Source organism: Phoca vitulina, unplaced genomic scaffold (genome assembly GCF_004348235.1).
Source record: "Phoca vitulina isolate PV1807 unplaced genomic scaffold, GSC_HSeal_1.0 scaffold12, whole genome shotgun sequence".
NCBI lineage: Eukaryota > Metazoa > Chordata > Mammalia > Carnivora > Phocidae > Phoca > Phoca vitulina.
Window position 1 is genome coordinate 5193211 of NW_022589715.1, and position 144179 is coordinate 5337389.

A 144179-nucleotide genomic window follows, 5' to 3' on the forward strand; every position below is an offset into this window, starting at 1 on the left:
TTTTGTTTCTCCTTTGATTAAAAGATTAAATGTGCAAGACCTTTTATATATATTATCTATTAACCAGAATTATCATTCCATGTTATACATGAAGAACCATGTAAACATAAAGGTTAAGTGGTTGGCCCAATGTCACCCAGCTAATAAGGTAGAGTAGAAACTTGAACCTCAGTCTACCTGATTCCAAATCCCTTGACTCTGTATCTTCTAAAAGTGTCTAGCTCCATAACAGGTACTTCATGGTTTGTACTAACTGATTGTTGAAGTATCACCAGGAAAACTTGGTCCAGAATTGAATAAAATCCTGGAGGCAAAGCTATTGCAAGTTGAACTTGTAAAGCTGGTACAAATTGGCTTCTTAAAGACTGTGAGTAGGCCCTAAGCAGGTCTATCTGAGAAAGACAAGTCAGACCTACTAAAGTAACCAAAACACTTAGGGTAGGAGGTAAAGAATACAAGAAGGGATTCTATGCACTGATGTCCACGTTTGGATACAGAGAAAGAATGAATGTGGCACACTGGTTTGGATGTAGGCCCAGGGCAAACTGATCCAGCTGTGCAACCATCCCAGCAATTCTAGCCCAAACCCTGGATTTCAATAAGGGTAGCCTTGGTGGTTATCTCCTGAGGGAGTCTGACAAAATGGAATAGACAGACCTTGTACATCTGAGGCCAGAATACAGAGTCTTTGTTCACTGAGAATCTTTACACATGTTACCTTCTTGTAACATTTTCCCTAACTCCTCCCTGGTAATTCATGTTTATGTAATATTTACCACATGGTATTATAATGATGTGTCTACATCTGTCTTCCCCACTAGACCACCAGCTACTCAAGAGCCATAATAAAATCTTTTGGAAATATCATACATATGTCACTTCTTTCCAAACTGATCTAAAAATTGGATGCAATTCTAATAAAAGCCAAATAGAATTGTTGAAGAATTTGACCAATAATTCTCAAATTTATATGGAGGAGCAAAGACCTAAGAATAAACAAGGCACTACTGAAGGGAATGATCAAGACTCATTACAAAGCTGTAGTAATAAAGGCAGTGTTGTAGTGGTACAGTTAATGACAAATTGCCCAATGGAACAGATTAAAGAGCAGAGAGAAGAGAGAGGGGGTGGGTCCTTGAGATACAAGGGAGAAGACACTGCAAGTCACTAAGGAAAAAGGAATTCATTGATAAATGGTGCAAGGCCACTGAGAGGAGAGAGGAGTGGAGAGGAGGAGAGATTAAACAGACGGAAAGAGGAGAGAGGGGTGAGTCCTTGAGATACAAGGGGGAAGGCACTGCAAATCACTAAGGAAACAAGGAATTCATCAATAAATGGTGCAAGGCCAGTTGGTTTTCTATATGGAAAAGAAACCCTGTAATCAGGGCACCTTGGGTGGCTCAGATGGTTAAGCGTCTGCCTTCGGCTCAGGTCATGATCCCAGGGTCCTGGGATCGAGTACCGAATTGGGCTCCCTGCTCCTTGGGAGCCTGCTTCTCCCTCTGCCTCTCTCTCTCTCTCTCTCATGAATAAATAAATAAAATCTTTAAAAAAAAAAAAGAAAGAAACCCTGTAATCAAATCCTGCTTCACACCATGCAGAAATGTCAAATCCTAGTGGATTTAAGACTTAGATATAAAAGGCAAAACTCTTAAAATTTTTGAAGACAATGTAGGAGAACATTTCTAGAATCTGAGAGTGGTGAAGATCACTTTAAAAAGGACAAACTACAGGGGCACTGGGTGGCGCAGTTGGTTAAGTGTCCAACTCTTGGTTTTGGCTCAGATCATGATCTCATGGGCATGAGATCGAGTCTGCTTGAGATTCTCTCTCCCTTTCCCTCTGCCCCTCCCATTCATGCTCACTTTCTCTCTCTCTCTCTTTCTCTAAAATAAACAATCTTTTTTTAAAAAGTACAAACCACAAAAGAAAAAAAATAATAAATTCTGCTACATTCAAATTAAGAACATCTGTTTAACAACAGATCCCATGATGAAAGTGATTGGAAACCCCACAAACCAGGAGAAGATAATTTGCAACATGTATAACCAATAAAATGTACATAAAGACGATTTATTCTTTTTATCTTCAAAGTCCAATAAGTAAATGAATAAAGCCCACTGGAAAAATGAGCAGAAGACAGAAACAGGTTCAGAGCAGGAAACATGACAGGCCCACAAACACATGAAAGAACAGCCTCATTAGTAATCAAAGAGACACTAAGACGCCATTACTTTTCACCCAATGGATGGGCAAAAATTAAGAAGTCTAACACTGTCAAAGTCTTGGTGAGAGTGTGAATTAACTGGAATTTTTATACATGGTTGGCAGAAGTCAACTGGTACAACCACTTGGGAAAAAATAAGTAGAACATTCACATACTTTGTAGCCTAGCAGTTCTACCCTAAAGAAATTCTTGCACACATGCCCAAGATTCATGTGATTCTACTTCTAAGTATAAATCCTAGAGAAGCTCTTGCACAGCATTTACTTATAGGAACATTCTTAGCAGCACTGTAATAACAACTGGAAACAACCCTTGTCCAAAGTGGCTAGAGAATGAATAAACAATGATTTATTCATACACAATAAAATGCGGAAAAAGCAAGTGAAAAAAAAAGACTGGGTATAGTATAATACCATTTTAATTAACCAAGCAAAATTAAATAAGATACTATTTGATATTGTATACATATGTGCTACCTTATTTTTTTTAACCAAGCATTCATAGAAATCAAATTCGGAATGTTGGTTACTTCTACAGGTATGCAGGTCATGATATGAGAAAGGAGCCCTCCAGCAGAAGCAACGGTATTAGCCGTGTTCTCCTCAAAGTAAAGCTCACAGGTACTCCTATTGTTATTATGTTCATCACTTACCTGTGTGATATTCACATTCTTTTGCACATATCAGCTACTACATAATAATAATAGGAAAATCTGGTGGCCAGGCTTTTCTAAGAACACAGAAACAAGATCCTTCCAGTAACTCATGATTCTGCCTGTGCTCACAGACTCGCCAGGATCCAATGTTAGAGGTTGACAGGGCAGCGAGGTCATTCAGGCCCGTTGCGACTTTTACAGATGAGGAAACGGAGGCTCAGAGAACACAAGCCACTGCTCCATGATCACCTGACAAAGGCAGGAGCCAAATCCAGGTCTTCTGACACTTCCTGCCTTGGACCAAGTCCCTGGGCCATACCCTTCCATCTGTTGGATAATAAAAAGAAAAGAAAACTCACGTCTTCTTTATCTTTGCTTCTCTGAGACTGGCACAAGGTCTGACAATTTATGGGCCCTCAATATATTTGTTAACTATATATCACAGAATTCTTGATGAATTGTCCACAAGGTGTCTCCAAAAGCGATACCAAGTACTTTTCTCTCCTAGGTCAGTGCCTTCAAACCAAGATTCCTGGAAGCGAAACAGAGGAAATGATCAGTGATATGTTCTCTGCAGTAGCATGGATGCACTTCCCAGCAGCCCAGCTTCGCGTGACTGACTTCTTTAGCTTAAGGTGTAGAATTCAGGAGAAAGGAGCCAAACCCTATGAATGTGTCTTTGTTGCCTCTGAGACAAGGAGTTGCCAGGATCTGTGGTTTGGCTATGGAATGAGCAGTGAAGCACTTTTTCTTCCATTGTATCTGCATAATAGACTGGCTGATCCCATGCCAGGTTACTAAGTTCCTAGCAAGGCAAGGGGTTTCCATGTTAACTTGACTGATGGCATCTCTGAACCTCAGCGTTCCCTAGTCTCTGATTCTGTGTGGTGAAAATTCCAGGTATCATTATTTTTCCTCCCTTGTTCTTTCTAGACCTTCCCTATCACCAGAAGGCTGAGCCAGAGTCCTTGTGTGTGGGAAATTTGCAGTCAGCCTCCTTCTCCAGCTCCTGTCTAGAAGAATGCTCAGCAAATGCTCTTAAAGCAAAGCTGTAGGAGTGGCCTCCCCTGAGTGATGTTAGGGTCCAAGGTGTCTCAGGGTGCCTGGGTTTCCTGGCTGTAGTTAACAGTAGCCAGGATAGCTGACTTCACCTCAACACCTTCTGGAGTGTACTGGGTTGACAGACCTAGAATTTTGAGTCTTCCCATCCAGAAACATATCTCCTCCTTTATTCAAATCCCCCCTCAATAAAGCTTCTTGTTTTCTTCACCAAATCCTATTCATTTCTCAATAACTATATTCCTAGGTATGCTCTGTTTGGGGTGCCTCGGGGCAACAATCTAATGAGGAAAGGTAACAGGCTGCTTCTGCACCAAGACACCTGCTGGCTGCTAGGAGTTCCAATGATGACATTAGCCAGGATGGCCACCCTTCATTTACTGAAAACAAACCACTTCTCTCTCGGGAAGAAGCACCATCTTCCTGCAGATTGGGTTAAGACCGGGTGCTTACTTGTAAATTTCTGGTTTGTACAGATCTTCCCAAGGGTCCTTAGAGAGGGCACTGCTCACTGTAATGGAAGCCAGAGCATGGTTCTTCATACTACAGTAATACCAAGAGCAGATGTGACCACCTCAGCTGGTCACCATCTTTGACCCAGGCTGCCTTAGTTACCATGCATAGAAGGGGCTGTGGGCAGATGGCAGGAAGTGCTTGATTCTCAGCTGAGCTTCCTGGGCTCTTACTCTAAAGAGCAGGAGCTTCAGGCACAGTTCTTGGGTTGGCTAATGCCCTCCCTCTGCAGACCAGCGAGCCTTTCTAATTTGCATTGCCCCTCCTGGATGCATGGGCTCTCTGGCTTTGAAGCCAGTTCTACTTGGGGCTATAAGACGTAATTTACAGATAATGCGTGTATTTGTGCTTTTTGTTAAATTGAGTTTTTAATTCCAACACATTTGGGCTTAAACTTCTGTTTTTTCATATTACTGATCCTGATGATCCACCTTTAAGATCTTTAAGATCTGATTTCACAGGAAATGCCATCCAGGCATGTACAGAACACCTGTTATGTGCAAGAGGAAGTCGCCATTTGGTAGATCTAGGAATGCAAGTGGCAGGCAGGAAGAGGCAGGGTTTCTAAGGCTGGGGGAGGCTCCCCAAGCAGCCCGCCAGCACCTTGCCCTGCCCTACCCATGCTTGGCTCCTTAGCCTTTTGAAGAATGCAAAACAGCCAACTCCTCCTAAACTGCTTTAATCTGTTTCATTCATAATTCCACAGAAAAATTCCCTTATAATTCACAAAAATAACACAGTTCTTGCAGTATTTTATTCTTCAAAAGTACCAGACATCAGGGTGGAAAGTGGAAAGAGTATTACATATGGATTCCAAAGAGCTATGCTCCAGTCAGACCTTACTAAGACCCCCTACATGACCTTAAGCAAGTCATTTGATCTCCCTATGCTTCATCCCATCTGAAAATGGGAACAGTAATACCCACCTTATAAGACTGTGGTGAGGCACAGATGACTTTGCCAAGAGTTGTATAAATGCTAGGTATGATACTTTTACCCTAAGAATAATAATAAATGTACCACAAATATCTTATTTCAAGATGACAATTATTTAGTTAGTGCTTATATGCAAGACAGAATATGAGAGGTTCTGGTAACACTAGAAAAATGACAACAACAAAAACAATAATAATACTGGTTCATATTTACTGAACACATACTACCTGCCAGGCACTTTGCTAAAGCCTTCATATAAAATAGCTCTAATCTTCAGGCAGGTAATATTATTCACCCATTTTTACTGAAGGAAAAAACCATGCGTAGCAAGTTTTAGTAGCTTTGCCAAGGTCACAAGCCTTCTAAGTGGCAGAGCTGGGGTTCAAACACAAAATGTCAAGTCTTGAGCCTTGCTTGTTTCAAGAAGCTTCCAAACTATCACGAAAAGTGAAACATATTTCCAAATAAGACAGAGTCACCAAAAATAAATAAATAAATAAAATTTACAAATAAAGGAAGAGAAGGTATACCATAGGTAATATCATTGATTACCCTAATATGTGCTTTGTTTCCTGGCTCTGGGTCTTTGTGCTCACACCTCCCTTTGTCTGGGGTGCGTTCTTCCTCCTCTACTTGTGAAAATACTCATACTTCTAGGCACAGGTAACATGCTACTTTCTCCATGAAGTCTTCCCAGACTCTCAGTTCTCTTTTTCTTCCTCTGGCTCTGTTTATAAGTGAAGGAGGAAAAAGTATCCTAGACAGAGGGAGACATGGGCAAAGAGGCCCAGAGAAAGGAGACAAAGCACATATCTGGATAATATATTTTGTGCAGCTGGAATGCAGGCAAAGTAAAGGAAGACGTGGTTAAAAATAGGGACTGAGGGGCACCTGGGTGGCTCAGTCAGTTAAGCATCTGCCTTCAGCTCAGGTCATGATCTCATGCGCCTGGGATCAAGCCCCGTGTTGGGCTCCCTGCTCAGTGGGAAGTCTGCTTCTCCCTCTCCTTCTGCCCCTCAGCCCCACTCATGCTCTCTCTCTCTCAAATAAATAAATAAAATCTTTAAAAAAATTAAATTAAATTAAAGTGGGACTGATAATTGTCTCCTAGTATCCATTTGCTCCTCTTCCTTTTGTTAAGAAAACCCCAATTTTATCCTGGAACGTGGCTACCCCAGCTAGAGACTACAATTCCCAGCCTCTCTTGCAGCTAGGTATGGTCATATGACTAGGTCTGAGCCAATGGTGCATGAACTGACATAACTTATTACTAAAGCACAGTGCTAACATCCTAAAGACCAAGCCCCCTACCCGAAACTTCCCTGTTCCTCTTACTCCTGGATGCAAATGGCAACACGTACAGCCTTGAACTCAGATATGGAATCCATTAGTGAAGGATGGCAAGCTGCCCACCTGGACACTCAGCTCTAGACACATGACAAAGGAAGAAACTTCTAATTTATGTCAGGGTACTTTGGCTTCTTGTGTAACCTCCAGAACCACAAATTTCTACTGTCCACACCCTAATTAATACAGAACCCACCTTTGCAGGGTCCTGATTCTAAGCTAAATATTTGGAAAATAGTTCACAGGCAATAGGAAGCCTTTTTTTTTTTTTAATTTCAGATATCTGTATCCACAGAGTGACCTGGTGGCATGGTTTATCTTTCTTAAAGAACATTAATGTATTAATGGTGAGCCTTTCCATCCACTGTGTTTCAAATTATATTAGAGCTTGAGGTCAGAACATGTTTGCCTGGATCACATAGCAGAGGGCTGTACTGGCTTTATTGAGAGTTTTGCTTTCAAGACTATAGAAAGGGAAAAGGAAATACATGGAGAGGTGAGGAACGTGTGTGTCTGAGACAATTCCACCAAGGAACTATGTGCCCTTAGGCTTCAGCGAAGTGCTATTCCCAGTTATTCTGGAATAGGGTTACTCTAAGGAGGGCAAGATCTACACCACTTTTACCCACCTAACATCCACCATTTTACATCTTCCATGCAGAACACGGTAAGCAATTAGATTGAGACCTAGAGTAAGATCTCATCTATGTGTTTTTTAAAGAAATGGGTATTTCAGACAAATAAATTTTTCTGATATCTGAAGCTTAAGTTCTCAACTGTTTTATCATTGGCCAACAATTAAATTTGTGCTATTGTTCCCGAGAGGATCATAAACAAAACCAAAAGCACATGTACTAAATTGGTGGCAGTAATTATCAGAAGGTGGGTACCTAAATAATCCAGAATATGCTTGCTTATCCTTTTTTAGATTGTCATCATAACAGAAACACAAAACATAAGCATTGTCTGGAGAATCTGGGGTCAATCTATAGTTCTCATGTTTGAGAAATCCAGGTATCCGCAGCCAACATTATGAGGCATGTGGCCTATTAACCAATCATTGGTCTTTCATAAATCTTGCCTTATAAATATATGTTCAGGATATTATTCAGCATGTGTTATATATTAAATATTTCTACTACACAGACTTATTCCTCATGGATCTGTGGTGAGGGAGGAAAACTTTAAATGAAAAGCAAAAATGTGTAGTTCTCAAATTACACCCACATCAAATCACCAAAAAGTCAGGATACTATTACTTGCAGATAAAACAGTCCACTGACTTACAGCGCACTTGCATTCCTGGAAAACTCAATGTATTTTATTACCATGTAAAAAAAAGATTTGTTTCTATGTAAAATGGAGTTCACATCTAGGTTCAAGCAATTGCAAGTGGGTTTTTCACACGAATGTACAGTGAGATTAGAGAGTCGTGTGGGAGGTGTAGCAGTGTTTGTGACGTGCAGGAACGTGCTGTGCATGGCAGGGTGACCAGCATCCCTGACCCCACCCACTAAAAGCCAATAGCACCCCCAATCATCTTGTAAGTAAAAATACTCCTAAAATTCTCAAAATGCTCCCCTAGGGGGCGGTAGCACTCCCACGGAGAACCCCGGTCAGAGCGCCAAGCTTCCTTACCTCCCTTCTGGGGCGATCCCACTGCACGGCCAGGGTCTCCGCGGGGGCGTGGGCATGAGAAAGCTGGCGCAGGGCGTGTGTTTAGACAAATTGCTCAGATCCACCCGGCGCCGAGCCTGAGCGTCCCACCCTCCCAGGCAAAGGTTTCTCTGCCTCACTGAACTGACACGGAAAGAGGCTGCACAGTGGAGCATCCTCACTTTGGGTAAACCTCCGCACAGAGCCCCACAGCGCTGGCTGGAGGAGGCAACTACCCAAGTGGATTTTAGCAGCATTGATCGTGAGCATAAGTAATGCAGGCCCTGGCCCCAAAAGCTCTTTTTTCACAGCCTAAGGGAGAGCTGGGCAGGCGATAGGGAATGTGGAGGCAGTGGGGGCTGGACGGTGAGAGGTCGAATTCTGGTAAGAGAGGAGGGGGCAGAGGGCAGAGGACATGAGATGCCAAGTCTAGAAGAGTTAACTTGTATCCTTTAAGGTGAGGGCAGGAGTTGTTTGCTCTGCCCTCCTGCTCTAGGGACAGATACGGGTGGCCTAGGTACAGGGAGTATTTGCAGACGGGAAGTCAAAGGAAAGCAGAAGAATCTTGCAACCCAAGATCCCCCAAAAAGAATTAACTCTCCAGTAAACTGTAACTCTACAAATAGCCTCGTTTAACTGAAACCATGTATATCAAAGATTCAAATGTCTTCTGAGCTAAGCATACGTCTCTGCATGTCCTCAGGAAGGAGGGGACACAGGCCCGGAATCTCAAGTAAGGGAATAGCTGTGAGGTACCTCTTCGTCTTCCACGTTTTGCTCTGTAGCCACATTCTCAATTTGACTGCTCCCCTTGGCATTCATTCTGCCCTGCTCAGGCTAGTCCCAGGGGTCAGAGCTGCTCTCCTGACTCCGTGCTGATCGTCACTCAATCCCACTTCACCTTGGGAATCAGCCAAGGCATTGCACTTGGCTGAGGGGAGAGCAACTGCCTCAACTAGTGAATGAAATAGAACCCCCCAAAAGAAACTCAACATGCTTTAAAAACAACAAAAACCCCGAGTAGGAAGTGACTTATCGAAAGGAATATAAAGCCTTAGATTGTTTAGTTTCCAAAAGTCCTTGTATCACCTGTAACCTTTCAAAAGAATACTTTACACTGTAATTTTTTAAGGCCATTCATTTTTGTGATAGAACTATAATAATATGGAAAGATCTCTAAGGCATATTAAGTGAAAAAAACAGATTGCAGAACAATACTTTTAGTATGATCTCATTATGTATATCATTTAGATCAACTTTACTAATTAGGTTGTTTAGATCTTCCATATCCTTGTTGATTATTGTCCACTTGCTCTATTTTTTAAGATCCATCAGTCAAGTCATAGACAAAACTCATTTTACAGAAGGTAAAGAGGAGGAGTCTATTCCAGGTTACACAGGCTGGTACTGCCTCTTAATCTTTAAAGCTCTTTACTTTCTTTTCACTTTGCTCAGATTTTTCATTTATAGCCTCTACTCTATATTCAGCAGTGTCTGTTTTCCTTCGTGTTCCTTCCAGTATAACTTAATTTCAATCCTAAGGGTTTTTTTGTTTTATGTTTTTTGTTTTTGTTTTTGTTTTTTGCTTTTTAAAAAAATTCTGGACTTTGTGCTTCTTGAAGAAGATAGATGTTTGGCAGCTTTCTCCATTTCTTTTAATATAATTGGGTCTATGTAGATATTCTATCTTCCCTTAAATCTTACCTCATAATTTATATTATACCTATTTACATTTCAGCAACTTTTGTTATTGCAATCTATCTCCCTGATCTTTTGTAGTTCTGCTTTGGGCTCTTGATTTGATTACTTTTGAAGTTAATTCCAAAGTATTTTGTCATCATTTTTAAACAAACTTTATTTTTTAAGGAAGTTTTTAAGTCCATAGCAAAATCAAGTGGAGAGTACAGACAGTTCCCACATACTTCCTGCCCCCAGCATGCATGGCCTCCCTCACTATCAACATCCCACACCAGAAGTGGTACATTTGTTACAACTGATGAACCTACACTGACACATCATTATCACCCAAACTCTATAGTTTAGAGTTCACTCTTGGCAGTGTACATTCTATAGGTTTTGACAAAGGAATGACGACATATAACCACCATTATGGTATGTAGAGTAGTTTCATTGTCCTAAAAATCCTCTGTGCTCCACCTATTCATCCTTCCCACACCACTAGCCCCTGGCAACCACTGATCTTTTTACTGTCCATCGTTTTGCCTTTTCCAGAATGTAATATAGTTGGAATCATACAGTATGTAGCCTTTTCAGATTAATGAATATAAATAATATGCATTTCAGGCTCCTCCAAGCCTTTTCATGGCTTACAGTCCATTTCTTTTTAGCACTGAGTACTATTCCATTGTCAGGATACACCAGTTTATCTATCCATTCACCTACTGACGGCCATCTTGGTTCCTTCCAAGTTCTGGCAATTATGAATAAAGCTGCTATAAACATCTGTGTCCAGGTGTTTGTGTAGACATAAGTTTTCAACTCATTTGGGTGAATACCAAGGAGTGGGATTGATGGATCATATGGTAAGAGTATGATTAGCTTTCTAAGAAACCACCAAACGATCTCCCAAAGTGGCTGTACCATTTTGCATTCCCACCAGCAATAAATGAGAGTTCTTGTTGCTCCACATCCTCTCCAATATTTGGTGTTGTCAGTGTTTTGAATGTTGGCCATTCTAGTAAGTGTAGTGTTGTTTTATTGTCATCATTTTTATCAGCGAGACTGCAACATTTGTTCTGGAGTGTGTACTTTGATACTTGTTTTTACTTTTCCTTTCCTTTTTTTTCTTGTAACATCTTTGTATATTACATCCTTTTCTATTACTTTTTATAGAAATAGGTGGTATTTTCCTGTATCAGCTTTCTCTTTTCTTACTCATGTTACTTCCCTGCCTAAGTCAAGCACTTAGGCTGAAAATGACAACATAGAGGGAGAGGGAAAAATGAGCCCCCTGGTGTTCCTCTTCTTCTCAGGCCCTCCTTACTCATCAGAAAGCCAAAGATAGAGACATAGGTAGAGTGTGTACATATCAAGAAGTAAAGTGCAAACAGCTGAGTTAGTTGTGTGCAGCACTTCTACTGTTCTGGTTAAAACAAAATAATATATGTGCACGTGCAAGCTACAAACTGTGAATTGTGTAATTTCAGTGATTGTGCCTATAATTTAGATGCTCTCATAGTTAATAATTTATAACGGACATTGCACAATATAAAGATGAATGGTAAAATTCACACTAATAATCTTAAATTTTAATTTTTCTCTACTTAGAGTAACATTAAATAGTAAATGAAAAACATCATGACTGGTCGAAAGAACACAGGAAAAAGGAAACACTATATTTTAGGACCTTGAAGAGTACTTTTCCCCGGATTTTTTTTTTTTTTTTCAATTCATTTGACAGAGAGAGACACAGTGAGAGAGGGAACACAAGTAGGGGGGAGTGGGAGAGGGAGAAGCAGGCTTCCCGCCCAGCAGGGAGCCCAATGCGGAACTCGATCCCAGCACCCTGGGATCATGACCTGAGCTGAAGGCAGACGCTTAATGACTGAGCCACCCAGGCGCCCTCCCCTGATTTTTTTTTTTTTTTTTTTATTCATGAGAGACAGAGAGAGAGAGAGACAGAGGCAGAGGGAGAAGCAGGCTCCCCGCGGAGCAGGGAGCCCGATGTGGGACTCGATCCCAGGACCCTGGGATCATGACCTGAGCCGAAGGCAGACGCTTAACTGACTGAGCCACCCAGGCGTCCCCGCCCTCCCCTGATTTTTGAACAAGGGCCTTATATTTTCATTTTGCAATGGGCCCAAAAACTTACGTAGCCAGCCCTACCCAGGAGATTAGTGCTAAAAAAAAAAAAAGTCTTAGAGATGATCTAGCTCAATCTCATCAGACAAGGAAGATGAAGCCGAAGTAATTTCCTTGCTTTGGAAATTGAAAGGGAAGGGTAGAATGAGAGCAACTTCGTCCCTCCTCAGACCTTGAGGAGTGAACTGGGGCTTCGCTGAAACATGCTAAATCCCCAGGGACCCACCGCTCTCTGCTCTGTCCCTGTTTAGGTTCTCTGGCACCCAACCCCTCCCATGATGATCCTGGCATTCCCAGAGCCAGCCTTGTCTCCAGGGTTGGAGGACCGTGGAGCCAAACCCTCACATTCCGTGTGGCTGCTGCGTATTCTGGCCGCATTCCCACCAGCCTGGATTCCCCCCTAGGCATCACTCTCATACATTCAACAGCCAGACAAAACCTTATGCCCCCGACTGCATCCCGCCAGCTCGGGGCCCCTGGGCACTTTCAGTGGACCTGTTCTCTATTCTCAGGAACATCTGGCTTCTAATAAGTCCACAAAACCTTTAAAGCTTGGGAAATAAACTATTAGAGGTGGAGTTTAGGGGAGCAGGGGCAGTCGTGATACAGTGTCCTGAACCTTCCTGCCTTAGACCAATTTCTCCCTTCCTGTGAAGACAACATGGAGGGGAGAAAAAGAGAGCACTAGGAGAACCGAAGTGGGAAAGATGTGATGTATTTTCCTACTGCCCTGGTGACATTCTCACTGTGAGGCTTGGAAATGTTGACTTTGAAAGACAACAATTTCTTCCCAAGGCAACTGACTAATTGATGTAACAAGAGTCTTTTTTCAGATGTCCCGTCTTCCGATAGTCCAGCCAGCGCCCCCGCCACATACACTCACACACACTTTATTTTCACTTCTTCAAGGAATAAGAAAATAGGCACTTTTTCTCAAATTACACTGAGATAATTTTACCCTCCCTTACAGCCCTAGAGCCAAGGCATTCCCAAAACACAGTAGAGCAATGTGTGAAAGAACACCACGTACCAGTTCATTGCTTTGGGTGTAAACATGATTTCTGAACTCCACCCCGCCTTCCCTCCACCTACATTAAAACCCTAGAAGGATATTTTCTTCGAATGTTATGTTTCCTGGGACTTCTTCGTGTTGCCTGAGAAGTATTTCTTTCTAACCAAAACACTTCGGCACAGGCCATGGCTAGCTGTGGACTGCGAAGCAGACTGGGACTCTGGCTACACAGCAGGGGAGAAGGGCCTCCCACCAGAGGCCCAGCATTCCCTCTGCCAGACTTCCGGCCCATCATGCTTTCTCAGGGAACGTTCTTTCCCCGGCCACCAGCCACAGGTTTTACAAGGAAAGACCACAGCCTCTGCTTCGGGGCTGTGGGGCAGCTTTGGGCTCCACTCCCTGACCCTCTGGCCCACCGCAGGTCGCACCCCTTCACCCACCCGCCCTCCCAACAGACCCTTCGCTTTGGTCAAACTCTGTCTTTCCATCCACTCCTGTGCTGAACTTCAGATTCCCATTGCTTCCTGAGCCTCCTGGGAACTCAATCCTCCCGCCGGGTTCTCTGACTGCTCGGCAAGAACCAGTTCCACACGGCTGGCCTCCCACACCTTCCCCTTTGCTCTGAGAAATGCTCTAGAGCATCTGAGCAAGGCCTGTATTCTAGCACATCATCTTCCTCTCGTGATTGCTTCGCCCACTGACTGGAACTCGGGAAAAATGACTTATTTGTCTCTGCCTCCACGTCCGCCCAGACGCCTTGTGCGCGACCTGCATGTAGGCCCCTGAGGGGCTGGGGGGGGGGGGGGCTGGCCGTCGGGGAGAGCTCCCCACCGCCAGCCCGGCGCTGTCAACCCACCTGCACAAAGGCCCAGGAAACACATGTGCTGGCAACTTGGACTTCAGCTCGGTGCCTGTCTTCCAGTGTGTTCCCAGCGCCCTTCCTCCATCCCTGGAAAGGCCACAGCGAGGTTGTCACAGCCGTGTGAGATCTAAAAAGCCACGTGGGCCGCTCTGCCCAGCTGCAGAGCACCAGGGGCTGTTGGGAGCTTTGAACAAATCCCGGGATTATTTATCATTCAAAGTCGGACTGCGAGCGCCTGCCGAGCCCCGAAGGAGTTTATTATTCTCCGCCCCCGCGTGCATCTGGGGGGTCCTCGGGCCTCGACCCCCCCCCCCCCCCCCGCCGTGCTCACAGCCGCCGCCCGCTGGCCTCGGAGCACCTGTGCGGGCAGCGGCCGCCTGCCGCGGGGACCGGGGCTCAGGGATCCGAGACCCCCCTGCACCGCCCGGACCCTCCTGATCCGGGGGCGCATCGCAGAGCAGAAGGGCCAACTGCACTGGCTTCCTCCTGGCTTATCTCAGCCAGGGCCTGCAGGGTCCGGGCAGGGCTGGAGGCCACTGGGAGAGCCCTGGGCGGGTGGGAGGTTCCTGTTTCCCTGTCCTCCGCACTTGGCCGGAGTCCCCAGGCCTCTAACGCCACCCACCACGACTACCTGAGCTGCAGAGCCCTTTCTTCCAAAGACCCTTACCAGAAAGCCTGCAAGAACAGCCCACACGTGTACCCTCGGGTTTCCCTTCCACCAGGCCAAGGTGTTTGCATTTTATCTCCTCCCTCTGCTCCCTTCCACTCCTGACCAGCAGAGGCACCTGGCGCCTCGGAGCCCAGCGTCAGGGAGCAGGCCAGCCGGCAGCCTGCACTTGCCCAGGCAGGAATGGGGTTTATGGAAAGCCACAGAACACAGGCACATGGACGGGGTGCGTTAGTCAGAGTATTCCTCCCTGCGAGTGGTAGAAGCCCAGTTCAAACAAGCTTAGTTAAAAGAGCCTTTATTGGAAGGCTCCTGGGGCATCCGCACACACACCTGGGATCTCAGTGCGAGAACTGGGCCTCACTGCCATGAGGACCCCTCCCTCTCTCTCCTCTCTCCTTACCTCCACATGGCTTTTATTCTCTCCAGCGGACGTGGGTTTCCTCAGTGTGACTGAAAACACAGCCTCTGGAACCCTAGACTTCGCAACCTCCTGAGTTACGATGCTGTCACCTTTACCTCTTCTCGCAACAATCCAAAGAAAGGCCTCTGATTGGCCCAAATTCTGTCATGTGCCCATCCCTGAACCAATCACTGTAGCCCGAGGGATGGACGCATGCCTACTCCGTAGTCAAGAGCGAGGAATGCTGGGATTGACAGCGGCTCGGAACCACAGGAAGGGGGACCCAGGAGGAGAAGTTTACCCCAGAAAGAGGGGCACCTGTTAGGTTAAGGATGGTGAACAGCATAGGTTCTTAACATTTGGACAAAGGCTTTCTTGGAAATAGTGCCTTAACCAAAAGAAAAGATCCGAAAGAGTTCAACCTCAAGCATTAGCAGTGGGCCCAAAAAATTAGAGATGGGGGCAAGGAGAGCCTTGCAGAGGCTCTCGGACCACCCACAGAGGGAGCCATCTACACTCGGTGCCTACACAACCAGCTAAACCCAGGCATTAGCTGGCAGCATGTGTGTTGCCTTTCCTTTTAAACTTAATTCAACTTGAAAGGGCTCTTCATCTTATCTTGTGCAAGTGAGCAAGAGAGAGTGTGTTGGTTCAGCGGTGCAATAAATAACCTCTCATTATGAGAAATGTGATGCCTCAGTCCACTAAGCCATTTGGTAACCATAATCTGACATTACAGAAGCTTTTCTTGTGAGACCAGAGATATCTGAGCCACTTCCCTTTTCAAACAACTTCAGCTAATGGCTTTCCATGCTATTAGTGGAATGAGTCCAAGCTATCTTTGATTTGTGGCCACTTGACTGGGTCCTGAAAGCAGAGGCTCAGCTCTGTGAGGAGGAATAATTGCCTGGGAACGCTGCAGAAAGATACAATTCCTGTGGAGTCAGAGGGACCACAAATTTAGAGAAACTTAACTCCCCCGGAAAGATGAAAACATCGGTAAAGGTTTCTCACTCCCATGCTGGCTCCTTCCTCACTCTGACAGCTCACTTCAGCCCTCTCTGCCTTTCCAATTTTCCTGACTCTGGGAATGTTTTCTTAGAAAGGAGGGGGTCTTCTTGAATCCTACTACACCAAGCCAGAAACCATTTAGAAAATGAGCCAGCTGCCCAGCCTGGCTAACAGGTCAAACCTCCATATCCTTAGGCAAAATGTCAGCCCTCAGTGTGCACCTAAGCCTCTTGTCTATGAATTTCAAACTGACTCCAGCTCCTGCAGTAGGAGTAGACCTTCTCTTACTAATAGGAAGAGAGACGCCATTTTGTGCAGCAAAGTTGCATGACCACCCGTATTCTTCTGGGCCCACCCGCAGACCCATTTTAGGAGTCTCGGGACCTTGTGTTCTAAAGAAAATGACAATAAAGCTCAACACTATGCTAAGCATGCTTCACAGGTTGAAAGAAGGAATACCAATGGGACAGCATTTGTTCTGACATTGGAAATCCAGCTTCATTTGCAGAACCATAACAACCAAAGGTTATCTTGAGCTTGGAAGGGACTTTTTCTTTTGAATAAACTTTTGATTTTGGAATAATCTTAGATTTACAGAAAAGTTACAAATACAGTACAGAGAGTTGCCACATACCTTTCACCCACTTTCCAATAATGTTAACATCTTTCATTATGCTGCATTTATCAAAATTAAGAAATTAACATACCATCAACTAAACTCCAGACATTATTCAGATTTTCACCAATTTTTCCACTAATATTCCAGGATCTCACATTGCATTTAGTCATCATGTGTCCCTAGCCTGCCCTGATCTGTGACAGTTTTTCAGTCTTCTTTTCCTTGTTTATCATGACCTTGACAATTTTGAGGAATACTGGTCAGGTATTTCATAGGATTCCCTCCATTTGGGTTGTCTGATGTTGTCTCATGAGTAGACTAAGGTTATGGGTTTTGTTTTGTTTTTTTAAGATTTTATTTATTTATTTGAGAGAGAGAGAGAGAGCACATGAGAGGGGGAGGGCCAGAGGGAGAAGCAGACTCCCTGCTGAGCAGGGAGCCCGATGCAGGACTCAATCCTGGGACTCCAGGATCATGACCTGAGCCGAAGGCAGTTGCTCAACCAACTGAGCCACCCAGGCGCCCAGGTTATGGGTTTTGAGGAAGAATACTCAGACGTGAAATGTCCAGGAAACAGGTAACTCGGAAATTACAAACTGACCTGCTGTCAAATCAAATCATAGTTTGTTTGTTCTATCTGTACTTTTAAGAGATTGTGTGCCAATTTGGTGCTGAATATTTTCAATTCAGATTTCTAGCTTCTCTTAAAAACTAGAAAGAGCTGATAACTGTGGGCTCCCACGGCACTCAGTGGGCACTGAGAAGCCATGACCCCCTCATGGCATGTGTCCTCTTTGGGCCCCACCAGTCCTATGGTCTCCTCAGCTCTAAGGCCCAGTATCAGCTGCCATTAGTTATCATATCCACAGTGTTGATCTTCTTACAATAAAGAGGTGCTTTCTATATTTCTGTCACAACAGAAGTGGACCCAGATGGCTCCATGCTTCAAGAAAAAGAAAGCAAAAGCAAGAAATGTGGAAAGGGGAATCTTCAAGGAAACTGCATTTTCCTGATAATGGAAAAGGGCATGGATGCATACTCTGAAAACTACATGTGATTTTTGGCGACTATTGTCCACATGACATACACTTCACCATTTATTTGGCAGCAGAAAGGAGGGGTGTGAGTCAAGAGGGAAGCCAATTATGAGAAAAGTAGATGAGTTAGGGGAAAGGATGTTGAAACCTCCCCGCTGCCCTAACTTAGTCCCAAGACCCTTCCACAGACTAAATTCATACCATTACGCAGGGATGGCCCTAGCACCTACCTAGACACAGCCATCCAGTAGGGTCTGCCCATCCAGGCCTATCCTGGACAGGAGCTTCCAGTACTGCCAATCCCACCCCAGGACCTGTGAGCAGAGAGAGGGTCTTCCATGTCTTCTGTATCCTTGCTAACATATGACTTGCTAGAGGCAGAGTCAAAATCTGCCTGATTTCTCCTCTATTGCCCAACCCTTGCCATAAGAGCTAGAATTCTGAGTCCCCACCTCCCCACCCCAAGCAAAGTGACAGCAGGTTCTTCAACTCCTCCTCCTGATCCTCACCCCACCACCCCAGCCTTGAAGGCTGTAAGATCTGTAGAATGTGACCACACCAGGCATTGAGGTAGTGACCAAGCCAATCTCCAAGTCTCAAGCACCCCACTAATGTGATGAGTTCTACCCAGTTCATGGCCAGAGCAAACCTGGAGGGGGAGAACTCAGGTGAAAGGAGTGAGCACTGGACCGGGAGTCAGAGGATCTGGATTGGGTCTGGATTGCAGTGCTGTGTTGTGTCAGGTAAATCACCTGACCCCTCTGAGCCCTAGTTATCTCAGCTATCGAATGACATTTTTACCTGCCTTGCCAACCTCCTGATTTCTGTGATGTGGAAAGGTGATCAAGCCACAGAATTAGCTTCCTGACTTGCTCCCTTTACTCCCAAGTGCCAATTTTATCCTTCTCTACTGTTCACAGCAGCCCCACTTTCTCTATCAGTGCACTCTCATCACCTTCCCTGTTTGTTTGTTCACCCTGCACCCCCACTCCTATTAGAACTGTCTTGAGGACAACATACTCGTGTTGGAACATGGGACCTAGCACTGTGGTCCCTACTCCTGTTCTGGGTACAGGTCATTTCAATAAATGTTCAGTGACTAAATTAAGCAAGCAAGCAAGCAAATTAACATAGTGTATGTAAAAGCACTTTGTAAACTATTGGGCCTTATCTCAATGTGAAGGCTTAGCGGATGGTACAGGGCTAGTTCCTGAGTAGCTGACCCGATCTACCAAGCCCCCTTCTCAGAGAACCTCTTCTGGCCCACAGCCAATGGTTATTACCTGACCCTGCCTTCTGTTCAAAGCTGATTGGACTAATCTATTGGCCGACCAATCTGTCAATCTACTGGCTGACAAGCTGCCAATCAGACTCTTCCAGTCTTTGAACTGTCATAGAGATTTTAAAGATCATGAAATGAAAGTGGGTGATTGAACAGAAGTGTTGTGTAGAGCCATGACTGGGGCAGCCATATTGGTCCAAGAAGCCATCAGAGGAGATGGAGAAAGAGAAGTGAGAGAGATCATCTGAGCCTTGCAACTACAGAGGGCGATCTCTGTTCCCAACATTCCAGTTGCATTTCCAGTCTGGCTGCACTTTGTGTCTTGTGCTCGGATGTCTAAGAGATTTTCCCTTGACATTGTATAATAAGTCCCTCTTCGCTTAAGCTCGGGGGGTGGGGTGAAAGTTGGAATATCTGTTCCTTATACCCAAATAATCTTTCACTTAGACACTAAGCAAACAAGATACAGTCTCTTATTAACAGGTACAAAATTACCTACAGGGAGAAAGAAAAGGACACCCCTGAGGGCTAAGATACAAGCACTTACCCGAGGCACTTACCTCACATAGTTCCTGTGGCCCAGCACAGACCCTGAATCCCAAAGTCGATAATGGGAGTGGTACCTCCCTGAGAAGCCTCAGAGATACTTCTCTCTGATGAGCAGAGAAGGCCTGAGCCATAAGCCAGCCAAAAAAAAATATTCCAAAGAATTAAGCATCAGCCTGGCATGTTATTGCTGGAGCTAAAAGCCCACGGTTAGCAGCCAGACCAGTAAGTCTCCCAGGACCCTCTGTGGAGATTGGCTGGCTCTGAAGGGCAGGGAATCCACCAAATCAGGGGATAGCTAAGCTCACAATAAGCAAAAGTGCAAACAAATCAGATGAGCAAAGCGACAAAACCAGGAGGAGAAATAGCCAACTCTGGGCCTGGCCAGTGGATCCTGGTAAGAAAAGATTCCTCATCCAGGAACTGTAAGTAACTCAGATGGTGTTTGTCATAAGATTATGAAACACTGTGGAACTTTTGTTTCCTGTAATTTGTCTCCCTCAGAAGAGCTAATGTTTATTGATTTTCTTCTGTAAGAGGCAGAACCATCAATTTGGTTTGCCTGTATTGAAAATTCTCAGGTTTCCAGACAAAGTTAGAACCAAAAGAATTGAAATAAGGGTCTCTATATTGGTTTTATTCTTATGCACAGAGAGTATTATAATGACAGTCTTCATAAACATCCAAAATATTATGCTTTTTCAAATATTCAGAAGTTGAAAATGAGAGAAGGAAATGAGCATTTACTGAATACTGAACATGTGTCAGGCACTGAGTTAGGCCCTTTTACAAGTCAAGTGGCACATTTAATCCTCCCTGCAGGACCTCCGAAAGTTATTATACCCATTTCAGTGAAGAGAAAACTGAAATTTAAAGAAACTAAATAGCTTGCCCAAAGTTCCACTTATAATATGGAGCCAAACTGAGATTCTGACCCGTCTATCTGTCTCAGCTTCCTGATCTTTCCATGGCACACAGACTGCCTCTCTGGGACTGGCCTCCCCAGGGCCTTAATAATCTAAGCACTGTGAAGAGAGATACTTTGGCTGGTTATTGAGTCCTCGCTTCTGATCTAGTTTTTATGACAATCTGGGGTCAAGAATGTAGGAAAGTACTGAAACCCCAAACTTTTATTAATATTATCTCTTTTTCTAATGTCATTTTAAGGTTTGTATTGTGAATCCGTCTGGAACCTATTTTTGAGTAAGGTGTGAGTTAGAGGTACAGCTTTATTTTCTCTTAACGGACCCCCATGTATACCTGGTACAGTTGATTTTTTTTAAGCTTCTTTTTCCCACTGAATTGAAACTGTCATCTTTAGCATTCATTATGTTTCCATATTCACAGGTTCTACTCCTGACTGTCTTTGTTCCACTGATCTATTCCAGCACCATTTCCCAGCTGTCTCAATTCCGTAGCTTTGTTTTAAGTTGTACTACCGGGTAAAGCAAGCCATCCTTCTTCAATTCCTCTCAGGTATTTATTCTTCCATAGGAACATTAATATCTTTTTGTCTACATCCCTCCACCTACTCAAAATAATGATTTTTATTCCTTTAATTTTGAATTACACTTCTATATTAATATGCATTATTAATAAAGATTGACATTGCAAATTAAATCGTACACTGGTATGTATCTCCATTTTTCAATCTTGCCTTATGTCCTTTGACATGATTTTATAGGTTTTTTTTAATGTATGTCTTCACCCGTCTCATCAGATTCATTCGTAAGTATTTTGTAGTTTTTATTTCTGTCAAGAATGGTATTTTTATTTTTATTTGTAACTGGATATGCTCATTTAGAGAAAAGCTATTGACCTTTTTACATCTTTATCATATCCAGCCACCTTACCAAATTCTCCTCTTCATTCTGGTAGGTTATTAACGTCACTAAATTCTGAATATACATTTATATTTCTGCAAAAAAGGGATCATTTGATTTTTCTCCAACATTTTACATATTTTATTGCTCTATTGCATTAGTTAAAAGTTTCAAAATAATACTAAGTAATGACAAAAGCTCTCAGTGCTGTTTGTTCCTGATTTTAAAATGGCTTTACTATTTCAAGTTTTAATATTAATATTATTTGGGAATTTTTCTGCCTTTTTTCATGGCCTAGGATAGTTTAAAAATAACCCACCACAGTCTCACAGATGCTCACACAAAACTCCTGGATCAGAGACAAAAGACAGTTTATAGCAGCAGTGAGAGATCAGAGTGTTTGTGCCAATCTCTTAAGCCCTGATTCTCACGGGGCAATGTGAAGAGGACCAGATGACACCTGCATATGAAGTGGCTGGATTACAAAGGCAGAACCCTGAGTTTAAGGAAACTGATTATTTTATAATGGGCATGAAGCATACCTGCTCTTTTTTCCAGAGCGAGGCACACTCTCTGTCTTCCAGGGTTATAAGAAACCTGCCCTTTACTCTGAGGGGAATCATTCTATCTTTCATAGCTGTTTACAATACAAACATCTTTGAGAAGATAGTCCAGAACAAGGAGCAGTGAGTAGTTCATTCACAGATGTTCAAAAAGGTGAGAGACCCATGGAAAGTTATTTCCCAATGATGGATAGCTGGGGCAAAACGGACAACACATTGGTGCTTGTTAATTCTTAGGCAGTGGGCATATGAATATCATTACATTATTTCTTGCCTTTTTCTATATTTCTATAAACACCTGCTCCACCCTCCAAAAAAAGGAGCAAGAAGTGTCTAGTAATGGAATAGCTACATCAAAATATGGTGAATGTTCCAAAAAATATGAGTGACTTCCCTTTAGGGACACTGTGGAATCCTAAATTGGAGGGGTAGGGCAGGGTCGGGCCCTTCTGATTCAAAGAATCTAGAATATTAGATGGCCAAGTCTGAAGGCATTTCAGAGTTTACTTAGGTACTCCTACTTATTACTTCTGCATTTCCCATCATATTCATAGGTGGGCCAGAGACAGATGATTGGAAATCACACACACACACACACACACACACAAATTTCAGAAGAACTCGTGGCTGGGATTATCCACGTTTCTTAATCTCTTTAGTCTTTCTTTAATGAGGTCAGTGGGAGGACTGTTATTTATGGTCCTAAAGCATTGGCATATGAAAAATGTCATGGGCACAGGAAAGTCAATGGTGAGCAAGATAAACATGCCCCTGTCCCACAGAACTTACTATCTAGTGGTGAAGATAAATAATTCCACAGAATATGAGATGTGACTGGCTCTCAAATTCACTAGAAATTGATTTACTTCCCTCCCCTTCCACATCTACTCATAAACCACTAGCTCTCTAGGGAGCCATACCCAGAGAGAGTTGGTGCCATTTTCTTCTGTTTGTCCCATAGAGAGTAACTGGAGGGCCAGGGAAACCATAGGTTAATGAAAGATCCAATAAGGTACTGGTTGAAAAAAAAGCTGTTTGCTCAGGTGAGTCTGCTCTGACTCAGATCTTCCTTTTCAAAGGAAATTCTAATATCTATCTTCATACCTCAAATGAATACTGATTGCTTTAAAGCACCTAGCAAATATAATATAGCATTAAAAAGTCCAAAATTAGAATATTTCCTGAGATCTTTGCCCAAAATTTAACACTCCACGTCCCTAATCGTTTCTTTGTTTCTGCCCCTGATACCATTCGTGTGGCCATAACAGTATGTAAAACATGCACACACACTCCTACACACACACTCATGCACACACACTCATACACACACACAACACATTTGCTTTCTCTACAATTCTAAAATTTCCTCTTATTCATTCTCAAAATCTGAGGATGTAGACTTAATGTTGCTGAAATAAGAACAAGATTAGCTGATGGGAATCACGGTTTCTTTACCCACTCTCAGTAACAATACAAATGCAACTACGATTCAATTTAAGCAAACACCTAAATGAAAATTCGTAGAAAAAATTAAATTAATATTAAATCCATTGAATAGTCTTTATTTTTTTAAAGCATTCAGAGTAGAATTCCTTCACTTAGCAAGCTTCTCTCTCAGCTCTTCCAGAAAAATATTTGCTCTGAAAGGTAAAATGTTTGGCTTTTTCCCAAGTTTGTTACCGGCGGTACCCCAAGTCAGATAAGCAATGAGCAAAATGCAAAACCAGATTCCAGTTTCCAAAGCAGAACTAAGTAACAATTCTCCTCTGCTCCCCCTGAAACGCTAGGCCGCCACAAAGGATTCTGAAAGACGGATTTCTTCTGCCCCCTGCTGTACTCTAGGTAAATGACAGGACTTCCTAATAGAGCCGCAGGAGACGGGGCCAAATTAGGCAGGTCCTGGCACTCCTTGTAGACTATGAAGGCTTGGCAAAAGGGCCTGCGCCTGGGTTTCACCACTGTGCTCCCAGCACGGAGCAGGGCTGAGAGCAAGCGCTCAATAGATATGTGCTGAATGAGTAAACATACGGGTGAGGAAGATGGGCTTACATGCTCTGCATAGGCATCATACCAAGAGCATATTGGCCTGAGGAAAAATATAGTGTAAAGGTTTTGCAATTCTTTCTTCATAAGTGTTTGAAATAAATTGGTAACAATCGGCATGCTTGGTGTTCTCTAAAAATTCCACTGGACTAAACAAAATAATAAAATTGGAATATTCAGACTTTAAGGATAAAGGTAGATTTTCTAAGTGTTACTGCCAAGAAATAAATCTTTGAGAGCTTAGGAGCTAAAAGCCATGAGGTTAAGGGGCGCCTGGGTGGCTCAGTCGTTAAGCATCTGCCTTCAACTCAGGTCATGATCCCAGAGTCCTGGGGATCGAGTCCTGCATCGGGCTCCCTGCTCAACAGGAAGCCTGCTTCTCCCTCTCCCACTCCCCCTGCTGTGTTCCCTCTCTTGCTATGTCTCTCTCTCTCAAATAAATAAATCTTTAAAAAATAAAAGCCATGAGGTTAAAATATATATGTGTGTGTGATTTTCTCCAAGATGGCAGAACAAGTTGAGAGATCATTAAGTTCTATTATCTTTCATCCTTTTCTCCAGAGACCCCTGTTTCTACCAGCCCTCCAATGATATACCCGTATATCTCTCCAGGAGTAGTAAAGGCAAGGATGCGACAGATAGGCATCATCTTTAGTTGGAGGAAGATTTATTAAATATGAAAGAAGTCATGTTAGGGGTAAGATTTTGACATTTGATATACTTATGTACCTACCCTGGAGAAGCTTAGGTTTCACAGAGAAGTCAACAAGTAAGTATATGCAGAACAGTTCTACAGGGAATATAAGTAAGTGCCAATGGAGGTAATATAGAAAATGTCCAAGAAAGAAATGTTTCCACCAAGGAATTATTTCTACCAGTTGAGCCTGGCACTTAACCAATTCGAGTTCCTTATACCACACCACTAAACAAGCAAATAAAACAGGGGCTCGGTGGACGGTGGGGTGAGTGTTTACCATTTTAGCTGAGGTCATTGATCCTGGCTACTAAGGGAAAATAGGATTGGTGCTACATGAGACAGGAATGAATGTTTGGAAACTAGGAGATCCTCCTTGTCCTGCCTTGTTTAGGGGTGAAAGTTAACAGAGGCCTAGAGCAACTCTAGAGGAGCAGAAGGCCACCAAGGGTGCAGATCCCTCAGGAATAAAGGTTTGCGCTGCTCTACCAGGAAAAGCCAGACTAAATAGTGGCTGAGGGCAAAAGAAACATAGATTGGACAAATATCAACTATGGCCATTTTTCTCCATCCTTGATGAGCTGTGTGCATAAGCGCGTATACTAATTCTTTCTTCTCTCTCTCCCCAACCCTTCTATATAGTCTCTGTTGATTCATTTTCTATTTTATCCACAGGTGATAGGGTATTAAGATGGGATTGTGTTTAAATTAGAAGAATGAACATCAAACCAAAATCCTGAATTTAGAGTTGGATGCAATAAATTAAAAGTTCAGGGCTTCCCCTTTTGAGGAACGAGTAGCATATTCTGTAAAAGAGATAGTTGCCTCGTGTGAAGTAGACTGGAGATTCATGTTTCCCACAGCAGTTACCACATTCTAACAAACCTGATAACTCACTTTACCACACTTGTTATTGTCTGACTTCCCTACAAAGGCTGACGTGTTGGTCTCTTTTGTTCATTGATGTTCCCTCATGCCTTTACCTGGGCCTGACATTTGGTACCCAATGAAAATTTGTGGAGTGAATAAATTGAATTACAAAATGAGTAAATGGGTTATCAAGTGAATGAATGAATATTGCTTCTACAACTGCTCTACTAATACTATTACCTCTTTCTTGCCCTTCCAAGTTCACTGTCTGTATTCACCTTGCAAAATTCTGCCTGGGCAAGAAGTGAGATTCAGAGCAGGAAAGTCACTAAACCAACAGCATAATGTTTCCTTATCAAGAATACAAAGCTGTTAATTCTCAAATGTAATTTTGTTAGGGGAGGGGGGGAATGGGAGAAAGGGAGGGTGTAACGAGGGTTCTTTTACTTGTTCATATTAAAAACACCCTGATCAATGAAACCCAGAGACTCAGCAGAGATGCACAATTCTTAAAGGATTAAGAGGTAAGGTAAATGGATCCTTCATTTTTGAGGAATCTCTGAGGTATACAGAGCCTGTAACACACGGCGAGGGCAATGCCCATGAAAAGTTCATTCACCCTGTAGCGGATGGTCGGGGGCTCTGGCTCTATAAAGATAGTTATAAGATAACCGGGAAAATTTGAATGCTGACTGGATATTCGATATTGAGTAGTATGTTATTCTTTTAGAAAAAATAAGAGTACTGTGGTTGCTAAAAATGAAAGTCCTAATGTTTTAGAGATACTGAGGTATTTATGATTCAAGTAATATAATATCTGAGATGTCCCTCAAAATAACTGAGTCTGGGGATGGGGGAGTGGGAGTGCGCAGATGGTATCAGACTGGCTACGTGCTGGTAACTCACCTGGGTGATGGGTACGTGGCAGTTCAGTATACTGTTCTACTTCCTTTATGTTTGAAAATCTTCATAATAATATCTTTAAACATCTCTTTATGGACTTTTACATTAACTCATTTGATCTCCTCTCCCTGGCACCACACCTCCTCAGTCAGGAAAAACGTTAAGTCCATAGGTACACACATTGACACCACAAACAGCCCAGAAATAACATCCTGCCATTTACTCAACAACAGCTGTTTGCCAACACCCAAGGAGTCAACTTCTCTGGGAAATATTACTGAAGGCAAACCAGTGTGAAGCTTACCTGAATTACCTCCTTAATTTCTGTCTCCTCCCTGGAGCTGCTTCTCCACTATTCTACCTACACTGTTCTTGAAAGATTTAGGAGAGTTTTGCTTAATGTATGTATAGTATCTTTTTAAGCATCGAAGGTGTCTGCCAAATACTTTGTTAAGTATAGTTGATATAAGACTGTTCTCTTTTTTTTGACAGAGAGAGACACAGTGAGAGAGGGAACACAAGCAGGGGGAGTGGGAGAGGGCGAAGCAGGCTTCCCGCTGAGCAGGGAGCCCGATAAACAGCTCGATCCCAGGACCCTGAGCCACCCAGGTGCCCCAAGACTGTTCTTTTCAATACTGTTTATCCATTTACTTCTCAAGACCCCTCCAAGTTTGTGATATGAGGGTGTTGACATGACCATTTGCTGTGGCAGAGAGACCTGCAATTGTTTCATCCAAGAGGTCTGTTAAACAGCCTCATTATATATTTAAAAGGAGTGTTTACCAGTTCTGACAATCTAAGTAGTTAATAATATTGTGTTCTGACTCTACCAGGCACACTTCTAAAGTTGACAGTTGACAGCTGAACAAAGAGAACCCCTATCCTTTAGAAGCTAACATACTAATATAGGAAGACATATAATTGGCAAACAAATACATTATCAGGTACTGAGAAGAAAATGCAAAAATAGAGTAAAGCAATAGAGCTACCGGAATAACAGTGGTTAGGAGACATCTCTGAGGAGGTTAACTAACGTTTGGGTTGAGATCTGAATGATGAGAAGGGAGATCGGACGGAAGAATGTTCCTAGCGGAATAAACAAGCATCGAAGCCCTGAGACAGTCTTCGTGTGTTTAAGGGCAGAGAGAAAGGAAAGATGCGCTCAGAGAGATATGCAAGGGCCAGCTTCTCAGCCAAGGTAAGGAGCCGGAGTTTTATTTTGGCAGCAAGGGGAAATCACTGGAGAATGAAACAGCAAAGTATGATCTGATTCGCTCTTTAGAGGAAGAGTGGTTCTGGCCACATTGGGGAGATCAGGATCTAAGAGGGTGAGCAGACCAGTCTGGGCTGATGAGAGATGACCATGTATGACCGGAGTTGTAGCAGGGGAACTGGAGAGAAGGAATCAGATTCGGGATATGTTCTGAAACAGAACCAAGGAACCCAGGGTGGGTTGAATGTGGATATGAGAGAAAGAACAGAATAGAAGAGAGCTCTTAAGACTATTCACTGAGGGCGCCTGGGTGGCTCAGTTGGTTAAGCGACTGCCTTCGGCTCAGGTCATGATCCTGGAGTCCTGGGATCGAGTCCCGCATCGGGCTCCCTGCTCTGCAGGGAGTCTGCTCCTCCCTCTGACCCTCCTCCCTCTCATGCTCTCTGTCTCTCATTCTCTCTCTCTCAAATAAATAAATAAAATCTTTAAAAAATAAAATAAAATAAAAAAGAATTTAAAAAAGACTATTCACTGAGGCCAAATGCTTTGGAACAGACTCGGTTGGGGCTGGGAGAGAATCAGTATTTCTGGTCTGGGCATAAATTGAAACGGACATACAAATGGAGATTTGGTGTAGTTCAATACAGAGTCTGGGTGGGAGATACAGATTTAACAGTAACATCACCAGTGTAAAGATGGTGATTATGGGATCCAACAAAGGACAGTGAGAAGAGACCAGTGAGGTGAGAGAACTAATCACAAACTCATTTGAATGAAGGTACAGTCAACCATATCAAATGCTGCCGAGAGACCGTGCTTTAAGACTGATTGTTCACTTTGAAGATGTCTTGTAACCTTAATCCGAACTGTTTCCGTAAACTGGTGGACGCAAGCCAGCTTGGAGTCAGTTAAGAAAACAGAGGCAGTGTATGTATATAAATCTCTCAGAAAAATTTGCTGCGAAAAGTGAAAAAATAGAACTGTAGCTAGGACAGGACAGGCTAAGGGAAGGGGTTTTTTGTGTGTGCTTTTTGAAGTTGAGTAAAATTAAGGAACGTCTGAAAGCCAAAAGAAATGATGCAGTAGCAGAGAATTTGATGATGCAGAGAAATGCAAAGAAAAAGGCTATTTGCAGGATCAAAGTCCTTGTGAAAATGGATTCGAGAGCACATATTGAACTGTAGACGTTCAATAGGAACAGGGACACCAGCCATCGTGTAACAGAGAAACAGAATGATGTGGGCAAATTTAGAGTCACACTCACAGATCAATTGTGGCAAGATAAAAATAACTGTCCTCTTGCATGCATTTTTATGAGATATAAGGTGAAGTCATCAGTGCAGAATTAGAGCAGGGAAAGGATTTTAATAATATGAAGAGCAAGAAGGTAAAAAATAGCTCCTCAATTTACCAGAGAAGTGTGGTCAGGTTATTTGGCAGGGCTGAGTACCCATTTCAGATCTGCAGGCACGCAATTTAAGGAACTTTAGCCAGCGGGCTTCCCTCATATTCTGCAACATTCAGCTGCTCGAGAAGAGGTACAAGTGCCACAATGGGGCCAAGGATGTGTATGTATAAAGTAGTAAGTGTAGTGCTGGACCGCTGCATCTAAGGAGAGTAAGAAGGGAAGTAAGACGGGGTGACATGCACAAAGAAGCAGTGGGGCCAAAGGAGGAGATAGATTTGAAAGGATTAGAGAATGTCTTGAAAGGGAATATGGGAGTAAGGGAGCTGAAAGGATGAGGAGTGATTGCTGTCAAAAATCTAGCCTTTGGGGGCAATGAGTTCTACAGCAGGAAGCTGACTTATGAACGGATGGAGATGGAGTGGAAGGAGAGATCTTCAGAGCTGAAAAAAATCATGGTGTGGGATGAGGCACTTACTGGAGGGAAGGTTGCCAAGAATGACCATAAAAGGAGCAAAAAGACTGTAAGCATCGTGCTATAGTTATAAATGCAGGAGGGGGCAGTGGTGGGGAAGTCAGTAGATTGCCCACAGTACATTGGGGTGACGAGTGGAAAATTCTGACTACTCTGAAAAAGCTGTTTGCTAAAAGAAAAAAAAAAATGAAATCAGCAATGGAGCACAAGGACATCTAACCCTCCTTTAGTACCTGAAGAATATAGGGTGTGGGGAAAACCAGCCTTGAGTGGGCTGCACAGGAGACATTCAGCTGGGAAAGTGGAAAAGTGGAAAAGGAAACCAGGTTTCAGTTCAGGAGAGAAATGAAAACACACAGATTTTTGGGCAAATTTGCTAATAACAGATAGTGGATTATTACAAAGTACAAAGAAAGGGGGGAGAAGGCAGGGAAAGGTTAACGTTGGGGTAAGAGTAGGTAGTGGTTCTCAGTCCTACCTGCACAACAGAACCATCTGGGGAATGTTTAGGATACTAAGGCGGGGGCCCAGAACACCTGGATCACGATCTCCAGGGGTGCTCTGATCCTGACACATAGAGTTGAGAACCACTGGCTCAAGTGATATGTGAAGCACTGTGGAGATAAATGACTTCATTTTCTGACGTTGAATGGGGGAGACGAGTAGTGAGGCATGATGGGGTTGGTCCCAGAAGCAATGGTGGCGGGACGGTATTCTCAAGTACTGCTAGAGAAGACAGAATTTGGTACAAGACTCCTAGAGGGCAGTGATTTTACCTCCAGGAGTTTGTTCCAATCTCCTGGTTATTAACAGAGAGGCGCACGGTCATCCACTGCTGTATTATTAACACAGCAAAAATGAAAACATCAAAGATGCAACGTTATGAAATGTCAAAGTGTCAACGTAAAGATTAACAAAATAAAATGCAGCCATTTACCAAACTTAGAATATGATTTACTGTCATGAAAAAAGATTCAGGATATATTAAATAGAAAATGCAGTTTCAAAAAAACCATTATGTATAGCAGGGTATCAAATCGAGAGACCCTGACTTTTACACACCAACACAGGTAACAGACTGGAAGACCTTTAAGAAAGGTATCAGCGTTCATCTCTGACAAGTGCCAAGTACTAAGGGTGACTGTTTTTTTACATTTTGAAAATTTCTTGCACACAGTTTACATTGATAGAAAACTTTTGTTTGGGGCGGGGGTGGTGGTGGTGGTGGATTATTTAAAGAAATGGGTTTACAATCAGTCCGAATTCCTACTATTCCCAAGAAGAATTTGGTCTGTCTGGCCCAATCTGTTTCTGGGGACAGGAACATAACACGGGCTTTGAAGTATTAAGAAAAATCATCTCAAACTTGGAAATGAAACAGAAGACAGTACACCCTGTCCTTTCAAATTCATACAGGGGCACTGTTTAACATGCCTGCCAACGGGATTTCTTACTCGAGGACAGTGGTTCTCAAAACGTAATCCGAGGACCTCTAGGAGTCCCCAGTAGACTTTTGGGATTCTGGGAAGATCCTCCTTTTCCAATTACATAACTGTGTGAGGCCAGATTTTCTTCATATACTTCAACCAAAACAACATATTGCAACATACGAATGTGGAAGCTGATAATGAGAATCCAGCTGTCTGCTAAGCCAGTTAAGTGTTTTATTTGCAAACATGTAAAATAATGCCTTTTTTCCCTGAGAGAGAGGTATAGAGGTATTCTCTCCATTTTACAGATGAAGCAGCAGAGGCTAAGCTGTCACATAGTGTTTACCCAAGTTCACAAAGCATGAAGGGGTGGCGCTGGGACCAAAGCTCAGTTTTAACTCCAAGGTCCATCTCCTTTTCCTGAAATTAAAAATTAAGTATGCTTCCAAGTTTTTAGGTAGTCTTTACATTTTGTGACTGGGAAGTCTAAACTAATGCTCAAATGATCCCCACCCCATCCCCCAAACAAGTTAGCGATGGACAAGCTTCAGGAAGCCATTTATCAGAGTACTGGCCAAATAAAGGCAGAGCATGGAGCATTAAAACAAGAAAGAGTGCAAATTTTCTATTCCTGCTTCCCAAACACCCTTCACATTTTATTATCTGACTCTCTCACCAATCCTGTGGTAGGGAAAAACTCAAAAAAGAAGAAAACTATTAAGCAGCAATCCAAGGTCTAATTGTTCTTTCCTCAAAACCCCATTTACCCTCAGAAGAATCAAAGCCGTCACATGAGCATAAAGAATTACTTAGTGGCCTAGGAAAATGTCTGTTACATGGCGGGGGCGGGGGGGGATCACATACAGGATAATTGTTTTGGGGTAAAATAAAAATGAGGAGTGTTTTATGCATACACAGACGTGTCAATAAGCACAGGAGCAATTTCAACAGCACACCAAATAATGGTTACCTGTGAGGTGCACAATCAAAAGAGGAGAATTTCACTTCTTGTTTAGTATGAGTAATATTATGGGTGATTTTCACCTTGTTTCAGTATTAATAAAATCGTGTTTCCTCCGCCTTTTGGTGCTTTACAGAATGCCAAGACAGAGCTTTCATCATGAGTAGAACATTACTTGTCTGTGTCTGAAACTTCATACCGATCGAAACCCCCGGAGGTGTGCAGTAGCATCGTTTGCAAGCCTGAGGCACCCTGGATGCTCTCTTTGATAACGTGCTTTTCCTACCAACCTCACAGGACTGTTGTTATGAAAAGTTCCGATATATGTGGAAGTGCCTTCCTGGGCTACACAAGGCTGTGACCCCCTCTTCTCAACCTTTTTGTACATACTTGAGGCACTTCTGACCTGGTCAACTGCTAGGTTTGGCTCTGAAGAGCCCAGAAAGTCACAAATCTAAAAGAACATACAGGAGTTTTATTGCACTGAAGGATGTCAAGGGTAGATCAATTCTTCAACCTAAACTCCAGCAAACCCCCAATCTGAAGGAGAAATCCCTAGGATCTACGACTTGGGTAGAGAAAGTTAACAATTCTGTTCTCCTTGGAAAAGCCCTAATTCAGCTGTTTGCCCAGGAGGCCTCCTGGAAGATTCCCTAAAGTTAAGTTCCATGACAGAGGCTCCTAACCAAATCCAAGAAAAGTCATCTGGTTAGCAAACCCTGTGAGATTAGTAAACACTGGCCATGAGAAGACAGCTGCCAGAAGCACAGCCGACCGCTCTCCAGGCTGGTTTTTTATCATCATCCCACGACTAGGACAGCAAAGGGAAAATACGTGCACAGGCTGATTCTGATCAAAGTTTGGGAATTCAGCCACGAATAAATACTAACTGTGTGGAGAACAGACCCAAGCAACCTCCACCAGCACAGAGCAGCTAATCAAACAGCCAATTCCGTAGCTAGTTCAAAGGCCAAGCAAGTGCTTACCGAGACTTTGTGAAAAAGGCCACTTGAGGATTTATATACTGCCCCACTACCAGCACAGCCACACTGTTTACCGAAACTTGGTGGTGTATTTTTTAATAGGTTCTTAACCAAGTTAAGACCAAACTTTTTAAATCCCAAATAATGAAACAATGTAACTAACACCAACAGCACTCACACCTTCAGCAAGGATGAAGCCCCTAGTCTGTCTAAGTCTGAAAATAACTAAAGCCAAGTCCAGGTCAGAGTTCTCTGAAAATATAACCCTCACAAGTGAAATACTGCTCTTCAATACTACAAATAGAGTAAGTTCAAGGAGTGAGGAGGACTAGCTATCTTCATGAGAAATAATATATTACAACAGGGACGCCTGGATGGCTCAGTTAAGCATCCCACTTTTTTTTTTCCTTTTTTTCTAAAGATTTAAAAAATCTTTAAAAAAATATTAGCAAGAGAGAGAGTACGAGCAGGGAGGAGAGGGAGAAGCCGGCTCCCTGCGGGGAGCCCGATGCAGGGCTCAATCCCAGGACCCCGAGATCATGACCTGAGCCAAAGGCAGATGCTTAACTGACTGAGCCACCCATGTGCCCAAGCGTCCCACTCTTGATTTCGGCTGAGGTCATGATCTTGGGGTCGTGAGATCAAGCTCCACATTGGTCTCACTGGGCATGAAGCCTGCTTGGGATTCTCTCTCTCTCCCCTTCCACCTCTACCCCCACCCCACCCCTACACTCGCTCGCTCTCTCTCAAAAAAAATTATATATATATAATATATGACAGACTCAGCAGGGTCGTGAATGATTGTCCCTTCCACAAAAGTAAATTATTTGTGTCTTAATTAGGAAGATAAATCACTAAGTATTTCTTTTAAAAAAACCTTCCATATTATATGGGTTACTATAAAATTGTACCACAGAAAATGCACTAACACCAAAGTTTGATCAGTCAACAGTTTTGAATATTGCTTCTTATTTAACAGTTACTTTCAGAGTCTTCCAGCTGAAACCAAATTGTTTTTTTCTTGGAATTCTTTATAGAATCTTACCTTCTTTGTGGAAAACACATTCTCCAACAAGAAATACTACCAAATTCATGGTCTGGATTTCACAACTCTTTTGTTTTGTTTTGTTTTGTTTTAAAAGGTAAGCTCTGTGTCTTTAAATGCAGAAGAATTGCTATTATACAACAAACTTTTTATTTTTTCATTCATAAAAACAGTCCACAGCATTCATAAAACAGGGTGGTAGAAGAAATAAAAAGACTTTTCAAGTGGATTCTTTATGTTTTAAGAACAGATGAGTTGGTAGCAATTTAATACAGATGGAAACAATACAATCCATATAAAAACAGGATTTGAAAGGAGGAGGGGAGGAGATTATACCAACCGAAGTAAATTTAGAGCTTTCAGGCATGCAACTCAACATCTGAATTTTCTTCACTTAAAAACCAAACTAGGTGCTTTAATAATAGGTGTTTATAAAGAAGGCTACAAAAATATTGCAAAAATGTTAGCCTTACATATACCACAAAAAAAAAAAAAAAAAAAGTGAGAGAAAGAGGGAGAAAAGAAATTAACAAATCCCCAGCTACACCTAGGCTAATCACAAGTTTTCCCTAACAGAGACAGACACAAAGAAAAATAATTTTTACAAGCTTAGCTTTGGGTACAATACCTTAGAGCTCTCACTTGGGTGTTTTCCTGCTCATGCTCTTTTCAGTATAAACAAACATGGTTTATGTAATGGAATACATACTTGAGGGATTCCTTAAAAAAGAATCACAAGTTTCATTTTATATATACAACAAATTTTTAATTATGTACTGAAAATAAATTACAGGAAATAACTTTAAAATGCAACAGAGGACAAAGTCACGATAAACATTCCCATTGAATTCCCTTGGGGGGGGAGGAGAGGTGAGATTGCAGTGCTCATAAATATCACAAATATATCAAAAACTTCAAATTGTCTATGCATTCACACACTGACATGAGCCACAAACATTCCTTCACAGGGACTGTACTTAGCCTACCACAGAACCAGATTTTGCCATAAACTACAAAACTTTTAATACAAAATCGTATTTATATATTTATAATTCATATACATGCCCTATCTGTGATTTTAGAAAATAAAAGCTACACACTGTACAGACACTCTGAACTCATAGCTGTAGGCAACATTTTTGGATGGAATTTCTCCCCCAATAAAATTAATGGCATATTTTATGTACATGAAGGCTAAACTGCATAAAGACAGTTCAGTTTCCCAGATATGCATCTCCTTTTAGGGCAGGTTTATAAATTTAAAAAGGCAAGACAAATGTACACCTCAGAATCACTTTCTTAGCTACGAGAGTTGTCATGTAATTTCCGTGAAATTTCTGATACATGCACGTATGTAATACTGGTATTGAAGGCAGTAAAGCAACGTGTACTTTTCATGTAGTGGCTCGATAAAGGCTTCATTGTCTTCTGATCTGGTTCTTGGTACAGTGATTCATAACTTCACAAAAAATTAAAATTTCAATGGGACACTGGTGTTGAAGAGACTCTAAATAGACTTCTTAAAATATTTCCCTGAAATATCCTTGTACACAAGACAAATTTCACCAACATTAGATTAAAAGGAAAAAAAGAAAAGAAAAGAAACATGGCACAAATGTGCATGATAAACTAATGCTCCTCAGCCAATCTCCATGTCTTAGGAGCCAAGAACAGAACGTTTAAAACCAACAAACAATCTTCACACTCTGTGGCAGCCGTCTGTGAAGCCAGTTACACTAAACTACTTCTACAGTTGATTGTAAACTTTGGTTTATTTTTATTTGAGTTCTCATTGTACAGCAAGCATGAAAAAAAGGGAGAGTGGAGTCCATGAGGAGACGAACTGTCAGTCTGTCTTTAATCTGGCATGATGAGACACCTGGTCAGTCAGGCCTGCTTTGATAGAGTTTGTTACAGACTGCCTTATGTTTTCCTCCATCAAATTATCACCCAGAGGCTTCAATACCTGTGGTATGAGAAATGTGCAAAACAAATAAAAACATGAGGTAAAAAAAGAGTTACATATAAAAATAGATATAAAAATTCAATTCAAAGCAATGACGAACATAACCAGGAATGTGGGAAATAAAAAGATGCTTCTCCCAAAGAAAGTTATGATGCTACAAATAACGCAGTTAGACACTTGATGATGCAACAGAAACTACTTTCGTCCTATTCAAACCATTCACAATTCCTAGGAGACGGATGTGCAATTCCATACCCTATATGCAGCATCAAATCTGGTAAGTATACAGCATTTATGCAGACCGGCCCAGACGGTCCTGCTTATTGTCCTACATGTATAAGTGGGAACACTTCAGATAGAGAAAAAAGTTAAAAATACTGGCTAATTTTTCTTCTTGTTATTGTTGGATGACAGTCTCTGTCGCTGTGCTGATGAAAGAGCACGATGGACCATTCGACGTCTAGTAACTTCAAACAGTTTGGAAAACACCTAAAACATGGAGTGATTCGTTAGGACAATGACTCAGAGTGCCTTGAACTTAAAGAGTTTAAGACTACAAGAATCTGAGACTTTGTGGGTTTCTCACCTTCCTGGGACTCCTCTGAAGCAAAAGAAAAGAGAAATGCAAGAAAATTTAGGCAAGGTTTGTTGACACAGCACAGATCTTCTCTGACTAGTGATCAACTTACCTTAACTACAATGAAAATAATTTTACACACTTTAGATTCTTCCATTTAATTGTTTTGTAATAATGGTACTTCTAAAGTCCTAGAATCAATGCTATATAGGAGAATGACTGGTTTTCAAAGTAAGACACTGTACAATGATTAAAATTCATGCTGCAGAAAATTAGTAACGGTCCAAAATTTTAAAGTAGATAATTTTTTTTTAAAAAGTGAGATTGCTGATAGCTTTTTGTCCATCCTCTATTAGAAGGTATCAAAGGAATATGAAGAGAGATTTTTTTTTGAGATAAAGGGTTAAATTTAACAAATATCCAAACACAAGCTTCCAAATCAGATCCGAGTAAATCGAGCATTTCTCTGAAGAATAAATACAAAATCCAAATTAATATAGTGGGTCACTTTATAAAATAATAATGACATTATTAACAAGAAAAGTCAATACCCAATAAACCTTCCTCAAAAAATGATTTACTTCTTCAGTCTTTAAATTTAAAGCCAAAACCAACATGAACCTGCATATCCTAGATCTTCAAATAAGCCCAATACTTTCATCAGCCCAGAAAAGATATCTGAAAATGCCTATTATACTGTCCATCAATAATAACATCTGCAGCTTTCACTCTGATCCTCGACATGATGCTCAAGTATTTCACGATGATCATTTTAATGACAACATCCTTAAATGGAATTTTCTGAACACAGGCATTCCAGCACACAGTTGGCCAATATACAACATGGTTTTCCTTAGTAGATTCTTGTCAGGCCCGACTCTGAATTCTGGTTTGAGGTAAAAGATTAGGATTTGAATTCTAGTTGAGGTAAATGATTATGATTAAGCGAAGCTGGTTCTCTTTGTAGCACTTTGCTTTGTTCATTAGTGTTTCCATAGAAGTCGAACAAAATTCCTTTGGTGAAAGAAAACCCTATAGGGTTGTTCCTTGTCGTGCATCAGTAAATCACCACTATCTTCATGGAAGGCAACGAAGACCTGAATGCCATCCAATATTTTTCCTCAAATATTAAGCATGCATTGCTTTTTGTCAGTATTACTATGAAACTTCTTTTGCTTTCCTAAAGCACTGCACTTCCAAATTTCTTTTCCTTACACTGACTATAGTTTCTTTCCTCTAAGAAAAAAATCCTTAGAGACTCTGGCCCTGCCCATGGTCTGGCATCATCAGGCCTACGACTAAGAATCTATCGAAAGGATATTACAGATTTTAGCCAATCAAAGCACACTATAATTATGACTTTAAGAAAAAAATTTTCCGGTTCATAATTGATATTCAGATTATACAACCAAACAAAACAGAAAACATCCTTTGACATTCCTCATATAAAGGAAAAGTAGGTGTTTGCAAATACTGCAGGAGAAGGGTGGGGAAGTGTCACGGGGATGAAATTAGTCACTGAAAAACCAAAAGATAGATACCAACCTGTTCCCATAGTGTTTCAGCAATCTGATCAATCATTGTTCCAATTTCTCTGAACTCCCCAGAGTATTTTACATATGCCCAAGTACAAAGAGATGTCAGTGCTAACCCCATGATAAGGTTACACAAGACGGCTATAGAGTTTAGGCCAATGAAGCCAGTCAGTCCTGAGATTATATACATAGCAAACATGACTGCAAACAGTGTGGCAGGAGTACGAGCAGCATAGAAGATATTTTTGCCATCATTGTGCTTTATAAAATTTGCATAGGTTTCTTCAATTTCAGCTTCAAGCTGGTCCTGATAACGATGGCAGAATTCATCTCCACCCATTTTTTTTACTGAACGAAACTGTTTAATCGCCACTTCCTTGAGATCCAGGTGTTTTCGCTCCAGATCTGAAGGTGCAATGTAAGGCTTGTCCCCACCACATACCTGTCCAGACAGGATTACAGAAGGACACATTACAGGCTAGAAATAATTCACACTTGAAAGAAGCTCCCTGCTCACAGTTTTTAATCTCAAAAAGCCAAGCCACCTACATAGTTGAGTTTTAAACTTATTCATAATACCTCACACATAATCATAACTTATTTCTTATGTTTAACTGACTCAGGCAAAATAAATCTTCCAAGTATGACTAATACCAGTAAAGACAAAAACAATTACACTGCAATCTGTACCTGACTTCACTTGACCCACCAACACACCATGAGAATACAAAAAGACTGCTGGCAGAAAGTGGGTAAAAGAGAACACAGAAAAAAGGTACTTTAATGTTCGAGTTAGCAAGGTTAGCACATAAGCTGCTATTGGCCTTCAACTAGTATTACATCAGAAGCTACTAATAAGAGCACTCTGAATCACGTGTCAAAACTATTTCAGTATGATTTGTATAATAACCTGCCACTTGTATCCTGCACCCTGCACTCTAACCATGTGAATTATTTTCTTAGTTTATTCCCAGCAGAGATGATAAAAGGGAATCAGGGAATGATGTAACCTGACAATGCATAAGGAGCGCAAATTAGTTCAATTATTTTAAATGTAAAAATCCTCTCTCTCACTCTAGCGTCAAATTTAAATGTTGGTTACAAACCTGCTCCATACTTTTGCAATAGATCTCTCTTGCTCCTGCTACTGCAGCAAGATTATTAGCTTCAGCTGTTGCCTAAAAAAAATAAAATGTGCCAATTTTATGCAAAAGATACTCAGTGGCTCTATAAATTCTGATTAACACAATAAATTATATATAATGAACAAGCCTGAAAATGAACCAGAGAAAACATTATCAACTTCCAGTCTTCCTTTCCAATGGAAGGGAACACCAGTGTAAAAGATAAAATAATTGCTTCTAATAGGGCTGCCTGTCTAATTTTGTTTTGCTTAGGCTTATTAAAATGGGTATGTAGGGGTGTCTGGGTGGCTCAGTCGGTTAGGTGTCTGACTCTTGGTTTCAGCTCGGATCATGATCTCAGTCAGGGTCATGAGATCGAGCCCTAGGTTGGGCTCTGTGCTCAGCGCAGTGTCTGATATTCTCCCTCCCTCTCCCTGCCCCTCCCGCTTGCACTCTCTCACTCTCTCTCTAGAATAAATCTTTAAAAAAAAAAAAAATTGAGTTTGGACAAAACACCACACATGCTCAGTAAATAACAAAGAAATAGACACAACCCTAAATTTGTCAAGCCTCCAGATGTGCAGAACCAAGAATTAGAGATATGCTTGATCTCTCACATCAGTGTTACACAAGAGACTTTAAATCCACAAAACTGCTTATTGCAGGAGTTTTAGAAGAAAATACTGTTTAATCTACTATAAAACTGAGAAACTGCCCAAAATAGCAAATCTTTAAAAATATGAACTAGATATGTATCTGAAAAAAATTAAACATAAATTTGAGTGAAAAATTAACAGTATGAACGCAATAACATAAAATTTACGAAGAACAGACTGACATGAATGTAACGTTAATTATTCTTAATTTCTTAATTAAACTGTTTTATCTTTTTTTAAAAAAATGAACTAGGTTGGGGCACCTGGGTGGCTCAGTTAAATGTCTGCCTTTGGCTCAGGTCATGATCTCCCACTCTCTATCAATAAATACAATCTTAAAAAAAAAAAAATGAACTAGGTTAAAATAACACTGTCCCAAAAGAACACTTCCCCCCCCCAAGATTTCATTTATTTATTTATTTGACAGAGAGAAAGAAAGAGAGAAAGAGAGCGAACAAGCAGGGGGAGCAGTAGAGGGAGAAGCAGGCTCCCCACTAAGCAGGGAGCCCACGTGGGGCTCGATCCCAGGACCCCAGGATCACGACCTGAGCCAAAGGCAGATGCTTAACCGACTGAGCCACCCAGGAGCCCCCAAAAGACACCTTTTGAAAAAAAAGGGAAAAAAACCTATATGCACTAGAAGCAGCTCTAAATCCTTGTATCAAGAGGAAAAATAAGCCTTATTTCAAACATTCACTGTCAAAGACTCAGAGAACAGAAGAAATTTGGTTTAGACAGGCCCATTTTAAGCCATCTCCTGCAAAAGAAATTTTTCTACACTTTTCCAGCAACTAAAGAGAAGGTACTGAAAACTCTCATTTCTGATGGCCTATGTCTGTGCAAGGTCTGCAATCATATAAAAACTTCAGGGCCCAAGACGTGTATCGCCTTAAATATTTGAAATTTATTTGCATGCAAAGAAGCATGATCCCATTTCCAGCATTTATCCCTAAACCGAAGACTTTTCTCCTTCATAAATAAATATATGTATAACACACACACTACCTGAAGCATGGACTTTGGATGTGGAAGTTCCTCTCCTTGATAAATTTTAATGTAAGCCTAAAAATAAAAAGACATTATACTGGCAGGTTAAACAACTTGGCTCTACAGAAGAAAAACATTAAATATAAAAATAATCCATACTTTTAAAAGGAAAGGTCTCGGAAAAAAATTCTAAATAAAAAAATGGAAAAAAATAAATAAAAGGAAAATGAAGGCTTAAAAATCATACACTCTCATTTCCAAAAAGTTAACTCTGTTCTCAACTCTATTAAAAACACATGTTGCAAAAAAAAAAATACCTTGCTAAATTATACCTTAATGTTTCTAAATATAATTCTAACTTACAAATTATCTCATATTTAAAAGTTATATATACAATGAAAAGAAATCCCTAATTCTCCCCTCCTGCCATTGTTTTAAATGTTAGAAAACATTTTTACTCAGTATTTCACTCTGACCAAGTTAAATTATATTTCAGTTCAAGAAAAAAAATTAGCTAATTTATGCTTTAAGAGTAAGAAGGATTAATTAGTTCATATAGGAACTGTTCATCTCAACTTTTTACTGCCTCTAAATTCGTAATTAAACAAAAATAGTATGAAAATGACCATCAACTGTCCAATAAATAACCAAAATTTTTACACTCTTAAGTTAACTGTAATTTCCCTTCCATCTCTCTGTAACTACTATGAGTAAGAAGAACTCTGACAATGGTCTTGCTCTGGCAAGCAAGCAATGATGACTAGAAAAGAGCAGAAAGGAAAAAAAAAATCTATGAATAATTTACTTGAACTCAGAAACCAGTTTTGTACTTTCAGCTGCTCTTATCAAGTCCTCAAGAACTCAAGAGAGAAGGCTTTTATGACAACTCAAGATGCAGAACTGCACTCCCAATATCTATCATCATTCACAAGTGAGAGTGGTATGACAATTATATGTTGAATGGTCTTCTCTCTGTATCAGAGCTGGAGAAAAAGTAGGTAATTCCATAAACAAACAAAATCACTGTCTAAGAGATACGAGTTGTCTGCTATTATTTTATATATCCTTAAAAATTGATCTAGCCAATTCAAAACAGAAAAACTATAAATTTCACTTTTCTGCTTTATAAACATACATATGAACATACATATGAGTTTTAAGTCAGCTATATTTCTGAGACAAAGTCATTTAATGTGGGAGTTTTCCTACCTTAAAGTATTCTACAAGATCTCTACAAGTGACTTTAGATCCACTTATCTCTTTTTCTACCAAATTCTCAGGTGCAAGCAGCAATGGAACCAGGTTTCGAAGCTCTCGTTTAAAGTCTTCATCAATATCTAACGGATAATGAGATAAAAGGCAACACCTTAGTGAAAAAAAGAAAGATTAAAGGAGTCCCCACTGGTATGCGTTCATAAAATTCTGTTTCATGAAACAACAATATACAGTGTCTATTACTTAAGTAGATTCATTTAAAAAAACTCATCCAAACACATCATATCTCCCCTTACTCTGCTACTCCATTTCCCTCATCCCCCAATAATTCTTTAAGCTCAAATAATAAGTAAGTTGTGGACTACCAAAATAAATTCCATATCCTTTTCAAAAGGCAAACAATTCATGAAATTGTACTAAATTTTAATACTAGATTTTGTTTTTCGAGCTATACTGTAAAACTTTCGTTATTCCTCCAGCCTTTTGCCATCATGCTCCAATCCAATCCTAAAATATACTCAAAAAATTTTATCATCCCTAAAACAGAAACTTAAATCTGATTACATGAATACGATATATTGGTAAAACATTTTAAAGACTGCAAACAGATGAAATACTGAAATGTTCTCAGCCTTCGGAATTTATAGGACACTGGTGCTGAGCAATAGACCACATAATAAAATATGCTAATCCATACACTAGACAGTCAAGGACAAACCAATGGAAAGCTAGACAGACCACACAGAGCATTAAAATCACCTCATTAACCAATGCATCAAAATGTGTTCCAGTATAAGACAGAAAATTTAAGGAACCATGTATTTTTTTTTTAACTCTCAGCCTCTAAAAAGTAAGTTCTGATTTTAGCAAGAATGGGAATTCCCACCTTTCAATCTCCCATCAAAACTAGGATTAGTTGCAACTTTAAGACCAGGATGTGGCAAAAGGAAGCAACCAAGATTTGAGAAACAATTGTGAATGTGCTTCCTTACATTCTGTAGCTCTTCATGTTGATTTTGTTTTACCTGAGGGTAGAAGGAGACAGGGTGAAGGTGCAAACAGGAAAAAAAAAGTTTTAAAGAAAACATACACCCATACTCACAAGTGTGCACACTTAACTCAGATGCTACTCCAGATGGGTTTTTGACAACAAAAAATTTTACTAAAGACCCATTTCTGACCACTTTGGTAAGACCCCACTTTGTCTTAAAAACTAGAAAAGATGTTTTTTTCCCATGTTAGCTGCCAACGAATGAAAAATACAAATAATAATTACTCGTAATATCCCACACCAGACTAACAAGTAGTGGTTGTGGTTTACAAACCAGTAAATAAATTAAGAAATTGCCTTTCAAGTACTTATAACGGCAAAGAGAAAAACAAAGTACTAATTTGCCTACAAATAAAAAGGTCAGCCCCTGAGCAAAATAACAGCTAAACTGGAAAAGATCCAGTGCAGTCCAAAGGACTTTTGAAACTTATTGGGATTTCAGTACTTACCCCAAATAATTATTTATGATTTATGCTAGTTATCAGTGTTTTGGGGAGAGAGACTGCTATTTTCTGGAAGAAAATCTTAAACTTAGATTTTTTTAATAACTACTTATCCCAGTATAACTCACATACGCTTATCCCAGTATAACTTACATACGCTCTCAAGGACTCTTCTCAAACACCATTTTTAAAAAAACATGCACCATTTATAATCAACAAAACCTGGAAACTACCTAAATCTCCATCAAGAATAGAATGAAGAAACTGTTGTCTATTCATACAATGGAATACTGCATAGCAATGAGAATAAATGAATTAAACTACATGCAACAGTATCTCAGAAACATAATACTGAGCAAGAAGGTAGACACAAAAGGATACATGTTGTATGTGATTCCTTTAATAAAAAGTACACACAAGGCCTGTTAGAGGTCAGGAGAGTAGTGGAGGGTTTAGGGGGTAGCGGATGAAGGTTGGGTACTTCTGGGTGCTATTACATGGCTATGTTCATTTGTATAAATTCATCAAGCTGCACACTTAATGACATGAGCACTTTCCTGTATCACTTTAGTAAGATAAAAATCTTGTCTTTGAAGTACATAATTCTGAGTTTAGTTAGTATGCCTGATATGCTTTGTGTTCATTTTTTCTGAAAAAACCAGAGAAAGATGACTGCAATATTATCTCTGACAATAGGGTCTGGAAATGCCTTTCAAATATCCAAGAATGAGGAATTGGTTTTAATCTTCTTTTAGTAATAAGAAAATTATACCCCAAGTTTTTGAATGTGGTTGAAAAACTACATGCATCATCCTATAGGCAAAATTTTATTAACCAAAAGAGAGGACCCTACTACTTATGAATTAAGGGATTTTCACATAACTTTTATGTATGAGAGTAGATGGGTGTATCTGACCTGAGGGTTTCCCCAAGTACTTCCATGGGAGGGTACGTTTAGGAACAAAGGATCATGTTGGTGAGGTTATTTTCTAGGAATGCTTTAGTGTAGCATGTTGCATGGGCCAGGAATCTGGATATTTGGGTCCTAGTCCCAGCTATCAACAGTTAAGAGACCAAAGGCAAGTCACTTTTCTGGGTTCAGTTACATTATATATTTTAAAAAGAAAGCTGAGTTAGATGATGTTTAAGATCCCTCTTCTATCTCTATATGCTGTCACTCTAGGAGACAGTATTCTTTGGAGAGAGGGTCTCACATCATGTGTTCAATGTATGCACATTATATTATCCAGTCTGTCCCAAATGTTCGAAAGGTCAATTGGCCAGAAAGAGACACACATGCAAGTAGATCAAAAAAGTTAGTCTCCTTCAAACTTTTATCCTTTGAATATTGATTTATAGTTGGTTCTAAAGAGAAATACTTGTTCCTTAATTTCTATTCAAGGGCACTGGCCTCTTTGGCAAGAATACAACCAATTTACTTTTCATCAATTCTGTATGGAGCCACCTGGGCTAACTTGGGATGTGCAATTTATGGTGGCGACACTTAAGAGACTGGAAATGTAAGCAGCAGTCCAGACAGCCCGCTCCTTCATCTGGCTTGGTGCTTATGCTCTCCTCACTAGGAAATGGGGGCTTACCTGCAATCTCTTTTCAAGGAATTGTTTTCCACCTTCCAAACCATATGAATGTTCATAAGGATAACTCCAATCCCGAATTAAAAACATTAATGTCTACAGACAGAAAAAAGTAGAAATCATTTCTTACAAAGTTTTATTTAAAAAAAAATCACTATTTAACAATCATGCACTCCCTTAAACAATCCTTATCAAAAGTTATAGTAACAAATGGTTAATACTGCTCATAGTTCTAGCAAGGTCCTGCTTAAGCCTACAACACTCCCAGCCCCTACACCAAGCAATTGCTTCTGTTTGAGAACTTCATGGTATATGAAGAGTCACCACAGGCAATAATACAGGGTCTTAAAAAAATGAACAAAAGGCATATCAGGGCATATAGATCATAATTTTAAGTCAAAGTTGTATAACTAAAAGACCAACTAATCTAATTCTAGACCAACTGATTCTCTTCACTCAATTTTTAATTTATATATGCTTAGGTTTCTCAATCTCAGCCTTACTGATATTTTGAACCAGACAATTCTTAGTTGTGCGTGGCTGGATGGTGAACAGCATTTCTGGCCTCCATGCACTACACCAGCAGCATTAACCTCCCTCCAAAACTGGGACAACCAAAAATGTCTCCAGACATTGGCAAATGTCCCAAGTGACAAAATTAACCCAGTTCAGAAAAACTGATGTAGGCCAGATAGAGTATATTTCAACCATATATACAAAATAAAGCCATAACCTGCCCGATATCTCATAAAAGTGACCACTTGAGCCACGTAAGACTGAGACAATCGACGTAAACCCACCCATACTAAGAATCACCAGCAATGCTGTCACAGAAAGGACTTCACATATTGATGAGCAAACAGGGTGGGTGTCATTCTCACCTACTGTAACACATCTGACTAAATTGTCAACTTATAATGCCAACTTATAAATTACACTTACTTTAAAAAAGAAACTACCTGAAATTAGCTTTGCTTTTTTTTTTTTTAAATTTAAATCTCTGTCATAACAGGACTCCACAGAAGCAAGCAGAGCATATGCTTCTCACATAACTCCACCCAGGTTTATTTCTGACTTAATATTCTGTACCTGGCATTTAAAAGGAATAAAAAATATATGGGGATTGAGGGGGTGGGAGGAGGGGAGAGATGCAATAAATTGTGAAACTTTTCTGTATGAAACCAAGAAAGAATAACAGGACTAACCTCAACTTGTAATATACCACCAAAAAACAAAAAACAAAACCAAAAAAAAACCCACTAATATTTTGTAATAGTTTCCTACGTACAAAAGAAATTTACATGACTGTCTCAAGTTTAGGAAATAACATCTAATTAAGAGGATATCCACCTCTCAATCTAAGTGTTGGCAATCTAACTATATCATTTGTTCTCTTTCCTACTGTGAGCCTACTATTAAGGTGGTAATGACATAAGTTTCAACTCCACTGAATCTGTTGCTAAAAATGAGTTTGTTGTAATATCTTCAGACTTAAAAGATAAGGTGGCTTGATGGCCTTTTATACGTTAAGTTTTTAAAAATGATAAAATACTTATTTACCTGAAACGGTTTCTGGTAGATTTCTTCCATTGCAAGTCTGCCGTACTCTGTAAATAACTATTAAAGCAAGTTATTTAAATTAATGCCCCCAAAGAGATTCAAAGAAGACACTGTAAAGCCATTCTATGTCAGACGAGATAGACATCAGAGCCTTTAAAATCATTTGAAAGTCAAACATTTAATTTTCTAACAGACTGGGTATACCCTAAAATTTCTTCTAGTTAAGAAGTTATGTATCAGTTTAAAACCATATAATACTGAATTTTCTTACACTGTAATAGGCTTCTAGATAGAAAGCCACAATTAAGTAAGAATTATATTTTCCATTCTTTGACACACATTCTTTGAGAAATACATACTTGCAAGTGTTGAAGATCATCTTCTTGAATATTCTGAGACAGATTATATACCTGTTAAAACAAAATTATGTTTTTATTCATTTTTTTAATACCCACCTGTATATAACTTTACTTGTAGAAATGAAGATTATTTTATATGTCAGCACAAATGAATCACTTAGTCATTAGCTTAACCAGTGGCACATGAAAAGGATTTTCTCTTTCTTCCTAACAGGATAAAACATTAAGGGGGAAAAAGTGGTGGTAAATTATGTAAAAATCATGAATACATACATAAGCGGTCTAGAAAGTAGCAGACATTTTTAAAAAGTATATTACGTAAAAAGGTGTTTTTCTCCTTTTCAAAGTTTTTTTAATGTTATGACATGATCATTTATTTTTATATTTCCACAATTATTTTTCTAAGTCAATGAATGTGAGGGGCACAGTTCTGCAAAGATAATATTCCTCCCTGGTATAGAGTGTGTGTATGTTTGTATATGGACAGATAGGCATAGTTTAGTTACTTGGTGGCTGCCTTGACTCCCTGGTATAATCGGTGTGTGTGTGTGTGTGTGTGTGTGTGTGTGTGTGTGTGTGTGTGTGTAGAAAGGTATAGTTTATAGTTATTTGGTGGCTGCCTTGAGTAGTCTGTGTGTGTGTGTGTGTGTGTTTGGGTGGATGGATAGAAAGGTATAGTTTATAGTTATTTGGTGGCTGCCTTGAGTACCATCCAGTCTACATGGCTTTTTTTCTACTTTAAATAAACCATCTGTCTTAATAACTTAAAATGAAAATTTTACCAGCCTATGATAGCTGAAAAAAATAACAGTAGGTGGCACTCTTGCCCTTTCTAGAATGTTTTAGGAGGCTTTCCAGGGCACAGAGCCCAGAGCTGAGGGTCTACGTGTTGTCAAGGAAGGGAAACCAGAGAAAAGACTGGAATTGCAAAAGAGGCCCAATCCTCCGAGTCAGGTTAAAAAGTGACCTAGGCGGCCGCACGGCTAAGTAGGTGTGCGCAGATGTCACCTCTGCTGAGAAATAACTTATGTCTAAGAAAACAGGGGTATTCTATCTTTGGAATAGAACAATTTGTTCTAACGGCAAATAAGTGATAATCTAGCTGAATCACTTGGAGGTCAAGAATATAAACAGCCAAAATAGGACAGCAAACCTAAAATGACATTCTCAGCTGACTATTTCTAAACATGGTACTTAAAAAGTAATTAATGACTGAGGTGATTATACTAGAGCTAAACTTAAAATCTGAAAGCATGACCAACCTATTCTTACCCATAGGAGCCTTAGCTTTTAGAAAACAGGTCGAGCTACTTTCACTGTCAGGGCCAGGTTGCACACGGCAAAGAGATTTGTTTATCTTAGATCATTAGTACTTAGCATACTGCCTTTTACTTAATAGATGTTCAACAATTATTTGTTGAAAGAATAAATGACAAGAGGACTTGTCATTGATCTATCAACCAGATAATGTATGTAAGGAAGAGAAATCTAGCCTCAAAGATGAGGAAAAAAACAATAATGAAAATAATTTTCACCTTCATTATTTACAGTTTACAAAGTATTTTCTCATGCATTATCTCATTTAGATCTTATTTCTGCCTCCACACAACCATCACACGTAAGATGGGTAAAATCCTCATTTTACAGATTAAGAAAGTGGCACAGTGGCTTTAAGTGGTTGTCCAAAACCAGGTCTCCAATACTATCATAAAGTTGAATAAATAAACAAGAGAACAGCAAGGTACCAATTTCAGGACAGAGAATTCTCTCATTATAATTTAAGGCAAGCCACAGAGGCAGCTTATCCGAAGCGCACGATGACTGGCTTCTGCTTGCCTCAAGGGAACGGCAGCAGTGCCATCTTGCAAGATCAGAGGGAAAAGGTAGGATGAAATAGAGAAAAGATACTGGAAGGGTCCCCAAAGCATCACTCAATTGGTAGTCCAGAGCTCCCCAGCCCTACAAAAAACAAAAGCCAAGCTGAAAAGTACTCCTTTTTTATCTCATAATAATATCCCAATTCCTTTCCATTCTGACAGCTAGATACTTCAAATTGAGGAAGGAAGGAAATGGAACTTGTATCAAGACTGGACGTATGTTCCAGATATTACCAGAAAGAAATACAAAAATTCCAAGACACTGTGACAGTTATCACCTATGACCTACTATCAATAAGAAACATCATCTCAGAAGGAGCACATACTTCTACTATTCACATATATACTTCTGGGTACATCATCACCAGCTAGCACTAACCAACATACTCAATAAATTCTTCAGCCAGAGAAGCATCAACCACAGATGATCTCAGGAAAAAGAAAGTAAAGAGATACAAAATGACATGTGGTGGTTTAATTCAGTCTATCAGCCTAAATTATACAGAAAAGAGATGGACTAGCTTGAAGTGACTAGAACTTGATATAATACCAAACACAATTAGAGTACAAAGTTAAGTGAAAAACAGAAGGGATTTTACTAAACAGTTCCTTTAAGTCCTTAGTGTATTACAGAAATAGCACATACATTTCCTAAGTTAAATATGAACTCTTCCACCTCTAATAAAGTACTAGATGTCATACATATCAAGTAGAAAACTAAGTTTAATTACTTTAAAAACTAAGTTTAATTTTTCTTTATTGGTTTAACCAAAACATAAAAGATCTACTCTACACCTTAATATATCTGGGAACCATATGACTGAATTCAAGTAAAGATGACATGCAGTATCTTCTCCTTTTTTAAAAAAAAAAAAAAGCACAGGGATGCTCAGTGAGTTAAGCCTCCAACTCTTCACGTCAGCTCGGGTCATGGATCTTGGGGTTATGAGATCAAGCCCCATGTCGGGCTCTGTGCTCAGCGCAGTCTGCTTGAGATTCTGTCTCTCCCCCTGCCCCTCCCCGCTTTCATGTGCTTTCTCTCTTGCTCTCAAATAAATGAACAAATCTTAAAAAAAAAAAAAAAGTATAGGTGCTATGATGAAAAACCAAAGGGATTGGCTATTGGTTTATTACTGAAGTATGAAATTTCACATTGTGAACCAGAAAAGCATGGAAATATAAATGACCAATAAGAAGTGTAAATAACTCTAATTTTAATCCTTTTTTCTTTAATCAAAAGACTTTTGTTTTCAATGTGGATCTTTTTTTTTTTTTTTAAAGATTTATTTGACAGAGAAACACACAGCGAGAGAGGGAACAGAAGAAGGGGGAGTGGGAGAAGGAGAAACAGGCTTCCCGCTGAGCAGGGAGCCCGACGTGGGGCTGGATCCCAGGACCCTGGGATCATGACCTGAGCTGAAGGCAGACGCTTAATGACTGAGCCACCCAGGCACCTTCTTTTTCTTTTTCAAATTTTTATTTATTTAAATTCTAGTAAGTTAACATACAGTATAATATTGATTTCAAGAGAATTTAGTGATTCATCATTTATATGTAACACCCAGTGCTCAACAAGTGCCCTCCTAAATCTCCATCACCTATTTAGCCCATCCCCCACCCTCTCCCCTCCAGCAACCCTCAGTTTGTTTTCTATATTGAGTCTTTTACAGTTGTTTGCTTCCTTCCCCTCCCTTTACCCTATGTTACCTGTTTTGTTTTCAAAAAGCATTTTAAGAAAGAGCAAAGGTATTAGGGTTATCTGAACTGATCATACCACAGCATTTCATGTCTCACCTGGACAGAGCTAGTCATGGTGCTCAGAGCGAACACCGTTGCACAGTCTTTGATAGTTGACTGGCTATCAAAGGCACCCTGGGTATCCATTAGCAGCACAGCCACCTAGGAATTTAAAAGTTTAAAATACTAAGTAAAATATTCACCAATAGTGACTATTAAAACCAAATTTAAAATGATAAATGTCAAAATCAGTAATTAAGTCAAGAAAAGTACTCTAAGCTAAATATCTCACACATTTTGACATAATAACCCATATATGTTATGTTGAAGTTATCAGACATTAATAGTTCTGTGCTATTTTGCTCTTTAATACCAGGAAATAGCTCAAAAAAGAATATGGAAGAAAAAAAAACAGTAAGAAACTATAAACAGAATTTTACTTTCGTTCCATTAGGTCTGTCGATTACAAATACTTCATTCCAGACTTGTATGCCTGTTGTTTCTCTTTCACAACCACCTCGCCATGTAAAGCCAGTCAATGGTTCATTGTTTCCACCAATCCAACTTTGGGAATCCTGTCAAAGTCAAGCATAAATGTAAAATAAAACACAAAAAATTAAGAACTAAGGGGAAGTGTAAGAAATCACCCATTCTTTATTTTACAGGTGAGGCAGGTAAGTCCAGCAAGATAAAATACATGGTAACATTACACAAATAGTTACAAAAGCAATCCCAAGTGCCATCTGAGGTGCTTTGTCTTAGAGCTGTAGTCTCCTACAAACTGAACGTTCTCAAATCTCACATTTTTACTCTTCAGGCTTCTAGACAGGTGAGGTCATACCCACTTTCCCATTTTGAAGATTTCCTATGTTTAAAAATCCTAAGAAGTAGATACCAGCTATTGTGACATCTCCTCGTACAGATAAGCAAAACGAAGTTCCAGAAAGAATGGCTGTCAGAAAAGCACTGCTCTCTTAGAATAGCTTATACTAAAATGTTTTCACACTGCCTTAATTTTCTCTTTAAAAAATATCAAGTTTAAAAATAACCACAACACTTGCTTGGAACCTGATTCAAACAATCCAATTAGTTAAAAAAAAAAAAAAAAAAAAAGGCTTTTTTTCAAAACCAAAAGGGAAATCTGAACCCAGACATGGTATTTTACTAGGCAGTACTAAATCACAGTAAAAATGATTGCTTGGTGTGATAACAGTATTGTGGGTAATACTAACAATAACAGAGTTCTTAACTGTTAAATAGTCAAGTATTTACGGTGAAAAAATAAACCTGGCATATGCTTTAAAATATTCCAGCAAAAAATAAAAGGGCAGGGAGGTATACAGATGAAACAAGACCAACAAAATGTTGATACATATATTGGGGTTCATCATACTATCCTATCTTTGGGTAAGTTAAAATTTCCATAATAAAATGTTCTAACTAAAACCACAGGGCCGGTGGGAATGCAAGCTGGTGCAGCCACTCTGGAAAACAGTACGGAGGTTCCTCAAAAAGTTGAAAACAGAGCTACCCTACGACCCAGCAATTACACTACTGGGTATTTACCCCAAAGATACAAACATAGTGAACCGAAGCGGCACGTGCACCCCAATGTTTATAGCAGCAATGTCTACAATAGCCAAACTATGGAAAGAGCCTAGATGTCCATCAACAGATGAATGGATAAAGATGTGGTATATATATATATATAATAGAACATTATGCAGCCATCAAAAAAATGAAACCGTGCCATTTGCAATGACGTGGATGGAACTAGAGGGTATTATGCTAAGCGAAATAAGTCAATCAGAGAAAGACAATTATCATTGGATCTCACTGATATGAGGAATTTGAGAAACAAGACAGAAGATCACAGGGGAAGGGAGGGAAAAATGAAACAAGACGAAACTGGAGGGGGAGACAAACCGTAAGAGACTCTTCATCTCAGGAAACAAACTGAGGGTTGCTGGAGTGGAGGGGGGTGGGAGGGATGGGGTGGCTGGGTGATGGACATTGGGGAGGGTAAGTACTATGGTGAGCGCTGTGAATTGTGTAAGACTGACGAATCACAGACATGTACCCTGAAACAATACATTATGTTAATTAATTAAATAAATAAATAAATAAATAAATAAATAAATAAAACCACAGGGCCAAATAGTTATAATTAAATATTGTAAAATAATATAAAAGTTAATATACCATAAGATAATTTATCTGGAAAGTTAATTCTAGGACATAATGTGTAAGTTTGACAGATATCAAGACCCCTATACTTTAGCCTACATACCCTTTACTCAAAGTACCCCACAGGAAAAATTCCTTTGTTTCAGAAATACTTCTAATAAGCTTAGACACATAGTCCAAAACAGATAACAAAGCTCACATTATGAGTAAAGATGTTTAAGGTAGGCTCAATGAGGGAATGAAGCAATTTGTGAAAAGCAGATTTAAGGTGGAAAAAAAGTGGACACCTAATGTGAAGATCAGCCTTAAACTTCAAACCATCTATAATGATTATTATTCCACAAAACTCCCATCCCCCGTAGGTTACCAATCTTATCAATTACAAAATGCTCTTGCACTCTTCTTCACCTTTCATTATCTTCCAACTTAAGGCCCCCTCATCTCCCTATTGGTGACAAAGCTGCCTCATGGCACGACTCCATTCACACTATATACTAAGGATTGTGCTTCAGGAGGGACCCTTCACAGTGATTAGAGGAATAATGGTACCCCCTAAACAAGCACAATGGTGGTCTTGCCCCGGACTATATTTTGGATGCTCTAAAAAGGTCTTCCTGCACCTCCATGCTATACTCTCCAACCCATCCTCCCATAGTCACTTAATTTTCTCAACAAGAAATGGAATCATGCTACTGTCCTAAAAGTCATCTGTGGGGGCGCCTAGATGGCTCAGTCAGTTAAGCACCAGACTCTTGGTTTCAACTCAGGTCATGATCTCATGGGTGGTGAGATCGAGCCCTGAGTCAGGCTCCGCGCTCAGCAGATAGTCTTCTTGAAGATTCTCTCCCTCTGCCCCTCAACCCCACTCTCTCTCTCTCTCTCTCAAATAAATAAATAAAACCTTAAAAAAAGTCACCTGCAGTTCTCCATTTACCTACAGAACCATCTAGAGATCTGTTGCATACAACCCACCTTCAATTTACTTTTCCTACCTCTGCTCCTGATATACCGTATAGTCCCCCCAACACACCACACACACACACTCTTCCTGTTTCTACCATACCAAAAAGGTCACTATTCCAAGTATGTATGTTGTTTGGCGTATCTATACCTTTGTTCCTTCCACCTGTTCTCTGCCTGGACTGGGCCAGCACTCAAGAAACTCCAAGTTTTCTGAACTCCTAAAAAATACTGTTGACACTACAGGTGGTTACCTTTACACCTGCACTTGCACTGCATTTCTTGTGTAAGTCTTGACAGCACACACTATAAATTCCACCTGTTTACCAAACTGCTCCTACCAAAGTGTCTTACCCCATTTTAGGCTCTCACATGTGGCTTCTCATTCCCCTAACAATGCCAAAGCAGTACTTAACAAATTGATTACTTTTAAAAGGTCCAACCTATACAAATAACTTAAAAGAATCCACCCTGTTAGAGAAATTGATTTTTCTTCTATATTCTACTTATTTGTCTTATTTCTCTATCTCCTCTAAGAGAATATAAGTTCCATAAGGAAGGAAGTTTTGTCTGTTTTTTATTTTTTCCTCAAAACATAGAACAGTATTCCAGGACATAGAATAATGCCTGGCCTGTAGTAGGCACTCAAAATATTTGTTCAATAAATGAACACATAAAAAATTTTAATTACTAAGCTTTAATGTATCATTTCCTTTTGAGCATGCTTAAGAGATATGGAAGAAATATGTCCCTTTTATTATTCCTAAAAACAATTACACAGACAAGACAGTAAAAACAAATTTTAAAAATGTATGACCGAAATCACAGGCTAACATGTTTGTTAAATTTACCCTCTCAAAAATTTTAAAAAGAACTGATGCCTCAAAAAAAATAATAATAATTAAAAAAAAAAAAATCTATTGACTATGTATCATCTTTTCTTGGTTTACCCTGTTAACAGAATGTTTTAAAACCACTAAACTGATTAGTCAATAAAAGGATGAAAGAGGAACGCCTGGGTGGCTCAGTCAGTTGGGGGTCTGACTCTTGATTTGGCTCAGGGCATGATCTCGTGGGTCATGAGATCCAGTCCCGAGTCAGGCTCCTGCAGGGAGCCTGCATAAGATTCTCTCCCTCTGCCCCTCCCCCCACTCGTGTGCATTCTCTCTCTTTCTAAAATAAATACATCTTTTTTAAAGAAAAAAAGGATGACACGTAAAACTTGAAGTTAAGAAGTCTATCACTGGGGGTGCCTGGGTGGCTCAGTCGTTGAGCGTCTGCCTTTGGCTCGGGTCATGATCCCAGGGTCCTGGGATCGAGCCCCGCATTGGGCTCCCTGCTCGGCGGGAAGCCTGCTTCTCCCTCTCCCACTCCCCCTGCTTGTGTTTCCTCTCTAGCTGTCTCTCTCTCTGTCAAATAAATAAATAAAATCTTTAAAAAAAAAAAAAAAGAAGTCTATCACTGTATCATAAAGAATACTGGTAAGTTCCATAAAATACATTTACACATTCACTCAGCAAGTATTCACTGAACCCTTACCACGTACCAGCTACTGCTCTAGGTCCTAGGGCTACAGCAGTGCACAAGAACATACATTCCTGCCCTTCAAGGAGCATTCTAGTGAATTCTAGAAGCAGCCTCACTGAAAATAGGTACTATTTGTCATAAGTTACTAAAAACAAATCTTAAGATAACTTGAAAAACAGTAAACTAGTACCATTTACTACTGTGGAAACAAAAAAAAAAGCCTTAAAACTCAAAATTCCAAAAATAATCTTAGTCCTCCAGTAAAATAAAAAGAGAAGATCTTTTAGAATGAATCTTAATGGTAAAAGGTAATCTGAAAACACCCGAAGTTTAAATATAGTCAAATACTATAGTGAATAAACATAAGCCCTTGCCAAAAAGACTTACCAATGTAATATAATTATCAACAATAAAGAAACCCTACCTACTCTAAATAGTAAAAAACAAATTCTTATTTCACCATAGGAAAGATAACATTCCCTAGCAACAAAGTGAAACAACAGCTAGGTAAACTTTAAACAAAGAGTTGGTGATCCAGCCAGGTCTGTATGTGTCAGAATACACACAACTTCCTGTTTGCAGGCCTACACACTCCAATTGGGCAGGCTGGAAGAATAAAGGCCATAACAACTTACCAGAGCTGTGAAGAAAAATGACAAAAGGGATAAAATTAAAGATTTAAGTAACACTACAATAAAAGAGGAGATCCTTCTTAGTTGAGAGACATTCCCCACAAAAGCACCATGGATAAAAATCTTAATCTTATAAATCTACCTAATTTAGGAGGTAGGTTATAAACAATCAACACCCAAATTGTAGCTAGAACAATATACACATTCTGACCACCAAGCAACATTTAGTGTTTTCATTTGAGTATGTAAGAATACCCTGGAAGTCCTAGAACAAATGAAGAAACGTTAGAGTCTTAAAACAGTTTAAAATTGTCTAACATCTTACCTAACCAACCCCATGTCCAACTCCCCTCTTTTGGGGCTAGACAAATAGATAACATTATGACTGACCCAAGTCACAAGCTCAAAGGACAACTCTTATCAACTTAGGTACACACACAACAAGAATTAAAATAAAAAATCTGGTTATAAAGATGTCCTTGACTTTGAAGACATTATGCTAAGTGAAATAAGCCAGCCACAAAATAACAATACCTTATGATTCTACTTATACAAAGTACCTAGAGTACTTAAACTCAGGGAGACAGAGGAGAATGGTGGTTACCAGGCACTGAGGGGGAGGGGAAAAACGGGAGTTTTATGGGTACAGTTTTGTTTTGGGAAGGTGAAAAAGTTCTGGAGACATTAAAAGAAAGGAAAGCTATGGACCCATATATCTCATGAACATAGATGCAAAAACACTCAACAAAATGTTAGCAAATTAAACCCAACAACGTATATTAAAACACTATACACCACAGCTAAATGGGATTTATTTCAGGGATGCAAGAACTGACTCAATATTTTAAAAATATTAATAACATAATCATATCAACAAGCTAAGAAAAACCACATGATCACATCAACAGATACACAGAAAATGCACTTGACAAAATCCAACATCCATTCATGATTAAAAAACAAAACAAAACCTCCCAACAGACTAGGAATAGAAAGGAACTTCCTGAACTTGATTTAAAAAAAAAAGTGCAAAAAATCCTACAGCTAAAATCATACATAATGGTGAGAACTTCGATGGTTCCTCCTTAAAGATTAAGAAAACAATAAAGATATCCACTCTTACCACTTGTACTCAACATTGTACTAGAGACTCTAGCCAGGACAGTTACCAAGAAAGAGAGGTAAGAGGTACTTAAGACTGGAAAGGAAGTAAAAGTATCTCTACTTACAGATGACATGATCTGGTATATAGAAAACTTTAAAGAGTACACTAAAAAACTACTGGAACTAATGAAGGAATTGAGCAAGGTTGCAGGATACAAGATCAATATACAAATCAATTGTACTTCTGTAAGCTTGCAATGAACAATCTGAAAATGAAATTAAGAAAACAATTCCAATACGTACCATAATAGCATTAAAAAAGGAATAAATTAACAAAAGTAAAACATACTCTGCAAACCATAAAACATTTTTGAAAGAAATTAAAGATCTAAATAAATGGAAAAACATCCCATGTTCATGAATTGGAACACTTTATATTAAGACGGCAATACTCCTCAAGTTGATCGTTCATAGTCAACCCAATTACCAACAGAATTCCAGCTAACCTCCCATAGAAACTGACAGGCTAAGTCTAAAATTCATACAGAATTGCATGGGACCTAGAACAATCATCTTTCTTTATTATTTTTATTTTTTTAGAACAGACAATCTTAAAAAAAGAACAAAATAAGAGGACTCTCACTTCTTGATTTGAAAACTTACCAAAGAGCAACAGTAATCAGGACAGTCTGGTCCTGGCATTAATAGACATATAGACCAATGAAATAAAATTGAGAGTCCAAAAATAAATTCATATGTCTATGATCAACTAATTTTCAACAAAAAAAGTGCCAAGACCATTCAATGGACAAAGAATAGCCTTTCCAACAAATAGTGCTAGGACAACTGGATAGGCACATACAAAAGAACTGAACCTAGACCCTTACCTATTTCCATTATTATTATTATATACCCTTGTATTATAATTAGTGAAATATTATGTATTAATATATATTCATATAATTATAGCATTATTCATAAGCTAAAAGGTGGAAACCCGAATGTCCATTAACTGGTAAAATGGATAAATAAAATGTGGTATATCTATACAATCGAATATTATTCAGTCTTAAAAAGGAATGAAGCACTGATAATGCTACAACATAAATGAACCTTTCAATATTATGCTGGGGCACCTGGGTGGCACAGTTGGTTAAGCGTCTGCCTTCAGCTCAGGTCATGATCTCAGGATCCTGGGATCAAGCCCAGTGTCGGGCTCCTTGCTCAGTGGAGAGTCTGCTTCTCCCTCTCCTTCTGCCCCTCAACCCCCACTCGTGCTCTCTTAAATAAATCTTAAAAAAAAAAAAAAAACACCATTATGCTAAGTGAAAGAAGCCAGTCACCAAAAGACCATATATTATATGATTTCATTTATGTGTATGTCCAGAATAGGCAAATGTATAGAGACAGAAAACAAATGGATAGTTCCTTAGGGCCAGAGGTTTGGGGCTGGGGAAGGAGAAGTGATAAAGGGTACAGGATTTCATTTTTCTCATTTTGAGGTGATAAAAATGTTCTAAAATTGTGGTGATAGTTGTACAACTCTGTGAATATACTAAAACCCATGAAACTGTGCAGTTTAAGTGGATTTATTATATGGTATGTAAATTATATCTCAATAAAGCTGTTAAAGAGGGGCGCCTGGGTGGTTCAGTCGTTAAGCGTCTGCCTTTGGCTCGGGTCGTGATCCCAGGGTCCTGGGATTGAGCCCTGTATCGGGCTCCCTGCTTGGCGGGAACCCTGCTTCTCCCTCTCCCACTCCCCCTGCTTGTGTTCCCTCTCTCGCTGTCTCTCTGTCAAATAAATAAATAAAATCTTTGGGGGGAAAAAAAAAGCTGTTAAAAGAAAAACCAAAAATCAAATACACTTAGTATACAAGCTTAACAAAGACAGTCATACAAAATCCATCCCATACTACTACAGAAGTCTAGGAGGAAAAGGCATGTCCACTGGAGGTTCTGCTATATATCCATGTACTAGTGCAATATGTCATAAACCCTATGGCTTGAACATTTTTAAGATTTTTTTTATTTTTAAGTAATCCCTACACCCAACACGGGGCTCGAACTTACAACCTCAAGATCAAGAGTCTCATGCTCTACTGAATAGCCAGCCAGGCACCCCTAAACTTGCTTTTAAAAAAAAAAAAAAAAAAAAAAGATTTATTTATTTATTTATTTATCTGAGAGAGTGTGTGTGTGTACAAGAGCACAGGAGGCGCAGAGAAAGAGAGACTCAAGCAGACGCCCCACTGAGCGCGGAGCACAACACTGGGCTCAATCCCAGGACTCAGACCATGACCCCAGCTGACATCAAGAGTTGGCCGTTTGACCAACTGAGCCACCCAGGCGCCCCTCAACTTGCTTTTTGATGAAAGGATTATGGTGAACATCACCAAGTATCTATAGGAAATGCAACCTATTAGTTATTTAAAAATATGTGTAAGAAAATGTTTCAAACACTGAGAACAAAACATTGCTCAACTAAAGCTTGTAAGTTAAAACAGCAAAATTGTCTGGCAGTATGAGGGAAAGAGGCAGGGAGTTAATGACTTTTAAAAAGTATTCTTCAAAAACAGTTACTATTAATATAAAAGGAACTTAAATTGTACAAGACTGTTTAACCCCCTTAATGTCTTAAAGCTGTGTTTGAGTCATCAGTATTTACATTAACAGTCTATTACTTAAGATATCCTTCAATAAATAACCTAAATGAAATCAAGTACTTTAGAAATAGTAAATTTTAACTTAAAAGGAACACAGACTTCAGAATGGAAAAAGATCTGTTGGAACAAATAATTTATGTTCTCTCAAGTCCAAATATATGATGATGTAGGTACCATAATTTTGATGATAATACATAACAGGCAGTACATACATTCGGGGCTTAAAGCTAGAGAAGTGTTTTCAAAGACTACAAATGACAGCACATTTTTCAGGGAATAGATTCAGGAATACAACCGAGAAAGTCTCTCTCAAAACACTGCTATAAGGACTTGGAACAATATATTGTAGACTCCTCCATCTCATCTGCTTCTGATTCCTATAGCTTTGGCAACATTTGGTGAAGTTTTTCTAACTAAAATTACTCACACTAATTTTAAAACTGCATATCAGAGAACAGAAGATTAGTTTCAACACAGCAATCAAAATCTAGGAGGGAAAAAAGTCAGTGTGCTAATGGAAAAAAGATAGTTCAGAGTTCACATAACCTCTATACCCAACCCCTTAGCTTATATTCAGGGATAAAAATAAGCCCACCAATTTTTATTTTCCTTTTTGGAATTCTGATCAACTTTTGCTGGCTTCTTGCATATGCAAAAATAGTAACAATATAAAATTTAAAATTTCAGCAGCTTATTACATAAGTTACACACAGTGCTTCACTTGTAGTAAGTGAAATACACAAAAGCTAATTCAGTTAAAGTAATAATTAAATGAATAAGCTAAATTTCTACATTAAATGTGGCAACAGTTTTATAAGCATGAACCTGTATAGAGTAAGATGATGGCTTAAAACTTACAAAATGCCTACCTATCAGAACAGCTAAAATTAAAAAGACTGACAATACTGTTCATCAGATGTATAAAGAATTTAAGTCTCTTACATTGCTCATGGAAATACAAATTGGTAAAGCCACTTTGGAAAAAATTTTGGCAGTCCCTACTACAGTTAAATGGGCATTACGGACCTAGCATTTCTACTCCTGGGAATATACCCAACAGAAATAAGTACTTATGTTGCCAAGACTTGTAAAAGAATGTTCACGGTAGCTTTATTCATAATAGACAAAAATTACAGATAACCCATGTCTATCAAAAGAAGGAATAAAAAAATTGTGATATCTTCATCCAATGAAATACCACTCAGCAGTAACAAACAATTACTGATGCATTAATAACATGGAGCAATCTCTTAGACTCAATGTTGAGCGAACGAAACTAGACACAAGAATGCATACTTTATGATTACATTTACGTAAAGTTCAAGAGTAGACAAAACTAATCTACTGTGATTTAAGTCAAGATGATGATGGACTCTCAATGTTAAAGATAGTAATACCCAGGGGCGCCTGGGTGGCTCAGTCGGTTGAGCGTCTGCCTTCGGCTCAGGTCATGATCCCAGGGTCCTGGGATCGAGCCCGCATTGGGCTCCCCGCTCAGCGGGAAGTCTGCTTCTCCCTCTCCCTCGGCCCCTCCCCCTGCTCGTGGTCTATCTCTCTTTCTCTGTCAAAAAAAAAAAAAAAAAGATAGTAATACCTGGCAGGGGAAACGAGAGAGCCTTCTAGAATACTGGAGGTGTTCTCCTTCTTGATCTGAATGGCAGTGGTTACAAAAGTATAGGTACATAAAAATTCACTGGCTATACTAAGGTTTATGCACTTTATTGTATGTAAGTTATACCACAAAAAAATAAATAATAAAATGACCCTAGGAAGAAACTTTTAAAAATATCGTTCTTCCTCTAAATACATTTCTTAGAAAAGAACATGAAAAAAACAAATTTTTCTTCATGCATTCACACATTTCCCCCAAGTCTCACATCTCAGACATCGTTAGCCTTAGGAAAAAAAGGTGAAATCAAGTTCAACATCCCTTATGGCCAATGCAGAGATATTCATGCTTTTGGCAAATTGTATGTAGCAGCACATATGATCCTTAAAGATAATTCTTACTCCTGATCTCTGGAAGCCATTCGGGGAGCAACTCTTTAAAAAGTAAAAAATAAAAACTACATACAGTTTCCCTTAAAATGCCTTTAGCAATTATGTTATAAATGGAGTCAAAACTCTTTACTCATTAAGCATAGATACCAGTAGGCAGCAAAAAAGTTAGCAGGCATGCACTCCTGTCTACCTCAACTACTGAAGTAAACATGGAAAAGAGACCGTTTACAAAAGAATAGTTCACTGTATGTATGGAAAAGGACCAAACATCATTTTATATAGTGGTTTTAAGAATAAAGACTTTGGAATCAAATTCCCTGGTCTGGATCTCACCCTTGCCATGTCCTTTGAGCCTCATTTCCTCAACTATCAAGCTGGAATACTAATAAGACTGCATAGGGTTAATGTGAATACTGAGTGAGATAGTACTCAGTAATCAGCGTACCTAGAATTCAGTAAAGATTCAAAAACTGTTATCTTAAAAGGTAATCTATACTTCCTCATGGAAGAATACATCATCTATGAGATGCTTTTGCCAAAAAGTCAAACCTGAGTCTGATCAAGTCCTTAGCTTTAACTAACATTCATAGGACAAAGGAACATGTAAAACTATACAAATGGAATAAAAATCAGCAGATCTGGACTGAGGAAACTCTGTTAAGACCAACAACCAGTTTCTTCAACAAATAAATTGCCAAGAAAAAGAGATGGAGGGAAGCCTAAAAAGAGTTTAAACACTTTAAAGGCCACCAATCACAATGTGGACCTCATTTGGTTCGATCTTGACTCAAACAGTTAAAAATTTAAAAATTAAAATATCTGAGTCAACTGGAAAGTTGATCCCTTATATTACCTAAGGAATTATTTACATATGATATTACTGTAATGTCCAAAAGACCCCTTATCTTTAAAGAGATATATACTGAAATATTGACAAATGAAATCATGTATCTGGATATACTTCAAAACAACACATAAGGTATGGAATGAGTTGGGGTATAGATGAAATGAGATTGAGTTGATAACTGTAAATACATGAGGATGCATTATACTATTATCCACTTTTACATGTGTTAAAAATTCTTCATAATAAAGTTTTTTAAAAAATAGGGAATGATATAAAACTGCAACCAACTCCATACAGAATTAAGATTCTATCTAGAAGAGTTAAGTAACAGCTCTCACCATTGCTTAGTGTTCAATATGTCCCAAGTATTAAGTTTTACATAATTTAATTCTAAATTAAGTTTTGACCTTCCTAAACTGATTCCTGAAACTGAAATTACTTTTACATGATAATTTTTGATCAGCATTTTTGTAATAATTCCTACTATCATAGGAATAATCTACTTTGGAAGCATGGGATTCACAAAAATCAGCTTACTAAAACTTTTAAGATCAAAGCAAATATCCCCTGACAGTTAATGAATAAATAAAATACGGTATAATCATGTAGCAGATACCAAAGTAACAAAAATAATGATCACTACATGCAAAAACATGGGCACATTTCATAGATACTTTAAAGAAATAAACCAAACACAAACTCTCATGGCATGTTTTCATTCATGTGAAGTTCAGAAATTGGAAAACCAGTCTGTGGTACAAGAGTTCAGTATAGCAGTTACCTTTTGGGGTAGATATTAACTGGGGGGTATATATTAACTGGAAGGGATATAACATGGTGGGGGGTGAGGTTCTATATCTTCATCTGGGTAGTGGTAATATGGGTGTGTGTGTGTACATGTAAAATTTCAGCAAGCTATACACTTAAGATTTGGGTACTTTCCTGTATATAAATTATATCTCAGGAAAAAAAAAGTCAAAAAAAGAAAAAATATATTTATCTGAACTATACCCTCAACAACCAAATCAGCATTAGAAAGGGAAAAGTATAAAATACTTAAGAGTATACACATATATTCTGCAGGGAAAAGTCATCCTCTCTCCCACCATTACCACCTACTCTGTCTCTCATTACAGATTTTCATCTCCTCTTGTATAACTCCCTACTTTTACAAATGAAATAATGATTTTTTTTTAAATACTGCCATAACAGACCTAACAGTTCTCACATAAATGTTTATGATTATTTTATTTATAGCTTTTTGAGAATGACTTTTACAAGTAATAAATATTCTACTTACAAATTATTAAGTTCACCAACAATACTTGAATTTCTGTGGTATTCCTCATATATGGCATTCATAGTGAATGTCATAAGTGATACGCTTGTAAGTTCAAAATATTTCCTACATTATGAATTCAAGAATTAGCAATTTTAGTGACCCTTCTCATATAAACTATAGTAAATGATCAATTCCAACACACGAGGGAATTTTATTCTAGAAAAATGTTTAGTTCACCTCTTAAGTTTACAAAAGAAAACTAACTTCTTTCCTCCTATACTTTGAAAACCTATTTTCAAAATACAAGTGGCCGCTCAAAAAAAACAAAACAACACCTGTGTAAGAAGCTATTTACTTCACAAGAATATGAGACCTAAAAATCAGAATTTCCCCTATAATTTGGAAATGTTTGGTAAATACCTCAAAATATTCTTAGTTTTAAATACTGAAGTTTTCATTTTTGTCCAACAGAAACGAGCTCACATTTAACCTTGTATTATTACTTTACTAACTACTCAAAATGAAAACAGTCATCTATTTCTAAATCATGAAGTAAAATATTTATATTTAGCTCCTTTAGTGAACTGCACCCTTACATAAATTGACTCAGGTCAATAAAGAGGACATACAAAGTCAGTGTAAGCCACTACTCATCTCCTACCTTCTTCAGCTAGCATTCCACACTTGCAGACAGATATGGTTAATGAAATAAATTCAAAACTACCCCATTGTGACTTCTCCTTGTTTACTTTCATTGTCCTAGGAAAAGCATGACCCACCACTAAATCAGTAATAAGTAGAGGCATGCTATCCCAAAAATCAGACGTTTAATGTCATTTTTTAATTAACAGAGTAAGATTACTTATACCAGAAATTCTGTATTAGTAATGATATTTCAGCTTAGAGGCCATTAACTAGGTATATAACCTCACTCAGGCCCTCATAACCTTCCGGTGGCTTCAGCGTCTCCCCAGGAAAAAGGAAATTGTATTACTTCAGAGACTGCAAACACATGACACATGCGTGGGCTGCTACTCCCCCTCTGAACAACCACTACTAACTGATCAGAGATGGATTCAGAAATGGCACCTGAGGTGAAATTTATCTGTTATTGCTAGGCAAGTGATCTACACTTCCTTTCCCTTTGAACATTCTGTCTGTGACCCACATGCACTGAACAGCTCAGACACATATATACAATATACATAAGCTAACTTTAACTTAGAGTTAGAACCTCAATTATCATATTTAAATGTACATTCTTTTTTTAAAAAGAATATGTCACTATTTATTCATTTCTCTATTTCAGATGTAAAAGCGAGAAATAATCAAGTCTAAATGGATGAAATACTGTATCTTTCTCAATTTGCTAAACATGCAAAATAGTGTTGTTTAATATGAACTACATTCTTGATACTGAGGCATACATGACCATGCCTAAGGAGATCCCTATGAAAAGAATTTACTGAAAAGCTTCCCGGAAAATCAACTAGGAATGTTTACCTTGTTACTTACCTTAAGGCAGATGCACACCCAGCTACAGACTGATACAGAACTCGTAAAGGTGAGCACCCTGACATGTGTTTAGGCAATTACATAATTCTGTCAAAGTGTTATTTCTAGCATCTTCATGTAGTTTCTGAATGTCAAACGCCCCCTGTAAAGAAAGTTCTTCCTCCTAAGTGCTCCACTCCAAATTTCCAATTCCTCCTTCTTCGTCCCTATCAAATTCTCACTCCCTCAACGCAACTTACAACTGTTAGAAAAACATTCTGATTCAAGTGAAATTATTTTTTGCTTCTTTTCAAGGGAGAAAGCCAAAATCAGGGAGGAAGAGGGAAATAACAATTGTTTGGCACCATTAAAAAGTGAGACTCTGGTGGGAGGGATGGGGTGACTGGGTGTTGGACACTGGGGAGGGTATGTGTTCTGGTAAGCGCTGTGAATTGTGCAAGACTGTTGAATCTCAGATCTGTACCTCTGAAACAAATAATGCAATATATGTTAAGAAAGAAAAAAAGAAGAAGAAGAATGTAGCAGGAGGGGAAGAATGAAGCGGGGGAAATCGGAGGGGGAGAAGAACCATGAGAGACAATGGACTCTGAAAAACAAACTGAGGGTTCTAGAGGGGAGGGGGTTGGGAGGATGGGTTAGCCTGGTGATGGGTATTGAGGAGGGCACGTTCTGCATGGAGCACTGGGTGTTATGCACAAACAATGAATCATGGAACACTATATCTAAAACTAATGATGTAATGTATGGGGATTAACATAACAATAAAAAAATTTAAAAAAAAAGTGAGACTGTGGAGAAAGGGAGATTCATTGGTCAAAACAGAAAGTAAGTGCTTACTATGGGCCAATTAATGTGTTCAGTGAGGGAGATATGGTAATTAAGATAAGACCCACTCCTGGCAGAGATTAAACTGGCCAGGAAAAATAACTAAAGCAGTATCAATGAAACAAATTATTTGTACCATGAGAGTTGGATATAACATAGTCTTAAAAATCAGAGAAGGCCTCAGGGCACCTGGCTGGCTCAGTCATAGAGCATGTGACTCTTGATCTCAGGGTTGTGAGTTCAAGCCCCAATACTGGGCATAGAGCCTACTTTAAAAAAAAAGAAAAAAAAAATCAGGGAAGGCCTGCTATGCAAAGATTAGCCAAGGATACAGCAACATATGAGAAATAACATGAAACACTTGAGGAACTGCAAAAACTATAGTACACCTGACACAGAGAAGCAAGATATGAAGCTCAGACATCAACTGAAGGCCTTGGAAGCCACTCTAAGGAACTGGACTTTATTTCAAAATGCAATAGAGACTGAAGCTGACTTATGTGAAGACCATAGGTGCACTTTTACAAAAGTCTCTATCAGCCTACTTCATGCATTGTTGGAAAGGCAATCAAGAAGGGGGAGGTGTGAAGAAATAACGGGAGAAATGAACAGTACATCAGAGACTTTAGAGTATACTTAAGACATCGCGGGTTAGAGCTACAATGCCTCTAACATAGATGCTCAGTCATATGCATCATTAGGTACTATATGCAAAAAGCAATTATGGAGAGGAGGAAGAATCAAGAACTCAAACAAACTTAGATTAATGTCTTAACTGAGAAGTCTTAGCAAGAACTGGATTTTTGTAAAATTAAAGACACAGCTCTCACTGTTTTTTGTCTATTATTTTTAAACAAGGTTGGTTAGTTGGTTGTTTTTAACTGGGTTCAATTTAAAAGACACTATTCACCTTGTTATACATATATCTAAGCATGAAGTCCAGTAGAAATGATTTCCCTTTACGAAAAGCTCCTGCCACGGATACCACTACTATGTTAAGATCTCGTATGGGCTCCTGTAGCAATATCTGCTCCAAAGCTTCTTCATCGAGCTCAAAGTTATGGTCATCTTCATGAGCAAGAACAATCTGTACTGGACATGGTTTCTTCATAACCTCATCAGAGTTTACTAGGTCATCATCTTCATAATTCTCACCTAGAATTAAAACAAGAGAAAGAGGTTACTTGAATTCCTGCATTACAAACTTCTCCTAAAGGATCACAAATAAAACAAAACTTCAAGTAACTTCCCCCTTATTCCAGATCATCTGAAAATAGTTACAAAAAGTGATGTTCAAGCACATATTGGATTTCTCACTCCCACTGTAATTGGACCAAGAATATTGCTAAGATTTCCCACTATATATACAGATAAGCAGCAATACGAGTACAGCCTCTACTATTAAGTCTTAACAGCTAAATGTGAACAGTAGCTGTTTCTTGAGCACCGCCTTATTCCATAAACAACTTCTGCTACTATATGCACACAGAAACTGGATCTGTGCAAAAGGGGGTTGGGGGGGTCAATTTTGCCCAATAACTCAGAATCCAATTTTTCCCTGTGGGCATCACCTGGAAATTACTCTAAGTTACAAAGGTTAAAACAGGAATTGTAAACATTGTTCACTGTGAAACTTAAATGGCTAAGCTAAGGTCCTAAGAAGTTTCTAAAACTGGCACTTATGGTAAAGCTAACGAGCCCCTAATTTAGTAAAAGTAACCTAATAGTACACTTCCCTTATTAAAGCAAAGCACAGGATTAATATTTTAGTGGAAAACACAAGAAGAGTCAGTGAGGTGCAGAGTTATATCCTATAGTTACACTGGCCTCCGGGCTCTTTTTCAAAGACCACAGCCACCACTTCAAAAATCACGTAACTCCCCCAAAACAGCTATATAAACTCTTCCTTTGTTTACCCAACACACTAAATGAAGGTAACCTTTGCCCAAGAACTTTACTCAATAGTAATGAATAACTATAAAACATGAAACAGCAGAGACAAGTTTCTAAAGTGTAGGCTTCTGTTCTTTTAAAAACAAACAAAAACACCTAATAGCTAGTTTCAGAGTCTATATCCCTCGTCTGGCTTTCTTCCCTATCAACTGCCTGATTCCATGTAGTAACAACTTACTCCTGGGGACCTTATTTATTATCCTTTCCCACATCAACATTTTTAAAAGACTCTCCCCTTGAACCTGTCTACTAAACGCCCCTTCCCAATCTATGGAGACATACCATATCCATCGTGTCCCTTCTCTCCCAGGAGACAGTCTACTGAGAAGTGGCCCATTATTAGCCAACACTGCAAGAATACCTTATCCAACTAACCACTATTCTTAAAGATTATCTATCTACATTAATGGACTTTTTTCCTCCTTACATAAAGAAATATCTAGCTTATTTGATCTGCAAAAGCTAAGAGCCTTTACCTCCACATCACAAGGCACCTTTAACTATACACAGCAAAAACAGCAACACTATTTCAAAATGTGCTGCAAACAATGACAATATAAAGAGCAAGCAATTTCAAAGGAGAATCTCTGAAAGTAAAAGCAATCAATATTTAATTAAAGAGGGTATTATCACTTCCAGTTTCAATGGTACACAAATACAGAGTGGTACCTAACTGGTCTCCCTTTTTGCCCCCTCCTCTAATCCAATCTAAATTCCACAAAGTAGCAACTAAATAATATAGGTAAATATGAGTGTGATTAAATTACTCTCCTTAAAATCACTGTTATGGAGGATTAACAACTAAAATCCTACACATGTCTTATAAAATCCTGTACTCATTGCCAAATCTCTCCTGCCTCATTTGGTGCTACTCTCACCTCGGTAAACTACAAACAGACAAGCTAGCCTTTTTTCAGATCCTTATGTTATTAAAGCTCTTTCTAGACTCGTATTTCATTCATGATATTCCTTTGTCTGGAATATTCTTTTCCACGTCATTGCCCTAATCAATTCATGCTTATTCCTTAGGTCTCAGTTTAAACATCATTTCCTCAGGAATATCTTTGCTGAGGCTCCTAACCAAGTTTAGTCCTCCTACACTCCCCCAATCTGAATCCACCCATTATTTGAATATTTATGTAAGTACTTATTTATTATATGTCTCCCCCTCTAGACTATCAATCCTCTGTTTAAAACCCTCAATTAGGGGCGCCTGGGTGGCTCAGTCGTTAAGCGTCTGCCTCCGGCTCAGGTCATGATCCCAGGGTCCTGGGATCAAGCCCCACATCCGGCTCCCTGCTCCGCGGGAAGCCTGCTTCTCCCTCTCCCACTCCCCCTGCTTGTGTTCCTGCTCTCACTCTCTCTCTCTCTGTCAAATAAATAAATAAAATCTTTAAAAAAAATAAAATAAAATAAAACCCTCAATTAGCTTTCCACTGTAACCAGAAAATAGAGAGAAAAAACAAAACAAACTCTAAGTTCTTTACCATGACCTCCACAGTCCTGTGTGTTCTGGCTCCTACAGTCTAGTCCTCTAGCTGTTTCCTTGAGCAGGCCACCTTAGAATCTTGTTTCCCACCTTAGAATCCTGTTTTCCCCTGCTGGAATGCTCTGTCCATAGAAATTCAGGTGGCTTAATTCTCCATCATCTAGATCTCAGCTGAAATATTCTCTCTTAAGTGTGGCCTTCCTTGACCACTCAGTCTAAATTACAGACCCCTCCACATCACTTGAACAAAACAGGTTTTTTTCCCCCACAGTCCTTTTCAGTATCTAAAATAATGCTTTATTTGTTTACATGTCTACCTTTATCTCTCCCTCCACAGAATATATGTACCACAAAAATAAGGATCCCACTGCCTTCCACCCAGGTCATGATCTCAGGGTCCTGGGATCGAGTCCCACATCGGGCTCCCCGCTCTGCGGGGAGCCTGCTTCTCCCTCTGCCTGCCACTCCCCCTGCTTGTGCACTCCCTGTCTCTCTCTGACAAATAAATAAAATCTTTAAAATAAAATAAAATAAGGACCCCAATCACCCTGTTGACTACTCTTGTCTCCCAGCACCCAGAACAGTGCTTGGCACCTAGCAGGTGCTTAATAAATATTTCTTGATTGGATGAAATTTACACATTTTACTCAGGAGTTTTATACCTGCCCCTACGTATTTTATGAGCAAATTTGACAATCACATAATTCGTTTGGGAAAATACTTCCAGCAACTCAAGAGTAGTATATATATATATATATTTTTTTTTTTTTTTAAGTATGAGGTTCTATCAAGTAATACACTAATTAAAAAGAATCCAAAATGAATAAAGTATGCTAAAATATCACAATGACCAAATCTGGATTGCTGATTTTGTTAAAATCAACAAATAGTCTTGTTCCTACTGTAAAGAAAGCATTAGTTTCTGAAAAACAAAACAGACAGGGGGCGCCTGGGTGGCTCAGTTGGTTAAGTGTCTGCCTTTGGCTCAGGTCATGATCCCAGGCGGGCTTCCTGCTCAGCCGGCAGTCTGCTTCTCCCTCTGCCTGCCACTCCCACTGCTTGTGCTCCCTCCCTCTCTCTCTCTCTCTCTCAAATCAATAAAATCTTTAAAAAATAATAATAATAGGGGCACTTGGGTGGCTTGGTCATTAAGCATCTGCCTTCAGCTCAGGTCATGATCCCAGGGTCCTGGGATCGAGCCCCACATCGGACTCTCTGCTCCACGGGAAGCCTGCTTCTCCCTCTCCCCCTGCTTGCGTTCCCTCTCTCGCTGTGTCTCTGTCAAATGAATAAATAAAATCTTAAAAATAATAATAATAATAAATAAATAAATAAATAAATAAATAAATAAAACAGACAAACCACTTGGCAGGAAATTTTTATTAGATTGAAATTTCACCTAGATTAGTTGACTACAGTTATCACTTAGCCAGTTTTCTTTGATTAGCATGGATAAAGATAGGTACCTCAGATATATAGACAGCAGATGTCTACATATTGTCACCATTTCTAGTCTACAGACTTCTAAAGTGAAGTGCAGCAAACATGTTTCAAAGGTATAATGGAGCACAATGACATGGTTCACTAAGTTTACTCCCCCATCATGATTGCTCTACCAAATTTGTAGTAACTACAGATAAAGTACTTCATTCATCAAATACTGATATAAGCAACTGAATAATTATAATGTACATTTCATTAGACTACTTGTAAACATTAACAGTGATTACCTAGATTGGAAATCTTTTTAAATTTAGCATTACTCTGAGATTTTAAACTGAAGTTAAATGCTTGCAGAGAATAGTGATTTTAATTCTATTTCCATTTCTCAGTGTCAAAAAATGACTGAAGGTGACTTCAGACCTCCAATAAATTTTCCTGATTCACTGTTCCAAGTCAGTTCTTCCCCCACTCCAACTCCCAAATGGATCTTTCAAGGTCAAAGCTGAAAGATACCTACCTAGATAAGATCAACTGTTCCTCAAATATTTCCCCATGCCTTAACGCTAAGTATACTTAACCTATTTGTCACAAGGCCTACAAAAAGACATTTGTCTTAGTAAAAAAAGATGAGTAGTTGCCACTGGTTGAGGGGGAAGGACACATGACCAGGTGGAGCACGAGGATTTTTAGGGCAGTTAAACCATTCTCTCTTAAGGCAGACATATGGTATTATACATTTGTCAAAACGCACAGAATATGCAACCCCGTAAGTGAAGCCTAATGTAATCTGTGGGCTTTGAGTAATAATGAGCTGTCAATGAAGATTGTAACAACTGTACCACTTTGGTCTGGAGCAGGGAGGCTGTTGATGTGTGGGGACTGCGGTACATGTGTACTCTGTATTTTCCACTCAATTTTGTGGTGAACCTAAAATTCCTCTAAAACAGGAAATCTACAAAAAAAGACACTTGTCTTTTTTATTGCTCTTTAAACATACTTTATCTTAAATCTGCCAAATTCATACATTCAGCATATATTCCAATGGCAAAATTTACACTTCAGGACTGACCTAGATCTGTCTGCCAGCTTCCAGCATAATTATAAGCTAAGGCAATAAAAAGATGCTACAAATCTGCATTACAATAAAATGTTACTAATGTTAGATTATTTCAACCCCAAACTTGTAGAAAGAGAACCAAGTAAAGAGTAATTCACTTTTCAAAAGCAATGAAAGTATATTTTAAGTTATTATTCACATTCCAACTAAAAATGTAAAACAATCTGTATGGAAAGTAGCCTGGATTCAGTCTACTCAGTGTATTTACAAAAATTAGCAGTTTGACAAAAGCAGTATTTCTGTGTCTGGTACTTGGCCCTCAACATTTATACTGTATAACCAAATGAAAACAGTATCTAAGTATTCAGAAGTTTATTCTAGCACATATTTTTAAAAGCCCTTAAGAGGTTATACCATAGCAAACCTATTTGTAGGAATTTTATAAGAAAATAAAGATGCTAACAAAGACGAACAAGTTTGTTGAGCAGTGTTTTTTATGGCAGTGAAAACTAATGTTGAGTGTGGAACTCCGCTGGAAAGGGACTCAATAGTTCTTTTAACCACATGGACATATTACACGGCTTAAAAACACATCCACACATTTAAGATATTAGGGATATTTAAGACATCAGTATAAAATAAGTGGGAAAAAGGCAGATCACAAACTATTACAACTCATCCCCGATTCTGTTTTGCTTTGTTTTTAAAAACATAGGTACACTTACAGAAAAAAACAAAAACAAAATAACACTTGGGACTTCCTCTTCCAGTCATTAGAGTAACTGCTGGCCCTTTGCCACAAACTGTAAAACTAGGCAAAATATATGAGGCATCGCTTTTCAAGGATGGACAACAGTCATAGGAGAATAATCCTTGATAGAAGGAAACTCAAAAGGTGAGCCCCATGACCACCACCCGCCACCTCTCACTTATCTCCCCACCGCCTAGAAACAATTTCCTAAACACAGCATGGGGAACCAAAGCACAAGATCTGAGTTTAGGGCTGCTAAAGCAGTTGGAACCTGCTACACAGGACAGAGAGAAAAAGAAGCTGTGCAGAGGTGCAGCCCAGAAGCTTCACAGGTGCAGAGGAATACCACACTATGCAAAGCTTACCAGAAAGCTGCTACTACAGGGTTGAAAGAGGAACAGACACCAGAAATGTTAACAGTATCGGGATACTTTGGCATTCTGGCCCAGCTGTAGTGGAAAGATCTTATGAACATCTCAGACACCACAAAGGCATAATAATCTGATGGGGAGGCTGGCTATGGAAGAATAGATAAAATAAAATGGCCATTATGTTGATAATCATTGAATCTGGGAGATGTATATACACAGGTTCCGTTATGTCCTTCACTTCCCTACATATTTGAAAATTTCCATAATAGAAAGTTTCTTTTTTTTTTTTAAGATTTTATTTATTTGAGAAAGAATGAGAGAGAGAGAGAGAGCATGAGAGGGGGGAGGGTCAGAGGGAGAAGCAGACTCCCTGCTGAGCAGGGAGCCCGATGAGGGACTCAATCCTGGGATTCCAGGATCATGACCTGAGCCGAAGGCAGTCGCTTAACCAACTGAGCCACCCAGGCGCCCTGAAAGTTTCTTTTAAAAAGTAGTAAGGCTAGGGGTGCCTGGGTGGCTCAGTTGGTTAAGCGTCCAACTCTTGACTTTGGCTCAGGTCATGATCTCAGGGTCATGAGACTGAGGCCTGTATAGGGCTCCAAGTTCAGCGAGGAGTCTGCTTGAGATTCTCTCTCTCCCTCTCTCCCTCTGCCCCTCCCCCCATTTGTGAGCACTCTCTCTCTCTCAAGTAAATAAATCTTTAAAAAAAAAAATAGTAGTGGGGCGCCTGGGTGGCTCAGTCGTTAAGCATCTGCCTTCGGCTCAGGTCATGATCCCAGAGTCCTGGGATCGAGCCCCACGTCGGGCTCTCTGCTCAGTGGAAAGCCTGCTTCTCCCTCTCCCACTCCCCCTGTTTGTGTTCCCTCTCTCGCTGTGTCTCTCTCTGTCAAATAAATAAATAAAATCTTAAAAAAAAAAAAAAACAGGGGCGCCTGGGTGGCTCAGTCGTTAAGCGTCTGCCTTCGGCTCAGGTCATGATCCCAGGGTCCTGGGATCGAGCCCCACATCGGACTCCCTGCTCTGTGGGAAGCCTGCTTCTCCCTCTCACGCTCCCCCTGCTTGTGTTCCCTCTCTCGCTGTGTCTCTGTCAAATAAATAAATAAATAAATAAATAAATAAATAAATAAAAACAGTAGTGAGGCTAATAAAGGTTTTATTAGGAGATGAAACAGATCCAAATACAAAAGACAGAGATACAGGTCAGTGCTATTAGAAGTAAAAGAAGTCTCAAAGATTCTATAACACAGCTTTCTCAACCTTTCTTCTACTTTCACAGTCCTTTAGTGATTGGGAGAGACAAAGGAGTGGCATGGAGGATTAAAAAAAAAAAGTTTTCAAAATACACAACGTCAAGCAATTGTAAAATTCCATGTCTATCCTACCATTCCCCTCAACCTACCTCCCCATAAAAACAGTTCATCTGAACACATCAATCCTTGCCTCCGAAAATCTGAAAGCAAAAACCCTAAGAAACTCATTATCCGTTGGCTAACTAAAAAGTAGGTACTCTTTACTAGGCAAAACTGAAAAAAATGAGGTTTAAAATCAAATCCATTAAAACAAAAGACAATTTTAGGACTAGATGGCTACACTGGTGAATTCTACCAAACACTTAAGGAAGGGAAAAAAAGAAAAAACAAAAAAACAAACAAACAAAAAAACATTTAAGGAAGAAATTATACCAATTCTACAAATACTCTTACAGAAAAAAAGAAAAGGAACATTTCCCAACTCATTTTATGAAGCCAGTATTATCCTAATACCAAAACTCGACGAAAACATTGTAAGAAAAAACTACCAATAGCCCTCACGAACAGACATAAAAATCCTTAATCAAAATCCAGTATTCGGAATACATAAAAAATTCTTACAACTGTTCGGTAAGAACAATTCCATCTTTTTAAAAGACTATTTGAGAGAGCGCGCGGGGGGGGGGGGGGGGGGGGGGACAAGCAAACTCCCCACTGAGAAAGCCCCCTGACACGGGGCCTGGATTCCAGGACCCTAGGATCATGACCTGAGCCAAAGTCAGACGCTTAACTGGCTGAGCCATCCAGGTGCCCCCTAGAACAATTCCATCTTAAAATGGGCAAAAGATTTTAATAAACACTTCAAAGAAGATATATGAATGGTCATTAAGCACATGAAAATATACTCAACACCATTAGATGTTAGAGAAATAAAAATTAACACCACAATCAGATACCACTACACACTCTAATAGCTAAAAGACTGACAAAATAGGTGGTGGGGAGCAACTGGCTTGCACATGTATTTGTTAAGAGTACAAAATGATACAACCACTTTGAAAAACTTTTTGGTATAGATAAATTATAATTTACCTTATAGAAAGTTAAACATATTTTAAATAATCTCCGCCCAACGTGGGGCTTGAACTCACTACCCTAAGATCTAGAGTCACATGATCTACCGACTGAGCCTGACAGGAGCCCCAGTTAAACATATATTTACCATACAACCTGCAATCACACACCCAGGTACTTAAAAGAGAAATTAAAACATATGACAACAAGGGCACCTGGGTGGCTCCGTCGTTGGGCGTCTGCCTTCAGTTCAGGTCATGATCCCAGGGTCCTGGGATCCAGTCCCACATCGGGCTCCCTGCTCAGCGTGAAGCCTTCTTCTCCCTCTCCCACTTCCCCCTGCTTGTGTTCCTGCTCTCGCGCTCTCTCTGTCAAATAAATAAATCTTAAAAAAAAATATGATAACAAAAGACTTGAAAATGAATATTCATAGCAGCTTTATTCATAATGGACATAAATTGGAAAAAACCCAAATGTCCATTTACTGGAAAATGCATAAATTGTGTTAAATCCATACAATGAACTATTACTTGGACATGAAATGAATTACTGAAATACACACTAACACAGATAAATCTAAAAAGCTATATACTAAGTGAGAGGAGCCACACACAAAATGCTATAGTGTCCGAGTCCACGTATATGAAATTTTAGAAGAAGTAAAACTACAGTAACAGAAAGCAGATCATTGGCTCCCAGGAGCTGAAGGCAGGGGAAGAGAATTGACTACTGCTACAAACTCAAATGTGTATGTGTCCCCAAATTCGTATATTGAAGCCCTAATCCCCGATGTGATGGTATTTGGAGGTGGGGCCTGCGGGGTGATAATATAAGGTCATGGGGATAGAGCCCTCATGAATTAGTCAGGGACTTCAGAGAGATGATCTCTTTCTCCGCCCCGTGAGGACACAGCAAGACAGCCATCTGCAAACTAGAAAGAGGACTGAAACCAAATCTGCTGTCACCTTCCCAGTCTCCATAACTGAAAAATATACGTCTGTTTAAGCCATCCAGTTTATGGTAATTTGTTATAGCAGCCCAAGCCAAGACAATTATAAAGGGATATAAGGAGCTTTTTGAGATGATGGAAATATTCTGTATTATGGTTGTGGTGGTGGTGGTGGCTATAAAACTCATCAAATTCATCAAAACTTACCAAATTGTACTCAAAAATCAGTGAATTTTATGTAAGTTATTTCAGTAAGGCAGATTTTGAAAAAAATCAACGCAGCCTATTCCCCTTAGCACTTTTTTTTTTTTAAGATTTTATTCATTCATGAGAGAGCCCGAGTCGGGGGAGGGGCAGGGGAGAGGGAGAGGCAACCCTGAGAACATGACCTGAGCCCAAGGCAGATGCTTAACTGACTGAGCCACCCAGGTGCCACCCCCCCCCTTAGCATTTCCATTTAATAAATGAGAGAATAAAGCAATACAACCAATTTATTAGTCATTTTGCAGAACAAAAATATTCTAATTAGTATCGTCTACTTCAAGGAGTATTGCCCATGAAGGTTATACTCCAATGTGATGAAAAACTAGAGCTGTCCATCAATTCTGACACTGCTCAAATTCAATTTAAAATGTTTTCCCTTGACCTGAATTCAGGAACTGGAAAATACAATTTTGAGTGTCTCCAATGGTGACAAATGTACTCCTTTGTAATGAATTCTTGTGAATCCACTATCTCATCATGCCAAAATATTTTGCTTAGAAAATAAAAAGTATTAGGAAGTTACTAATACTTATTTTCAACTCAAAATAGCTTTTTATATTGAGGAGCAAGGGCTTTTTTAAATTATTATTCCTATAAATTCCCTATCTGTTTAAGCATCAACAGATTATGCACATGCTTCCTATAATACATATGTCAAGACACATGAGGACATTCAAGTTCTAGTATATACGCTTAAAAATTAGTCTCAATACTTAAAATTATATCTCATATATCACTCACTGGGGCTTTAGAGATTAGGCAGACAAATTCACTAATTGTACAGAAAAGGAAAACAAAGGACTAGACTTCTGTTTGCAGGGAGAACTGGGCTAGGTGTTCTTATTAATTTCGTGTTTTTCCTCTATAGCAGTGCTTCTCAAACTTTTAACATACATATGAATCATCTGGGGATCTTGTAAAAATGCATATTCTGATTCAATAAATCTGGAGGGAAGCCTGAAACTGCACATTTCTAACTCCAAAATGATTCCAACACTGTTAATCTCAGAACCTAATGGAGAACCAAGGATCACCATATTTTACAGGTGTTTAGTACGTAAACTAATTTTATTTTGTAGTTTCTTCTGATGTAAAGTTTTTACAGAAGGAAAAAAGTTTTCAAGCTAAACTATAATCCTGTATTCTTCCTGAGAGACTGCTAATACTCTGATATAACTAACCACTCCAGCCTAGCCACTGAGGATTCTGGAAAAAGCGAAAAAAGGCAGTGACATAGACATCCCTACTTTAAAAATATAAGTGTAGAAAATGTTTTAATATGTTGACATGATATATAGATGGAGTTGAAAATTATTGGTCTATTGGTCTGCAGTCATCATCGGCCACCTGAGGGAGCTTTCTAACAATGCTAGGCTTCCCTCCCCCCTCCCCCCAGACAGATGCAGCCCAGAAGAATACTGACAGACACAAACTTGGACTTCCATAATATGGTTTTTTTGAAAAAGAGAAGCAGAATCAGGGACTTCAAGAAAATTTTTAACTATTTGCTCCTATAAAACAGTGTTATTAAAAACTCATAAGGTTAAAATTCTCTCACATAAAACGGAAACTACAATGCAAACTGCAGAAATAAAAACTTCAAAGATTCCAGAAGACCTATTAGCAATGTCAGATATCAGGTACTTTCGTACATTAGCTTTGCCCCCTTTGCTAATCATTTTGCTAAAAAATGCTTTTAAAGAGTATCTAATTAATTCATCTCCTTCCTTCATTACTGTCAAATCAAGAGATACACAAAAGTTGTTTTCTTAGAACATTCACATATTATTTTCCACTTGAAAACTACTGTTTCCATAGTAACCAGCACTGATGTCACAGAATTTTTGCTGTTCCCATTTAAAGAACACTGAGGCATAAAAATGTTATGAATTTACCTGAATAGATTAAAAAAATGTAAAATAGATTACAAATGTATAAGCACAAGGTATTTTTCCCAAAGCTTATCACCAAATATTAAGCAGTTCTTAAAGCATACACTTAAATATAAGTGTACTCTGAGGGAAAAAATTTTCAACTAAACTTAATTTAAATTAGTTTAAATGAGGATGCAGTTTATGAAGTCAATTTTGTTAGCTAGTTAAGAGATGCTAGAATAATGGCTCAGGGGACTCTAAGCAACAACAAAGAAATTCAGAAAAATTCTACTTAGTGAATCAGCAACAAAGGTTTTTCTCGATTTTCTTCCAAAGTTAAGTCTTGTGGAAAATCTCACCCAAGTTACCCCAGGGGTCTTGCATCTGCTCTTAAGTACTTTTTTTGGGGGGGGGGGGTGGGGAAGATATACTTTTGTTCTGCAGTCCCAGTTTTTGAAGAATCAGAGTACGCAATACTGAAAAAATTTTTAGGGAAGTTATTTATATGCTACAAGAATTCTTACACTTACGCACAGGGAAAAAAAAAAGGTTCCTTGTCCACTGAAGTACTATTTGAAACTGCCAAAAAAAAAAAACAAAACGAAACAATCTAAATATTCATGGATAAATAAACCATGAAATAGAAAGCCAAGGGGCGCCTGAGTGGCTCAGTCATTAAGCGCCTGCCTTCGGCTCAAGTCATGATCCCGGGGCCCTGGGATTGAGCCCCACATCAGGCTCCCTGCTCAGCGGGAAGCCTGCTTCTCCCTCTCCCACTCCCCCTGCTTGTGTTCCCTCTCTCGCTGTGTCTCTCTCTGTTAAATAAATTAAAAATCTTAAAAAATAAATAAATAAAAAGAAATAGAAAGCCAAAATTAATGAGTAAGATATAAGTGTGTATACATGGATAAACTTCAATGTCGAATGAAAAAAACAAATCAAATCACAAGTACATGCTCTGGGCCACTTACTAAAACTTTTTTAAATACAGCACAATACTGTATGTCATTTATTTTAAAAATACATATAAGGGGGCGCCTGGGTGGCTCAGTTGGTTAAGCATCCAACTCTTGATCTCAGCTCAGGTCTTGATCTCAGGGCTGTGAGTTCAAGCCCCACGTTGTGGCTCTACACTGGGTGTGGAGCCTACTTAAAAAAAAAGCATACATATATTTTATTAGACTATCAAAAAACCAGGAAACATGAATGCCAACTTCAAGATAAGTGTGTGTGTGTGTGTGTGTGTGTGCGCGTGTGTGGGTGGTATGTGTAGGGAGGGAAGAAAAGAAGAAAAAGATTTTGGGAGAACCCTTCAACTTGTACAGTGACATTTTGTTTCTCTTTAAAAATGATTCAAAACAATTAGGGCAAATACTATGCATTAGATCTAGGCAATGGGCACTTGACATCTATAATATTTTTCTATCATTTTTATAAGTTTGAAGTATGTTACAATCATTTTTAATGAAGACTTTTAAATTACTTCAGAATTTACTTCCACAGAAAAAGTAACTTCTATTTATTGAATGACTCTGACTTTAGGATAGACACTGTGACAGGAACCCTCTCAACAACCCTGAAACTTAGCAATTATCCCCATTTCAGAGTGAAGAAATACGGACAAAATTTTTTTTAAAAAAAAGAGGGGCGGGGCGCCTGGGTGGCTCAGTCGTTAAGCGTCTGCCTTCGGCTCGGGTCATGATCCCGGGGTCCTGGGATCGAGCCCCACATCGGGCTCCCTGCTCGGCGGGAAGCCTGCTTCTCCCTCTCCCACTCCCCCTGCTTGTGTTCCCTCTCATGCTGTCTCTCTCTCTCTCTGTCAATTAAATAAATAAATAAAATCTTTAAAAAATAAATAAAATTTTTTAATAAAGAAAATGGAGTATATGCATCAAGATTTCTATCTGGGTTTTTATATTAAGTCCATGCTGTTTCCTCTATACCAAACTTTCAATGTTACAGGGTAATTCTTACAAAAATCACTGTTTCCCAGTGATATAGCCATAGGAAAGGAGATACAAATCAGTTCATATTTTGAAAAGATGTTTATCACTTAAATCCCTGATATCAGTTCATCTATTCTTATAAGTAAAAAATGACACGTACAGTTATGTATGGGCTTAACGAATTTAATTTTGTTTAGTTGGGAGAGGTGAACTGATAAACATCTAATATTTGAGATTTTTAGATCCTTAAAGTCCTGGATTAAGCTGGAGTTCTGGACAGGGGCACCTGGGTGGCTCAGTCGTTAAGCGTCTGCCTTCGGCTCAGGTCATGATCCCAGGGTCCTGGGATCAAGCCCCGCATCGGGCTCCCTGCTCGGCGGCAAGCCTGCTTCTCCCTCTCCCACTCCCCCTGCTTGTGTTCCCTCTCTCGCTCTGTCTCTCTCTGTCAAATAAATAAATAAAATCTTTTAAAAAATAAAAAATAAACTGGAGTTCTGGACAAAAAAATAAAGTAACCAAAATAATCAAAACTACGGATACCTAAGTCTTCCTTGACAGATCAACAGGGAAAAAAAAAATGTTTGCTATAGCACGGTCAGTCCATATGTAATTTAATTATGGATCTGAGTTATACTGACAATATTTTTAAAAAAAAATTTTTTTTTTTAAGATTTATTTATTTGACAGAGAGAGAGATAGTGAGAGCAGGAACACAAGCAGGGGGAGTGGGAGAGGGAGAAGCAGGCTTCCTGCCGAGCAGGGAGCCTGATGTGGAACTCGATCCCAGGACCCTGGGATCATGACCTGAGCCGAAGGAAGACGCTTAACGACTGAGCCACCCAGGCACCCTATACTGACAATATTTAATCAGCCAAAACCACACCATGAAACAGTGAGTCCCATGTACACTAAAGCTTAAGAACCAGCTGGGTGGCTTGTTTGGAATACAGACTCTTGGACCTCAACTCCAGAGTTGATTCAGCGGATCAGAAGTGTGGAGTCCAGGAATCTACATTTGTAATAAGCACCCCACTGACAACCACCAAGGTCATTACTATGCAAGGAGGTTAAAGGACTAGAAGTGGGAGTGCATAAGTCTTTATTCCTTCAACAAACATTCACTGAACACCTACAACATGGTTCTAAGAATTGCAAGATTCACTAATGAACAAATTAAAAAAAAAAATCCTACCCTTAGGAGTTTATTACATCCTAAAGATGAGGAAATAGAAAACAAATATATGACCTAGGCTAGTATTAAGTACCACAAAGAAAAATAAAGCAGGTTAAAGGAAATGAAAACAGGGGCTTGCTATTTCATAAAAGAATGATCAGGCAAAGCTTCCCTAATAAGGAAACATTTGAGCAGAGAACTGAAAGAAGTGGATTAACTGGGAGAAGGGGTGAAAACATTATTAATAACTTTCTCACTCTTCGAAATAATTTAATGCATGAAATAATTTTAGGTGTACCTTCTACTATAGAAGAGGGAAAAACAGGGTCTATTCTGGGTTAATAACCACATAATATATCTCTTTAATCCTCAAAATCATTTTGTTGGGTAAACTATGAGTTTCCCTGTTTATATATAAAGGAGGACAATGAGGTTCAGATTAAGCAATTTGCAAGGACATATATTTCCTAAGTAATCAAATCTGTATGCACACTCAGGTCCTAGTCAAATCCATCATCTTCCAACTATGCCAAATGAGCATGTTTGCTGAATAAACTCAGAGCTGAATTGTTACGTGCTCAAGATTTCTAGAAAGCTGAAAAAAAGTACCAAAACCACAATTTGTTTAAAAAAATAAAGAGGGGTTTATTTCTCATCTTTATAACAAATCTTGGCATACAGCTATTTTTCCCTCTTTCCAAAAATTTCTTTGTCAAAATTTATTTATGCAGTCAGCAAAGCGTTTATACCATCCCCCAACAGGTGGGAAACAATCTTTTTTCTCTTCATAAGCTTTCTAGAAGGGCAAATTTTAAATTGCAGGCATTTAAAATGAGATACAATAAAACTGTATTTGCCCATCTTTGATAAGATATGGATATATAATTTACATGTAAATAAATGTGTAATTCATTGTTTCATACAGTACACCTATACAATGTGTCATGAATAACTGAGGAAGGGCCCCCACCCCACCTACTTCAAGCTAGTAGTAATTAGAGAGCAAGGCATTATACTAGATACTAGAGAAATACAATTTGCTGATGATAATGGTTCTTACTCTCAAGGCTTCAACACAAACAAGTATAAGAGAACAGTAAAGAAAGCGCTATGTTAGATTATTTAGCTAGTGTTATCAATGAAGACATCCTGGAGAAGGTTGCATCTCTGAGCCCTGAAAATCAGATTAAGGCTAACCTTAAAAGTTTAGGCTAAGAATACTGGGCATTATCCTGAGAGCCAAGGAAAATTTTGAGGCAGAGGAGTGACAGGATCAAAGCTGTGCTACAGAGATAAACCAAAAGTGATGAGTAAGAAGTATAATGAGAATCTAAAAACAGGGAAATCAGATATTAAGTAACTAGAAGCGCCTAAGTATAAGGTGAGAAGCCCAAAGTCAGAAGGTGACAATAAAAATGGGAAGCACTGCATGTGAGAGCTAGCCAGTTCTTCAACATCCTTCTCTGAACTAGGCAACAGAAAACACTAAATCATTCCATATTTCTATAAGGAACATATACTTTTCTTATAAGCCTTTATAAAACAACAATGCACTAAATTTCCATTTCCAAAAGTAATTTTGGCAGTTACTCTGAGACTTTCTAACACAGAGATCAGGAATCCATCAAAACCAGAGTAGGTTTCCTTGAATCAGGCAAACCCACTGAATCATTCCCTTTTGGCCCCAAAATTAACTCAGTAGTGAGTTAAAGATATTAAATCCATAGAAAAAGCTACTGAAATTTGGGATAACCAGTGAGCAAAGGAGTCATTAATACACACAGAGACCCAAGCTTAAATTTAGAATAAGGTTTTTATGACAAATCTCAGGTATCTGCCAAGACTCTGGAAATAAGTTGCTACATTGTCCATTTTGCCACAACTCTACCTCAGATGGCTCATTATAGCAGTACTTTATTTCTTAAAAAAAAAAAAAGAAAGAAAATTATTTATTTGAGAGCGTGTGCACACCCCCACCCCCCGCAGGGAGAGAGGGACAAGCAGACTCCCCACTGAGCGTGGAGCCTGACAACATGGGGCTCAATCCCAGGACCCTGATATCATGACATGAGCTGAAGTCAGATGCCTAACCAACTGAGCCACCCAGATGCCTCTACAGCAACACTGAAAAAAAAAAAAAAAGAGAGAGAGGTATACACTCAAATCCCAAACTCGGCTCAATACAGGCAAAATTCCTACTAAGAGAATAGCTGTAAGAAGAAGGGAACAGTGCAAAACAGACAAACATCCTTCCAAGTAGATATATGTGACTAATTTGAAAAACAAAAGGGATAAAAAAGTCAGAGGTTCTCACTATACTCTTTTTATCCTTTCTCTAGTTTGGCAACTTTTAAGAGTACACATCAGGATTCCTTGCAGTAGATAAATGCAGATGCTCAAAAACAGGGGTGGGGGAACACATCTCCATAGTTTTTAAGAAGTCACATTTACAGGTATTCAGACAGTTTTTCCAGGAATCATCCAGTTATTTAAATCAATTCTTTGCTTGACTTGGCTACAAAAACAGCCCATATTCTCTTTTTATTACACATGCTCTACCACCATTTGATCCTTCAGTTACCTCTATCTAATTGCTTTTATATACTTTTTAAACAAATTCTTAGAAAGGAGAGACAAGTGCTTAAACTATTTTGAAAAAACCTTACCAAACACTGCCTTTTTATCTTGAAACAAGTGGTATATCCTACACTCTGCCTCCTAAGACCCACCCATTCTTCAAGGCCTGACAAAGCCCACCCTCCTCCATGAAGTCTTCCTCAGTAACACTAGCACACAGTAATTCCTACTTCTGAAATTATAAACTTAATGATACACTTTACTGACAAATATGCATAAGGTCTATTTGATCTCCCAACTACATGAAAGTTTAGAACAGGGATCTGTTCTACACTTTTCTACACAGGTACTCATTACAAGCAACTGAGAAGCCCTTTCCTAAGGTAGGTGCTCAATATGTCAACTGATAACATCAGGGGAAAAAAGCTAGTTCTTTGTCTAAAAATGGTCTTGTATCAGCCTGCCCTCCTCCACCTCTTTATTCCCAAAGAAAACTAACTTCTTTACACTCTTTGTACACTCAATACAAGCCAAGTGCTTTTAAGACATTATCTTTTAATCTTAAACTTCCAAAGTAGGTTTTTTTCTTAGTTAAGGAAGCGGAAGCTTGGTGGTGGTGACAATCCGAACCAAGCGCCTAAGCTAGAAGCTTCTACCACACTACGGGGCACCAAAGCAGATACCCATACTCTGCCATTAAAGAGTCAGGAATAAAAAAATTTTCAGGAAGAATTCAAAACAGTTAAAAACAAAACAAAACAAAACCCTATGGCAGCATACCTAAAAATTCAGAAGAGACCAGCACCAATAAGTTGAAAAGTTACCAATTTAAGAAAAACACTCATACGCAACCATTTTAAATGTTTTTTTTCCCAAAAACACAATATTCCCCCCAAAATCCCACAAAATTAAAAAGCAAATATGAAAAAGAATTTCTTATGAACAAAAGGACTTTTACAAAGCAGTAAGAAAAACAGAGAAATGGTCCAAGAATATGAAAATGCAATTAATAAAAAGAATTCACAGTTACCGTATTAAAATTTAAACATCAACTGTAATGAAAGAAATACAACAGTAAGATCCTTTACCTATGTGTTGGCATTCGTTTTTAAATAACAACACCCACTTGTGAACAAAAGTATTCGCAAACAAGTACAAACCTAACCCAAACGAACACAGAATAAATCAGAACTTTCTGAATGGATTTGCTGATGTGTCTTCAATATTGAAAAGTATAGGTGGTTCAACCCAGAAATATACTTTTAAGACCTTATCCTAAAGGTCAAGATTTATCTACAAAGATGTTTAGCCAGCATTATTCACAAGAAATAACCCCATATCTAGAAGGAGGATTAGTTTAGTACTACAATGCCATTTAAAAAATCATGTTGTAGACATTATTTAATCACACAGGGAAATACAATATGAATGAAAAAGTAAGTTACAAAATTACAGTAAGATCCCAATTTAGAAAAAATTAAATTATGCATTAAAAAAGGGTATATACTAAAAGACGTATACCAGAATGCTAACAGTGCTTACCACTAGTTGATATGATTTTTACTTTCTTCTTTTTTATCTGTATTTTCCAAAGTATCTACAAAGATTTACTGCTTTTGAAATTTAAAAAAGAAAAATTAAAACTTTTACAAGGTATAAATTACCCATGACTTATATTAGATTAAGAGCCATGATCACAAGCTCTAATCAATCACAAGTTTAGCTGTAATTTAAAGGCAGTAAATTTCTATCTTAATATCTAATTGTAAGACTTTTGGCATCAACAACATTGTTCAACCTTTCCGAGAACTTCTAGCCTACACTTCAGAATTTGCGAAACAATACCCAAGGCCACTGCCATTCTCCTGCAATAAAAAGCCTCTCAACTCTAAACAAAAACTCCACAAGATCATATTGTAGTATCTATTTTAAAATTAAAGTGCTGGGGCGCCTGGGTGGCTCAGTCGTTAAGCGTCTGCCTTGGGCTCAGGTCATGATCCCAGGGTCCTGGGAGCCCCACATCGGGCTCCCTGCTCAGCCAGGAGCCTGCTTCTCCCTCTCCCGCTCCCCCTGCTTGTGTTCCCTCTCTAGCTGTGTCTCTCTGTGTCAAATAAATAAATCTTTAAAAAAAAAATTAGGGCGCCTGGGTGGCTCAGTTGGTTGAGCGGCTGCCTTCGGCTCAGGTCATGATCCTGGAGTCCCAGGATCGGGTCCCGCATCGGACTACCTGCTCAGCGGGGAGTCTGCTTCTCCCTCTCCCGCTCCCCCCTCTTGAGCTCTTTCTCTCTCTCACTCTCTCTCTCAAATAAATAAATAAAATCTTTAAAAAATAAATAAATAAATAAATAAAATTAAAGTGCTGATGAAAAGAGCAATTTCTGAAGATGTGATTAATAACTACGTTCAAAAAAATTAACAAGGGTAATTCGTATCAGTTTCTCTACAATTTACTTCAAAAACAACTCACCCCCCCTTTCTGATAAAAGTAAACTTAACCCAAGTTTTAATATCTCATAAACCCATTCACTCAAATATGAAATGAGCTCATTTAGCATGCCAATTCCATCCCCCTTTTAAAAGAGTTTCGTTATAGAAGGCTTTAAGGTTTCTAAAGTGCCTTCAAGATTATCTATTTAATAATCAAAAAAAAAGAAAAAAACAAAAACAAAAACCTTTAAGTTTGCTAAGGCAGATATTACCTACCAGGAAGGAAAAAATGTTATTACAGAGCTAGTATTAAAATCCAAGCCTCCAGGGGCGCCTGGGTGGCTCAGTCGTTAAGCGTCTGCCTTCGGCTCAGGTCACGATCCCAGGGTCCTGGGATCGAGCCCCACATCGGGCTCCCTGCTCGGCGGGAAGCCTGCTTCTCCCTCTCCCACTCCCCCTGCTTGTGTTCCCTCTCTCGCTGTGTCTCTGTCAAATAAATAAAATATTTTTAAAAAAATAAAAATAAAAATAAAATCCAAGCCTCCATTCTAATTCCATTCTGAAGATCATAATAAGTTTACAGAATTCAAAAGTTAAAATATATCCTAATCACTATTCATGACTCCAAATGATTACACGTAGGGGGAAAAAAGCTTTTAATGGGATTCACAATTTGTGGGGGGTTAAGCTTTTAATGGGATTCACAATTTGTGTACTTTCAAGTCAATCATTCCTTAGGCATTTTTGCACAAAACAGACCCCAGTTAGATTCTGCACATTTACTATCTGAAAAGTAAATGCACTCTACTTGAAAACTGCCATGACCTGAAGAAATTACTTCATATTGAATCCTATATTGAAAATAAACAATTTCAGAAGATTATTTTGCTATGATTGATTCTCTAAAGCACAAGTTTATTAAAATGAAGCTGGTGAAAAGTATGAATGTATATTTTTATCTTATAAAAACTGAACAAAGGTTTTTCAAGTCATGTATTTTGAAACTTAAAACTTTTTGTTCAAAATAACTACACATTATAGCAATACTACCATCAACAGAATGTCTGCCACTGGGTTAAGCACTTTTTCACATTTAATACTTGCAATATCCCTAATCATGAACACATTATCAGCATTTTACAGGTAAAGTTAAAAATTTACCTACCACCTCTGCCCAAACTAAACCTTTGTCCAGACTGCAGGAAAAAAAAATTAGAAGAAACTGATTGCAAATATACACATGTATATATAACAGCATAAGTAGCCAAATAGGCACATTCTTACATAAGCATTACAGTCTCTTACACAGGCAGCTTTACAATTTATGAAACATTTGTACCTATCATTCCCACTATTGTTTGTTTCCCACAACAGTCCTATTATGCGATTACTATCACTGCTGTGTGTGAGGGGTTTCAAGGCTCAGAGAGTTAAGTCAGCTTTTGATTCCTTTCCTCATTCTTTTCCACTGCATTATCTTACTTCTATATAATTAAAAAAACATTGCCCCCACAATCAGAGCATTATGCAATAAAAGGAGGAAATGTACTATAGACCCTTGATATGCATCCTTCATAAATTACACAGCTCACAAGTTATTAGTTACTGGTTATTTTGACTCTAGTCATAGAAATATAATTTGTATGAATAATTTTCATTAAGCTGGTACATTACCAAGGAATCCCCTAAATCCTACTTGTACTGGCCGGAAAACTAAACCCCAAATCAGTCAAAAGTGCATACTATCTCCTTGGGAAAACAAAGTACATATATGTTAGTCTTTCATGACTTAACAGTTGCTTCTAATAGATTACCATCTGCCCATAAAACCAACTACCTACAGCTATCTGTCCCACAGTAGATAGTGAGGGTGGTTACTTAAGTACACATTTTACAAAAATCTACCTAAGTTTAGCAAATATGTGTACACCTAAACACACAGAGATATGATTACCAATAACTTGAAAAATCATTTGTAAAATAGTTATCTTGGCTTTACACTTATTTCATACTTCTTAATGTCCTTAACAAGCAAAATTGTTCTACTTCATGAATTCTACTTCTTTCTACATCTACCTTCTCCCTTCTTACTTTAAAATTTCCCACTCCACTTAGTGACTTGCTCTATCTTTACTTATTAACCGCCCCAATTTCTCATTAGTATGACTTCAGACATCATTCATTCAACAGTTTTACCGAGGTATTTCTAATTGTGTATGTGATAATTTTCAATGAAGAAAGGCTCCTACTCTCCTCCAAGTCCACAGCACTAAGACTGCCTCTGAGTAGTTTCCTTGACTGTAGACAAGTTAAAATCACTCCCTCCAATGGGATTCCCTCAAAGGAAGATTTTAAGGGGGGCAAAAAAAAAAAAAAAAAGCAAGATGTTTAAAGCGCTTTATAAAATATCAAGGATTATGCTATTGCCATCATTATTTTCAGGATAGTGGGGGGTTTTTTTGGCTGTTCATTTTTAAAGCTATAGAGAAAGCACTCAACCATTCTTTCTATAGGAGGGGTGGTGAGTGAAGGAAAGAATGTTAGGGTTCGAAGCCATATGGCCAAGAAACAATTCTTGAGACATCTTTGGTGCAAAAAGGTGATTTTATTAAAGCACAGGGACAGGACCCATGGTTTATTAAAGCACAGGGTCAGGACCCATGGGCAGAAAGAGTTGCACTGGGGTCACAAGGAGTAGCCCATTACATACTTTCAAGTTGGGAGGGGTTAGAGATAGCGTAAGTCTCTAAGGAATTTTGGAAGCAAGGCTTCCAGGACCTTGAGGGGGCTAGCTATTGTTAGGAAAAGATCATTTATTACTGTCTAATAACCGGAGTCATGAGACCCTTCAGATGTATATCGGTGGTCCATATGCTTGGGGGATGATTGCCAACAAGTATCTTGGGGGTTTAGAGATAAAGGAAATTTCTAAAAGAATTTTTACATGTTAAAGTAGACTTACAGGATCCTGAGGGTCAGGCTAAGATAGCCTTTTGCCCTCAGCAAAGTATTAACACTGAGGCAGTTGAGTCCCTAGAGGAATGTCACGCGACCTGTTTCAAGGACTTGTCAACGAGCTGTAGGCAGTAAGGAAATTTAATTTCTCTTCTGTCTCTGTTTCCCACGTCAGGAACAGTAAAGGAGAGGAAGAAACTTACATGAGTAATGAACTCATTGGGGGATTAAGTTCAGTGACTCAATATTCACATCTATCGTCCTTAATAACACACCTGGATTTTAAAACACTAAAATGGTCATACAATCAGAATACCATTACACTTTAAAAAAAAAAAAAAGGCTATTTCCCTGCAGCCACCCCAGAAAAAAAACCTCCCTCTGTAAAGCAGTAAATCACCATTACAAAAAAGTTTTAACTTCCAATCCCATTCCTTACATTTGTCTCTTAACCTTGAGTGCCTGCCAAGAAGCTCTGCTTACAATTGTGCGTCAAATAGGTCTTCCAACTGAGCATAAACAGATTTTTAAAATGCAACCACGAACTGAACGGACCACTTTACGTATTCAGAGAGGAGCCACCCATCACCACAAAGGAAATACCAGTGTAAAAATCAGCAATTCGGAGGTTGCAGTATTTAGTATAGCTCATGATCAACCTTGTGCAACCACTACCAACAGAGTGTGTTGTCATGCATCAAAAAAACCAAAACAATTTTATTCTCTAATGAGTATCAATAAAAGAAGTGATGGAAACATCAAAAAAACCAATACAATTTTATTCTCTAATGAGTATCAATAAAAGAAGTGATGGAAACCACAAAAAAAACGCATCTTGCTAAAGAGTCTCGAAATTGTAAAAATATGCCTTGAACTACAGCATGGAACGAGGTGACAGTCTTCCAGGTACTCTTTAACAACTGCTTAATATCAGACAGATGGAAAAAGCACAATTTTGGAAAAGGTCTAACAATTTCAAGAAAGTTACTTTCATCTGTGAATATTTAAAAACTTTACCCTAAAGTTAAAACACACTGGCAAACTAAAATCGAATCCCAAAATAGGTGCGCTCAACTTAAAGCCAGAATCTCATTTTAACTCACGGTTTATTTTCCCTGCAATAAATACCTCTTTTACTGTATGTAAGACAGCTCTTTCTTCCCCAAATAAAGAATTTCCAAGAGATTTAATCATCCTACAAAGCCATTAAAATACAAGAGTACATAAGGGCTTTACAAAGCTCCTACATTCCTAAAGTGCGTAAGGATTTCTCTTAAGAGACACAAAGCACCTTCCTTAGACTAAACTACTAGAGTGGCACCTGACTCACCCCAACTCAATTCAAGTTTACTTATCCAGAAAGCAGAGGGAGACAGAGAGTTCCTTATACACTGTCAAAAATAGCCGAGTCCCTACTCACTCACAGCCTGTTGGCTCTGACTTTAAACACAAATCTTAAGAAGTTTTATTTGGATTTTAATGTCATATTGAGTGACTACAGAGCAAATGAAAAGGTTTCAGGCAGTCATTTGATAGGTATGGTTATCAAGGGAAGGGATACCTCCAAGAGTGGGGGGGGAAACACACAAAAACCTGTGAGTAGCAGAATGTTTAATAAATGGCGAGCCCTATGTATCAACTCTTAAGAATCACATCTCAATGTACCACAAAATAAAAACGATGTTCATAACCATGACTAAGTCATAAAGTTATGCTTCTCCTAGTAAGGCAAGTACATAAATCACTTTGAAAATACATCTAAAACAGTTACCTTAAAATATATATAAATAAGTAAGTGCAAGAGCGAACACACAACATACACACCCGTAGGGTCCAAAAGATCTAAATCAATCCATCAGCATTCCAAAACTAATTACTTGAGAATTCCAACCAGAAGAGATCTAAGGCAAAACCTCGGGCGGGGGGGGGGGGGGGGTATTTTTCTATGTAAACAGTTCTGTCAAGTGCTTTTGTTGGCAGGCAATAATAAAATAAGCTTTATTTCCTGTTCTTTCTCCCGTATCAAAACTCTAGTTTGTCATTACCTCTGACATATGTTCAGCACATCCAAAGGTTACTATGAATGATGCAATATATTTCACGTAAACTTTTCTATTGAAGTTAGTCTTCACGGATAACACCTTATCAAAATGTTTTACATTTCATCTTACAAAACCTTTATCAGACTGTGGAAAGAGAGGAATCTGAAGAACACAAGTTCACATTTAGTGTAGTTTATAAACTCTTATGTATGCCATGGCCGTACTTACCTAACCGTAAGCTTTTACTATTTATAAGCCTTTGAAAAACTTTATGCCTTTAAGTACTATCAAAATTCTCAATCAGGATTTCATGCGTTCAATTCACACCAGAGAGAAAGATCAAATGCTGAACTCCTAAAAATAGGGGTGCTATGAGAGGGACACACAACACTCCGCTGCCAAAGCGAACGCGTCTTGGAGGGGGCAGGGGCGCTCCTTGTACACGTACAGTAGCAGCTCACATTCAGCAAAACCCGGGAGCGAAGGATCAGGTGACTTCACACCGCAGACACTTCAGTCTGATCGGGCCTTACTATGCCGTCTGAGTGACTAGTAAACTGCTCACAACCCTAGTTTAACAACTAAATCTGGACTTGCATCCTAGCCACGCGCAACCCGCGCCAATGGGTTCGGGGGCCGAGGAGCCCCAGAACGCGAGCCCCGGGGCACAGCCCTGGCCTGCGGACTGCGGTTCCCTCCTGGAAGGGTGTCTGGAGAGCTTTCCGACCTGGCAGCGAGGTGTCTGCTCCCCCCGCGCGCTCCGCGTCCTACTCCTCCGTGGGGGCCCATAAAGCTCTGGCCACCCCTACCTCCCTTTCTGATAGAGGAACAGAGAGCAGAGTGCCCGCCAGGAGACAGATCGCCCTGCCGCGTCCGGAGCTCTCCTGCACCTAGCCGCGGCGTCACCGACCTCCCCGCGCCCCAGGTCTGCGACCCCAGCTCAAGGCCGCCCCCTCAGGTCGGGGCGGACGCGGCGGCAGCCACGCGGAGGCAGCCACGCGGCGGGCGGGCAGGGGGCCGGGCCGGGCGCAGACGCGCTCGCCGCCCGTTCACCCGACAGCAGCGGGAGCCGCGGCCCCAGGGCCGCCCTTTCAGGCCGCGCGCCGCGGAAGCTTGGCACGCTGCGGGGGCTAGGCCCGGCGGCCGTCAGACGCGGCGGCAGAAGGAGAGCTGAACCAGCCGCGGACGACGACCCCGCCGCCTGCGGCCGGTGCCCGCGGGTCCGAGCGGCCCGCGCCCTCTCCGCACCCGGGCCCTGCGGCCTCCGCTCCCCCGGCGCGTACCTAGGAAGGTCGTGGACGAGACGTGGTTAACCCCGGTGCTTGGGTCGCTAGTCCCCCGCCGGCGCCGCAGCCCCTGGTGCGGGTGCAGCCTCCGCGCTGCCTCGTCCCCCTCCGCCATCTTGTACCGATTTAAAATTAACTCCCCACTGACGTCAAACGCCGCCGCCGCTTTATCAACCTCCCGGGAGCCGGCGGGGCGCCCGTGGGTCCTAGCGCCGCCAGTAGCCAGCGCCTCCTTGTCCTCCCCACGCTCTCCCCCGTCCCGCCCATCGGCGCCCTCGCTCCGCCTCCGCTCTGCCAACCTCCCTGCCTGCCTGCCTGCCCGCCAGTCGCTAGGTTTTCCTGGCCTTCCACTTCTAGAAGGGATTGGGCGGCGCCCCCACCGCGATCGCCTCGCACCGCACTGCTCTGAGCTCAGTACCACACCCCCTTAGCGCTGAGCCGGTCCGTGTAAACGCAGAAGGGATCTCCAGAGAACCAAGTCCCTCCTTCCCAGTTCAGTAACCCAATTCTTTTTACTGCTCTTCTTCATAATCGTTAACTCGTGCCCTGCACTTGAGGTTGCTTTCACACGCCTTTCTCTTTTTTTATCCCCCACCTTCTCCCCCACAGCTATTTTCCTCCTCCCTGTCTGCCCCCCTCCCAAGCTTTTCCTTTTGATCTTTCCTCGTCCAAGTCCCTAATGTTGCTTCCCCTCCGGAGACCATCCTATGGTTTATTTGCAATAGTTCCCGTCTGCTTATGAGACCCTCCACCTATCTTCCTGTCTGTGCATACCGTTTCCTGCTCCTAGTACCTGCAGGGACAAGCCAGAAAGCACTGTCATCAGAAAATGAATTGTAGCAGGTCCTTTACCAACTATGATGAACCTTCTTGTGAGAATCCAGTGATATCCTGTAGAAAGTTCAGGTCACTTTTTAAAATAAATACCAGCCTGTGGAACTTCTGTGAAACACGATCTCTTTTCTTTTGGATTTTTTACCATATCACGAAAGCATTAAAAACTCCTTTTCTTGGTAGAGATAGGTGTCCAGGTGTCCAGATTGCTGTCTTGTCCAGGTCTTCTCACAAGTCTAAAAATCATGGCTTTTCATCCTGCATAATCTCTAGAAAAGCACTGGTGTCCTGGAAACTTGCACAGTGCCATTTTACCTGGGTTTTCATTGGGCTGTCAATTTATTCATCTGTTTTCTGTCTTTATGGAAAGGGATTTGGAGCTCCTCCTTTACTTCCTACTCCCTGCATCCTGGTTCAGTGCCCCTAAGCTCCCAGCCATGAGCCTGGCTTGATAATGGATTTTCTTTCATAATCTCCCTATGCGGCATCTATTTAATGTTGCCCACAATCTGCTTTATGCAAGGTATCATCTTGGGCATGAAAGAAGATGCAAAAATGAGTATTTTTGCAATAGCCTTAGAGTTAGCAGTTAACTTAGTACTCAGTGCACCCCATCACGGACCCCCAGGGACCTAAGGCTACACCCCTCCTAGTCTATTGACCTAACTGCTTTCCTTTTCACTATTAGACACTAGGCTGCTGCTACAGTGCCCTGAGCAGGTCCACACAACTCCTGACTTTAAGGAGTGTAGAGAAGCCAAATGGAAGTATAGTCAAGAGATTGAGCATTGTCCCACAGTCGCCCCAAATCTGTGCATGTTGGAAAGTCCTTTCTTCATTTTCCCCAGTCGGCTACCCCTCTTCAGGTTCTAATCCCAGTGAAACCTCAGTGTCGCTTCAGACTTCTCTCTCCTCTCTCCTCCCCTCTGCACCAAACAAGTCTGTGTGAAGTCGGTTCTGACTTCTAAATCTCTGTCCAGGTCAGCTCCTCTCCATCCCCTCAGTCTCCCTCTTGATTCAGCACCATCATTTCCCACTACCCTGAGGTAACGTTGCTGTGGGCCCTTCTCCTGTGGGTCCTCCACCCAGCCACTGGCTTAAGTTTTCTTCAATGCAGATCGGTTGATGTGATTTCTCTGCTCAGGACAAAGTCCAAACTCTTCAGAATAGTTGACAAGGCCTTTCATGATTTGGGTCCTACCTATGTATTGAGCTTCATTTTTCACTACTCTGTCACTCATTCCTCATTTTTTTTTTTTCATTTAACAAATGAATTTTGACACTGTCGTGTGTGCTGAATAACAAATAATGAACATGACAGACAAAACTGGTTTACTTAGCTGTTTGTTTTTTCTTTCTACAGCCCACACAGACCCCTCCAGCACAAGAAAGTGAGCTTCAAGGGCTCAAAGATCTATCTTACTCAGGGGTAACTGGCTGGCTCAGTGGTAGAGCATGTGACTCTTGAGCTTGGGGTCTTGAGTTCAAGCCCCATGTGGAGTGTGGAGATTACTTTAAAAAAATTCTGGTTCTACCGCTGATTCACCTAATGTTTCTAAACGTCCAGGTCTCATTTTTAATACCTAACTATATATAACAAAAGTCTTATGGGATCAAATCAGTATATTTCAGAACCTTTTCTTGATTGCTAAATAGCTAACATTTATGAAATGTACTTTACATATGTTAAGTCATTTAATCCTTAAAACAATCCTAAGAGGTAAATGCTGTTAATATTCTCATCTTACAGTTAGAACAACTAAAGCGCCAAGAGGTTTAAAACGTGCCTAAGTGGCAGGACTGGCATTCGAAGGCAGGCAATCTGGTTCCAGAGTTTATGTTTGGATCCACTGTGACGGTGTTCAGTTTATACACTGTGAATTCCTGGAGGGCAGAAGCCATAGCTTATCCTTACAGCAGATACTTTGGGATTCTGCCTTCAGTTAGTGTAAATTGTATTAAAAACTATTTCTTCCAAATAAACAACTTTAAACATGTTTAAATCCTATTAATAAATGGGCAAAAGATGTCCACAGACAATTCGTAAAAAAATATGTTATAAAAATGGACCTTAAACATATGAGAAAATACTCAGTTTCGCTCATAATAAAATAAACGCAAATTAAAATAACATTGAGGGGCGCCTGGGTGGCTCAGTCGTTAAGCGTCTGCCTTCGGCTCAGGTCATGATCCCAGGGTCCTGGGATCGAGCCCCACATCGGGCTCCCTGCTCGGCTGGAAGCCTGCTTCTCCCTCTCCCACTCCCACTCCCCCTGCTTGTGTTCCTGTTCTCGCTATCTCTCTCTCTGTCAAATAAATAAATAAAATCTTTAAAAAAAAAAAAAAAAACATTGAGACACCATTTTTCATGCATCAGTTTGGCAAAAATTCAAAAGCTTATGATGACACTGGCTTATGATGGCAAGGACATGGGGGAAAACAGGCACTCACACGTTGCTTTCTCACTGAGAATGCAAAATGGTACAACCCCTACGGAAAGGAATTTGGCATTGTCCAACAAACTTCATCTGCGTTTACACTTTGACCTGCCTATCACACTTCTGGCATTAACTCTGAAGGTACAACTCCAATAATACAAAAAAATACATTTGCACAAGGTTATTCACTGCAGCATTATTTGCGGTTGCAAAATATTAGAAACAAGATACCCAAGCATAGGTGATCAGTTAAATAAACTATGATAAATACTCATGATGGGGCAATTTGTATCTGTAAAGAGAGAAGACAAAGATCTCTATGAACTGGTATGGAGTAATTCCCAAGAGATTCTTAAGGGGAAAAATCAAACTGCAGAATAGTATATGTAGTATGCTACCTTTTGTGTAAGAGGGAGAAATAAGAAAACATGTGTATATCCACTTACTTGTCCAAAAAGAAACTCAGAAAGGTTAAACAGAGAACAACAGTTAGTTCCCTCTAAGAGGGGGTGGTGGAGGGAATAAGAAGGAATACAGAATGGAGTGACACTTTTCTGAGTATCCAGTTTTACATAATGTTGACTTTTGAAAACATGGTCTACATGATCAAAACATAAAATTAAATCAACAAGGACAGGAAGGGGTTCCTAAAACTGAAAGCAAACCAAATAAATGATTATAACAGTATCAAAATGAATAACAGAGCCCCACTGAAGAGGGAGAAAAAGAGCCAACTAATCCAAGTAATTTACAAACATAGAATTGGATTATAAATATTTCTCAGTCTTGGTTGGGATAGGGTGAAAACAGCAAACAAATCCTGAACATTTTCTAGTAGGCTTGTTTCTGTAGAGGTATGGGCAAAGCAATTTTGAATCTATTTTAGATGTATTATAGATCAGTAAATGTATATATATTTATATGATATATATATAATATTGATATATATTATATATGATCCATTTATATAATTATATTTACATAATATATGCATATATTAGATATGATATATATATAAATATATAAATATATTTTAGATGAGTTATAGATGAGTAAATGTGTTGATATTGTTGAGAGGTAGGGTTCTTAATGGGGAAGAATGGACATACAAATAATGAAAGGGGAAAAACAAGGTGGATCCTATGGGATGCAATAATTGGAGTTATTGATATGGACTGAAGATTTCTAAAACATGCATACATATATGTGTGTTTGCAAGCGTAAATATGCATGCATATACATATGTACAATATATATATGTATATACATGCATATATTTCCTTTTCCTATCCACGAAAAAGGCCTATAAGCAAAGACACCCAGGTAGCAATGATCATACCTAGTGCCCAATCTCGGCCTCTAATACCATTCCCTACTAAAAGGAAGCAGAAGTCCATGGAGAGACCACTGGTTTCAAAGCTGGAGCAGGGGGGGGTACACGATGAGCCATGAGCATCATTTTTGTGTCAGAAGAAGGGAAGTACTCAAAAAAAAAAAAAAAAAAAAAATGGGGCATGTCAAAAAGACACATAAGGGGTTCCCACTGGCCAAATTTGAAACAATTTGAGCACTAAAACAATTAAGGACAACAATGAATTATAGAAAATAAGAATCTATGAGTCTATAACCAATGATAGATTAGATAGGTAAATAGGTAGATGATGATAGATAGATGAACGGAGGACTCTTGTTAACAGTAGAATGCTGCGGGTCGACTGGTAAATGTGAAGACAGCACTAGAGTTGAAGAGTCATCAATTTGCAATGCAACCATGATAGCAGAGAGTGGGTCAGACAAGAATCATCAATGGATGCTAAATCTAGGGGCAAAGATTTGATGACGAGTCAAATATTTGCATGTCTTAAAGTTTCTCTTCACATTTGCTTATTAATTGCAAGAGAAAAATAGAAACCAAAATTAGACAACACTTTGAGTAGGTGATTAAAATTAGCATCTCCAGGGGTGCTTGACTGGCTCAATTGGTAGAGCATGTGGCTCTTGATCCTGGAGTCGTTCAAGCCCCATATCGGGTATAGAGCTTACTTTAAAAAAAAAAAAAAAATTAATATCACCAATGAGGAAGCAGATGGACATCATGTGCCTTTAGAGCTGATGCCCAGAGAGAAACACAATATCACTTATGCAGTATGCCAGTCTGGAATGAACCTAACCATGAGGGAACCTAAGACAAACCTAAAACAAAAAAAAACATTGTATTAAAAAAAAAAAAACAGAAGAGGGGATATATTCTTCAAAAGCATCCGTGTCACAAAAGACAAAGAATGACTGTAAAACTGTTCTAGATTAAAGGAGGCTAAAGAGACATGACAACTAACTAGATCAGATATTGATCTGATCCTAGACTGGATCCTGTATTGGAGGAGGAAATGCTATAAAGGACACTACTGAGTCAATTGGCAAAATTGGAATATGGATGGTAGATAGAAGTATCACATCAGTATTAAATTTGTAAAAGCATATTTGTATTTATACAAAATACATACAGGAGTATCTTAGAGTTAAGGGCCAGTGTGTATAAAACTTCCCCTCAAATGGTTTAGAAAATATTAGAGAGAGAAGAAGAAGGCAGAAAAGAAGAAAGCAACGATAAAGCAGATGGGGCAAAATATTAATAATAGTGAGTCTGGATATAGAACATATAGGTGGTCAATGTTTATTCTTATTCTTGAAACCTTTCTGTAATTTTGAAATTATTGCCAAAATGGATTTGTTTGGGTTTTATAATTTTTAAAAATGTAAAATAAAAATTTAAATTGTTTCTTTTAAAGACAAAACATCATCTCTCTTTGATTGGATCGAACACTGATCAGAACTTATACTTCATGGGACGCCTGGGTGGCTCAGTCGGTTAAGCATCTGCCTTCAGCTCAGGTCATGATCCCAGGGTCCTGGGATCAAGCCCTGCATGGGGCTCCTTGCTCAGCAGGGAGACTACTTTTCCCTCTGCCTGCCGCTCTTCCTGTTTGCGCTCTCTCTCTCTCTTTCTGACAAATAAATAAATAAAATCTTTTTTAAAAATTTAAAAAAACTTACACTTCATGTATCACGGTGCAATTATTAAAAATAATCACCACTGGCAACTCAGCAGTGGGAGGAAATTTTTATGTCAAGCCGGAAAAAAATTAGATTACAACTATATAAAGATATGTGTGGACATAGAAAAAACTGGAAGGAAGTATGTTAAAAACTGGTAGAATGATATGGGGATTATATCTATTCTCTATTTTACAAATTTTTGGTAGTCCTACAAAATTGCCCATAATATTTTTAAAAAATTACTTTGCGAATCGCTCTCTGGGCTTCTAACAAATTTCTGTGATGGAGGATAGAAGAGACCTTAATTTCAGGAGGAAGGATCTAAGTTGGACATTCTAATGTCTAGGACTTCCTTCCTGGAAGAAATTTTAGAAAATATTGGCACAAGTCAGCAATAATAGAAAAATTTTAAACAGAATAACTAATGACCCGAAGTTTCTCAAAGTCCATTTCTGATATAGAGTTTGTTCCTTTTATATAGAATACTGCTAAAATACCTTGTTATATTCTTCACAGTTTATTCTAGAACAGAAGGAAAACTCTCAGCATATTCTCCAACCACACAGTCTGGATTTCCCAGCTGATTCTGCTTTCATACATAATCACCTATTCTGTGTGAAATCGTGCATTCAGATGTTTAGTTGTGAATATGTCATCACTATCCTTTTAGGGGAATTGAAGAACTTTCTTCCCCATTTCCTCTACCCCTCTTAATAATTACTTGCTCCCTTTTCCTTTCTTCTCACAGAACCTCTAGAAGTTGCTTGACTTCCCTGAAAAGTCAGAAAGGAAGAATAAAGCTGATTTACAGAAAAGCCACAGACTCAATCCAAATATTTAACCTGAATCAAGAGTTTGTTCCAGTTGTCACGCAAAACTAAGGGAATAACCATTTCCCTGTTCTTGGCGATATTCTTTGAGTAACTGAGGTTGTCCAAAGGTTCTAATTCCGGTTCTGGGACCTAAACCGCCACCACAATCCGAAGAATGATAAACCTTTCCCCCATTTCATTAATGGCAGGATCTTTATCAACTTGTCGGTTGAATCCTCCTTATGTCTGAGTGACATGCAGTTTGAAAGTCCGCTTTGTCAGGACATTGTCTATTTTATTATTGGCCTGAAGAATGTAATATTTAAAAAAGAAGATGAAAAGAAAAGAAAAAAGAAAAAAGCTCTAAAAGGATTATTCCACAAAGATTTATACATTGTCATTTACTCACTAAAAAATTGCCAAGACACATGGAAATAAACAGTTTATACACAGGACAGCATAGACCATTTGCTAAACTGAAGTTGATATAGTCAACCAAAAAGCTACTGAAGTCCTTACTGACCTGTAAGTTTACCTGAGAAGTCATTTCACTCTCTACTGGTTAGTGTAGGTATTCTTTCAGAAGATTCAAAATATAATGTAAGAGAGCCCTTATGGTTTTCCCTCACTTCAATTCTAAGGAATCCAATTCTATCTGTCAGTCTGGTCTCCCATGTCTTTTCCTTCCCTTTCTTTCAATAGACATTTCTCTTTTTGGTGTTCTGTGTATGTTGCCCCCTTCCTCCATACTCCCTCCAGTCTGTGGTTCCTATACCTGAAACAAGATGGGCCAAATCCTTATTTAAAAAAAAAGGAAGAAAGAAAGAAAAAAGCCTTCTCGGAGAGAAAAGGCAGTGACCCTAGAGAAAACCTTCCACTCTCCTATCTCAGGGATTCTTGCTGAGTTTTCCATGGATGGAAAGTACAAGGTACCAAGAGTGTGAGAACTGACTGAGGACGGACCCTACGATCTTTTTAACCTTCATGGAAATGGTGTAAGATAGGAAGAATGTCCTTCCAGTAAGAAGTAGAGATTTGGATATCCACTATGGGAAACTCTTCCCTTGGTTTAGGGGACACCAGATGGATGGGGCAGGGTTAGGGTAGGGGACCTGGTTAACAAATATAAAGTAGTGACTACACTAGAAAAGGTGTTGGATATGGCTGAAGCTAAAATGAGATGGTTTATTCTCTGAGAATAAAAAAGTTGTCTGTGTTAGGGGCAAACTGGAGACCTTGTTGCGTTTTCAGTGTTGTGTTTTCTAGAAGTATGGTTTAAGCTACCCCATGCTTACAAACTGCTGCTCCTTCATGCGAAGATGTGCGCTTTCTTGTGCAAGAGTCGTTGACAGAAGATGAATGCGCCATTTCCCTGAGACCATGTAGAGTTCTGCGTACGGGCAGAGGTGCTTCAGGGCCCAGTTGACAAAAAGAAGAACAAGGCTGGAGAACTGGCTTGGGGTCTGGCAGCGTCGGGAGCACTGGGAACCAGTGAGCTTGACCCAATTGCTGGCATCCCTTGGTGGACTCCACAGGCTCGGTGGTAGTTAGTGCCACTGATTAGTCCCAGAAGTTGCACGGTGACTCTGGCTGGCAAACTGCTTTGCCACCCAGGGGGCTTTCTTTGAGATTAAACATCCTGAGGGGGAGGGCAGAGAGGAGATTTTTTTGCAGGAAAAGAGAGAAACCAGAGTAGATGTGAACAAGAATAGGGATTCTGGGTTACTGAGTGGCAGGAAGACTTTACTTATATCCAAAGCTGATGAGCCAGAGTGGTTTCGTTATATTATCTAAGGGAGACCAAACCAAAAACATCAAGGTTCCTTGAGGCTGGTACTTGCAGGGGCCTGGACATGAGTGCATGCTTCTCCCAGCACAACCATGTTTGTCTCGTACTGAGAATTGTTGGCATCTAGAAAAGCAGTTGCTCTATATGGAACACTGTGGACAGATGAGTTTCCCCCTGGGCTTGCTGCTTAATCGTAGGTGTCCATTTTTCTCTAGAGCAAGAGGGAAATAATGACCCTTCCAACCCACACTGAACCTGAGAGAGAATGACTTGAACTGGGATACATTAGCATCAGTGTGGCTTAGTGAAAAAGAACACCAACTTTGGAGTTCAGACCCCAGCTCTGCAGCTTGTAACCTTGAGGAAGTTAATTCACCTCTCTGACCCTCAGTTTCCTCTGCTGTAACATAAAGGTCTCTTCCTAGCATGTTTGTCATGATGATTACGGATAATGTAGATCAAGTATTTAGCCCAGTGGCTGGCACATGGTAATAAGTGATAGCCATCATGATTATTGCTCCACTGAAGCAGCTCTTTTGAGTCCAGGAATAGACTGAAAAGCAAAAATATAATTAATAATAATATCTATTCATAATTTCATTTAATCTACAAAATACCTCAATGAGACAAGTATTATTGGCATCATCAGCCTTTGACAGAAGAAACCCGGGTTTTAAAAGGTCACATAATTTGTTCAAAGCCACATGACGAGGGGCGCCTGGGTGGCTCAGTTGTTAAGCGTCTGCCTTCGGCTCAGATCATGATCCCAGGGTCCTGGGATCGAGCCCCGCATCCGCCTCCCTGCTCAGCAGGAAGCCTGCTTCTCCCTCTCCCACTCCCCCTGCTTGTGTTTCCTCTTCCGCTGTGTCTCTCTCTCTGTCAAATAAATAAATAAAATCTTAAAAAAAAAAAAAAAGCCACATGACGAGTAAGTTGAAGAGCTGAAGGTTTAAATGCAGCTCTGTTTGCCTCCAGAGCCTGTGTTCTTAACCATGTATCTCCAGATTACACACTGGTCTTAAGGCTAGGCACTGAAAACTCTATCATCATAAGCCATTTCTATAGACCACTAAGTAGCTAGAAGCAGCTTCTGGATGTCCAGGAGACTGTTTCAGGTAGCTGGAGTGGAGATAAGACACCCCTCAAAGTCCAGGACGAGGGTGCCCATGAGCATTCTGACAACCACTCTCCTAAATGCAACGAGAGCATCTACTTGAATGACTTTTATAGAATTCATAGGTGCCTTGCTGTCACTAAAGTAGGTCAGCAGTAGGAGCAACAAAAATCCAAATCCGTGAACTGGACTTGCTTGAGAATACTTGGAAAAGTAGACAGAGCCCAGTTTTTAAGTGAAGATCAACGTACAAAAGAAAAGAACACTGTCAAGAACTCTTTAGGGATGATTATCATATTCTATCACATTTTTTCAAAAATAGTAACAAGGAAGTGGATGTAGCCATCATGATACACAAAATGGGCTTGTGGCTTGAAGGAAACACTGCCGTGTGCTTTCTATTCCTCTGAGAACAGGGCAGACAATGATATCCTCTCTAAGGAGCCTGTCTGGGTACACCTAATATCCTCCCCATCACTCCCCAGACTTCAGGAATGCCTTTGAAGTCAGTGGGAAATCCAGGCGTCTCAGAAGGAATTGCATATTTTAGCTTCTTTTAAAATGAGGACAATATCTACAGCGACCTATTATAATCAACATATTTTATTTGTAACTGGAAAGCAGCCAAATCTTTTTTATCTCACACCCAAGCTTAATTCCAAGCTCCCAAATCTGGCCGGCTAGTTGGCAGGCAGAGCATTCCACCTTGACAATGCCCTTAGAACTGATTGTCCTTGTTGTAACCTATTTAATCCTTCTAGGGTAGTTTCATCGTTATAGTTTGACGGTTAGATCTGCACCTCACCTGAAACACCTCCCCAAGCCCCACGCCACTTCTCCCCTCCCTCCTATTCTCAGGGTCTGTCTTCAAGTACAAGTGCTCAGAAAGTGAACTCCCTCTTTCTATTTCCCATAACCATTCTTTGCTCGAGCAGAGACATCGGCCGGTCATGCCACCACCACCTGATCGGCCCAGCAAATATTTATCTTTCAAGCTTGTCCTGATCACCCTCCCAGAAGGTGAGCTATCATAAAACATAATGAAATGATTGTCGTTGTAAGGCATTATATTTGGGGGCAATTTGTTATACAGCAATAGATAACCAGAACGCCTATGCATGGTATGATAACAACGCATAAAAATATCTATGTGCCCAAACAATAAACAAGTACGGAGCAACAATACACACTGAATTCAGGATGGTGGTAATCACTCCAGTAAAGTCGCTTGTTTGCCTCTGCTGTAGAACAGTGGATCTTAATTTTTTGTTGTTGCCATTTTGTTTTATTTAACAGTGATACGAATGTTAAATGGCATGCACTTGCAGGACACGTTCCCACAGGCGTGCCCAAATATCCATTGTGGTCATTGTAAATTAGACTGTTGGTCATGCAGCACCCATCAGGAGCAGATCCAGGATTTGTGGGGCCTAAGCCATCCACAAATTTGGGGAACCTCTTTCAGAAAAAAAAAAATTCTGAACCAAAATTAGATGTAAAAGTACATACTTATTTAGAATGAGAAATCACAAATTTTATAAAGCTAACACATACCACAAACATACAGAAAAATAATATTTTTATTAATTCACTTTATGACATATCTTTCTAAAACTATTTTTCTGAAGTTTTGGCTGTTCAGTCTTCGATTGGCTCTTCACAGTATACCAATCTGGGGATATCATTTTCTGAAAAGAAAATGGAAAGACAAATTAGTTTTTCTTCTAGCATAGTTAATAAAGTTCTTATTTATTGAGTTTTTAAAAGTCTCCGTCAGCTTTTAATATTTTCTTATTGATGTCATGTGAATTTTGAGGATTATTGTCAAATTTGGGGAGATCCCTGTCAGGTATTTTGTGCAGGAGTGTCAGATTTCAGGGCATATCAAGTTATCTTTTCAGCGACTAATCTCAAATACTCTGACTTGAAATGCATGCAGCATTTATAATTGCGTATGCTGCATTTTGCAGTAGATTCTTGACACGAGAGAAATTCCATTTCTTTCCTTTTTTTTCTTTTTGGTGGGGGAGTGGCAGAGGGAAAGAGAATCTCAAGCAGGCTCCATGCCCAGTGCAGAGCCCAATGCGGGGCTCCAGCTCACAACCCTGAGGTCATGACCTGAGCGGAAACCAAGAGTCAGACGCCCAACCGACTAAGCTACCCAGGTGCCCCAAGAGAAATTCCATTTCTAATCGTTACTGATGGGGTCAAAATCTTCTTTTTACAATTGTACGCATCTAGTGATTGGAAGGATTTCCCCTAGACCATTTTTTCCATACTTCCCAAACATTATTTTCCTTCTACTCTCCTACTGTTGGAGCTTTTTTTTTTTTTTTACATATCACCTTTGAGTCTAAGAACAAGGACCAGAGAGACAAAGGGTACCTATGTTCTGGTTTGCTCCTTTAGGGCTTGAATTCAGGAAATTGAAGTTTAAGAGACTGCAGCGATTACAGGAAGCCGCGGAGGTTTTGGCCCCTCCCCTGTTGGAACTTGGGGAGGGAACAGCTGCATAGAGTGGGCTTGCTCCTTTAAGAAATGCTCACTGTAGATTAAAAATAGTGGTGCATGGGGGTTAGGTGGCAATGGGCCTTGGTTATCCCTCTGAGCCTCCCCCTTGGCTGAGACCTGGTGGTCACCATATATCCCATGAAGGACTGGGAAGGCAGCTGGGTTGGGAACCAGAGGGCATGCCATGAGTACAGTGTTCAACCTAAACCAGGAATCAGATGAAGGTTGTAGGTGCAACTCAGACAGGTATGCCACACCAAGGTGACCTGAATCAGCAAAAAAGAGCACTGGGTCCTGGACGCACCGAGAACAAAGTCCAGGCAGGTCAACTCCAATGGCGGAGTCGAGTGCAAGATGCCCCCGGGACCAGACTAGCCAAGTGGCCTCACAGCAGAGCCCAGCAACACCCCCACACAAGAGCATTGGGACACGGGCACGTATCCCAGGCCCCCTGCCCTTGCCAGATGGCCACCTGAGTAAGCTTTCCACTCGGCCTGCAACCCTGTTCCTTTAACTATTGTTCTAGGAGGGAGTAGAAAACAATGGAACCTAAGATACCAGAGTCAGATTTTCAAATCACAGGGGAAGATCCCTGCAATCCTCTACCAAGACTTATTAACAATATCTATCAGGTTCTTATATATGTCCGGTAATTCATGTTACCATAATAATACATTTATATCACTTTTTTTCAGTTAAGCTTCACAATATCTCTAAAACAGAGGTACTACTACTATGTCCATTTTACACTAAGAAGCCTGAAGCCAAGAGAAATTAAATTTTTAATTTGCCCAAAGCTACCCAGTTTATAAGATAGTAGAGCTGGGCTTTGAACTCACAGGTAGAACTCGGGAATGCACACTTGGAACGGCTGAGTTCTGCTTACCCGTAGCAGCTTGAGGACTCTAGGTGTATAATACCAATACCTCCTTGGGGTTGGCCTGAATATCTCCCACCATGAGTCCCTTCCTTGTCACTGCGTGACATCAGTGGCAGATCTCAGAAGATAAAGGGATTGCTGCTCCAGTCTATGTAGTGTGGTTCGCTTCTCAAATGCAGAGCTCACACTGCTTCAGGAGAGAGTCACCTGTTGCTGGAGAAGCGCCGCGCATCAGCCATTACTATTCTGTGGCAACTACACTAGGCCACCCTGGCAGAGACCAAGTATGCTCTAATCTCATACCCAGGCTCATGCCCATGTTCTCTGCTCCATGCCAGAAGCCTCTGGAGCATCTTAAAGGTATGCTCACTCCCAGCACAACATACTTTGATCTATGGAAATTCATCCTTAGAAGTAATCACACTTGCTACAGATAATCCAGAAACTGGAGCACTGCAGGGTCCAGATTGCAATTCTGACTCTGTGACAGGATCGCTTGAAAATGTATTTATCCATCATGCACCTTCATTTCCATAAAACGGAAGGGGGTGCAACATACCACTATCACTTCTAGGCTGGTTGGTTGGCTTCCTCTCGAGCAAGTATTCATGCTCAATTGTACTTCTCTGCCCAGCTGCGCCATCTCCTCCAGCAGCCCTCCCATCAGCATCTACTTTCCTCCGAGTTCTTAAGGACAAAGCCATCTCCTTGCTGGTGCGGGCAGCGCCCATGGAGAGAGCTAGGACCCGTGCCAAGCGTGCAGACTGCTGATGCTCCTGGAGCCTCTGGTCCAGTGGGCACCGCACTGAGAAGATCCCATACAGAGGCAGTGAGATCAACCTCCGACCAGCCCTGCCATGCTTTGTTCCAAGCAGTTCTGCTCGTACCTGAAGATTCTCAAAGATGTTGCAGTTTCTTCCTCTCGCCTCTTGTTGGGAATGCCTCAAAGTCTCATGAAGCCAACTCCTCCGTTTCTGGTCTCTCCTCTCTAACCAGTGTCTGCAGCACCTTCTAGATGTTGTGCCTCTGCTCTGCCGCTCACTTCTCAGGCCCAACTCCTCACTAATCTTACTTGTCCTCCCTGCAAGGGCACTGGATATTTGACCAACCCAGCACAAAACAATGCACATTGGTGATAAAAATGGGTGCAAAGCCGAAAGGGACTTGAAGGAAAAATATTGTCTTCACTAGCTGTATTTTGGCCCTCACTCAGGAAGATAAAATTGCCCTATAACAGATGTTAAAAAATACTTAGGAATTTCAGCATGGGTTAAATATTTTCCTCCTGTTCTTATTTTAAGTATGTAGAACCAAAAATGTGCATATCTATCCGGAAAACAGCATTTTTATACCATGGGTATATTTAAATCTGAAGGTCAAGACCAGCAACACCCTACATTCCAAATTGGAACTCTGTCCTCACATACATTCATGTTTTCTTTTTTTTTTTTAAGACTTTATTTATTTATTTGACAGAGAGAGACACAGCAAGAGAGGGAACACAAGCAGGGGGAGTGGGAGAGGGAGAAACAGGCTTCCTGCAGAGCAGGGAGCCCGATGCAGGGCTCGATCCCAGGACCCTGGGATCATGACCTGAGCCGAAGGCAGACGCTTAATGACTGAGCCACCCAGGTGCCCCACATTCATGTTTTCTTTTAGTTCATCCTGAATGATGGTGAGTGACAGGATTTGTCAAATGCAATGAAGAAACACTAAGGGAAGTTCATCATGACGGTAGGTAGGGGACTTGTTCTTGACAAGATAAGCAGGTTATGTCTCACCATAAATGTTGTAGTTGTATAGAAGAACACAAAATCTTTCAGTCTAATACCTTAACAAGGAAAACTATTTTCAGAGCAATTTTAACATCTTTCATCATGCTTATGTGAGAACCGAGGCGCTAGTGGTCATTCTAGGGGTGAGGCTAAACATTATGCACAGATTAAGACATGGCAACTTCCCAAAATTAAGACAGGAGAGCTCTAGGAAACCGCTGAAATTCCAGGTGTACACATAGATGCTCCAGGAAGGTTGGAAGGAAAATAACAGGTCTCTGGTGGGGAAAAAAAAAGGAAAAGAGATATTTGGGGGTAAAGGAGCTAGTTGTGAGCAGTCGAGAAAGGGCAGAAGAAGCTAAGAGGAAGTTCAGTTTAGGAAGGTAAGAAAAGGCTGACAATCAAAGAACTGCCCTTTGTGGGGCAGAAAGGAGGAAAGAGAAATTCAGCAACAAAAATTCAGGAACCCCAAAAAAGAGAATAAATGAATGTATTAGTGTCACATATGATTCCGGGGAATCTGCATCTGCTCACCAAAAGATGGTGCTCCCAAATCCCACAGCAAGGAAATGAAGAATAAGATGACCTTGGTTTCTATTCTATTTTCCCCAGCATCTGCTAAAGCAAACTGGCCAGCTATTCCCTCTTGGGTGGCAGGGAAGGGGAGAAGCATACAGACAACAAAGGTGGGAGGGAAATATACAGTAGCATCAAGTATTTCAGTAGAGGAGAGACTTGGGAGTGCTGTTGGGGAAACACCCTGAGAGGAGTGTGGGCTCTGTAGTGAGAGAGGCAGGGATCTAGTAGACTGTGCCTCAGGGGGTCTACACTAGGCTTGTAGATAGTGATCACAACTTTCTAGGCTCAATAGATCCTTTGAAAATTAGATCATTTGCAGTTCAATGAATATGAGTATTTTAAATCTAAGACTGTGCCTGGTTCCCCAGGTAGCATACCTGGGGTATATACAGTATTAGCATATGGTATTGGGCACAAGCTACCAATCCACCACAGGTTTTCAAGATAGCTCTTCTCTCCTGCCAGTGAGATCTCTGATCACATCTGCAAGTCTTTAGCAGGTTCCTCCAACATGGACTGGAGCATTAAGGGCAACATTTATTTTTTATTTATTTATTTTTTTAAAGATTTTAAGTAATGTGTTTATTTGTCAGAGACAGAGAGACAGAGAGAGAGAACAAGCAGGGGGAAACGGCAGGCAGAGGGAAAAGCAGGCTCCCTGCTGAGCAAAGAGCCCGATGTGGGACTCAATCCCAGGACCCTGGGATCATGACCTGAGCCGAAGGCAGACGCTTAACGACTGAGCCACCCAGACGTCCCAAAGGGCAATAAGCTCATAGGCAGCTTCTAGTAAACACTTTTTTTGAGGACACAATTTAATCTTGAAGGGAAAGCTAGGCTATTTCATTACTTCAAGTGGAAATATAACTGATAATACATTAGGATGCTTTAAGCTGAAAATAACAGAAAACCCAACCAGGAACATCAGCAACAAAAAGGAGAATGTAGTATCTCATGTAACAGTAAGTTCAAAGGTAAAATGGTTTCAGGGTTGATAAGCTCACTGTTCAATGACATCATTAAGATGTGCAATGTATTTTCCAATTTTCTACTTCTCCTTCCTCTGCTCTTCCTTCCTCCAACCAAAATCTTGACCCTTGTCCTCACATTTATCCTCTACAGTTGCAAACTGGCTGCCAAAGTTGTAAGTGCTCCGTAGAGATGCCACAGTGTGAACAAAAGAGGGTCTATTTCTTGCCTTGAATCTCTTTTATTCAGAGGGAATTTTATGTTTTAATTTAGTTTTTTAAATTTTAATTTAATTTTAAGCTTTCTTTAAACTTTCTTGCAATCTCACTGCTCAAAATTGCTACTCATGACAATTCCTAAACTTTGACGAGGAAAATGGCCTTGCTGTGATTGGTTTGATGTAATCAAGATCCACCCTGCTTTGGGTTGAAATCAGCTTTCCCTGAAGCACATAAGTTGCCTGATATCTGAACAAATTGAGATATTGTTAGTAAGGAAGAAGGGAGGAATGGTTGATGGAGAGGCCGCCATATTGTTTGTCTTAGAGAGGAACATGATTTCCAAACATACCCTGACCCACCAGCTGCTGCTCCTGTTCCGACAATCCACTTGACACAAGGATAATGACTCTTCCACCCTCTACCCCTAAATTTGGGCATAACTGAAGTAATGAGGACCCTTCACAGACAGGCTAGGAGCAAGCCTGGAAGCCCTGAGACCCAGTCAAGAATTCTATAAGTACCAAAAAAATTAATGTGAGTCATAGGCAGCTTATGTTGAAACCAATTGAGAAGCATAAGTTGTACCACTGATGGTGATAAAGGACCTTCCAATACTCAGTAAGTACCAGTTAGATGTTGTTCCTGTTCATCCCTTGACCTGGGTTGTTTAATAGAGGTCCTGGGTTTCTATGAGGCTTTACTGCATAGTTGAAAATCCTGTTTATCTTATTGTCACACATATCCTTATAACATAGTCTCCCATAAGTTAAAGTAACTTTAATAAGTTGGATTTTTCTCTGCAGAAAGTCAATTTAACCTGGAGGCCCAGGGTTGGGAGCCAAATGAGGACCTACAGATTAGTTTTATTTTGTCCTCACATAGTTAGCCTATAAAGTGGTTTTTAAAATTTCTAAATTAATTACAAACACTGAAAAATCAAGAAATCACATCTTTAAAAATCTGGATTTCTGGATTTTTCTCAAAAAATCAGATCTGACCATGGGGTCACATAGTGACTTATTGTCTGAAGCTGACTAGTGATCCCCCTTTGGAAGGGAAGTAGATTCTCCAGCTTGCTACAGACTCCATTTCATATTCATCTGCCTGTTTGATCCATCCCAAGTTTATGGCCCCTGGCTACCTAATCAAAACTACACATGGACTTGCCTAATGTGCCTGAATTTGATAAGTCATAGCCAGTTCAATCTGAGATTGAAAAGTAAATGCATATATGAAGGAAGAGACATACATGTGTTACACACATGATAGGAGACATATGATCTCTGAGAAGGGCTGAGCCATGAGGCCCATCCCCCACGGAGAAACATTCTGAAACTCACAGCCCTCCTCCCTCTCCCCACAAATCTTGGGAAGCTGGCCAGTCCTGATAGGAGAGAAAGAGGAAAGAATCAAACATACTATTGTGTTCTGGTCTAGTCTACAACAATCACCGTGTCGGGGAAGGCCCCAGCGCACTAGATCTGATTACCTACTGATCATGATTTCAGCTTGCAGAACAAGCCTGTTCCCATTAGTGACTGTATACAATTACTAACTGATATGCTTTTCGGATCTTACCACAATATTCTTTTCAGGGATTTCTCATTTCTTCCACCATCCCCTACACACAGACACACAGACACACAGGTACTCGTGCACACACACATACACACACACACATGCGCTTACCTTGATAGGTCTGATAGCAGGTGGCCCAAATGGACTCTGAAAACCGGCTCTGTTTTGTCAGCATTCTATACATGTTTCTCAAGGTCCATTTTCTTCCTTCTTTAATTCCTATCTAATGACCACATCTGTTAAAACCTATCTTCCTTGCTAAATGTCAGAGTCCAAAACTGGAGGGCCAGGGATGGGAATGGAGGGATAGTTCTACCAATTATTTTCAGTAAGTGCCTAATTCCAAACTAAATCAGAACGGTAAAAATGTACTAACTTAACGTCTCAGGATCTCAGTCCAGAAATAGCCAACATTCAGTATGAACAAAAATGTGCATAGCATGATACAGCTGCATGTTGAAGTGGACAATTGAGTACAGATTCTTTAGCTGATGAGACGACAGAAATAGTTCTTAAAAATCAGGACAGATAAAAAAAAAATCAGCAAAACAGGGAACTAAGTATCATAGAGATTACTGTGGCCTTTGGAGAAATTTCTATCAAACTGGTTGCAGCTACACGGAAATTAGGCTAGCGTAATCAGACCAGACATTTTGAGTCCAAAGCACCCCTTCAAGCACGGAAGGACACAAACAATGCTTCCTCCTGATAACGCAGGGTAAGACAGTCTTCTGTCTGTTCTACTTTCTGGTGGCCTAAGGTACATGCCTCAGGAAAATCCTGTTGAAAACAGAAGGGCTCATTCTACCTAAAGAGTTTTAAAGCACCTGGAATGTAGGCTCCGGTAGAAAATCAAGGAATTGGAGATTTTCTAGAACTCCTCTCTGATCCTTTCATCACCCTAGGAAGTGCCTGAAAACAGTGATTAGGCAAGGAACTGGGAACAGAGAGATACTGCATAGACCTTGGTGGGTTTGCCTCCATTATTCAGTTCAACCAAATTCAATCAGAACTACTCTGTGCCCAGCACTGTACTAAGGGCTACAACAAATGTGAAAGAAGTTTATGACAAAGCCCTTGACTTCAAGAAGCTTGCCATCTTGTTGGGTAGGCTGAAGCTACATATACGAAGGAATTAGAGAGCAACATAAGAATATAACTGAGCATCAAAATTGATCTAATGTTTACCTAATCTCGGGTTTCTTAGGTACCATTCCACAAATACATTTATTAAATTATAACTAATTTAATTTGTTATAATTTAATAAATTAAAATCCATCATTGGTCGCATTGCAGCACAGCTAAAACGAGTAGATAGATAATGTCAAGTGTTGAAAAGAATGTAGAGCAACTGGGCCTGTCATACATCAATGATGGAAGAAGAAATTACTAAAACCACTTTGGAAAATTCTTTGGCAGTATCTGTAAATATAAGTATATCCTATGATCCAGAAATTTTACTTCTGGATTTACACCCAACTGAAATCCACATATATTTTCACCAAAAGACATATATAAAAATGGTCATAGCTGCACTATTCATAATATTCCCCAAACTGGAAACAACCCGAATGGCCATCAGTAGCAGAATAGATATATAGCATATTCAGGCAATAAGTTATTAAAGAGCCATGGGAATAAACAAACCATAACTATACCCAACAATATGGATGAGTCTTACCAACACAATGTGGAGCAGAAAAAGCCAGACCAAAAAAAAAAAGGACAACTACATACAATAGGATTCTATTTGTATAAAGTTCAAAAGCAGATAAAACTAATCTATTGTGGTAGAACTCAAGATAGTGGTTTCCTTTGTTCAGGAAGGGTAGTTATTGGAATGACAGGCAAGAGGAGGACTCTGGGGGGCTGATCATGATTTATTTCTTGATCTGGGAGGTGATCACATGAGTGTTCACTTTGTGCAAATTCACTGAGCTCTTTGTGATTTGCACACATTTCTATATAATCTGTCAATTAAAAAATCCATACAAGGGTCACATCGAGTATTTTAAACGCATAAACATTTTCTAAAGATCTCTACTAATGGAGAATTGAAGCCCAGAAGCGTTTTAGAAATTTACTTCCAGCAGTCTTTGACTGGGACCAGGAATTTCAAGTTTCTGAACTCCCTGTTCTGTTACTGATTCTCTAGACAATTTTAGAAAAACATTACTTGTCATACCTCTCTTTTTAAAAATAGCAAGTTTGGCTTTCATTCTTCAATCACCAGCTAATGGGTTTGCCTTTAAGGGTAAAATATGTGTAATTGCCCAGCAGTTGATGGTTTCGACATTAAATCAAAACGAAAATTCAAGTCTCTTTCAATTTTCATGATAGGTAACAAAATTCTGCTGCACATAGGGAATGGGTTGTTATTGTCCAAAGGAAATCATTATCATTCTCATTCTCTGCTCAGCCCACAGGTGAAGCTTAGACTGTCTGCCATAAATCTTTATGTGAAAGCCAAGCTCTCAGAGGGACGGGGACAGGTGCTTTCTCAATCCTTATGTGGATGGATTCCCTTGCTCTGAGGAACAGAAGAAACAAGTCTTAGCAAAATATGAGCCAAAATGAAAAGAGAGTTGGTCTGGGTGGGAGGGGACTGGGGCTGTCACTTATTAGCTGGAAAATTCTAACAAGTCATTCCACCCCTCTAAATTTCAATTACCTTGTGTTTAAGATGAGATAACAATCCCTCTCCTACTTACGTCATCAGGTTGCTTTGAGGTAAAAGTGAGACTACGTATGTAAAGTTTTTTGGAAACTAGAAAGTGCTACCCAAATGCAAAGGATGATAATTGTGTAAGAGTGCTGTCAGTAAACTCTGTTGTTTTAAAGTCGAATGTCCAGGGGCTGAGGATAAAGCACAGCAAGCAAGACAAACGAGGTCCCAGCGCTCAAGCAGCTTATGTGGTGAGGAGACATTTTTACAGATAGTAAAAGGCCAAATGAAAAATAAGATGACTTTGATGGTCAATAATATTGTCCTAATGTGGTACGGTGACAGATGGCGACTACACTTATCATGGTGAGCACTGAGTAATGTATAGTATACATAGAGTATACATATAGTAATGCATTGTGGAATCACTACGTTGCATACCTGAAACTAATAATAAATAAATGAGTGAGTTTGGTTAGTTAAAAAGTGCTATGAAGAAAAGAAAGCAAAGCAGTGCAATAGAGAGTGACTAGGAGGTTTCATTAGGTTGGACGACCAGGGACAGCCTCCCTGAGGGGGGGCCATTGAAGCTGTGTCCTGAAAGTGAAGAGGAGGCTCTGGGGGCAGAGGGGACCCAGATGGGCCAAGGCAAGGGTGCTGAGATGGGAGGGAGCCTCACATATGTGAGAAGAGACAGAGAGCCCCTGTGGCTAGAGCAGGGAAAGAGAGGAGAGGTGGCCTGAAAGGCAGGTGGGGGTCCGAGCCCAGAAGACATCATGGATTGTGCTAGAAGCTGGTCACTTAGGGAAAGGGTGCAGGTAGAAAAGAGGGCACAGGACCAAGACTCGTGTATAGTAGAGAAGACCTGGCAGCAAAAGACTTTTCTCCCAGGGAACTAGCTGTGAAATCATAAAATCGGGCCTTACTTCTGACTTGGAGTATTTCAGATAAACACCACTCAGGCTCCAGAGATGGATTCGCTTTGAGGCTGGTGAAGGGTGAATGTCACAGTGCCCCACTCGTACAAGACTCTTCCAAGACCCTGGGAGGAACTCCAGCATTCTTGTAATCCAATTTGGTATTCTTTTTCTTTAAAAGGTCTCCCAGACAAGCCCCAACCCCTGAATGTGTCCAAATGCTATTGCAAATTTCTAGAATCAGAGCTTCAGCAACAAGTCAGGACCCAGAGGTTTGTAAATATGCCTCCTTTTGACTACTCAGCGTCCTTCTCAACCAGCGCAGGAAGCCTGAGACCAACATTTCTATGGGCTGCCCTACTTACTTCTCTTTGCCTTACTAGGCCTTGGGGCCAGGCTTTCTACAATCTGTTCACAGCTAACCTTCCCAGCCTCATCCCCCATGGCTTCTCCAAGTCTTCTCCCTCTTCTGCCTCCCCTACCTTCCCCGCGCCTGTAATAAAGTTGCAGCAACTCGTTCCTGTTCTGGAAACCAGCAAATCCTCTCTTGGCTCCATATTTTTACACATACTGTTCCTCGTGCCTGAATGCTTTTCCCCCTCTTCTCCTGTCAAACCCTTGCTGCACTCATACTCTATAAAATTGGAACCCTCTCGTCCTCCTCCTCCAATTACTGCTTCCATGACCCTGAATGCCTCACTCTCTGAAGACCCCAACCTCCCTGTAATCAGAGTTACTCATTTCCACAGCTGTTCTCACCCCCCGCCCCCCGACAAACTGGCCTAGTGGATTCCTTGAGAACAGGTCTTATTCATCTCCTGCATTCCCTTGCCCCATCCCAGGGATCTAGCACATTAAGTAGTGAATCAGGGGATGGCAACCTCCCAAATGCTTAGCAGGAGAGAACATGAGGGTTTGAGGAAACTTCTAGTTTTGCCAACATAGCTCTAAGCCTTTTTTTTTTTTTAATTTATGTACACATCTACCCCAGCATGCCCAGGGCCCAGGAAGCACCGGGTGGTCAGCATGTGGTTACTGGTTGCATGGGTGCGCACCTACCCGATACAAAGCACACCTGTGGGCACCCTGCTCCCGCGGAGAGCGCCCTCTCCAGGGCAAGGTGGAGCACGGCACTTACGCTAAACAAAACTTAGCAAAAAGCTCATTAAAAGGACTACAGCTGGAGGAAGGGACCCACTGTGGACAGAGCACCTGGGACTACCACTCTAAGGAGTAGCCGATGACCGCAGCTTGTCCCTGGGATTGGCTCTACAGACAAGAACAAAACTGTCCCGTTCTCTGAGGGGCTATGGGTTCAGGAAGGAGGCAGATCTGCCTTGGTTGGGGCTCGTTCCCCTGAAGCCCTGTGCTCAGAGGGAAGCTTTCCCAGGGCTGCCCCAGGCCATGCGCCAAGTAGCTGGGTGGTGGTAGAGTGGCCTCAGTGTTTACTAAACAAACCAATGTTCGTATCCTGTCAAGATCTGAAAGACAAAGACAAAACACTTAGCATAAATACAAGGCCACCTATTCAATGAAAGCCTCAAACCAGGGCAGCTAAAAGGCTGAATATAAAGCAGTCAGGGAGTTTTATTAAAAGTGAGTTACATAACTTGAGACTTGCTTGAGACTCAAAGGCGCTCTTATCTCAAGGTTAAAGAAAAGAATTAAGAGTAGCAGCGTCTCCAAGCACTTCTCCTATAAACTTTCTGCCAACAGTGAGGCCCCTGGGTGGGAACTGGGGCGACCAAGGCCTCTACAGTCAGCTGCTCCCTTGGGTTCATCAGGACGTCTTCTGGACAGGGTGTTGCTCCCCACTGGTGGTGGAATCGCAGGGCTGTCCCATCATCACCAACTCACCACTCAAGAACTGTTCCGTTCTACCAACCCCTCCTGTTGTGTTTAAGAAACCCCAGAGGTGACCCAGCCAGGTCCTGCAGGACAGGGACCAGAACTCCTGCCATCCAGGCCAGTGCCCCTTCCACTCTCCCCCACTGCCTGCACCTTCAGACACATCCATGGACCTTCGGTCAGCAGCCGATGGCTGGAGGGGACAACTGGGCATGACCCCCCACACTGGCAGAGGCTAGCCGCGCCCCCACCCAAGGCTTCTCCTTTCTCCCTTTCCTTTTTTTTTACACACACACACACACACACACACACACACACAAGAGCAGGGGGAGGGGCAGAGGGAGAAGCAGACTCCCCACTGAGTGGGGAACCAGCCTTGGGACTCGACCCCAGGACCCTGGAATCATGACCCAAAGGCAGATGCTTAACCAACTGAGCCACCCAAGCACCCTTCCTTTCTCCCCTTCTCCTCCTTTCTTCTTTCTCCCCTTTTACTTCCCAACCCGGCTCTGTCCTCAACCCACTGATGACACAGAGGACCCCAACGCCTTGTTTTGTCTTACGGGTGGCAATGGGAGGCAGTGCAGTCTGGAAACAAAATGTTTCTCTTTCAACCTCTTCTACCTCTCTTCCAGTCTAAGCCTTGCCCACCCGGGGCTCTGCCCTCTCCCCGCCCCCCATCCCTGCCCCAGCCTTTTCCTCCCTGCTCTTGATTGTCTCTACTAGAAAACTGTTTAAGGCAGAACCCGCCATAAGGTCATTACATTTTAATAGGGCACTCTTGAAGCCCAGCAGCTTTCACCAAGAAACAGGGTCCTATCAGTGGACATATTTAAAAGATAAATTCTTCGAGGCAGGGACTTCTGGACCTCCCTGAGATTATAATTTAGCAGTAATCCTGCTGCTCCAAGGGGAATCGGAGCTACCCAACTCCCCCACCGCCTCCTTCAGGGAGCAGTAATCCCATCCTGGTGTCCATCACCTGCCCCAGCCAGTGGCTCTGCCTTCAGTGGAATCTACGTTTGCCACACTGTGTACTCGGAGGCCACACCTTCGGGTGCAACGGTCATTGGGGATGTACAACGCTAGTCAGCTCAGAAGTCCTGACTTGCACAAATGAGAAAAGAGCTACCTCTGAGCCAGTACATGGGTGGTTTATAGCTTTAAATCCAGCAGGATGTGGTCCAAGCTGGTTCTACGGAGGGACAATGAAGAAGTTCTTTGTATGGGGGACCTGCGGGGTAGGTTAAAGTACCAGGCAGGCCCTTTCAGCTTCCCCAGTCTCCCAGGAGTGTTGGCATTACACAATCTCTAGCCGGACAGACAGGCAGAACTGGCAAGCTCGCTGGAACACTGGCGAGGTCTTGGGAGAGAGCTCTTCCCTGCAGCTCGCCAGTGTCCCTAATCACACTGGCTCTAGATTTAGGGACTTTAAATGACAAAATGATAAGGTCTGAAATTTATTTTGCCGCTCCAAAGGAAATTGTAAGACTCCCCAAGGGCTGGAAAATTTTGTGTTAATTTTGAGTAAGTGGCTTTTCCAAAACCCTTCGGCATTAGCCAAGCACGTGGGAGAGAATGCAAACTTGCCTTTCTGGGGGACCAGGTCCTGTCCTGCCCCTTTTTCTTTACTAGGTAGGGTTTGTCTTAAATTTGCATCAAAACAAAGAGCACCAGCAGCAAACTGGGTGGCTGGGTTGCTGGGTTGTTTTGCATTTTTTCTATCGTCTTATTTAGAAACCAAGTATTATTGTTCCTTATTTTGGCTCCCTTCAAGTGAAATGGTCTTTTAGATCCAGCACATTTCAGGATTAGTAATGGGTCAAAGAGAAGGCACAGGGTGTATGAAAGCGTGTGTTTAAATTTCTAGTGCTGCCTTTAGAAAAATCCAAGAGTGAAGTCTCCCCAGGGTGTCCAACTGCTCCCAGAGGGCAAACCCCTGACATGGAATCAGCTAGGGAGACCAGATGAGTAAAACAGGGGGAGGGCTGCCTCTTCTGTGGCATTCAAGGGTTGGGCCTGACGACTTCTCATTGCACTTCTGGAAACTACCATCCGCCTCTACTGAGCTTAGCCATAGGAAAGAGCCATAGGATATCTCCATGGTGTCTCTTACATGGATGTCATTGAAAACATGGTATAACCATCATGCAAGACTTTCTTTATGAGGATTCTCAGGAGAAATTTCATTCTGGCCTTAAGACCACAGACATACATCCATCTCTTGAACAATTATACCACCTTATGATATTTGCGTGCATTCTTGCAAACAGTCTTCAGAACCCAGACATATATTCTGGATGAATCCTACATCTGTAGTTCTATTGGGGCTGCCCTGGGGGGATCTGCCTGCCCAGACCCTCAAATCCCAGAGAATACCTCCCAGGAACCATCATCCCAGACCCAGAGCTTCAAGAAGCCTGACCTCAGCCCAAAAGCAAATCCCTTTGGACATACCATTCTTTTTTAATAACAAATAATTCATATGACAAATATGGATAGAGTACCTACCATGTGTCAGAGGATACAGCCATGAACACGACAGGCACAATTCCTTCTTCTCATAGAGTATGCAACCTAATAGGATTTACCTCACTAGATCCATTTGAGTTTGTAGATATGCCAGTGAAATTAACAGGCAGCTAAGGTGGAAACCTCAGAAAAAGACCAGAAGACCAAATTAACAGCAACAGCAAAAGGATGATCTGAGTTAGAGTGAATGAGAAGAACACTTAGAGAAAGTGAAAGAACTATATTTCTGTCAGCTGTGTAATCTTGGGCAAGTGACTTAACCCCTGAGTTCCCACATCTAAAAAATGATGATACCACAAAGGCTTATAGTGAGAAATAAATGAGATAAAGCACTTAACACATATTGATAAAGCTCCTTGCACATGCTCAATAAACACTGGCTGCAACTTCTTTCACTACTATCCAAAGAGTGCTGAGAGGAGACGGGCTCGTGGGATGGGCATTGTGGCCACATGACCTGTTTCAGTGGGATTGGTGTTAGAAATGGAAATGTGGGGACAATGGAAGGGTCATGCCCATGGTGTCACCTTAAGTCCTATTATTTCCAACAGAAACTATTTTTTCTCTTACACTTCAAAAAATTTCTAATCACAATCCTCATACCCTCTCTCTTTTCAGATATGGTAACTCCGATTGTCCCTTCCATTTTACTGATGAGAGTGGTTTCCATTTTATTGATCTTGGCCAACGTTAGAAAGTTAGCACAGAAAGTCCAGACCTTCTAACTCGTATCCCATGTTTGTGCATTTTCTGTTCTGAGGGAAAGCGGAAATCAATTTGGTTTTCTTCTTTGTTCCTTTTTGGCTGTAGCAAGCAGTGTCACATGCCACAGACAAAGGTCTAAACAACACACATTCTAATTTAGGAGTTCCTTACAATTGGCTTTATTGGGTTATTGTTTCTCTAAGTAAATCGTCAAATACATCGCTAAATGTAACACCCAAGTAACTGTTGTTTGCAGCCCTTGACCTAGAATTCTGGGATGCAAAAAAGTTAGGGAAGTTCCAAAGATGTGGTTCCCTCTCTGGCTCGCATACCAGCCTCAGCGAATGGCTCACTTCTATTTCAAGGAGTTTATCTTCAGTATACTGAAGCAATGAAAGTTGCATCTGAAAGCCACAAGATCCTAAAATCCCAGGATTTTGACAACCCAGTTTCCTCACCTCTGTGCTTCATCCTACCCATCAGCCCCCACCCACACCCATTCTTCCACCTCTACCCACCCTTCATGGTCCTAAAGAACCTTCTCCAAGGCCAAGCAGAGAGTAGCTCTATAAACAAAGTGGTGAGAGGGAATACCCACATGGCCCAGCCCTAGCACCAGTGCCCTAGGAGTTGAAACACACTTAAAAGAAATGATCTTGCTGTATGAAAACCGAGAAAGGCTAGGAGATGATGGAGAAAGAGCATGCTACTAGTAATTTCTACTCATGCAAGGTGGGCAGGCCAGTGATATAAATAGAAGAGGGGCAACTCTCAAGCCCTCATGCCTTTATTCTCCGTAGACCTTATAATGCAAATGAGCTAGGTTGGGCTCAACATAATCCCAGTTTATTGACCCCCAGTTATTTTCATTGGTGGGCCCTTCTGACCCATTGCTGATGAAACTTGGGTGAAGAAAAACTCACTGGGCATAAACTGGTACATCTAGGATCTAGAGTTAGCTGTGACCATTGGCAATAGTTTTTGGACAGAGAAAACGTTTTTAGGAACCTACTCTATTATTGCTCTGCACCATAAATTCCAGAGACCACTTCTTACTTCTCTTATCTCCTCAACCTGGTCTCTTAAGAACCGTTGAGTGTTTATCAACTATTCATCCTGGTACAGTGATAAGGAGGAATTCTCTTGTTTTCTACGATAAAGCTTCTGTGTTCTGTTTTCATGCTTAGGCAAGTAGCCACAAGCCTGGGAGATTTATCAATTTATTACTCATGCCAATTTGGGGAGCTTGCAACTTTGAATCAAGCCAGAGATATTTGCTGTTGTACAAACCTAGCAAGCCACTGTGGAAAACCCAGGAGAGAATATATATCCTTTGAACAAATTATTCAAGTTGACAACATCCCATCTCCCAGATCAATTGCCCATTGAATCATAATGCCTTATAGCCACATGACCCTTCAGGGAAAGCTTACAAAGCATGTTCTCATTTGTTATCTCCTGACCCTGCCCGCAGCCCTCTGCTGTGGGCTTGACTGGTGTTATCACAGAGCAGGCTCTGGACCATGAACCCAAAGGAGAGGGCTCCAGCTCCAGCTACTTCCTTGATTGATGTCCTTGGGCAATTTCACTTCAACTGTGATCCTCCGCCTTCTCTTCTGCACAAAGGAGCCAAAACACCCAGAGATGGATGGGACTAACAAAGCTTTAGTTTCAGGACCTACTGTTGCAGGATTTCTTTTCTTTTGGTGCCCGTGGTTCTTGGTCACACCACTTTGAAGAATGAAGAGGTAGACCAGATGAATAGTGGTGGGCAGCAAAGCAAAGTTTATTGAATGATAGTACAGAGCTCCTGAAGAGGAAGGGGATCTGAGAGGGTTGCCAAAGGGTTTCTAAGTCTGGGGGGGATGTTTATGAGCTTGTTGGCGGGCTCTTTTAATCTGATTTAACCCTCCATGCGCCTGTCATCCAATTAGGTTTTTGTCATCTACCTATCACATGGGAAAGGGTGGAGGGTCCTTCCCGGGTGGGTGTAAAATCCTTTCAGGGGTGGTTTCTTCTTAGGGCAGGGACCCCTTGTCCCTGCCTGTCTTTCTTCCAACTATCCTTCATTACTACCACCTGCACAGGCTGTGAACCTAATTTTGAAGTCATTTTGTGTCCTTTTTCTTGGAGAAGACTCCCTAAATTGTAATAAGCTTCAGGACTCACCAAACCTAGATCAGTCTCCCAATATAACCTGCTTAATCTAATACCAGGAAGCCAAAATATGATCGGTATTTCTTTGGCCTCAGCTCTGCTAAATGGCCCGTGATGATCACCATTCAGACCCGTGTACTAGGTGGACTTCGTTGGTGCCCCTCCTGGATAGCTGTGAAGGGCTCACAGCTGGCCCTGTCTCTGGAGAATTGACTTCCACTGCATTGGAGCCCCTTGTCCTGGAGATTACACCATCACCTCTATTCAGGGCAGTCGACCAATGTCTGCTTGATGTGGTCAAACGGCTACAGCCCTGTCTCAAGGTGAGACCAGCTCTGTGATATAATCCATACTCCTTTGGGATCAGATCGAAGCTAGGCTGTAGTGGGGCTGACATCCTGGCTTAGCTCCGTCCTCCGTCTCATTCTGCTTCCCTCATTCCCTTTCTCCTAGAGCCTTGCCCTACCAAGTTATATCTATCTGAATCCTCACCTGGGGCCCAGCTTCTAGGGTACCCAACCTAAGACATAAAGTGATAAGGAGAGTATCATCTTTTCCCACGTCAAAGCCTGTCTGGTCCACTTTCAAACACAGCCAAAAAGCCACAAGCCCCTGAGACCCACTGCAGCCAGTGCTCAGGCTACTGCATGGATGTGTTTACTTATTTCATGACTAGCATCCCTGTCTGAGGCCCATCCTGGACCTCTAGCCAAGTCCAGAGAGCCAGAGTTCTAAGTACCTTTGGAACTTGGCAGTGGGAGGGTAAAGGCGGTGATGCTGAGCATTTGGTAAAACTCTAAACTGTGACCTCCCCACCTTTAGTGTCTTCTCTGAGCATTTGCTTTAGATGTTAGGAAGGAGACCAAACGATGTGAAAAAAATGATTGGTAGCACCATGTCTCTTTTGATCATTATCTCGGCATTTTTTTACTGCAGATTTATAACTAGCCCTTTGTCCCCACTGAACAGAAGAGGAATCCAGGCTCTCCAGTGTTGCCTGTCATTTTAGAGAAAGACAGAGTTTAGGAGGAAAGAGATTTAGAGCCTCTTTCTGTCTCATCTATGACTTGTTTGTGACTTTAAATGAATTAATTGCCACCCGTTAGCACTCGTGTGTGTGGCATGGACATTTACTTCCACACCCCACAAACAGCAAAGACTCTTGGAGATCATCATAACAGCAAGACCACCATCTATAAAAGAGACATAATCTTTAAATCACCAAAACAGATACACGAGAAATTCCTCACGAAAGGGAATAAAATGTGAAGCAAGAAATATTTATTACCCCAGTGCTTGCTCCTCCAGGCCCTTAGCCCTAAAGGATCTAGAGATAACTAGTCTACCACTTCCTTACACAAGAGAGACAGGTATAGGCTTTGCAGACAAATTGTGAGGATCTAGGTCCAAATCCAGGAGCATCATTCAACAGAGAGAGGAGCAGGTGGGCCTGATGAGCCTAGGCAGGTACATTCCAGAAACAGATATCACAGGTTGGAAAAGCCCAGTTAGGGGACTACAGACCCAAGAAGCAAGGGCCCAGGGAACTCACCCAGGTAAGGCTCCCAGTGCCCAACATGGAACTCATCAGAATCCTGGCTTTTCTGGTCCAGCAGCTTACTGTAGACATCCTTGGAACTTGTCTCAGAATGTGGGCAGTACTATATTGAGTGGGGAGCAAAATAACAGGATTTACTCTGTGACCTTGGCCAACTTACTCGTCTTCCATTTCCTCATCTGTAGTAATTCCTCCTTTACTCATCTTTCAGGCTGGTATCAGATTCTGTTTGAGGCAGTATGTATGAAATTGCTTTGTAACCTGGAAAGTGACAACTGTACATTAAGACAATAGTATCTGTGGATAGGTAAGAAGGCAGAGAGAAAAGAAAGCTTTCTGGAATAGGAAGAAAGGAGTTCCAAGATCTGTAGGCTCATCCAGCCTGGTCTCTGAGCCGATGCAAGACCAGCCTTGCAATGCATGCACAGCCTTCCCTGCTATTGAGGGGGAGCTGGAAAGAGCTCCATGTCCAGTGTCCAGTGATCCTGGCAAGAATGAATCTGCCTTTGGGTGTCCACAGAAGTGGGAGCTGCAGTCTAGTCTTCCTATCACAGGCAACCACATACAGTCCATCTGGCAGACTGTTCTCTGCTATGATTTCTGATTCCAATTCCCTCTCCGGCTCCCTTTGGGACTAGGGCCCATCCCTAAGCTCTGATCCAATTGGCTGGGGCCCTGTTCCTTCCAGTCTCTTCCCCAGGACAGATGGACATGTTGGATAAACATGTTGGATATACATAGAGCACCCAAATTCTCAGAAATCCTACCCTCAACTCTACCTGCTCAACTCAAATAGAATCCCCCATGGACCAGCTCAGTCTGGATCACACTCAGCACCACTCCCCAAGCTTAGTGGTTTGAACCATGGGTTCTACTCCTGGGGGAGGAGGAGTCTTCTGTCATTCCCTCCATCCCAGCTATTTCCCCCTTTACCCCTAAATCAACATTAGCTGCAACAGTGTCCCTCCTCCCCACTGGGAGCCCACAGTACATAATAATGACAGTTTTTAATATCTTTCTCTAAAAATTTCGGCAAGATAAAAGGCTCAAAAGAAATAAGGAGCATGTACTTCTAAAATTCTCATCCTTCAAAGGAAGAATCAAAGATAATTAAAATATTAGTGAAGGAAGCACAGGGAGATAAGAATTATATTTATATTCTTTAAATTATAAATTAGTGTGCTGCTCTTTAAAAAAACATTTTTTTTTACTTAAACAATTTAGGTAATTGAAGTGATGAAGTTTGTAGAACCCTGATTGCCTGTGAAATAAATACATCTTGTAGGTCCTGGACACACCACTGATGATTTTATATTGTATAAACTTTGCCGATGTTCCAGGTAATCCTCAAACAAGGGGAAAAAAGGCATTAAGCTATCAGGCCAATCAGAATGAGGTTGCTTTTGTTACTCATCTAACAGTTTGCAAATATGACATGAGATGATTGTTCTTCTGCTGGGCCAGGCAGGAATGGACTACAGGCAGCTGAGTGAGGGTGGAGTGTCCCCCAAAGTGTTGTCCCTGGATCAGAGGCTAGTGCTCCTAGAGCTTTCATCTTGAGACCCCTGGTGCCAAACCAGGCTGATTGTAAACCAAGTGGCAGTTGGTGAGAAGTGGCTTTAGGGGCTTGGGTTGGTGGGAGATGAAATGGGAAGACAGAGGTGGGAGCAGAGACAGGAAATTGTCTACTTGGGAGAGGGGCTGGAGCAGCTTTTGATAAAGCCTCTGTAGCCTTGGGATGGCCAAGGAGGGAGCCATTTAGGCGTCCGGTGGGTCTGGGCGCTCCTCTTCCTCCAGGAGCCTGTGGGAGAAGGGTAGGTCCCCAGGGGTAGAGAAAGACTGGAGACATTTGTGGTTTTGATGCCAGTTCACCTGCTGCTTAGCAGCTGGTCAGAAAGCAGATAGATGACTTTCTCCTGAAGTCACTACTCAATCAACTCACCTCTAAAATTCACCAATCTTGCAGCACCAAGGATGGGCATAGCCTCAAACTTGGAATATCTAAGCATGTGGAACAGGAATTCACACTTTGTTTTGTTTAGTGGGAAGTCTCTACTTCTTTGATCTTGACTATCAGGTAATGTGGTTGGTCATTTAGGTCAAGTCTGGTAAACAAAGCAGGCAAATACAATTTGGGACCCAAAATCGCAGTGTGAGCATATGGGTCTCTGACTAAGGAGGCTCCCAGCGGCTTTGCTGGAACTGGCTGGTTATTAACCTAGACAGCAGAAAGTGTATTTCAGCAGAGGGCAAAGGTAACGAATGAGAGAAGAAGAGGAAGGACCCTCATGAGGGTCAAAAGCTAGAATTGCCAACTATTGTGCTCATGGTTACTCTTCTACTTAAAATCCTTCTTTGGCTTCCCCTTGTCAAACGGTGAACTCCAATCACCATTGTCCCTTAGGGTGACATACAGGACCTGGCTCGGCCCTATCTCTTGACATGACCTCCAGACACTCAACTTCGGGCATCCAGATTCCTAGCAACTTGGTTGATCTAGCAACTATTTGACCATGGGTCAGCTTTCCTCACCCTGGAATAATTCCTGCCCTTTCTATGCCTGGTAATTGCCTCTTCATCCTTAAGAATCAGCCCCCCACCCCCAGCAACCTGCCTCCACCCACTGACCATTCCCTCCTTGGGCCACGACAGTAGCCTCTGCACCGCTTTATTAGACTCACTGATTTCGTGAGTCCGTAAATCCCTACAGGCAGATGGAGGTGACCGTGTCTTATCACCCTCCATTCCTCCAGTGCATGACACATGCTAGTTACCTCACCAATGATTGTTGAATCAAATTGAATTGAAATTGAGTATGACTCTGAAATAACAAGCCATTTTCTTTTTCTCGTTCAACTCACAAACAGTGTGAGAAGAAAAATGAAGTCATATGTGCATATCATCTCCAAATGAATTACTTTAAAGAACAACTTCTATGTGAATTTTGGATTTGCAAATTCTGTCAAAGTGCACGTGAAGGTAAAACTAAATTTGTCTCCTTAGTTTACGGTCACACTTTAGAGCCAGGATAACATTCAGTTAACTTTATTCATTAGTGGTTGTAAGAGAAGTGGGTGTTCTGATTAATCAAATAAAGAACCATCATAAAAGAAAACAGGACACCTGGATCCTGGGTCCTGGCTTTTCCACTTACCACCTTCCATCGACTCTGGGCAAGTCACTTCACCTTAATTCCTTCAGCTTCAGAATGTGGATTATAAAGTTTTCTTGTTTAAGGTATTGGATAAGGGCACCTGGGTGGCTTAGTCGGTTAAGCGTCTGCCTTCGGCTCAGGTCATGATCCCAGGGTGCTGGTATCGAGCCCCGCGTCAGGCTCCCTGCTCAGCAAGGAGTCTGCTTCTCCCCCACCCCCTCTGCTGCTCTCCTGCTTGTGCTCTCTCTCTCTCAAATAAATAAAATCTTTTTAAAAAATAAATAAAAAATAAAATACTGGATAAGCTGTGAATTGATCTGCCAATATAAGGGATCATTAGGTGTACCTGACCGATTCCCCAGGAATAAACTTCAAATGTATTTAACACCAGAAAGTGTTAAGCAAAACTCACATCTTTCTTTGATGATTCAGAAGGCATTTCAGTAAGTGCTTTGGGCGCATCATTATAAACATCATTTACCCTTACACCATAACTCTGTGCAAATACCAGTTAATAGAAAGTCCCATTTGATAGAATGGTATATAAGCCAAACTTTGAATAATATTGTGGTTTGTTGTTTTTTGGTTTTTGTTTTTTTTTTAATGGACACACCATGAAACAGTCTAATGAGGTTACCGCCAAAACAGCTTTGAGTTTTCGTGAGTTAAATGCATCGTTCGGGCTGGAAAGGACTGTTTCAGCTCTGTCAGCTTAATCACGGTTTGCTGGTCCCGAGTGGGTTTGGAGGGCTGGTGTCACGCATTACGATGTGTGGTCAGTGACTCACACCCAAATCACTGTTTTCAGGCAGGATAATCAAACATTTGGGCAATAAGCCTCGTAAAATTCTCATTTATAGGGAGGTTAAGCAGCCTTTGGGATTAGTCTCATCCAAAGAGGGTTTTGAAGATCTTCACTGACTGCGAGTCTGACTATTCCTATTTACCACAGTGACACAGTAACTGCGTTCGAGGGAAAACAACTGTCTTCCTCCAGACTTGCTAGACGCCATATATTGTGGTGAACGTCCCTTCATAAAGAAGAAATGCAGAGGCCCAGGCCCCACCCCAGATCTACTGAGTCAGAGCCTGCACTTTAACAGGATCCCCGGGGAATGGGATGCACAGGAAACCAAACCCTGTTGTTTTTGTTTTTGTTTTTGTTTTTAGGGCCCTTGCAACCTCAACTCCTCCTTTCCTTTGTTCTCCTTCTCCCTTTCATCTTTCATCACTTCTTCCTCAAATTCCAAAACCAGGTCATGTGTGAAAATCAATATCTACTTGTCTCAACCTGGTCTAATTCAAACACTCAACCATATCTCTACTTGAGGTCCTAACTCCAAGCACAAACCAGCCTCGATTCATAAACACTTGAACAAAATAGTTTCATTGGGCCCCAGAAAAACAGCAGGCAAGAGCCGTCCCCCACAAGATTTATATTTGTGTCATTTATTTATACAGAGCCTTAAGCGTACACAGGGCTTTGTTGGGGAACATGCCAACAGGCTACAATCCCTGCCCTTTAAAAAATATTTTTTCTTTTTCCCTTATGCCCCAGGGAACAGCTAGGGTGGGGATGGAATTATGAAATCTTCGGACCAAAACATAGGAGATGAATAGAAGGAAGCCGTAAGTATTTGTTAGGGCCTCCAGACCTCTCTAAGAAAACAAATAAGACTTTCCCAAACAATATGCATGAGCAGATTTTTGCTGTGCAAGGAAACCAGCCCTCAGTTCTCTGAAGAAATCTCAGCCCCCCCCCCCGACACACACACACATCCCACAGGAGATCTTACAAGAATTTGAGCCAAAGATATCCATTTAAAAAAATAAATTTATAAAAGGAAATTTAAAAAGGAAAAATATTTAATGGCACTTATAAAAAACAGTTAAATAAAACAAGAAACAACCACTTGATAAAATATTATGTAGCCACTCAAATCAGGATTTCAATAATATTTAGCACAAAACATTAAGTGGCAAGGTAGGATACAAAATTTTATAGTCACCATTACCCCACTTTTATGTAAATAAAAAAGGGGAATTAAATATACCAAAATGTTAATGGTCTGTATCTCTGAAATTGATATGATTTAAATGTTATTCTTTGCACTTTTCTATATTTTCTAGCTAGTATGGACACATACGACTTATATGAGTACTTTTTCTAAACATTTGTCCCGGTAAAAGTGCTTTCTTGACTCCACAAATTCTCCTTTCTCTCTATAGCCTCCCCAAAGCCAGCTTACTTTCCCGACCCAGAAAACCAAGGGTTCAGAGAATTCTATCCATTGGAAAAGTCATACTGGTTCTAGACACTGAGAAGAGGGGAGAGCAGGGTTGGAAGGGGGTCTGAATGAGGAAATTTAACAACTTTCCAAATCTTCTTAGGTCAGTCATTCAGTGTGAGATTCCAGACTTCATTCAGAGTGTTCTGCATCCCAAACACACCCATTATTGATCGACATGGAAACACATTTTAAAGTCCAAAAACATGGTTTGTGCACCATCCAGAAGTTCAAGAGTGGAAAGAATTTTAGAGACCATCTTAGTTCACTAGTTCTCAATTCTGGTGTGCGTTGGGGTCGCCTGGAGAGCTTGAAAAAATATGAATCAGAGCTTCTGATTGTACTGGTCTGGGGTGTGGCCTAGGCATCTGGGTTTCCTCTTTATAGCTCCCGGGTGATTTGACTATGGAATGCCATAGTCACTGCCCCTCTTACCCAAACGGCCTTGCAGCCCCACTAATGTGTGATCCCCTAGTTCAGGTTGCGTGACCAGCATTAGCCAGCTCCATCACTGGCTTCCAGAATCTGATCAGGTACTTGGCCACAGGCAGAACAGCTACCCGACCATAACGAACTGCGAAGGTGGGCAGCCAGATTCTATAACTGTGCAAGAGGAGGAGGACCAGTTTCAGTGGACAGGTCCAATCCTGACCACATAGGTAATAGCTCCCTTTCATGGCCAAACAGATGCAAAGTAATTTACTTGGCTAAAAGCTCTCAGCTCCTGAGTGGTTGGGTCAAGATTCTCATTCTAAAGCCTCACTCAGCCTTTCCACTGTACTACAGCATAAAACATTGAGTACAGTTTTTAAAATAATTCTTGGATTTCAGAGTAATTTTAGATCTATAGAAAATTTGCAGAGCTAGCACAAAGAATTCCTGTACAATCCTTGCCCAGCTTCCCTGAATGTTAACATCTTACCTAGCCAGGGTGCCTCTGTCCAAACTAAGACATCGACATTGCTACCTTATCGTGATAACTATGGACTTTATTCAGATTTCACCAGTTTCTCCACGAATGTCCTTTGGTCTGTTCCAGGATCCCACGCTGAGCACTGATACATTCAACACGACACAGGAATTGTCACAGGATAATTAGTTAATCAAATGCAGACAGTAAAAAGAGCATCCTGTCTAGCTGAGAGCGGTCTCGGCATGTATCTCAGAACCGGTGGGGTCCCCGATGTGCCTGGAGGGATGTGTCTTTGTTCCAAAGCGGACAGGGGTAGGACAGGCATTCCAGCTCTCAGAAATGGCCGACAGGGCTCCGTGTGCTAACTGCCTGAGGAGTTTGCAGCTCACGTTGGACACAGGGTAGACGGCTCCAACCACGGACTCTGGGACCAGAGAGGACCGAGAGGTCGAGCGTTTCTGTGCCTGAGAGGAGAGACTTTCCCACGCCCTGAAGTCACACTGCGTGCACTGTGCTCTGGCAGGAGTGCAAAGCCTCCAGATCCAGGCTTATTTCTGAAAGTTATTCTCAAGTCAAAGGAACGAAAGTAACCAATTAAATATTCAGACTTGCTGCTTCTGAGGTGTCTCTTTTCTTTGCCTCTCCAGGGGCCCCTGTGGCCCAGAGGCTGCATGGGGCTGGTGACCGGCGCTGGCAGCCTCAGGGCCCTCCCAGCTCTGGCCTTCTCTACTTGGGAAGGCACTGATCTTTGAGCTGGACTCTGCACCTAAGGCAGGCTAGGACCAACATATTAGCATTCCAACTATATTTCACGTGCAATACATTCTAGATTTAGCTCTTCAGCTAGGATAGAATTTTCCTCTTCCCCTGCCCTCACTGTTCCTGCCTCAGAGCCAAGTCTAGGGTGAGGCAAGACAGGTGCCTAGGGTGCACAATTGAAGGAGGCCCTTGCACTACCTTGAGAATGAACACCGCCCTCAGTTTTGTCCCTGGGGGCCCTTTGCTTGCCTCACCCCAGCCACAGCCCAGTTACCTCCTCCCCATCCACCACTCCACCCCCTGTGGTGTCACCAAGATGACTTAGCACCTACAGAGTAAACGGGGCCGACAAACCCCCCACAATTCGAGCCTTCCTCGTTACAACTGATACAGTTTTCAATGTCCCAACCTCCAGCTTTGCAAGAGGGCTAAATAAATAGGAACGGTCCTCCTGGAGCAGCCCGCTGGTGTGGGCTCCCGTTCAGCAGCCGCCACGTGGGGACAGCAAATGGGACCCGGGACACAGCCACTTGCTGGGCAGTCCTGGGCCAGGCACCCTCTGCTCTAGCTCACCCATGGAACCTGTACCTGAGGAGTCTGGGGTTTAGAAAGAAAAGAGATTCTGGAACTTCTAAGACTTCTGACTTAGAAATATAAAGCCGGTGAGGAGAAAGAAATGGGAGAGCTGGCGAATGGTCCAGAGAGATCTGCTTGGCAGAAAAGAGCAGAACTTTCCCGAGGGCTGTTTATAACTCTGGCTCACTGGACACACTGGACATCCACACAGGGCTAACAGCTCAGAACTGCCTCCGAACACCTCAGTCCTAATGTTCTCAAATGAAAAATAAAGGAATTTTAATTAGCGAATGGTTCTCAACCCTGACTGCATATGAGCATCACAAGGGGGCTTTAAAAACACAGGTGCCTGAGCCCCGCCCAGGAGGTACCATCTGACTAGTCAGGCTCAGCCCCGAGTGCCTTTTTTTTTAAAGATTTTTTATTTATTCATTTGACAGAGAGAGACACAGCGAGAGAGGGAACGCAAGCAGGGGGAGTGGGAGAGGGAGAAGCAGGCTTCCCGCTGAGCAGGGAGCCCGATGCAGGGCTCGATCCCAGGACCCTGGGACCATGACCTGAGCCGAAGGCAGGCGCTTAACAACTGAGCCACCCAGGCGCCCTGCCCCGAGTGCCTTTTAAAACCTCCAGGCGGTTCAAACGTGTGGCCCCGCTTGAGAACCTCTGTGATAGGTGAGCTCTAACTCCACCTCTGACATTCTATGATCCTGAGAAATAAGAGGTATCTGTTTTTTGGAAATTGGAAAGAACCAATTCAGCAGTTCCCATTAAAATGACCACAAGTTTTGACAAAAAAAAAGGTTAAGCTTTTCTAATGAAGTCTCTGGCTCCTGAGAGAAGGAAGTCGAGGGAAAGACAACCATGATAACAGGGTGAACGAGTACATTTCCAAGCAGAAACAGCTCCAGGGGGCTCACAGCCGCAGTGGCAGCTGAAAAGTCACAATTAAGTGGCTTCACGTGTTCAGAAGCCAGTGGGCCCGGCCCCAGGGATGGCCACGTTGCCCTAATGATTATGCAATGACCCGGCTGCCCCCAAAGTGGGTGCAAGGCCGTGAGTCATCAGCAGGCAACCTCAGCTCCGCCTCCTGGCGGGACACCAATGCCAATTAAAGCAGAGGTCACCTGGGTCTGACAAGGATGGTGGCCGGCCTGGGCTTCACTGAGGGCTAAGTGCCCAAGGATGCTGCTGTGCAGTAGCCACTGGGGACTGAGTTCACCAGTCACACGCTAGAGCTCAGTGATTGAAAGGTCCACGGAAGACTGGGCAAACGTGGATTTCAGGTCCAAAGTCCCAGGGCAGAAGTCCCTCTGGTACCTCACAGGAGCTTCCCAGGACAGCCGCCCAGTGTATTACAACAGGGCTCTTATCCAGAGCAGAGTTTTTTTATTCTCTTTCTGCCTTTTTTTTTTTTTTTTAACTCTCTTCTGGACTGTCCACGTGGACTGTGGATGCTGAGTGCCCTGAACACCGCCTGATGCTTTGGAACATACCACCAGCTCTTAAAACATCGCCAAGGAACTTTCTGGTAGTCTGGTAGTGGAAGTTCTTGACCCCAGCTGCATGCTGGATTTGACTGGTCTGGAGTGGGGTCTGGGTATCAGTATCGTTCTCAGTCTCCCCGGGTGATTCTGACGTGTAACCAACGGTGAGAAGCACGGGACTAAGTCGTGCTTTGGCTCAGGTGAGGAGGTGGTGGGATGGATTGGAGGGGGTCATGGCAAGGGTCTCAGGGGAGTCATGGGGACTGGAAGAAGACCAAGACATAGAGAGCTGGCAAGTTTTCAGATATCACCCACTGATGCCTTCCAGAGCTCATGCCTTTCACTCACCCATTGCCAACAGTGGCTGGGTGCCAGGGTTATCAAGATGTCTAAGACCCAGGTGCTCCCCTCAGGCAGCACACAGTCTAGCAGCGGAGACAGACCCATACATTGTGTAGCAGAAGTTGCACAGGGACTGTCTATGTACTCAATTACTAGGCCCCAGAGGGCACCCCAATCTGAGGGTAAGGGGCAGGCTCATCCCATTGCCAAGCATGTAGGGAAGAGGCAAAAGCTAGAATATTCAGTGAGATCTTGGAAGGAGGCCCTCGAACAGGGGAGAGGCAGGAACTTTGTAGCCTTCCTGGCCTTGCCCTTCAGAGCCTGTATCCCAAGAAGCCTGGGAAGTAGGTACATTCATGGCTAGCTTATTGGACAGTCTGGGAGGCACCATTCATGTTGTGTTTTATGAAAACACTGCCTGCTGTGCTCTGGGAAAATAGAGGTGTCTAGATGCCAGGCAAAGGGTTCTCTATTTTCCCAGAGCCTTCAGTGGGGTAGGATTAAGGACAGGTCTGTGACCAACCTTTGAGCTGGCATGGTACCCAGACACCAGCATCTCCTGGGGCCAGGGTAGATGTAGCATCCCCCAGAACTCAGGGGGAGTCACTGCCCAATGAGCAGTGGCCCAGAGCAACAAAGTCCCATGCCTGAGACCTCACCCAAAGATCCACTGACAGAGACTAGATGGGAGGGGACCCAGAAAGGGGACTTGAGGGGCTGCCACCATCCCGGTGGAGATGAACAGCCAGTCGGATTTGACTTTCAGTATTAAGGTGACCTCATTTGTACACACAACCTAGGGTGAAGTGTGAAGATTAGTTGGGGACACTCAAGTGACACATGAGATAATAAAGGACTGTGTACGGGCAAGGTGAAACCTAGAGGTGAGTGGTCTCCCTGGGCAAAGGATCAGGAGAATCAGGGAAAGCCTCTCAGTGGCACCCTCTGAGTTGTCTTTTTTTTTTTTTTTAAGATTTATTTATTTATTTGAGAGAGAGAGAGAGAGAAAGAGAATGGGGGGAGGGGCAGAGAGAGAAGGGAGAGAGAATCCCAAGCAGACTCCATGCTGAGTGCAGAGCCAGACGCGGGGCTCGATTCCACGACCCTGAGATCACAACCTGAGCCGAAACGAAGAGTCAGAGGCTTAACTGACCTCACCACCCAAGAGCCCCGCCCTCTGAGTTGGGTCATAATGGATGAGTGGACCTCAGCCAACTGGACTGAGAAGCAATCCAGATAAGGGACAGCATGCACACAGGTGTATGCGGCAAGAGCCTTCTGTGATCTGGGTACCATCTAGGGTTGGGAGCAGAGACCTGAAGCTAAGAGGCAGGTAGGGCTAAATCAGGATGTAAGCTAAGCGTACACCAGCTTAAAAGTGTGGACTTTGTCTTGTAGTGGATGAGGATCCCCAAATAATTCTAATCAAGCTCATGGTGTCATCTGATGGGTGGAGAGATGGGCCCAGCAGTCGGTGGCACTGTTGCAAGTCGGGGAAAGACTTCGAGGAGATCTAGTGATGCTCCTTGCTACCTGCGCCACGTCTGGCTTTGGAGGAAAGAGAGTGGGTTTCTGCTGAATCACTGAAGAGCCACTGTGTCTCTATGGCTGTCAGAGGAATTGGCCATGGTCTCTGCTGCGTTCTCCACTGCTCCCAACCATAAAACAAAGGGTGTCTTTCAATTTCCAGGCATTGCAAAAACCTTGCCTTCCTTCCCTCTGATTCGAGTTATAAAAAAAACTATCTTGATAGTCAAGGGTAAAACAAAAGGAGCTGGGCTTTGAACTTCAGGGGTCTGCTTCCCACAGAGGAAGTGAGGACTCACTGAGCGAGATCCTCACCCACCTCCCACTAGCTCATTTTGACCTTCCCTTGATGGTCAACCCCATTTCTCTAGACCCCCAGGTGATTCCCATCACTGTTTGAGTCAACCTGCTGCCTCCTTCCCCACAAGAAAGCAGCACAGAGCCCCTGGGTTTGTTGGTTCAACAACCATTTCTGTACTTTATTTGCTCACAGCAAGAAAAAAAAACACAGAACACAAACAACTCTTTGACTGCGAGAAGACACAGACACGCAGACATCATGCTTGTTAAAGTGAGTGTCACAGAGAGGCATTATTTATTCAACTGGCTTGATTAGTGAGTGCCAGACAGCTATTAGAACAAAAATCATGCTTTTAGGCAACTGTGTCTATTTATGTCATGGTGAGCCTTTGCAGAGAGCCCAGATAATGCTTGCTATCTTCACCCACACTAGCCAAATGTTTGGGTAAACAAAGATGTTGTATGAAATTCCCCATCACTTTAACACAAATTGACATAGAATGGAACACTATTCTGTTGTGTTCTTGTGTTCCATTTCATGGCTGGGTGGCTTCCAAGGCCAAGTAAAGGGAAGGAGAGGGTTTCCTGGGGCTAAGGATCCTGCTTACTGCCTCCTCCGTGCAGACACACCAGGTCCTCCCCTAAGACCATGGTCCACTGTATATCAGGTCACCTAATCCTTGAGTGGTTGTTAGAATTGTCTGTCTATAACCAGTGTTTTAATCTAAATAGACTTACACACACAAGTCAGAGACCCATAAAAGGGAGTCGGGCACACTGGTCCCACTGCTAGCCACCTGCTTAGATTGCCTGCCTTTGTTTTCTATCTGGCTCTGACCCCTTGCTCAATTTTGGTATCTAGCCAAAGGCCAAAGACACTTCAGGCTTTGTGCCTTGTTCTTGGGCCCCTGGAGAACATGATCTAATTTTTTCCTCGCTTTTGACTATAAGTACTGGGCATGCACTAACCTCGAAGCTCCCCTGTGACCACACCCCAGCAGATGAGCACAGGTGAGCCCCTCCACTGAGCAGGTTCTAGTTTCCCACATGGAGGGCTGGACAACAATGGAAGACGAGTCAGCTGTGACTACAGAAAGAGCACTTACTGGACCTTTCCTAGAATCCCATCTTGTTCAGATATCCAACTATAACACACAGAACCAGAAGTAGCCAGTCAGGCTATATAGACTAAGAAGCCACACTAAGGCAGATCCACTGCTTGAAAAGCAGCTGCAGACATGGTATAAACATGTGCTCTTGCTAAGGGAGACCACGTGCACCTGTTTGTGCCCTTACGTGTAGCTGCCTACACTGACTTTCATTTTGCAGCTTCATCCACTGGAAGGAGGCCTTCCACCTGCTCCCTTCGAGTGTGCCATCCTAAATCTTCAGAAGGAGCTCATTGATCCACTCTGTAATGTGGCTGCCTCCCCTGCCACCCTTTGATGCAAGTGAGGGCATGGCATGGCATGGCAAGGCATGGCAGCCCCCAAAGAAGGAAACTCCCACAATTAATCAGACTAAGTAGGGGTTATCACCCTGTCTTGTTCCTGAGCCCTACCAACCCCAACCCCATTTAACAAAACAAGAATTCTCCTGTTGCATCCCAGCTATGTCAAAAGATAAAGGCTGCAGTCTGTCTTAGATAAGCCACTTGTGGAATCCTTACCAATTATTGTCTTGTAATACAGAGGATCCCTTTTCTATCACTGTATAATGGAGAAAAACAAATGAGCTTCCCAGTCTGCAGAGTTCCTGTGTCTTAGACAAAGACCTTGTTCTGTATTCTGAATGAGGCTGATCCTCAACAAAAGACAATATGATGGAGAAGTTAAGCTCATAGTTTCTGGAGTTAATTAAGGGTTGAATTCAAACGCCTGCTCCAACATTGATAGCCATGTGACATGCAGCCTCAGTTTCACCATCTATAAATGAAGATAGCTGATAATAACAACCTCCGGGTGTTGGTATGACGATGCTTGGAGATAATGCATGAAGAGCACCTAGCATGGAACACAGAAGGCTTTTCATGGTGCTGGATAGACTTGGTCTTCAGTGATGTCCCTTTGTAATGTCTTCCCATTCCCCACTGCTGCCTAAGCCTGGGGCATCCAGGGCTCTGTAACCAGGCTTGCTCCCCAACTGTTCCTCTTCCATATGATTTCCCAAGGGGACTTTATGAAATATACACCCCCATATGAATTTAAAATCCTTCATGGCTCATTAAAACAGTCAAGACAAAGTTGAACTCTTTATCATAGGCCCCCAAGCCCACTCTCTGTTTGGACCCCGCCTACCTCTCCCACCTCAACTTGTCTATGCCAAGCTCTCACTATGCTAGAACACTTGCTATTGCTCAGATATGCCATGCTCTTTCACTACAATGCATGTCTGCACAAGCTGTCCCCTCTGCCCGCCATACCTTTCCCCTGGCTACCTCCAACTAGCCTAGCTAACTAGTTTCCAAGATTTGTATGATCAGGAGATTCCTGGAGACTCTTGCCAACCCCACCCCCCATTCTGTATTAGATATGCTTCACCTGGCTCTATTCAAGTCCTTATCACACTGTATTTACTTGTTTGTCTTTGCTATTAAATTCTGAGTTTCTTGAGGGCAAGAGTGCATTTCTGGAACCAAGCACAGAGCTTGGCATGAATGAGACATTCAATAAAGTTCGACTGCCTGAAACGCCGACTTATTTTTGAAACCATGTGTACTGGAAGGGATGATGAAACACACAGTCCTTTCCTCCATGTAACTAAGTGAACCAGTTGGGCATATAACCTATGACCCTGGCCACAACAATTCCATTGTCACTTCAGCTGCTCCACCAGAAAAAGAATCCAGCAGTGTGTATATCAGATTTTAAAGTTGGAAACCTACTTATAAAGTCCCCGTTTCTTGTGATTTTGGCCAAAACGCTCAAATTTGTTTTCCTTGCCTACAAACAGAGTTTATAAAACCTAGCTGTAGAGAATAAATGAGACAATGCCTATAAAAGTAAAAGGTACCATTAAAATTCTTTCTATATGGAATTGTTATGTTTACTTTCAGAAAATGGAGAATATCCCAATTTCTAAGCCACAGTTAGTCCTTGTCCCCTAAATATCAAGTCATTTTCTGGTACCAGAAAATGCTAATCATCATCTGTGTTTTTCTCATGTTTGTATTGCATCTCAAGTAGAGACTGGGGCATGCATTTTACACCCCTCATGACTCTCAGGCATTACAGAATTCACTGGTGCCTGACCACAGTGCAGCACTGTCCTTAGAGGCCATGCTGTGGGACCAGGGCACAGAAAAACTCCTATAATGAGCTCTTCCCAGCACAGCCAGCAAAAAGCAACCCTCAGATAAGATATAATCTGTCCTAACACAGATTTCTACGCTTTCATAGGTCAGCCTCTAGTGAGATGAGTAATAAAACAAAAAAAGCTGAAATTAACTGTGGGAATAAGGGTTGCATTATTCATCTGTAAGGATTATGTATTGGGTTTTAACAATACATATATGAAGCACTGCTAAACTTCTCCCTGCTTATAATTATTAACAAGTTTGCAGAGGGACTCGTGGTAATTATCATCTGGGAATACCACTCAGGGTCCAAATCTCAGAAGGTGCACTAATTTCTTAGGTCAGGTGACGTGGAGCAAGAATGTCAAAGTGTGCAGTATATAAAGTAATTAAGAAGGTAACCATGAGCAATAAGGCCATAAATTCACCTAAGAGATCTGAATGACCCAGCCCAGGAAGGGGGGACCCGCAGCCTGACCAGGATGTGCACATTTCTACCCTTTGCTGTTACTGATGTGCAATGTGTGGTCAGCAGCCCCTCGGTAACCAGCACATGGAACCCAGGACGTGAACCTGAGGCAGAGGAGAAGTCAGAAAGCCTTTGTTTGTTGCACAGACATTGAAGCAACACTCACTGAACACCTGGCCCAGCAGCAGGTCTGTTAAGATAAGTTCCTGGCCTTAAGGAGTCATAGATTGGCAACAACACGATAAGGGTAGTTCCAAGTGTGCACGGAGTCCCAGGAGAGCCCAGAGAAAGAAGCAGCTCATTCTTTCTGGGAAACTAGAAAGGATATCTATGAGGATGTGACTTTGAAGCGGAAGTCTTGAGAAGCTCTTCTGGCCAAGAAGTGAGGAGAGGGCATTCCCGGTGAAAGAGAAAAGCGGATGTGTTGAATCCCTGCTCACCAGGAGCCAAAATGGGCCCCTCTAGGGCCTGGGCCAGACAAGCTGGCCATAATCCTCACAGTCAAGCTCAACAAGGAGAGGGGAGAGCCAGAGAGGAGCGCGGGCCAAGACCTGTAGAGAGCCGGGAGGCCATCGCCAACCAAGCCCAGGTCAGCTGACAACAGAGTCAGAGGGTCAGAAGCTGATAGAACAGAGGGAGAGCAGAGAGGGAGAAGAGACCCAGGCTCCTGCAGCCACGTGGTGGGTTGGTCTGGTTTAAAAGTGAAGGACTAGAACAGACAAGTTTCCGGGCACAGAGGTGGGTGTTTAGGGAACAGTGAGTATTCAGCAGAACAGAAACATGAGTTCCTGGAGAAGTGAAGAGGCAGGAGCACAACCCAAAAAGTGGGGCAGAGCCGATCATGACAGGCCTTTCCTGTTAGCTGAGGAATATGGCTCCATTTTGTAGCCCCTGGGAAAACATGGTGGTATCTTAAGTTAGGGAGTGAGATAGAATTATATTTTAGAAAGATCACTCTAGCAGCCCTACGGAAGACAAACCAGAGCAGCCTCTGTTGGAGGGTAGTAAATGCCCTGCCTGTCTCAGAACTTATTTAAAACAAATAAGCATCATTTTAGCTGTGTTCTAGAGCTAAATTTGAATTCAATGGAAACACCTAGGAATCTGCATTTTTATCTTTCCCTGGTATTTTGGGGGGCACACAACAGTCTACAGCTGTTGCCTGGGCAAGACAAGACAGGGTCTGTACCAAAAAGGAGACTAGTAAAGAAACATGCAAGCAAAGACCCTGTCACACAAAGGGGGTGCACAGTAAGTCTGGGACAGATAAATGAATAAATAAGACAGAAGCAGGTTTTGGAGACCTCAGGGATGAAGAGAGATCAACTCCAAAGTATAAGGAAGAACCATATGACACACAGTGGCTACCCGCCACGGTGAAATAAATATTGAATTTGGGGGAAAAAATTTCATAAGAGCATACTCAACCTCTGTGAATTATTTTCGTAGAATAAAGGCAGACCAAGCTCCACGATACTTAGTCCAGTGGTTCTCACCTTGACTGCACATTAGAATCACCTGGGGAACTTTTCAAAGTTCTAGGAACCTGGAGCTCACCCCTAGACCAATCACATCCAAATCTTGGAAGGACAGGGGCATTCCTGGCATCAGTACATTTCCAAAGCTCCCCAAAGGATTTTAATGCACAAGCAGGGTTAGGAATTGATCATCCTTAAAGGTGGCAGACAACTGGGAAAGGAAAAGTGGTTTTATTCCTTCTCCCTAAGCATCATGGAGAATTCAAAATAGTCAAAATGGGAAAACTTAGCGATTTGGGGACTACGGACCCAAGGCTGATTTCACGGTATGTAACCCAAGAGATCCAGTTTAATATCCTTGAAAGGCAGTGTGTTTTCCTCTGCACCCAAAGTGCCACGCTTTCAAGAAAACCCTATCTTTCCGTTATCCCTATATGGAAACCGGGACACAACAGATGGCTGGAGAATGGATTGTGTCTGCTCAAGTTAGAGCTGCTTTTATTTGCAAGACATCAAATTCGTATCGACTGCGGGGACAGGCTGACATGATTTATTTCTAAGAAAATGGAGGCATCGTGGGCTCTGTCTTTGCTCATTACCATAAGACAGAGTCTCATCTGTGACCAGGACACACTGGATTGCCGATGGTAGAAACTGTACGCAGGGACCACAAGAGGCTGCTCCTGTTCTCAGGGACTAACTGTTGGAGAATCTCCACATCTCCCAGCAGAGAAGCCCGAATTTCACAGCAGTGAACTTCCCCACCCAGAGTCCCGCTCCTCCAGAGCACTCAGCTAAGTACCAGGGAAACAGCATTTATGTTTATTTTTCACCATTAATTATATATTCCTACATGTACTCTCAAAAATGCAGCATGAGATTCTGACAAGAAAATGCAAAGGGCATAGCGCCTTCATTCTTGAAAGAGATCATCTCCAGAGACATGAAAGCAGCCCCAGCCCGTGGCTCCCGAGATCCCTCTCCAGCTCAGCAGCCTGAAATGGGCAGGGAGCCCGCCCGCTGCCCCAACAGCTCCTAGCTGCCTCCTGAGGCTGGTGACAGCGCAAAAGGGAGGGCAGAAGGACATGTGGCGGTAGGAAGAACAGGAAAGCCTGAGCGATCAGTGGCTCTTCCCCCACACCTGTCAGGAAAAGAGCAGACCCAAGCCAGGTGCCCACTACCCACCCGAACCCGGGAATGCCTAGTGATGTTTCAAACAGGGTCAGTCCTGTGGAATGGGTCTTAGGAACAAACCCTCCACTTCTGAATTCCCAATTTGCAGGTGAGAAAACGAGGCCAGAGAAATCACTGACTTGCCCAAGATCGCAGGATGACTCAGTGGTGGTTTCGGCTTCAGGTCTCCTGATTCTCAGATTCCTCCTCTTGGCCTCGCCAGGAGATCTCAAGCTTGGCTCCATAGGAGAATTACCTGGGGAGCTTTAAAGAAAAAAAATGACCAACCTTACCCCCAGAGATCCTGGTTGTGGGATGGGGTGGGGCCTGGGCGTAGTTCCCCAGGTGACGGGCAGTATGCCCAAGAGAGAGGGCCCCTTCACGCTGGCGTAACTTGACTCAGCCATCTGTTGCGATTTGCTCCAGGTTGAGCCCAGCCCTGTGCTTGGGGCCCGAGCCGGGATTATGCAGCAGACTCGGTTCCTGCCCTAAAGCTGCTCAGCATCTGGCAGAAGAGCCTACTGTAAGGTCCTCTTCCAGCAGCTGAGTTGATAAGAGTGACAATAGAAATAGAAATAAGTGATATCAGTGATTAACTCTGTCTGGGAAGCTCGAGGGAGGCAGTGTTTGAGTCCACCGTAGAGGATGAATAGGAGTTTGCTGAGAGGACAAGAGGCAGAAGGGTTTTCCAGGGGGAGGGAAGAGCATGTGCAAAGTCCTGAAGGCATGAAGCGACATGGCACATTCATAGCTTGGTGTATCCAAAGCAGGGTGCAAGGTGGGAGCAGCTGATACAGAGCTAGGGAGGCAGGCAGGGCTGGATCCCAAAGGGCCTTATGATACAAGTCATTCTAAGGGTTGGGGATTATCCTGAAATGAGGGTGAACCACTGAGCTAGGTCATGCAGAAGGACGATAAAGTACAACTTGCATTTTAGAAAAGGAACCCAAACGGTGCTATGGATGGTGAATGGGAAGGGAAAGATGCCTGAGGCAGGATGACCAGTGGACAGGGAAGGCAGAGAGATGACAAGGGTCTAGGGAGTGGCAACAAGCACTGAGAGCAGAGGACAGATAAGCCCCAGATGCTGACCTCTGCCCTGAGTCACTGCTTTTAGAGGTTGAATTGATAGGATGAGGTGGTTGATTGGCCAAGGAGCCAGGAGGTCTGATTCCAACCCAACTCCTCCCTATTCCTCTTTGTATACTGGGAACTGAACGGCCCCCTCCCCCCTGCCCTTGAGCTCGCTGGCGCCTCAGCCTGGGATGACTATCCCTCCTCCACGTCCAAAGAGAATATATCCTTTAGGTCTCAAACTGATGCTGCTTCCTTCAAAAATCTGGATTTTGAATGAAGGAAGGAAGGAAAGAGTAAAGTTCACCAACTTTATTCTACGTGTTCTCAGAAACGGGTCTTCACATTGTGCCTCCTGAGAGGCCTTCCTTCTCGTCTGTGTGGTAGGCTACCATCCTTCACAACTCTGCCCAAGTCACCTGTTCTGGGAAGATGTCTTTGGTATTTACAGACATGGGTTGAGCCCCGTGGCACTTCTGTATTCCTCTGTCAGTAAGTAGAGAATTGTTTCACAGTGTCAGTAATTACTGTTTCCCCTCCCAGGGTAAATAGGCTCATTTGAAAGACAGGGGCCTTGTCTTCTGATTCTGTCTCCTATCCTAACCCAGCACACAGAAAAAAGGTATTTGATAAAAGTTTGTTGAATAGAATGGGTGTCAAGGCCGAACTCATGAAACTAGGGAAACGTGCTATGACGACGATGATGATGATGATGATGATGATGATGGGATGCTGGAATCCCCCCTAAGAATAGGGCACCTCAACTTTAACTCTCCAGCATCGGGGGACACCCAGGGTGGAGGGTTGCACTGAGGAAGTACACCCATGCATTTTGAACTGGTCTGCAGACCACTTGGAAGACTTCCTAAGGCCACTGCAAGGGCTGGAAGCTGCACTTTGAGAAACGCTTCCAGGGCATTCCCTCGGAGGAGCCTTTAGCCATGGCAGGGAGGGGAAGGTAGAGACAAGACTGCCCTACCCAGGAAAAGTGAGGCTAATCCTTGTCATCTGGGCAACTCTCCCTAGGGCGAGGCCCGCTCCCGGCCTCCTCAAGTAACTAGTATCTTCCAGAAGCACCTCTCCCTTCAGGAATCTCTCTTAGCTGGGTGTTAATGAAGGAACGTCTGACGAACTGAGACACTCATGCACCAGCGGTTGCTCGCTTAATCCTCCCACAGGTTCCCTTTTAAAGCACTGGAAGATTCATAAGCGTTTCAGGTGCTGTAGCAACTTGAA

The 144179-nt window shown here is 41.2% G+C and overlaps 1 protein-coding gene across 4 annotated transcripts; it reads right to left on the reverse strand.

Moving 5' to 3' along the window:
- Positions 1 to 33899: 33899 nt before the first annotated feature.
- On the reverse strand, positions 33900 to 93341 carry ATL2 (atlastin GTPase 2). 4 transcript variants are annotated; one of them, XM_032410325.1, is made up of 14 exons: positions 92613 to 92801; positions 67200 to 67444; positions 51185 to 51319; positions 50802 to 50906; positions 47131 to 47181; positions 46772 to 46828; positions 45215 to 45307; positions 43009 to 43147; positions 42117 to 42244; positions 40926 to 40982; positions 39247 to 39318; positions 38151 to 38582; positions 36615 to 36629; positions 33900 to 36028 (listed from the first exon to the last, which is right to left on the reverse strand). In XM_032410325.1, exons 2-14 carry the CDS (start codon positions 67398 to 67400, stop codon positions 35909 to 35911), a joined length of 1605 nt encoding a protein of 534 aa, XP_032266216.1. In that variant the 5' UTR covers positions 67401 to 67444; positions 92613 to 92801; the 3' UTR covers positions 33900 to 35908. The 4 variants fall into 4 exon arrangements, with proteins under 4 accessions (XP_032266216.1, XP_032266214.1, XP_032266213.1 ...); XM_032410323.1 differs by lacking the exon at positions 92613 to 92801 and adding an exon at positions 93169 to 93341 and having other exon boundaries at positions 33902 to 36517; XM_032410322.1 differs by lacking the exon at positions 92613 to 92801 and adding an exon at positions 93169 to 93341 and having other exon boundaries at positions 33903 to 36028.
- Positions 93342 to 144179: the final 50838 nt, after the last annotated feature.

Bases quoted from the DNA above. Each gene is read 5' to 3' on its own strand.
- ATL2 (XM_032410322.1), bottom strand. From the start codon at position 93,286: ATGGCGGAGGGGGACGAGGCAGCGCGGAGGCTGCACCCGCACCAGGGG. The intron at 50,907-51,184 runs GTAAAATTCTGT...TTAAATTCCTAG, and splicing joins ACAGACCTAATGGAACGAAA to GTGGCTGTGCTGCTAATGGA. The intron at 38,583-39,246 runs GTTTGTAACCAA...CTGTCTGGACAG, and splicing joins ATTGCAAAAGTATGGAGCAG to GTATGTGGTGGGGACAAGCC.